A 141,371-nucleotide genomic window follows, 5' to 3' on the forward strand; every position below is an offset into this window, starting at 1 on the left:
TTTTTACTTGAGTTACTTTTTAAATTCAGATTATTAACACAAAATATATATCAACTAATAACTTATTATATATTATAGCTTAAGATAGTACCCAGCAGTATATTAAGCAATTAAAATGAGTTCCACTTTTAGAAGCTGAAAAGTGATAAAAATATTAACGCATCAATAATTATAATCCAATAAGATAATATATATTATTCTGAAAAGGACACTCAGAGAAAAAAAGTATTGAAATCGATACAGCAGAACCATCGATATCGTGTTTTTTATTCCACACGCTCTTCTTCCTTGTCAAAACCTGGCACCTACATTACCCACAATGCAACTCTACCACTGAAAGTTCCTTTAGAGATTTGGCTGTGTTAAGCTAGTAGCGGCTAATGTATCCTTGAGCTGCTAGCAGAGATCATGGAGCGTGCTACAAGGGTTTAGCTTGGAGGTTTCTAACTCCGCAGCCCCAGCTTGTTTTCGTTATCAAACTGCCCCAATTAACGCTGACTCAAATGGGGCAAATTATCATGGAGCCACAAAAGGCTTTACAATACTATGTTCACCTAATACCTAAGACTTCCAAAGCCAAAAACAGATTTTGAAGATTAAAATTGTTCCCCCTATAAACCGGCACGAGTGACTCATTAGTGTTAATTTGGTAGGGAGCAGATTAAATTTACATCTTTACACTCCAGTATATTGTTAAACTGCCTATCAGTCAAGTCTCATGTCAAGCTAATGATGAAAGGGTCCGCTGTAGCTAACACTTTCTAGGAGAGATTTCTTATAATCGTTATTACTCTCAGCAGGTATTTGAGATATGATATATATAATTTCATTACAAACTCATTTTAAACCTAAAAAGATGAAAGAGACGGTGCTACCAAAGTGCTCGCATGTCCTTTTGCAGCTATTATTAACACAAGAAAAATGAATATAGAACTTGAGATGAATAGGATTAGTGTCTTAACGCTGCTCTTTTCAAACATTAGCTAGATCAGACAGTCCCTGCCCTCTCCAGGTTATTAAATTGCCCATTGAGGGCATCAATCTCTTCTGATAATTACGAGCTGCCTGGAAAGATCTTTCTTTTATTCAACAAATGACATGTCACTGAGATAGTCTAAGTGCAAAGATATATTTTCTTCTGTCCAATGCCTGGTTCTATGTGGCCCAGATTTCTGCTGCCTGCTCCTTTCAGATCTAAAAAGCTCCAGCGACAGAAGGGGGGCTGTGAAGTCTATAAAGCAACTCTGAATCTCAAAATGTCTAAAGAAACAGGGAGCACCAAGAGGAAGAGTGAAAGGAAAAAAGGATAAAGCAAAGGAGGAGGCTACAAGAATAAAAGGATTGAGGGAGGAGTACAGAGATACAGAGATAGAGACACAAATACAAAGTGTGTCCATGAGAGATGGGGAGAGGGAGGGTTGGTCGTTCGACACAGTCGGAGCAGGGTGCAGTGACTGTGAAAGTGCTTAAATAAACACTGCAAGAGAGCAGGAGGGGTGCAGGGAGGGGGAGTAACTGAGCGATCGGGCCCCTCTGAGAGAGAAACAAAGCAAAAAATCGGAAGTGAAGAGAGTGGATGCAGGCTATTTTTTCTTAAAAGGTACAAGAAGAGAGGCATTAAGGTGATAGACAAAGGGGTAAAGAAAGTGAGGATGGTGTGTGTCACCAAAGATAGATAAAGAGCCAGATTACAAACCAGACCATAGAATTGGACTACGAGGTGGAGCGTTTTAGAAGATGGAGGCAACAAAGGTGAAATGCAGCTGGTATAAAAAGGGGGTAAAAAGGAGAGGGAAATAGTAAGCGGAGAGGAGAGGGAATCCATGGAAATAGAAATGATGACAGCCAGAGGGGGGAAAAAATGCCTCAGGGAGCGCTTCATCCTTAACTCACATAACGCTGCTGTGACAGGAAAACCTTTTACCTCCAATCCCGATAAATTCTATATTCACTTTAGCCTCAGTCTGCTACGTGAGGAGCCAGTGTCATGACCCTACAGGGATTATACAACCCATTAAAACCAATTGACATTTACAAAAACAAATGGTAGTTTAACTGAAATGACTGTACTTAAGATGTGAGCTTTTACATGCAGCAGTTCTTACACGCTGTTCTAATGTTGGGACTCCCATTATGCTATAGAGCTGTTACTCTAGGTAGTTCGCAGACTGAGAACCCACCTGTTTCGACAGCACCTTGGAAAATTAGCTTTGTCTATATGTAGCACGTAAATTGATTTCAGCTATTTGAAGCTAATGTACTTGCAAGATTCTTATTGTTGGGAGTTGTATCCTCATAATTGTTTGCACTTTGGAAAAAGGCGTCAGCTAAATGTAAGGTAAATATCAGAAACATAATATAGCATTTGTATGTCCTAAAATAAAGAACTTTGTTTCATACACAGCACATGGCTTATTCATTTATATTATACGCATTATACTGGTACAAATTGTTAATTCAGAACAGTAAGTCAACTTCTCTAGTTAATTTTAGAGGTTATAAAGTATTTGACCCGATCCCAAAGAGAAATTAGTGCAGGGTGACAACTTCCCATTATCTGTAGTACAGTTTTAACGTTGCTCATACTATTCATATAAAGAGATATTTTGTACCACATTTACTAGGTATGTACCACATACCATGTACCACGTTACAACGCACTATGATGTGCTTTAGATGCGCTGGTATGTGTATTTCTTAACTTTAGATTGCCAGGACAGGCCAGACATGAGAGGGGTATTCATATTCTCATGTATCCTAACTCTCTGCAAGAAAGCAAAGAAACATATTTCCCAAAATGTTGAAGTATTCGTTTTTGGTTCAATGATTGTATTGCTTCCACCACGAGAAGGAAAACAACAGCTTAGTTTCAAATATTATAATGAGAAAAAAGGCCATGTACGATGCATTAATTATACATGGGGGTTTTTTTTATTAACACATCATTTTGACAAAATATCAACTTTACTGCTCAGTAAATCTCATCAGATGAGAAAGTAATAAAAAAAGATAATAGTAGAACAACAATAGTAGAATAAATACCTAACACTGATTTGTGTTGTAACTTGACTTCTTCAGATGGATATTTTGTGCAGTACTTTATTATTATATTATATACTATATACTTTACATTATGATTTTTTCTCACATCCTTTAATGGACTCATTTTCTTTTCTTCTTTTCTGCACTGGGTTGAAACTCTGCACAAGCTCATATATTACAAAAGCATATGGTACTGCTTCATTGTAATTAAGGGTATGTAGACAATGCAACATCTGTGAGTGTGTGTGTTTCTGTGCTTGTGTTTCTGTATATACACGGAGTACCAATGTGTGCATGGGCGTTGCAGCTCTTGCTGCCGGTTCCTGTCTGTCGTCTCCGGGACCAAAGGTCAGAAGCTCAACTGTCACATTTAGTCTGTCACAGGATCTGCTCTGTCTTACAACAATGGTGTGCGGTTCAAGCTCCGCTGACGACACTCAACCCTACAGTGTGGGCGGGGAGGAGAGTGACAGGGCCGGGCTGAGAAATGGCAGCCGACACAGGGGTCACGGAGCCAAAGGGCCATGAAGAGAGTCGCAGGGATGGAGAAAACACAGGCAGGGTGATGGAGGATAACCAGAGGAGAGGACAACTTCTCAGGGTAGCATTTGTGTCTCTCTCATGCTCTCCTGCTCAGTCTTTCTCTCCTCACCTCCACACCTGGTTCTGTCTTTGTCCACGCCGACTGCCTTTGTTTTGCGTTTCTCACTTTCTCTCCTTCTCTTTCTCTCCGCTGCTCGCTCTACTGCTCTGTTGCTTCAGGCAACTCTGTCCGTTCCCCTCTCTCACTCTGTGATGGAGGGATGGCTTGTGGAGTGAAGGGGGCGATGAAGCGATGGGGGCCTTCAGCCCGGGAAACATATACTCTCTTCCCTTTATTACCATCTGTCTTGCCACAAAACATAATTTCCGATTAGTTGTTTATCGTCTGTTCAGGGTCAGTTCACCCAAATCAGTGGAAAACATATATCGTCGCTTACTTCTAGTGGTATCTAGATAGATAGTTTGGTTTTATGTTGTTTAGCAGGTTTTGCCTCTATGGAGAACAGCAGCAACGATTAGTCGACTAATCGATTTCCTGCTTTTCTCTGTTTATACATCATATTAAACTGAATATCTTTGGGTTTTGGACTGACAAAAAAAAAGACATTTAAGGACATCGCCTTGACTTTGAGAAACTTGGAAGTCAGTCCTTACAGTCCTACCATTAAGGCCAATGGTTAGTTATCATTAACCATTATCATAGGTTTAGCCTATCTCCTCAAACTACTACTACTACTTCATCCACTTACTACTACTACTACTACTACATCTACTTACTACTACTACTACTACATCTACTACATCTACTTACTACTACTACTACTACTACTACTACATCTACTACTACTACTACATCTACTTACTACTACTACTACTACATCTACTACTACTACATCTACTTACTACTACTACTACTACATCTACTTACTACTACTACTACTTCATCCACTTACTACTACTACTACTACTACATCTACTTACTACTACTACTACTACATCTACTACATCTACTTACTACTACTACTACTACTACTACATCTACTACTACTACTACATCTACTTACTACTACTACTACATCTACTACTACTACATCTACTTACTACTACTACTACTACTACATCTACTTACTACTACTACTACTACATCTACTACTACTACATCTACTTACTACTACTACTACTACTACATCTACTACTACTACTACATCTACTTACTACTACTACTACTACTACTACAGCTACTTACTACTACTACTACGACTACATCTACTACTACATCTACTACTACATCTACTTACTACTACTACTACGACTACATCTACTACTACTACATCTACTTACTACTACTACTACTACATCTACATCTACATCTACATCTACTACATCTACTACTACTACATCTACTACTACTACAGCTACTACTACTACATCTACTTACTACGACTACATCTACTACTACATCTACTTACTACTACTACTACTACTACATCTACTACTACATCTACTACATCTACTACTATCTACTACTACTACATCTACTTACTACTACATCTACTTACTACTACTACTACTACATCTACTACTACTACTACTACATCTACTTACTACTACTACTACTACATCTACTACTACTACTACTACATCTACTACTACTTACTACTACTACTACTAACTACTACTACATCTACTACTAACTACTATATCTACTACTAACTACTACATCTACTACTAACTACTACTACTACTACTACTACATCTACTACTACTTACTACTACATCTACTACTACTAACTACTACTACTACTAACTACTACTACATCTACTACTAACTACTATATCTACTACTAACTACTACATCTACTACTAACTACTACTACTACTACTACTACATCTACTACTAACTACTACTACATCTACTACTAACTACTACATCTACTACTAACTACTACATCTACTACTACTACTACTACTAACTACTACTACTACACACAGCAGATCAGGGAGGAAGGTGGATTGTGGGTGTGCAAAGCTCACTACAACTACGACTGGAGAGCAGGATTTGTATCCTGACTTTGGTGTGTGTTAAGGTTTAGACAACAAAAGCACTTTGATTAGGGTTGTACACATTGTGTCTTGTACCTCAAGTCACAAAGTTTAACCAAGACCGCAATCTTTCCTTTACCTTAAATCAAGTTTTAGAAATCCATGTGGAGGCAGAAACCTGTTGAGGCATATTCGTCTCCAAACCTGGGCAAATGTGGGTGAACTGACCCTTTTTACAAAGATCTCATTAATACATGCAGTGTCACACTGTAAATAATGATCTCAATTATCTGAAACCAGGTAGTGAAAGTGTGTGTGTGTTTACTCCACCTGTGATTTGCATGGTGTTTGCATGCGTGTTATTCACATATTGCTCCTCCAGTCTGTAGCAGGCTTCGTTATCTCCTAACTTAATGAGCCAGTTCTTCAGGATTGGACCAATTAGTCTCAGTAATCTGGTCAATTTAGCCATTCTGCTTTCTCCTCAGGGTTTTCAACTCCTGGAAACCTCGCAGACGCTCTTCCATTGGATGCCTCAGCATTGGATGGGGTGGAAATAGGAGGAGCAGGGGGGGGTTGTATGGGAGTTGGTAGGGGTGGTGGTAGGAGAAGGGGGGAGAGCTGTCGGCTGTTCAATATCATAATGGTTCATTACAGCTCCGAAAGCTCCCTATGTGCTGCGGCTAGCTACACTCGAGGTCAGAGAGAGTATCATTTAGCTTTGATAGAAACATCTGTGCCTTGAGCGGCGGGTCTCTCTCCCCGCTCTCTCGCCCATAGGCATTATCGTTTAATTGCAGGTGTAGCGGGTACACAGGGTTAAAGGGTTATCCGTAATGCGAGGCAGCGTGGTTATAACCATGTATCACCGTCACTCGTTTCTCAATTAGACCGAACCGAGCGTTGGTGTATCGATCTACAAGCCTCATTTACATCAAATAGGCTGCACAATTATCAGAGCTTTAGTGAAGATTTTAGATGTGGATCTGGTGTGACCTCGGCATCAAGATGTGTGGTCCATTTGCCTTGTGCACCTTCGTCGTGACCCTCCGCTCTGTCTCATTATATGGTGACATCGCTGCAGCAAGCATAACTTCAATCCAGCATAATTAGCTCCTACCTATAATTAAAGCACCTCTTGTGGCTCTTCACCATCTGATTGTTTTGCCGTAGTGTGCTGTGTTATTAACTCCCCAGCTCACATTCTATGCTGATTGTCTCTTCAGTACGGACGCTCACTTAAATGCTTCTGGTGTATATGTTTTGTAATTCTATATTATACCCGTTTCTGATGATTAACTTTTTTCCCCTGTGCATATGACAAGGAAAAACAAAGCGTTTAAAAGTGATAGCTTAATGTGCATTTTTCTTGTCTGAATAAAAGGTAAGGCAAAGATATACATAATTTAATGATGTTAACAATAATATACTACCAGCGATTGCTCCGACACATCATCTTTCACTTGGCTGATTTTTAGGTGTGCATAGATGACTCTTTTTATCAAAGTATACAGTGGCAAAATGAGCAGTTAATTGAGATACAGAGTGTTTGTCTTGGACTGAATACACTAACATTATAACGATCGCAAGGCCTTGTTTATGTCACATCTGACTGAGCATGATCAATTCTGACCTGGCACTTTGATTGATCACCAATATGCTGTCACAAGTATCGATTAGGGCTATGGTTAGAATAATGCCACTGTGTTAAATGGTGTGGATGAAGAAGAACGTGCATTACTGGTCTGATTTGTTTCTTGGACAGTTCCTTCTCCCACTAGAGTCTGTTTATTGTTTTCTTTCTGTCACAAACACTTCTTGAATCTCCTTATTTTTGCATCTCTCTGGGCGCATCTCTTCCTCTCTTCCACTCCAAATTCTCTTCAATAAACTTCCCTATTTTCTCTCCACATCTCCCTCTTGGCCTCGGCCTCTCCCTTTCGCACACAAACACACACTCCATCCTCTCTGTCTTTGCTCATTATCCCTCCTTCCCCAACTTCTTGACTTGTCATTTTCCAAAGCCTCTCCCAGATCTCCTCTCCTGTGCATCTGTGAATTGTCTCTCTCCGTAGCTTTGCCCCTGTACAGCCAGACTCTCCCCTTCATCCATCTCTGTCTCTCTGCTGCCTCACCCCACTCCCATCATCCATCTCTCCTACTCCCTTATTCATATCCTCTGAGCTTTCTCTCCTCTCCTCTTTGTTGTGTGTCATGGCAACCAAGTTTCTCCTTGACCCTGTGCAGCGACACACACACACACACACGTGCAGCGACACACACACACAAACACGTGCAGCGCCACACACACACACACACACACACACACACAGTATATCATATTTAATTATGTATTTTTATTTCTACATCTATTTATTTAGCTATGTATCTATCTATTTATATAATAGGACAAATGTATGTATGTATTTGTATGCATCTTTAACCGTGAATTCTTGATTGGTAAACACAACCAACTTCACTCTCTGGGTTCACATCAGATTCTTGCCAACTTTGCAACACGCTTTCTAGATTTAGCAACATTTCATACCCACTTGCATTTCTAAGCAACTAGCGACAAATTGAGCAACCTTTTCAGAACATTAGCTAAAATATATTATATTGTAATTCATATCCGATGCTGCTCGGGGTAATCTCAGTTTGTGGCACTTCTGCCAACAGCACGAGGTCTGTCCCTTGTGCCGTACGCAGTCAAACGGACACAACCACAAAGCTATAAGCAAATGAATACGAGATGACGAATTTGAGATCATCTTGCGTTTTTTTAGAGACTTTTGGACTGGTGCTAGCTACTTTCATTGGAAAAGGGTTACACAAGGGGACATGAATGAGCAAGGAAAAAGGTACGACATTTTTCAAGATTCGCTTATTGCCAAGAGTTAGATGAGAAGATCAATACCGCTCTCATGTTTGTATGGTCAATATGAAGCTACCGCCAGCAGCCGGTTAGCAGACTGTACTGTAGCTTAGCCTGAAGACTGAAAGTAGGGGGAAACAGCTAGCTTGGCTCTGTCAAAAAGGTAAACAAATCTGCCTTCCAGCATCTATAAAGCTCACTAATTATCTAATTTAGTTCTCGAAAGGTTACAGACCAGACTATTCCTTGGATTGTTTCAAGTCTTCATGCTAATATAAGCTAACCATCTCCTAGCTCCAGCTTCATATTTAATGGTTAGATATGAGAGTGATTTTTCTCATCTACTACATTACATACAGTAAATGTATTTCCAAAAAGGTCCAACTAAATAATGATTTAAATGTTATACATTAACAACAATAATAGTTACAGAGCTGTAATTGATTAAATAATACCTATTTAATATGAAACTGTGAACATATTCCAGCTAACATCAGATCATTTACAAGAGTATATCGTACTTAAGATGTAATGAGTGCAGTAACTTAGGTTTCATATCTTAATGGACATATACACAACAGCTTGCTAATATACATGTGCAGCCAAATTGAGAAAAGTCCAGTCATTCCTCCTCCTTTTCATCTCCTCCCTCTTGTGTCTGTCTCCTCTGTTTCTCCCCTCTACTCCCTCCTTTCCTCCATCTCCACAGAGCAGGGCCAATTAGAGAACATCCCATGTTCCTTCTTGGCTCAACCAAGACACTCTCCAGGGCCGTTAATTAAACGCAAACCTTCCCCTTTCTGTCTCTTTCTTCCTCTCTCTCCCTGCACTGTCACCTCTCTCCATCTGCCTCACATCCTCTTGCTCTCTCTCTCTCTCTCTCTCTCTCTCTCTCTCTCTCTCTCTCTCTCTCTCTCTCTCTCTCTCTCTCTCGCCCTCTCGCCCTCTCTTCCTCCCAGCAACCTCTTACAATTATTTCACTCCTTCTTTTCACAACCCTCGTCTGGCTCTTCATCCGTCGCCCTCTTTGCCCATTTGTCACAGTAGAAGTTTGATATTCACATTGGGACAGTCTTCAGAGTCAATCTGTACAAAGCACTGGACTTGTTATTCTCCTCTGCTAGTGTTAACCATGCGCCCTGTGACCTCAGCCATGTACACTTTAGGAGAATGTCCAGATCTGACAGCGCTGCTCCTTTTTTTTAACAACGTTCTTCCGCAACTACTGTTGCCCACTGTCCGCAGCTGAGCCCGCTGACACTGACAACCAGTCCCATTAATGGGCCAGTCATAGTTACCCGCTGTACTGCTTTCTCTCTTAGCCGCCCTTTTTCTTTTCTCCCCCATCACTTCCTGTCAGGGCACAGCAGGGAGAAAATATGCAGCTTCATGTAAACATTCACCTAACTTGGCAACATCTTAATCAGTTCTCACTACATCACTGTACATTACATTCTGTACATTTTGGCAAAGAATAGCAAAAGACATCTGTCATTTGTATATAAAAATGACAGATAATGCGTATAATGCGGTTCATCCAAGAAACTTGATTAGTCAAAGATGTGATCCAGCCACAGTGTTTATCCCCATCAAGAACGGCTATTTGTTCTTTTTATGGCTGCTATGCAATGTCTCTCTAACCAGGGAGCTAGTTAGCAATCTTTCGTGTCATCTAATTTTTTCCCATCTTATATCCATACAACTTTGAAGAAAACTTCAGACGCCACAAATGGGTTGTTATTGCATCATTTTCATACCCTCTATCACAGGAAAGAACACCCTGTTGAGCACTATTTCTGTGTTAAAGGCTCCCCCGATGGTCTCAATAAAAGGAAATAATATCTCCCAAGCAAATCTTTCATTTCCAAGGCAAAATAGGAGCAACAAGAGATTCCTGCCAACTGAAAAAGGAACAGCTGCAGATGCTCAAACTGATTCATGTGTGGCAAACTAGTTTCTTGTCTGGGCTGATGGGGGTAATTAGTCGTGATTTTTAGGGATGGACTACCTCCAGAAAACAAGAGGAATTTGAATCTGCTGATGAGGTGACGCGTTCCATCTTCTGGTCGTTCACACTGTTTACCCACTGTTTTACAAGCAGACACAACATTAATGTATACAGGCGGTGAAAACAACACATATCTGCTAAATGAAATGTGGTTATGTGTACAGAGTCTTCTCTTATCTTTGCTTTTATTCATGTGAAATACTGGACCGTTCTGCCATTTCACTTATTCAAAAATAACTTTGTTTTTACATTAATACTTACTTGAATTGTACCGCATTGAGTTTGTCACCATATACTATTTTTTTTATGCGTTATATATAAAGTTGCTTATAAGTTATTTTTGCATAATGTAAGTGTAGTCGGATTCTCTTAGCACCACGGTTGTCTTTTCCTAAGTCATAATGAATTCTCCTTCACATATTTCCTTGACCTCGTGACGTTTTGCAATGAGGTCAAGTGGTTGGATGTAATTTCTTTGACTAATCGACTGCACCCTAAGAGTCTACAGCCACAGGTCCTTCAACAAAATGCTAATGTCAGCGTGCTGCTAGCATTGCTAAACATGTTAGGTAATGTTGATGTATAGGACATATGACAATATATTATTTAAGAAAACAGTAAGTAGTATTTCTTTGAGACATGATGTCATGCTTTCTATCACTGCATCATTAGTTATAAAAGTGTGCTGCCAGTGACGTCCAGTAAATATACACATCCCAGAGGGCTGGGAGTGCAGGGTGAGAGGTAGAGAGAGAGAGAGATTGTTCTGGGGCTCACTTTGTCAACAATTGATTGATAAGCGGTTTTGTTTTCCTGACGCCACCCAGATCACCCAACTCCCTCTCCGTCATTCAATCCCCAGTCCCTGAAGCAAAACTAATCCTAACTAAACTCCCAGGATTCCTCCCATCTCCCATCCCACTCCCCGTTCTCTCACTCCCCCATGTTCTGTCATTCCTGAAGTGGCACTAATCCCCCCCCCCCACCCCTTCTCTCTTTTTCTTCTCCACTTTCCTCCCCTTCGTGTTTTTATGATCTGTCGTTACCAGAGCAAAACTAATCTTCCCCCCTCCTTCTCTTCCCGTGGTGTCTCCAGCCCTCCTTGCCCCCTCCTCTTTGCCTCTTATCCTCCCTCCTTACCGCTCTGGCTCCCACTTCTTCATCTGACACCCTCCTGTTATTCACCTCAGACCATAACTGTATTTACCTCTCTCCCCGCTCCCTCCCCACCACTGTACATCTCTCCTACTCTCTACGGGCAAAGTTATATTGACAGCAAAGCCTTTGGAAAAAAGGCTTCGGTGAAAGCCGCCGCCATGTATGTTCCTCACCAAAACAGCTTACACAAATATACTTCATCTGACACTTTGTATCCAAGAGCTGTACTAGAAGGAAGAAGATGTACCACGTAATAGTGTTCTTCTGCCTTTCAAATAGGAGACAGTGGCAGTGCGGTAGAATAAAAGCAGAGGTAAAGATTTTATACGTACTCTGACGTCTCATTCATATACTGAGATACAGTCATGAGTCCTGACAATACAGACACACACACAGAGACACACACGTATTGAAAGAGGCCCTGCAATTTTAGCTGCATCTCAAAGTCCATGGGGGGAGAGTGGACGCAGAGAGAGCATGAGGCTGTCAGCTCATTCTTCACAGCTCTTCCATAAATGCGTGTATCCGCTGTAGCTGCATAATTACAGAGTTATCAGAGCCTTTCTCAGGTCCTCAGCTACCGACAGCATATGAAAAGACCCAATTAAGCAATTATCTTTAAAGGTAGAGCCTAATTCAGTCATTTGAGTTCCAAAGAAGCATTGAGAAGGAGACCATGGTGGCTGACAGCTAATTCAGAAAGCGGGGCTAAAAGCATTAAGGCTTAGATAAAATTAAAATAAATGGAGAGGGCTTGTCATCATGTAACGCTCTGAAAAATTGCAATAGCAGCGCCGAAATCCCAGACCATTGTCATAAAAGATTAGTTTTATATGCATGCTGTGGACATTGATGCCACTTCATCATACATGTCCATTCTTCACTATGATTTTAATAACACTAAAGCTCTTAGTCGTGGAGTTCAATTCACTTTAATTTAGAGATATGCCTCTAATAGCACAACATTGAACAACGGAGGGACATGTTTTTTGTTCTCTAGTGGCTAACAACTCAATAAAGCACCCTTTCTGCAGCATGCCGCCTTTTAGTTCTACTGTTAAACAGTGGCTAAATGCTGCTGTCATTTTTACAATTAGTTTCTCACACTTTGTCTCTCTGTCTTTGACACTCACGCTGAAGTGAGAAGTCCTCCTCCGAAGCACTGTCCTCTCACTGTAATGATCCTCACAAATCACACAGCCGCTTAGACGATCATACGTTGTATGAATCAAAAGGAGAAATTGTTGAAAATTTGCACCTTTTTTTTTTTTTTAAAACACCCATCTGTGTTTAATGATCATCTTAATCATTTGCACCTCCAAATCAGCAATTCACTTTTTCAGCCTGCATATTCTGCTATTTCTTCTGCTTCTTGATCACTTGAGCCTGGTTGTCCAGAACGGTTGTGTGTGAGCTTTTCGTGAGGAGACAATGTTGATGCTGTGGTCTGCTTTGTGATGTCCGGAGCTTTCTGCCGTTGTATCAATCTCAATTGTCTGCGTTGTACTGTTTGTCAATGTGTCTACACGACTGGTGCAAAGTGACGTGATGAACGACTTGACTAGCTTCTCGCCTCTTGAACTTACAATATATGGAGAAGGAACTGACAATTGCAGTGCTTTTTATAACTTTCTGGAATTGTGCTGCAGTGTATTACAACTAATGTCAGAGAATAGAATGACAATGTATATATTGTTATAAATCATATAATATATATTTTGTCGGATGAAGAGCTAGAGCTGGGCTGAATGTCTTTTCATTTTGAAAACAGTGCTCTGGCTCGTTCTGACAATAATCAACACAATGATAGCCAGACATATTGTGATGCATTATTCATTTTTGTCTGTGTCTGATTACCCGCTACCATTTGACAACCATCACACTCAAATGTGTTTGGATTACAAGCAGTGAGGAGTGAAAAGGGGGAAATGGCTCATATATTGCCTATCTATCATGGAGAGAGGATGTGTTGCAGCAGAAAGGGAAGGAAAGTAAACATTCACTGACTCACTGGGAGTATAGTTCATAAACACAAAGCTCCAGTTTGACACTGTTTATCCTGAGGGAGGATAAGTAGCCTCACGAGTGGTCAATATGCCGGACAGTGCTGTGTAATCCACAAAGATAAATCCATGTTGCCCAGGCAATTCATAATGTGTGAGTTGTGTGGGGTCATTTAACCATTTCTATTGATTACTAGTCATTTTGGAAGTGTGTTGCCGTCAAGGGGCCTGAATGGAAAGGCTACTTAAGACTCGACATGCTGATCAATAGTGCAGTCTCCAGGTCCAGACGGCATCTCACACACCAAGGCCATGTGGAAGTCCTCCCCAGCTCTCGCATACGCACAATCACCCATACTCCATTTGCTCCAAACATCCCATCAACAGGTGACGTTTTAATATGCCTCATTTATATCGAGTCTGCGAATCAGCCCAGATTGAGTTGCCTTGTTCTACATAAAGAGAGCAGTCAGACGCTTCGACCGCCACTCGCCAGTGCAAGAAATATACTAATGTTTAAAAGACCCCTAAAGGATCTGCCAAGGTTGAAAATCAAGATAAAGCACTCAGTCGATCCTAAAATTGATTTATAACCTGCTTCTCACCAAGAGCTCTTGAAAATACATGAGCCGGTGGCCGTGTTTAAGGCTGATTTCATTTTGAGCTTTATTCCATTTAAATAGAGTTTCAGGATGTAATCCAAAACTATGGTTGGATAATATTTCTGTCAGCTGTAAAGCTACCTCCGGGGGAATGATGGAGAGGGATCTATGAGAACCTGAAATGCTGTGTTGTGTGTTTATGGTACAGCATAATACTGTACGGACAGGCAGCTTGACCCCTGCTGCTCATATCGACATACCTTACTGATTTTTCTGCTGTATGACTCAGTATGCCGCAAGCAATCCCAAGGCCAGCTCATGAAAGAACTCACTGCCAATCCCAATATCCTTTTCAATAGGACCGACACTTACACAAACAGGTAATGCAACACATAAAGTGCAATAAGCAGAATCTGCAAGGTTAGATCAATACAGCTAACCGGCAACATGCCCGGATCTTAAATCGGTATCACCAGAGGTGCCAGAGTCGCTCCTCAGACTAGATCAATGCCTGACCGGCTGACTCCATTAGAGGACCTTTTTATCAACAGGAGTGACTGGTGGAGGTGGAGGTGGAGGAGTTAGAGCTGGCGCAGACTTTAACCTCTTACAGTAGGTTCCAAATGCACTTAAGTGGATGAACTCATTTTGAGATCTTGGTGAATCTCCTGCTTGTTGACTGACTGAGCTTTGAACAGGACAAGGACAAGATGAGGAAACAGTAAGGATGCCGTGTAGTCAAAATGCTACATTAAGCCCACAGGCACTGTACGGATTAAGCCTGACTTTAACAACACATTTGGCGCCCCTCGACTAATTTCAGAATCCGGTTGTTGTTTGACGAGCAGTTTGATGGGGGGGGGGGGAGGGGGGGTCACATTGCCCGATTGATTGTCTGAACAATAAGCGATCTGAGGCTTTCAAAATGTTGGTTGGCTTGCAGTTTGAGCAGTTCCATGGTCTGATTCCCCGCATGGCTGCTGGGTTCATTGTTGCGATATAAAACTGAACTGGACCACATTGTTTGCATCTTCAGCCATCTGCTGCTACAAATTTCTCCTTACTTTCCGTTCACAATGACAAAAGTAATGCTGCCTCTCTCGGCTTTTGTCAACATTGTTGAGGATGCGATACTTAAGTTTAACTTTAGAAGATGTGTCGATACTTCAGGCTAACACTAGTATTTTGTCAGATTCAACAATCCCTGCATACATACATCTTGCTAAAAGTCAAATTCAGAGGTAACCCCACATCTTCAGCATGAAAATTAACATTTAAAAAACAGAAACTGTAGTGACAAATATTGGCCATAGGCAGGTTTGATGCAAAGACAGGGAGTCGTTCATAAACGATAGCCTTCATAAGTCATGTTTGCACTGTGTGATGCACTGTGTATTTTGCTGGTCACAGAGGAAATATTCTCCTCTACGCTGGAGATGGGGTTAGATAAAATCAGCCGTTTCAATAACTGTGAAATAGCGGGCTGTTAAAGTGGTAATGTTTGTTCCCGAAAACCTTGAAGTAAAAGCTGCCATAATACGAGCAGCTTCAGAGAAATGTGGAACAACTTGAGATTCCAGGAAAACCTTAGAATATGTTTGACTTTACAAAATACCATTAACTTTGCTCAAACGGCTCTGTTTTTGCTATGCTGTTATTACTTTGCCTCGTTTTTTTTTAACTATATTACCACGGTTCAACAACATTAATGCAGTGTTAAACACGGCTCCTTGGAAGTTTAATTTATGTCCTCATTTAGTCTTACAGCACTAATTCTCTGTAAAATTGGAACGGTTAGACTGAATTAATGATTACTTCTTTATCTTAAATGGCACTTTAGCTAAAGAGTAGGGTTGACATTTGGGCGTTACTTACTTGAATCCGGTTCTATAGATAATACAAGTACACTTATTATGTTCGATACAGTACTTTGCCATTAAAATTTATTGAAACTCATCTTATCCTAGCATTTAGACAGGGGTACGAGGACATAATGATATGTGTGTTCATTTTGAATATCCAAATACAACATTAGTGTAGCAAAATAAACAATATTTAATAAAAACATGCCATGGAAGAAGCTCACAGTGGGGTCTTTTCCTATAATGTATTAAGAAGAAAGAAGTTCTCATTTCTTTTTGTCTTCTATAATGTACTCAGCAGTGTGCCTTTGCCTCTGGACAGATCCCACCAGGAGCTTAAATTTAATATATGACACTCGTTTGCGCCAGAATTGCCCTTCTGGCTTCAAGGTCTCATGTCATGTGTTCTAGGCGGTGGGATCATTTCATATTTTCATTTTCCCTGACAGTACCAGTCTGAGGCAAATCGGTAAATTACATTAACTAAATTATACATTTTGTGAATGTATTATTCAAAGATTAATTTATCACAGACAGTTTGTTGTTTCACAGAATATTAACCTTAGAATGAATTTCCATTTTTTGTACACTTTGATAGATTAGTCTTATAAATTATTTCGTGCTGTTCTCAAATTCATTTTTAGAATATGACTCTCTGGACAGTCTAATGGAGCAATTTTGGGCTCTTTGTTCCATCAGCCGTCTTTCAAACAGTAGCTCTCTCTGCTCTCGCACCATATAAACTCGGCTTCCTTTTAGAAGGTGTCCCGCTGTGCCGACAACACCCAGACATAAATACCCCTTCTCGCCAGAGCACTTTCCATCTCCCTGTCTGACCTTCTTTCTCTCGTCTCTCTCCCCCCATCGTCCTCTCTCCGACTCTCCCTTTTTGTATTTCCTTTCTGTTCACATCTCTCTCCTATCTGCTCCTGTAAATCGTTACCTTTCGCCCTGTTCGTCTCTGTCTCCTTATGTCTCACCTCCTTTTCTCAGTGTAAAATTCCCCTGTCATTTTTCTCCTCTGGCTCTTAACTGAGCCCATCTTAACACCCCGTTATTCTCAATCACACTTTGCTCCCACTGCTTTTCATTTGACTTTAAATTATTCATGCACCTGACTAAACTTAATAACCCTTCAGAGCTCTTTTGGAAGTTTTCTTTATTGAATGGAGTTACAGTGTTAATTCTGCAATACTAAAATAGAGCAGTGATACAGAACCAAACCATGATGCTTTGTCATGCTGCATAAGTGTCCATAATGTAACTCCTGGGATCTGTGTCTGACACAAGAACTTACTATATTGTTAGTTTTTACGTCTCCCAGTCACCAAAATGTATCCGTGTAATATCTTTGAAGCTGTAGGGAAGGATTTACAAGACCACATCCACAACAAGATTAAACGATTGAAAATGTAAAAAGGGAATTTACTGTTTACTAGATCATTATTTCATCAGTGAAGAGTAAGTTCCACCTCTGACCACACATGGTTGGTCAGAAGTATGCTCGGTTGCCCCCCAACAATGATGTCAAAGATATACATCGCTGCAGCAGGGTGAGAAGTTAAACCACTTTACTCAAGTAAAAGTAAAAGTGCTAGAGTAATAATGTAATAAAATACAGTAAAAAGCAGGTCAGCTAAAATAAACTGCATTAAATGTCAACATATAGCCTACACTAGTGGAACAACACCAGGCCACAGAGCTCTTATGTCCAAACTAACAATAAATTAAATACCTTCTTCATCTAACTTCACTAGTATTAACCAGAAAAGAGCACAAAACTGAGACAATTATATGACAATTACTATGGACACCGTGGCGGGTGCAACAAGCATTAGGAAGCCACATAAATTAAATAGCGTGACACTTCTTACAGAATCAACAGCAGAATTGAGCATCACCAAGGCAGACCACACAGAGCTGTATAAACAATATCAACTCCACAAACACACATTTAAAGCAAAGGGAGCTGCACAGTTTCACACAATGTAGTACAACACACAATGCTATGTAGCTAGGCAATAAACGTTCCATAAGAACATGTGTTATTGTACCCACCTGTCTGAACCTCCTGTACACGCGAAGTCCTGCTCAACCGGCTGCAGCTTCAACTTCTCAGCTAGTCCATTCCCTGCAGAAGTTCTCTGACGACTCTGCTATTGTCGGCCTCATCTCTGATGGGGATGACAAGGAGTACAGAGAGCCGACACAGGACTTTGCCCTCTGGTGCCAGAGGAACCACCTCCAGCTCAACGCAGGAAAGACCAGGGAGCTGGTGGTGGACTTCAGGAGGCGCCATCATTCTCCCCCAACACCAGTGAACGTCCTGGGAACGGACATTGAGATTGTAAAATCTTACAAGTACCTGGGTGTTCACCTGAAGAACAAACTGGGCTGGACAGATATCTCTGCTGCTCTGTTTAAGAAGGGACAGAGCAGCTTTATCTTCTGAGGAGACTGGGGTCTTTTGGAGTGCAGGGAGCACTCCTTAAGACATTATTTGACTCTGTGGTGGCATCAGCCATTTTTTATGGACAGGAAGAGACTGAACAGACTGGTTAAGAATGCCAGCTCTGTCCTGGGGAGCCCTCTGGACACTGTGGCGGTGGTGGGAGACAGGAGAATGACGGCCAAGCTGTCCTCTCTATTGGACAACATGTCCCACCCCCTCCAGGACACTTTGTCCGCACTGTGCAGCTCCTTCAGCGACCGGCTGCTTCACCCGCGGTGTCTCACAGAGATACCGTAGGTGCTTTCTCCCTGCAGCGGTCAGACTGTACAATCACCACGGCCCCTGGTAGACCACCACACCAACAACACACTATTCCACCACTGTGTGCAATTATCACTGCCATGTGCAATATTCACTTTTACAAGTTTTTATCAACGAACCTGTTCTTCACTTTACTTTCTTGTTCTTTTGCTGTAAATTTCCCCGTTGTGGGACTAATAAAGGATTTCTGATTCTGATTCTGAAAGTATAACCAGTGCACTCAGCCTCTCTGTCCCAGTATAACCAGTGCACTCAGCCTCTCTGTCCCAGTATAACCAGTGCACTCAGTCTCTCATGTCCACAAAACGTCCGAATAGGCCTGGCACACTTCACTCAAGGTAAATATTTCTATACCAATACATAAGTCACGCCGGAGGATCCATCATTAGCATGCTGGCGCTCAGCATTATGTTAGCCAGACCCAGCGTGCACCTGTTGTGACGCAACATCGTAGGTGTGTTTGATTTGGGTACCATAGCGTGCTGGCCGGGTGGTGCATTAAATCAGTGATTAGGCTTTATTGAATTAATTTAGGTAATTAATGTTGATACAACCTTTTTTTCTGTGCAGAGGTACAATATGCAACCATAACCCATGAAGTCAACCTTAATGTAATTGAATTGTTGTGCTTTTTCTTTTCTTTTTTTACTACCTGCTAGCCCTGGAACAGGTGCGACCTCAATGAATCTGATTCATTAGCAATAATCAGTGTTCCGACGCTGCAAGGCGTTCACGATTCAAGCTATTTATTCAGAGAGCAAAACAACATGTAAATATCATCACCGACACATTTTTGACAGGGAAGAAAAATAAGACTTAATTTAGCAAACATGTGATTAAAAATCCACCAGAGCACGATATTCCTGTGTCTTGTGTAAATCTTTAAGCAATATTTACGTTGCATTTTTCACTTGCACAACAGGACCTGATTAAAACAATTATAATTAAAATCAAATGTTTTATGATCAGGCTTTTTACATTTTGAAATTAAGCAATGGCTGTTTTGAACACATTTTGTCAGAGAGCTTAAACAAAGACTTGAAATGAGGATTCTCTCCCCTCAGATTGTTTAATTCAATTATGTTTATTCATTTAAGTCAGTATTCAAGCAAATCCATTAGTCCTTTCTCAGAGGCAATATTTGCTGTTTTTCTTTTTCTGATTTGAATTGACAAAACACAACAAGATTGTAAATGGTCTATAAAATGTCAGAAAATAGTGTAAATGCCAAACAATTCATTATTTCAGAGAGTAATCTGAGGCTTAATCGATAATGGAAACAATAGTTAGTTGCAGCCCTTAAGTCAACCACTCAGTGTTTCTCCCCTGGCTTTTATTCAGGGTGAAATATAATATTATAAGTGAATAATGTTGACTGATAGATGTTCAATAAAAGGTCACCAGCCTGATAAACTGGTTCATTATTTCGCTGCACATAGCTATTGTGTAAAATGTTATATATGTAGGTTACCATTTACCTTAAGATTCCAACAGGAACTCATTTTCAGCAAGATTCATCTGGCAGTTGCTCAAGTTTTATTTCCACCTTAAGGCATCAAACATCTTATTCTGTCCACCACTCATCTCTATCTCTCAGCAGGAGGCTCAGATTGCGGACCATCACAGCCCAGTGACTACCTTGGCAACATTTTTCCAGAAATTGTCAGAAATCTGTGCTTCACAAAACATTTTCTTTCCTCCATTACCCCTGACTTCCAAAGTTGTGTAGTTACTACCCACGGTGTCTGATTTTCGCCATGAGCAGTTTGCACTCCCTGTTGTTGCTTGTGTTGGATCAGAGAAACGTCACATTATAGAAATGGTTTTACTAATGCGATGTAGACAAGCAGAAAGTCTGAGTGCAACCCTGAATCACAAACATGTTGTGTTCCATGCAGCATGTATGCAAAAAGCCAATTGAATTAATGTAGATTGGCTCCTCCTTTTTCAGAGTTGTGTTGTACTGCCCTCCACTGTCCAAAGTGTGAAACTTGAGAAGTGGTATGTCATAGCAGAAGCATTTTCATGTGCTCTGTTTTTAAATGGGAAATTTCATTTTTTGCTTTGCACATATTATATTTTGTTTCACTTTGATTATTAGTCTCTTGGATATTTCAACCGGAGGAAACTGGACATGCTGGCAAACAGGAAGGTTTCTTTGATTTACATAATCTTTGACCACAAAAAGCAGAACATTTTCAAAGACAAATGACTGGATAAGACATTAACCCTTTAGCAATGTATGTAATGTAATGTAAAAGGGTAACATGGTCAAACTACACAGTGCTATATGGAAACACTGCTGGATAACCCTTTAGGAGACACCAGTTTACTCCATGGGTGCTGCTGGGAATTCAGAGCCCCATGACAAACTGTGACACTGGGATCCCCCACCCAGATGAAATGAACAGACTAGTGTCACCTCTCCTCTCTTAACAGGACCAAATCCATGTTTAATCTAAGGAGGTAATTCTGCTGAAAACACCTTGAGAACTTAACATTAATTTCTTTAATATAAACTAAATGCCAAAATTGTAAACAATAATTACACCGGAAAAGCATAAGTTGATTAATTGATTGTTGGTTTCTAATTTTCTGTCAATAATAAAAATACAAAAATTGAAAGCAATTCACTGGTTCCAGCTTCTAAAATGTGAATATTTGCTAGTAAACTGAAATGTTTTTGGGTTTTTCTCAGCTGGTCAAGACATTTAAATGTTAACTTGGGTAATATTTATAGACCAATTGATTCATCAGTAATATTACGACCAAAATTCTTGATTAAGTAAAATGTATAACTTTATCCCTGATGTCATGTTTATGTCGGTGTAATGTGATACACTGTTTGCTAATGTTGCAGCTAAAGTTAGTTCATAGATGACTTGCAGTGTTAACTTAAGGAAATGACAACTTTATATCATACATCTGAGAGAACAAAATTAAATTTAGAACGAGCTGAATTCTGTTTAAAATCGACAGCCTCACTGCGTTTGTGTTATTGCCTGTTCATTAAAACCTCTGTGTAGACTGTAGAGCAATAAACCACCAGTCGTTTACACCAAGTGTAACTTTTAAATGTGGCAGATGCGGCGCCTGCCTCTCTCTTTATACACGAACGCCATTATAACGACTTGCTCATTCAGTAAAACATTTTGTCCATTAAGCTCTCAGAGACATTTACCGGTAGATGAGACCCATATTAAACATGAAATGGGAGACGCTGGAATTGTTAGATTGGCAATATTATGGGCAACTAACAAGACAAACACGAGTCCAGCTCCAGTGCCTGCCAGACAACAGATGCAGGATCACTGTGCCACTGGATGAACACCAACTGTGTACTATAACATTACACATTCATGAAGTGCGCTGTCTGGCAACTATCCCTGCATATTATCAGATCACAGCTTTATCCCAGCAGGGCTCATTACATTACTCCACAGTAGGTAAGGTGATGAGCCCCAACACCTGATTATAGTACACATGACAATTTTACAGCAGTTTGGGCTCAGATTCACTCCAGTAACACACATGTCGAGTTGTAATAAAGCCGTGAATTAATTGCTAGTCCTGTCAGGTATCTTTCAGGACAGTAGGTCAGTGTCAAAAAAATTAAAAAGCTGTATGAACGCCAATATTTTGTGTTGTAAAGATAGACACATACAGAATCAGCAAGTACTGGAGGTTACACATAGCACTCTATTTGAAAAGCAAAGTGCTCTATAGTTAGTACAAAGCGATGTTGCAAAAGCATTTTAAGGAATTGGATAAATTGCCCGATTGAGTTTTCTGTGCCCATGTGAGCGAGACTCCTTCAGATCATTAATATATCATATATACATTTGCAGTGAATAAATAATGATAAACACATCAGCTGGCATGTGATGTTAGTGTGATCAGTTTGCTTTAGGAAACAGGCTGTGAGGAAGGACAGGACCGTAAGGGGTGATTCCAACATGCAAGTCACATTTCCTACTTGCAATTTTTTGTGTCATTTTACTTTTATTTTACAGTTGACAGAAATAGGAAACATATGAGGAGCAAAGGTGTATTTAAGAACGTCATGCTGCTGTCTGGTGAATTTGTGTTTGCACCAACACTACATGATGAAAAACTTGTTTTTGTTAATGTGACAAACGTGAATATAGAGTGAAAATTGTCAAACAGTTATGTGAATATTCCCATTCTGATGCAGCCACATGATGTTTGCATAATTGGGTTTTATCATTTCAGTCTTCGATCTATAGTAATCCAATACTGTAGTGTTATGTTCAAGATTACCAAACAAGCATACAGAGATGTCATCCAACACAGATTTCATATTAGTTGTTTCATCAAAGACTAAATGCATCAACTTCATTTGATTGCATTCTTTTAATAATTCTGAAGGGTAGAATAGCTCTTTACCTACACATGTAATTATAAAAACTAATTCTGTCAAAAAGAACTGAACAAAAGCAAACCTTACAAAAAGGCACATGTTCAAAGAACAATTGTTTAAGGCAAAGTCTTAGCCTCGGTGACAGCTAAGCGGCTCCGTATGTGGTAGTAAAAAGGGGATAGAAGGTAAATACAAACATGGCAGAGTGGGTGCAAGTATTCAGAACGAGTATGACGGTGAAAACAAGTGCCATATGCATTAGAGGTCAATACCACAATTCAAAATAAATGCAATTGGTTTTCCAACATTTCATTCAATGATCCGGATGTATTCTATAAGAGCATTTTAAGGGTAGTGTCTGCCAACAGCCACTATTTGTTTTCTTCTCCTCTCACATCCATTGTCATGTATTAAGTGGCTCTGTGTAATCGTACAGTAGTTGTAAACCCTAAATGCTGCCAAAGCCCACACTAAGATTTAAAAGTTTATTTATTTCAGAAAGCGCAACACTCAAATACTGAGCAGCTCACTGGTACAAGCAGAGCCATCAAAGATGTTTTATAAAAGTAGGCCAAAACTAATATAATATGCTCTTATGGAAAAAAGGGATCAAAACTAGTTTCTAAGTGACTCTTATAGATGCGGCTGTTCATGCACATGACATAAAGTGTTAAATGCCAATTTACAGTGTCATTTAAACCAAGCAGCAACATGTCATATAAAACCACACTTGGATGTTTTCAGAGTCAAACTTCATTTAGGGTCAAACTATTCTGTCTGGCTTGTGTTCTGACCCGAGCTTGACCCAGAATACACTCTGTAAGAATCACTCAAATGTTTGAACCGGTTTCACTTCCCACATTTTATGACAATTCATGTTCTAAAAGGCTGGAATATCCAAGCAGGCTCAGCAAGTTGGACAGATAGGTTAAGTCAAAAAGACTGTAAGCTGAGTTGAAGGTTTTCTGGCAGACGGCGTGTCGCTGTTAACACATGAAGTCTTTTCCCCAAGAGGAGGGTGGTGATTTATTTTTTCCTTCAACGCATACTCCATTCCACAACCACTGTTCATAAATGTGATAGTCCTTCTCCAGGTCCAACATGATCAGCCCAAATCACCTACCACACAAGAGCTTGGTAATCTTGACAGCATGATCCCTATTTTGATAAGTCGATCTGTGGCAAGTAGGACTGATTTTCCAAGGACCCAGAGATTCTGTCCCTTATGACTTTTGGCTGGGCAGAGGGCGCCGGAACAGCAAGATGTGTGGCTCTATAGGAGGAAAGAATGGAGGTACACAATATATAAGCATTGATCATGATACTTATTGTGGTGCTTTGATTCCTTTTAGTGAAACTTGACTCTTGTGACTTGTATTTCATTATTTTTGAATGAAGGGTGTGGCTGGGTTTTTACACTCGCCGTCCATATGCTTATGGCCACCAAATCTATTGAAACGTTTGCCACTAATCTGGACCACCTCTTCAAAAAAGGTCAACTTTAACATCAAACCCCCACTTCAGACTTTGCATCCGTCATCTACTGCCTGACAGACATCAAGGCGATGTGGTCCCCTTATTGACATATTTACTAGCTAAAGCAAAGAGGGGCTACAAAATACAAGAAAAAAGGGGGCTTCAAATTCCAATCAACTAAACTCAACTACAGTGGACCAGTTTAGTTAAATGCAAATTAGCAACATATCAGTCATCAATGTTGTGTCATGTGCCTGGTCAGTTTCAGCTTGGGGGGGGGGGACACATTTGTGTAAATACAGACGTAGCACATGACAACCACAAAATAGAGCCGTTGTTTATAAAGTTAGTGTACCCTGCAGTCAAATATTGTCTGGCACAGAAGCTGTTAAAAAAAAGGGCACTGTACTTGTTAAAGATATTTGAAAGTCTACAGCTACAGCTTTCAGTTTATTTTACATCCAGTGGGCCAATCTGGTTTATCTTGTCAGTTATTGACATGATAATAGATTAGGACCAAGAAAACAATATTCAACAGAATGCGATATTTATGGCTGCTTTGGTTACTGCGGGTATATTTTTAGATCAGTTAACAATGAATAATCCCTAGACACAAAATAAAATATACCTGGCTGATGGATCATGTAATGCACCCATCCTTGGCTCTGCTGGACCCCCAGGTTCCTCCACTCGGTCTCCGACATCAAATGGGTCTTGGGTACACGCTTTGCAATGTCTTTGGGTAGCATTACATGCCTTTAGAAAACGAGGAAGGATATTAACAGAAAATTAATGCTGCAGATAAAAATGATTATGACGTAACTTGTAACATAACTGACGATTGCTTCTGTGCAATGCCACCTTGCTAAAATGATTATAGAATAACGTTGACACGCTGACAAAGTTATATTGAATGTTGGATAAACATGAGCCATGCCCACCTGTACTCGTATTTTTCATCGTCATATTTATCAGAGTAGTAGATCTGTTTGTGAGACATGACGGGGACCTGGAGGAGAGATTTTCAAGATTGGTCAACACTCAAAATCAGAAATAAGGCAAATGACACATATTTGAGTGAATAACGTGACAGCATGTTCGCATCGCTAAGCTAACAGAGTGGGGCTAACAATTAAGCTAACCTCGCTGAAGTTAGCCAAGTAAAAACATCTTTGACAACTTCTACAAACTAGATGTTTCTGCTATTGTGTCTACGCAATCAATGTGGCTTCAAAGTTACCTTATATGATTGCCAAAGTATCCTGACCCGAAAAAAAGTAAATTATTCCAGTTTTTCGCTTCCAACAGTAGTAAGACGTTCACCCCTCTTTGTTTCCCTCTCGAATGTTTGCTAGCCCGCTTTTCACCGTTCAAATACACCTCGTCTCATGCCATTGGTCAATCCAGCCGCATAGCTCTCTGGCCATTGGTCTGTTCTGTCTGTCGCAGGAAATTATCGTAGGCGCTACAGGGTCTCCTAATTGGACAGCAGAGTAGAAACAAAAATAGTACACATCACTTTCAGAAACAATTCAAACATGACACACTTTAATATATGCAAGCTATTTATAAATTCATGTCAGACATTTGGCTCATCCCACATGTCTTCCGGTCCAATGTAATGTAATATAATGTATGTATGTACTGTATTATGTAGTACTGTAGTGCTTGCTGAATCATTGTATTGATAACATTAGGCCACTCATTTGTAAATAACCTGCGCAAGGACTACATATTAAAATGAGCTCATTAGCTAACTCTGGCACATCAACATTGAGGTGGAAACTGAAATGTGATCTGTCCTGGGCAAAAAAACAAAGAAACAAACAATTCAGAGCAGCTACAGTTAGACTTCCTGATGAATGACCACTGTGAATTTAATTTCAAAGTCACCCTCAAAATGTTGGTAAACTGTTCCTCAGGATAGCAACATAAAAAGGCTAATTATGAATACATTACCTTTTAACGTACCTTACAGGTTCGGCATAGAAAGCAGATTCCAAATACTTCTGCATGTGTTGAAATAGAAGTGTATGGCCTTTTTGCATTCATGCATTTTGTCCTTTACAAATATGAGATTTATTATTTATATATTTATATGTATTTATTACGAGCTATCTAAATGCATTTTTCATAACTCAAATTAAAATGTTAATTTATGTTGACAGAGTCTGTGACTAATGACATCACAAAGGGAAGGAATACAAATTAAATTTAATGTTTACACGTGTTACTGATGATCTATGGCTAACTATGGCCTAACAATGGTGGAAAGTATGTTTACTCAACTTAGGTACTGAATACACTTCGACTTGTTTTTTATGGTACTTTATACTTGTACTTCACTACATTTCACAAGGAAATATTTTACTTTTTATTCAACTACATTTGTTTGACAGTTACTAGTTAATTTGCAGATTCTCTACGGATGTCAAATACAACATATGACCACCTTCTACTTAAAATGCCTTAGTAATAATACACAATAGAGGCCATATTTTTATTTTTTATTTTACTGTGGTATTATTACCATTCTTTTTCTTAAGTAAATTATCTGTGTCTTTCTTTCACCACTGCAAATATTGTACTTTTTAAACCACTCGTTTGATATATTAAATTACGATTTAGTTTGCAAATTAAGGTTATTATTAAAAAATATATAAAACAACTAATACATTATGATTTATTATTATTATAGGTTAAGTTACCTAGTAGTAAATAAAGACATTGAAACATTAAAGTGATGGATGCGTTAATGCATCCCTAATTATAGTCAAATGGCATTACACATATTATTCTGAAATGGGCCATTCTGCATAATGAGTACTTTTACTTCTTGTACTTCAGGTTTTGGTACTAATACTTTATTACTTTTACTTAAGTACACTTTTGAATGCAAGACTTTTACTTGTCAATTGAGTATTTCCACAATGTAGCCTAGTATTGCTACTAAAATATCGGAATATACTTCTTACTCCAGTGTAGACAAAACAGTTTACAGACTCTATTTTTATAGAAAAATAAGACAGATGATGAAATATATGTCCACACTGGAGCAACCGGAGTAAAGAGGTTGTCCACTCTGGTAAGTCCCGCAGTTCAAATATAGCTCTGCAGACGTGTCAGTGTGCGGCTGGTCCTGCGAGCCTCCCCCTTCTGTATATATAGGCTATATATATATGTGTACACGCATGCATCATGAGGGTTAGGTTCACACATGAAGTTGTATTATTAAAAAGGATCAGCGTCTATCACCTGCCACTTTCACCTGCGAGCGTCAATCACGTTGGTCTGTGTGTCGTTTTCCTGACACGACACTTCTATCTGATTGGTCCAGCCTTGGTTCAGGGGCGGGAGCTTTTCAGCCTCTGCTGAAATCCTATTGGACGAAAGGCGTCTTGGCCGACGTGACGCAGTTTGGAATTCCCAAAGTTCCCAAGTTCACGTGAAGAGAGGAGCGTTGTTCATACTAAAAAACAAAACGTTTTGAAGGGAAAAACAGCGAGCGACTGAGGTGTAATCAAATTGGGTAAATAAAATGTCTTCTTTGTGTTTAATTTGATAGAGTCGAGCAGGTGTTTGAAGCGCTTGCGAATAGCGGGGCCTGACTGAGTGAGAACCAACGCGGAAGAGTGGGAGTGGGAATATTCAACCTACCATCCTTTGTTTACCATTATGAGTGAATCCTGAATTTGGTTGCAACAACACCCACATGCCCTTAATGTTGTTTCTTATATGTGCTTAACAGAAGCTTAAGCGCACATAGTGTTGTCGGCACGTGAGTATTAACCGTTGTTTGCTTGTGTCTGGATCCATGAACTGCTCGTGTCTTGGGTTTGACCATTTTTGGTTATTTAACTGCCACACAGATTGACCGGATGGATGGATCTGAATGAATGGTTAGCTGGAAATAGCAGCGGTGATGAAAACAATCACGAGATTCCTTTTTCTTCTGACTAAACCCCTGTTTTTTAAACTGCGCAGCATTATATTATGGATGCCAACACATCATTACATAACTTGTATCAACGACAATCTGGTCTTCATCCCGTGTGTGCGGTGAATTAGGTCCCAAACTGTAACGTAATTGCACAAGTGTGTCCTCTTAGCCTACTATTTACATTATCACCATTAAAATATTGCAGAACATGAGACAAAGTTTGTCATTTTATGTGTATTTCTGTGCATACCTATACTGTGGACTATTATCGTACCTTTATCAATACTAATAGACATGATACAGTCAGATTATTACATGTAGTGTACGCATCAGGCATGTTAAACAAGACACGTTGTTTCTGTCGTCGTCTGCAGAAAATCATAAAGCTGAGTCTGCACCGTGCTGTGCCACATTGAGCCTGAAGAGGGCGATGTCTGACAACAGCAACAGCAACAGCACAGGCAGCAGTAGCTCCTCGACCAACAGCTGGACCCTCCTCTCCCCCGAGGTATGACAGAGAACCAGCTCAGGAAACTGCATTTTGAAGCTGTGGGCCTGGATATAATTTGGAGGATAGTTATTTTCCTTGCTCATGAATACAAGTTAATTTAAAATATGGCATGTCTGTACTTGCACCCCTAGGCTTCCCATGATGATACACTTGTGGCAAATGTGTTTTAACTCTATGTGCATGTAGTTGTGCATGGCAGTTATCACTATACTGTATAAACAATTGCAAGTTTGTTAGGTACAGGCAACTAAAAAACGAATCTAATACAACAACCCTGCAATAAATCATATCTTTATGAAGGTTATAGCCTACAGCCTGCAGTATGTGGTGCTGTTGCATTTTATTTAGGTCATATTTTGTGCAATACATTTATATCAATGAGAGTAGACTAAATATGGCAGCTGATTATATTTCACAATATATGTTTAGCCCTTTCATGCATGAATTATGACCCCCTCAGTCAGGATTTTTTTTAATTGCTCTTTAGGCATAAAAAGCAAGATTTGAATTTTAGTTTTTTTTTTTATCCAGTTTTTTCAAAGAGATTACCACTCAGGTGGACAGCATGCATTTATGTGTTCAACTGAAGAAATATGTATTTAATAAACAAATTAATAAAATGATATATATTGATGTGAAAACTATAAAATTATATATGTATATATATATATATATGAAGAAAATGTCCATACATATCCAAAACACCATTTAGGAATACTCTCTAGTTCACTCTCCTGTATAGAGCACATGGAAAGAGCAGCCTACACACACACACCACTGGCCTAAAGTTAGACTGTCCATTAGAGTCTCTGTTAAAGTAACTGTTCTTAGACTGACCAAAAATATAAATGCAACACTTTTGTTTGCATTGGAGTATCTGCACATGTTAGAATGGCCTTTTATTGTGACCAGTCTAAGACACACCTGCGCAATAATCATGCTGTCTAATCAGCATCTTGATATGCCACACCTGTGAGGTGGATGGGTTATATCAGCAAAGGAGAAGTGCTCACTAACACAGATTATAAAATATTATTATTATAAACAATATTTGAGAAAAAGTCTTAGATCTTTGGTATCAGCTCTGTTGCGTTTATATTTTTGCTCAGTGTATATTGAACTCTTAAGAACTGAGGGGAGTAGGACACTAATACAAAGATACTCACAGTGAACTCTTAAGAACTGAGGGGAGTGTGACACTAATAACAAGATCCTTCATTAGAGAAGAATATCTTCTATGATAATTGCAAAGCACGCAGGGCACAAAGCCACACACTGCATGCAATATAGAAAGAAATGCAAAAACTTCAAATTGCATTCTAATAACATAAATAAATGGAATTACTGCCAAAACAGTTCCTGCAGATGAAGTTTTTTCAAGAACAACAATAGCAGTATTGTAGTTTGAAATATAGCCAGTGATGCATGACATCCAATTTAGTGGACAGATGAATAATTGTAATTTCCTCCCAAATATAAAATCAATACTTTGACAATTTATGAATTCTATGATTCCTTAGTTGTTACTTGATGTCACCAATTTTTTTATAACTACAAGGGTCACTTTCCATAGAGGGATTGGCAAGATCTTGATGAGTGACTGCACGTTTTTGGCTGTCTGTCTGCCATCTTGGTTTTGAGAAATTGATCTTGCACTTACAACAGCTTGCCACTGAGTAGCAGTGTATGGGATGATACAATAGCCTTCACTTTAGTGGCTGATGTGCAACTATACCATCAAAACCCATGCATATACAAGAAAACAGCTTTTGAATAGCTGTCCACTGTAGTGACCTGTATGCATGAAAGGGTTAGAAGTGTTTATAACAATCCCGTTTGAGGATAATGGATGTAAAATGTAAGTCTAACTGTAATTTGTAGCTGCTGTTTACAAGTATTTCAGAAATCATTAACGGAGAGATCCATTTCAGCATCTACTTTATTGTTGCAAGTTTAAAAAATCCCACGGTTCAATAACAATGGCAGGTTAAAGACAAGAAATATCGATATGTTTCCCAGCCCAAGCTTGTATACATGTGCATACATGCCTGTATAGGGTGTGATATAAATGTCGAGGGCAGTGTTACCAAGGAGAGTATTATAGGGGAGAAACTATGGAGGAAGCTTGATCTCCCTGGATCTTCTGACTCCACAGGAAGCTGCTGTTGAGAATGTCGGGCCAGTAGATGACGGCACTGAGAGCCTGGGTGACGTCCCGAGTCTCTCTGAGGACTTGACAGGTATTGACAAGTCAAAATATATAGCTATGGGCTTGGGTTGTGACAACAACTGTCCTGAAAAGGTTTGTACAGGGGTATTAGGTGTGAGAACAACATTGTTTAATACCTCTGTTAAAATAATTCCATTTGTTCTGCATTTTTAACATTTCATATATTTATTTTGACATTGTGTGAATGTTGTTTCAGGAGCTGCTTTAAGTGACATTCCAGTAGAAACTGTGCTGTCTGAAGAAGGCCATCAGGTTGGTACACAATAAACTGCAAAAATCTGATCATAAGTCATTAATTAAACAATTAAGCAACGTCAAAATCCTCCTACAGCATATTTACACTGTTATAACCAGCTATTGGTATTATATTATTGTGTCTAATTTCTAAATTGAGTTCTTACTGTGTTACTGTCTTACTGAGTTAATACTTATAGTACCTGAATATCCATGTACTTACTTATGGCCCACACATAGACAATGTGACGATATTAATTTCAAGCATAGGTGCAGTAGAATTTGACAGAATACTTTTCAGATCTATAACATCAACTTTATCCTTTCTTGCCAGTACCTCAGATACAAGCAGCTCTTTCTACAATTAGTATTTTGCACCATGTTTAAGAAACGCATGAGGTGAAATGTGTATGATGCTTTTAGTCACATCAGATGTTGTGTTTTCAGTAAGATGACTGGAAAAGTGCCTCAGTCTTACTATGCTGATGCCTACGCCCAATACAATTTAAGAAGTTGACCCCTGTTCTCTTAAAAATGTCACTCTGGATAGCATAGGAAGTCATTAAATGAAAGAGAAGTGCTTTTAACAATACAGACTGAGGGGGAAATGAATGCGCTGAAAAACTAAATTGTCGCACGTCAGCTCAAAATAACTCCTTGATTGCAATGAAGGTCAATTCAGATGTTTTCCCTGCGGCCCTTTATTTCTAGGTGTGTCAAGAGACCTCTCCAGACCCCAGCGAAAGTCCCATCCCATCTAGTCCAACCCGGATGAGTCCTCTCCCACCCAACCTTCTTGATCCTCCAGACCTCGACCTGGAGAGCCAGCCTCCGGTCATCCATGACATTGTAACCAGCTCCCCCAGTGACAACGAGCACCTAGGAGCCACACCCTTTGTCACCAACATTGATCTGAGGGCTCCACTCGATATTCCTGCTGCTGAACTCCTGACAGCTGAGCCTGACGATTTCTGTGCCGCTGCCCCCCTGACTGAGATCACTTCCTCTACAGAAGAAGTGCCTGACTCGCCTGCTGATATCAGGCTGATTCCTGCCAGGGAGAGTCCTGTCTTCACTGCTGAACCTGAGGTCAGCATCCCCACAGAGACCCTTACAGCCACTGATCCTCCATCTCCTGTTGAAGATGACATCAGCCTCGTTCCAGAGAGCACAGAGCCGCCAAGCCAAGTCCCAGTCCCAGAGAGACTGGTGACAGAAAGCCCCATCAATGATAGTCCTGCACCAGAGACTGTTGGTTCAGTAGAGTGGGAGGAGGAGGTGGAGGAGGAAGAGGCGGCAGCTGTGGAGTTTGATCCATCTGAGACCCAGTATGAGAGAGAAGAGGAAGTAGAAGAAGAAGGTATGGGATAGATCAGGAATAGTTATAGTGATGCATGCATGATAAAACAGAGAGAAGTTAGAGGTAGTCCTTCAGTATCACCTAATAAAGTGAGGATTACATTTAAAAAATAAATAATTAAATATCATTTAATTATTGTTTTTTTCTTTTGAAGAATTGTAATACATTCAACTCTTCAGGCCTTCAGCCATGTTCCTTATACTGTACTGTACGGTTTGGCCCGGTGCTGTTGAGATATATTCTTCTGCATCAAAGTGTGGCCAAGCCGACATCACCACATCTTCACACTTTGCTACTAGCTGGACAAAAGCCAAATGCAATAGAACAGAAGAAGTGCAACAAATATTCATTTCACATGTCAGATCACACCTCATCAACTCTTCTCAATCTGTGTCCGTTGTGTAGTTGTTCTTTGGATTTCTTGGAATATGACACGGCCTCAGATATGCTGTGTGGTAATATCAAAATGTCATCCATTTCCACGAGCAGCATTTTTTCACACACTGTTGTGTTTTACACACTGTTGTGTTTTACACACTGTTGTGTTTTACACTCCGTGTATACGCTTACATTTTGGTATTTTGTGTGAGGCAGTCTGCCAGTAGATAATTAGGATTTTGGTTCTGACACTTTTGTAGCCACAGATGTCGAGATGATTTGTTGGACTCTGGGTCCATATTTAAAAACATGTGGTTCAACTTTAGTCATGTTGTCATCATCTTGCTCAAGAATATATTATAAAATGTGTTTTATGTGAATGTCTTCTTTTTCCCTCTTGTTATCGTAGAACCATCCAGCAGCTTTGATGACGGATTGAGGAGGAGGAATGTTCCCTCCTTCGAGGCGCTAAGACCAAGAACATCAGATGAGGATGATGAGGAAGAGGAAGTGGAGTTCAAGCTGGCTAAGAAGAAGGAGGAAAAGCCATTGTTATCCTTGAACAAATGCATTGTGGGTTCTCTGATCCTGCTCTTCTTAGGTTCCCTCTTCCTCTCAGGTGAGTTCCTCCAACATATAACAACGCCTGCTAGCTTGCTTCTGCTTTTCATATTCTGATACAGTTAGAGGTACTACTTTTGCTCACAGTTACTATCATTAACAGTAAGACGGAAATCATGTTTATAATCGTTATTACATAAAAATGTTGCTTATATCTAAAATGTGCAACTGTTACATCAGAGGTTTGCAAGTTGTATGATTTATTGTCAATATTGTCAAAAACTATTACACTATTTGCTTATTTGACAATGCCAGTATTTACTAATAATAATAATAATAATAATAATAATAATAATAAGCACCTTTATTATCAGCAGTCTGTTTTTATATCTTGTACTATTATGTTATATTATTTGAACAGGTTTCCTCTCTGACCTGAATCATGGTATGTCCAGTACTAAAGATAAGACAGCAGTGTAAGCTTCTGTGCTAGCTGGCTAACGCTCAATAGCTTGTCCAAGCACTTATCTGGTCTGACACTTCATGCAGTCGCAGCAGAAAATGGCAAATAACATGCATTCTGAGTTGTACAATAACACCCTTCATCACTGTTTGGAAGGACTCACTGGATGTTTATGTTGCTTAACTTGAGGGGAAATTTAACTATTGATGGCATTTTGCTTGAGTAGGCAAAAAAGATATCATACTTTCTTTCATTTCTATATTAGTTTTTGTTATATTCACAACTCACTTTTCACATTGAACAGGTGCTCTTTTATTAAAGAAACTAAACGCTTATGTTATTTATCTAATTTATGTACACATTTCAGTGTGTACTGTCTACATTGCGCATTAACATCCTCCCCCAAAGCAGTAAACCTAGTAACTGACAAGTGTTGTCTGAGCTCATAGAATGCACTTCACAACAAAAGTATTTTATGAGGCTGTAAGACAGCTTTGCAGCTGTGTGTCAATAAAAGTGTCTGTCTGTGTCTGTGACTTTTGTAAACAATGTTTTGTTTTCGTACCTGACAGGTGACTTTGACGCCTCTGAACTGAGTGATGTAGAACAAATCCAGGTGTGTTTCTAACGCCTCTCACGTCACTTACTCAATCTCAGTGTTATATGTTGTCCAGTATGTGTCTATACTATAGTATTTAAAGAGAACTTGAGTCTTAAAACTTAAAAGACACATGCTAAAGATAGGATTATTTAAAAATATGTGTTTTGTTCTTTTGCCAATGATTTTCACTCCAGGACTGGCTTAGCAATGATCCACAGGATATGAAAGAGCTATTGGATAAACTGACTCAGGAAAACCAGCAAATTTCTCAGCTAGAGGCTCAACTACAGGTCAGAATACAGCTTATATTAATGCTAATGATGTTGTTTTAATGCAATATATAGACTGCATATTTTTCAATAAATATGTTTGTGATTATTGTCGAAGTTGTGCAGAACCTGGCTTTGACTACGTCGCTATATTTCTTTATTTCTTAGTCTCAGAAAGAAGAACTCGACTCAGCACTGAAGGCCGTAGCAGCAAGCGGTGATGAAAAGGGTGAAGCAGATCTGGAAAAAGAAAACATAAAGCTGAAGGAGGACCTGTCATCTCTGCCTGAGCTGAAGAAAGAGCTGGAGAGTCTGAGGTCCAGGGTGACCGAACTGAGCCAGCTCACAGGTATGATGTGGCAAACATAAAGTGAATCAGATCAGATGATATTGAATCAAATCTGATCTATTTTGATATAAATCTACTATGATATACGAATGGATTCCTCAGAGGGCTAATCATTTGACCTTTCTGATATAATTAACTATCAAACCCATTATAACTTTCATATCCTCAATCGTTCACAGCTGATCAGGAAAGGCCCCCCACTACCTCAAGCTCAGCCCCTCAGCCTCGTGACAAAGATGATCAGAGTAGCCACAAAGCAGCTGGACCTGAGATGAAGAAGGACACAAATGAGGGAGGAAGGCTGAAGGAAGAACTCCAGAGGCAGAAAGTTCTTCTAGAGGAGAGCAAGAAGAGACTGCAAGGGATGAAGAAAAATGGAGGCGACAGAAAACGAGTGAGGGATAGTTTGGAGGAGATCCAGAAGAGGCTTTCTGAACAAGTTGAGAGGTGGGGTAAGAAGAAGCCACAGGAGTCCAAATGGAAAGGGAACAAGGGCAAAAACAACGAGCGAGACAGCTGGAAGAAAGACGAAAAGAAAGAGTGGAAGCATAGCAAAGAGGGAGGCTGGAGAGACAAAGACGAGAAGAAGGACAAGGAGTGGAAGTCTCAGAAGCAAAACTCTCACAAAGAGGCGTGGAGGAAACACCAGGACGAGTGGGAGGGGAAGAAGGACGAGCGCAGGATGGACAGAGAGGATAGGAGGAAGGAGAAACCGTGGCACGGCGGGCCAGGTAAGAACTCCCACAACCATCATCAGCACCAGCATCAGCACCACCAGCCCCGTCAGCCTCATCAGTACAAGCACAGCGACTTCTGGAGAGACCAGGAGCAGAAGCTCAGACGCAACGTCCGCCCCCAGCTGGGCTGCAGCTCTGTGGAGGACTGCGCCAGCAAGCAAGGGCTCTACCCAGTGGAGCTGCCCGAGTTTGAGGAGCTACTGGAGGGATACCTGAGCAAGCTCGAAGGATCCTCACCTGAGAGCAAAGACAAGATCAGGAAGCTGACCGCAGAGTTCTTTGAGGACGGCGGGTTTATCCACGACAGGGTTCTCTTCAGTGACTTTGCTGAGGACGTGGCAGACATTCTGGAGGACATGGTGGACGTTTTGGAGGGCGGTGGGCAGAAGAACGACGACTCCCTGGAGGAGGAGATGGAGGAGTTCGAACGAGAAGCCCTGTGGAAGTTTGCCGCCACAGCTTAAATAGACAAAGAGGGGGAAAAGGAGTGAAATACAACGCTAAGATACAGCACAAGTGGATGGTTTTATAGGACATTTCTTGCCTACATTCTCCTCTTCAGAGCTGTAATTGTAGTAGCTTCTGGTACAGAGTGGTCGTGCCTCTCATAAATGTGTCCCTCTGAGTCTTTAATTATAAGCTAGACTTGTTGTCATTTTGGACTTAGTTGTTGTTACCTACCTCTGTCAGGTCATGCCTCCTAATGCAAAGTCCTTCAGTAATGTGTTGTGTGGATTTTCCTCTGCTGTATAGTGTTTTCTCAATACGTAGTGCATGTCGCAGTTCATCATGTAAATTCAAACGGATTATATTCAGATCACACAAAAAAAACTGGGCTTTAATGAGATGGTATTTGCAACAAAAAAAAAACAATTCTGTTGAGCACCATTGCAATGGTTAAAGATACTCTTACAATTCATATAGTGTTGTATAAGTCTGTCAGTTACAGAAAGACGTGTTGAATACTTCTCTGTCATTGGACTGGGCGAAAACAACCCGCCACTTCTCCGAGCAGGTTTAAACAAATGCTGAGAATTCTTTGCAGATAGTATTTGCCTCAAATCAGGTGTAGCTGTCCAATCCCAGAGGATGAGATCCCGGTTCTTTCAGTGATAAGAATCAGATCAGGTCAGACCAGTTTTGTGTCAGCAGCTCTTAAGTAAATAAGAGCAAACAGAGTGCAGTTTGAGAGCCCTGAGCGTTTCTTTTCTGCTTTTGACTTTTCATCCTGCAACTCCCAACTGTCAGTTGACAGCAGATGTGCTGAACAACCAGGAACCGGTTTGTGAGCTGCTTAAAAAAACAAAAAGCAATATGACAAAGTGATAGCCGTAGCTAAATTTATGACTGCTAAACCACTTTAGCACTTTTAAAAAACATTCACATTTACAGCAAAGTCTATTTTCTCTATTGTGTTTTTTTTTTTAGACCATTAGTGCTCTTTAGTAGTTCTTGTAATGTAGCCATGGGGACCTCCAACACATGATCGACATATACTGGATATCCCAGAGCTTTCAGAGTCAAAAGTTAGTTCGAGTTATTGTGCCGTAAATGAGATTGGCAACCATCCCGTATATATTTTTCATTGTCCTCTTATTTTGTTAGCAGGTTTATGTTAACTGACATGCACACAAGTGATACAGTAACATTTCAAGATAATGGCAAAATGAGGAAGCTGCTGCATTTAGTTTTTCAATTTTAAGTTGAACGAGCCAGGCATAAGACACAAAGCAAACTCCGTCAAGTATTGCAGAAACTGCTTTCCAGTGTTTGAGAAAGAATAATGATTGGTGTTTTTTTGGTTTCAGTGTTTGATTCTAGTCACATTTGATCATGACGTTTTCCCTCTAGGTAGATGTGAAGTTAAAAGTCGACAGATTGTGATTGTTGGTTCTCATTTTTCAGTCATTTAAAGAAGCTTTGGAGTGTTTCGTGTTTATTTATTCTGTCAGTACACTGCAGCTCTTTTCCTTCTTTTTAACGAGACTTTGTCCGAGGCCATACACGTTGAATGTCGAATTTGTGACGATTTCAGTTACTTTGGTTTTCAGAGATTTAGTTTGCCAGCTACTGCTTACGTGCCTTTAATATTATGAATATCTTAGATTGGACAAGAGGTCTTGGATTTAATTTGCTTCTGCAAGATTAAGAAGAAAAGTTTACACTGCTTGCAGTCTGACGGCTGTTTATACGGCAGAGAATGAATGTCAAAGGGTTTACACATGAAGTGTTGAATGAATTTGTGTTAAACGTTCTCTGCTGTTTGCACAGAGGAGCTTTTTATTTTTTAAAGTTTTTAGACCAAAGGGATTGGAAGAAAGCTTAATTTCAACAGTTGAATCCTTTAATGAAACACATTTATGAACGTTTAATCAATATTTGAGAAGTGTTTTCTGTGTTTGTGGGACAACAGTAGGGCTATGTGCTTAGTGCTAATGTAGGAACTGGCTCAGATGTGCATGTAATTGATCCCTGGACAAATGTATTGAAAAATTTGGATCCTTTTTAATTTCATTCGTCATCTGTTATGTCCTCTTTTAGGAAGTCGGTGTTAAGTTCAATAAAGTTTTCACCAGTAAATATGTAAAGTGTGTGTGTGTGTGTAAAAATGCTTCCGTTTATTCATTTATTATATAGAGTATTTTATTTATTCATTTAAAAATCACAGAATATATCCCCTGCTTCATAAGGGTTATATTAATGTAACTCATTTAGTTACTGAAAAATGCACAATGATACCCAGCCCATGTGAGACTCTGACAGGAAGTGGAAGTGTTGACATGACAGGCATCTATTGTCACAGCTATAATACAAAACTAAAATATTTACATTAGATGAAATACTTGTAGTGGGACGTTTCACATTCACAGGCACAAACTCTCTTTCAGCCTGATTGAGAATAATCATGAAACTGACGAGAGAGCGCATCAAACAAGTCACCATGCAAGCATTTCTGCTTGCTTTTCAGTGTGTGTGTGTGTGTGTGTGTGTGTGTGTGTGTGTGTGTGTGTGTGTTGTCCTGAATGCCATATTATTTGAGTCATGTTTTGTATAAACTGATTACTGCTTAGACATGCATGATTCAGTCGCTTGATTAGAACGGCCTGACAGAGATCCTTGCTCTGCAAACAGGCTGGAAATGGGTTTTGTGCTTTCATCAGTACAAATTTGCCCTTTGTAGGACAGAGTGGCAGTTTTTCTGTTGTGTGTGTGTGTGTGTGCAGTTTTTAGTAGAAATCAGGCCGAGATAAGGTCATCCTGCTGGATGGGGGAGAAGAGGGCAGGTTAAGTGTTTTCCGCTGATGTGTGCAGAGATGAAGCGTATATATACAGAGAGGTGATGGTCAGAGTGTAGTGACAAGGCTCTTGATCACAGCTGGAACATACCACACAGGATCTCAAACACAAAAGGTGAGAACACAGCCATTGTTTTTCAGGGATCTGACTCATATCTTGTGTGAAAGATGTTTGTTGTGCCATTCATTTCTCTATTTACTATCCAGGTCTCAGCACAAGCCATCATGGAAGCTGCCATCTGTACCTTTGTCACCCAGTTCAAGACGTACGCTGGGAAAGACGGAGCCTCCAGCACTCTGAGCAAAGATGAATTCCACAACCTGGTGACCTCTCAGCTGCCCAACTATGTCAAGGTAAATCTCAGAAGTTGTTCTAAGCCACTTTGCCAGCTGATTTCTATCTGACTGCAGATAAATATCATAGAAACTGTAGTTTAGGACTCGACATGTCTGCAGCCTCTGGAGAAGTCACTTGTATTGTTATTTAGACATATTACAGTGGGTATATTGCTTACTTATAACTCCTCTGTTATCCTCATCCTTAGTTTTACAGATTACTTTCTTTAAGTGGAGCACAAAGACTCTTTACCATATTGTGAAATGTATCATTTATTCACTCCGTATATGTATTTCATACATCATTTTGATTGTATACGTTTTATATTTCGTTTATTGACACGTTTTGTTATGCGGTGTGTCGGCGTATGACATGTTATTATGAAGTCTCATGCTACAACAAACAAAACAATATAATAGGGCTGCAGCTGAAGCTGATTTTCTTTGTAACTCTACCAGCTATCTTTTCCCATTATTCGATTAATGTATATTAATGTGTATGAAACGTTTAAAAAGGACAAATAAAACACCAATTACTCACCTTAACATAGCATTGTATAATGTCCAGCAAAGTCTGAATAGCTAAATGTGAACCTATAAAATTAAGGAAGGCAAGTAAACATTTGTTGAGCTATAACAACCAAATGTTTAATTGTTTTACTTAACAAATCAGTTTAATGTTCAACCAATTGTCAAATGTGTTCATTCATAATGTGCAAATGTAATGTTGAATCTTTGAAAGTGGATTGGACTGTTTTATAATGGCCATTGTAAGTGATGGGGTTGGAGTTACATTCCCCACTGTTGTATGACACATAATCAAACTGATTTCTTCATCAGGAAACTTTGTGTAGCCGTAAATTAATTAGTACTTCAGTTATATTTATTAACCATTAGGTGGCAGGACAGTCTTTCAGAGTGGTTGATGTTGCAGCTCATGGTGATCTTGCATTGATCTCCTCTCTGTGATCGCCAACAGAACGCCAGCGATCCCGGGGCCATCGATCAGCTCATGGGCTCGCTGGATGAAAACAACGACGGGGAGCTGACTTTCCTCGAGTTCTGGCAGCTGATTGGAACATTGGCCAGCAAACAGGGAGGCTTCACTAAGTAGAGCTTGCCGTCTTCTGTGAAGAAGCAGATTGTGCAACACCAATCATCCCAATTGAGGCTGTCCAGCTGTAAACTCAAAGGCATTTGAATTCTTGTATCGCTCCACCAGTGCCACATGTGTAACTCTTTGGTTAACCATTTGTTGAATGCAGGGAACTTTGAATTAAAGGCTTCATTGTCTTGAGCCCTCAGCCACTAACACTCACTCTCCTGTCATTCATTCACCACATTATATGATGTCCATGCACCCACATTTTAGCAGGAGTATATGACAGCCTTGCTTTAGGGGCCTGTAATCCTATATGCATTACTGCTGCCAGAAATAAACCATTCAACCCATATCTTGTTCCATAGAGCTTCATAATGCTTGTACAAAGCTGACTGTCCAAGCGTTAAGCGTAAAACATAGGCTGGTCTTCACTGTCCAGCAATGAGGCCTCAGTGGACTGTGTAATTGGGATATGTGGACCACATACATCCCATTATGTTTGGGACATTTGGAGCTTTGTAGCTTAATTGTATTGTACTTGTTAAGCTTTAATTATCTGTGTTCTACGGTCACTTTGTGCTTATTCTCATGTCTAGACAGAGTTATGTGTGCTGGCTTGCTCCCCAGCTGTTTTATAGCTTAAACGCCTGTTTTAATTCTGTAAAAGAGAAAAGGTGCTGCTGCCACCTGATGTTAAAAAACACCAGATCGAAACCGATAAGAAAATGTGACCTTTGTATCCAAATGACACATGTGCCAGTGTGGGAGAGGTGAAGGCGGGCAACTGAGTCAACAGCATTGACAAAGAAAACAGGGGCACTACATGTGTAGGCTGTTTGTGTACATCGTCTGTATGGAGAAGTCTCCTTAGCGGGAAGTCTGGAGCTTTTTCCCCAGAAAACCTGAGTGTGGAGGCTTGTATCTCACTTATCCACAGAAATAATCACCAGTGGGATTTAATCTGTGGAGGGATTTTTTTTTTTTAATACTTGAAAGCCCTTCTAAGAATCTGGCGAGACTGCTTTACCTCTTGCAACACTTTGGCCACCCACACTGACTTTAGTATTTTCTGTGAAAACTCCTTTAAACTCAAATTTCCAAAGTGTCCGCTGGGGAAAGCTTGACCACACAAGTTTTATCTGTATTTTGTAGTTGAAAACTATGATTTTGTTCATGTGTGTTACTTTTGTTAGTGCAAAACATAACATCTATGAGACATACAGATGTGTAAAAAGAAAAGAAAAGAAGACGCATCCTCCCTAGAAAGGATTGTAAGATTATGGATGATAGCTTTTTTTTCTTTTCTATGTCTACATTTAATAATTAAAATTCTTTCGAAAGCGGCCCAGCCTTGTGCAGATGAAGTAATCCCACCCGCCCTGTCTCCTCGTCCCTGCAGATGCAGCCGCTCCAAGGCACAAGCCTGGCTAGTTGGCGTGAAACTCTGCAAATCACTCATGACGTGAAACAGCTGGCCCATGAACCAAAGATAAATCCAATAAAAACACAAGTATAAGTGTGTTGATACACTTTCACACCCTTTTCCTGAGAGTTGTAGCGGCGATCTTCCACATTCCCACTTCTCCCTCTCACTCTTCCAGGTACACGCCCTTTGACTTGTCAGGGGGAAAAGTTTGAAGGAAAGAAAAAAAAACCTAAATCACGGAAGAGATTCTGCTGTCCTACTGGTTTGGCAAGTTCCCTGGGCTCAAAGCAGCGTAGAAAGGCGGAGAAGAGGGCAGAAACTCACATTTGCGCACATTTATACACTTCACTTGTCCCGCAGACGTTATACGGTGAGTTGAATGCGTCCTATTGGAATCTTTTTACGTTTCTCCTGCGTAAAAGTATTGTATTTGTTCATCGTTTTTGCCACGTTTCGATAGACTCTTGCAACAGCCATCCCATGAAACTTATGCGCGTTCTGACTGCAGGACGGTTTCAATGAGTCCAGTCCTCATAAATCTTTAGGCTCACGTTGCACTTTTATAAAAGAGTAAATGATAATAGTTGGTGGTTATTCTGCTTTTATTGACGTTTACTTTTTTGGGATATATTGACGGTGTTTGATTGCCATATGCTCTCGCTCTCTCTCTCTTTCTTTCTCTCTCTGTCTGTCGGTCTCTCTCTCTCTCTCCTTCTCTCGGAAAGATATTTTATATTTTGATGTAGATCAGTTGCCAAGTTGCCGATCAAACATCCTATAAAATGAAGTGACTTAAGGTGACATAATATATGAGTATTGAGTAGGTAGGCCTATAATATATCCAGTGGGCATCCGGGTCGCGCGTAAAAGCGCAATTTTGCACAATATGCTTCTTGTAAAGAGGCCTACGAGAGTGACGGCTTGGCATGCTGGGTGGATTATTGTGGAGCTGTGTAGTTTATGACTTCTCTCAACACTGTTATTCAACATTTAAAACGACTTATGGCGTTAAGGATGGTGAATCTTGGCAGTGTTGCGCAATGTTCCGCCTTCAATTGTCGATAGTTTCAAACCTAACTGAACTATGGATGAAAGACAGCCGCTGTACGTCTACTCATCGCAATTTACAGCCACAACCTAACTTGTTCCTCTGTTAATATTTTATGCCACACGAGCGGTAGTATTGTCATTACGCTGCGCACATACCGTCTCACGTTCGCCCATTTGGAAACACAACACTCAATCTACTTTGGGCTATGGAGTGAAACGGGAAACCCTATGGTTGTAGGCCTGTATATTTAATTATTTGCGTGGTTGCTGTTTTGGCCTTTTAGGACAAATACCAGGGATTAGTTTGTCTCTGGAGTGGGACAAGATCAAGCTCGATGTGGGACCAGTGATGCAATTCATTTGTCAGAATTAGGGCATGTGTTGGGACTCTGTCCAAGCGGGCAATACCACCTCGTGAAGGGTCACTATAGGTAAATAATGAATGTGATAGTGGACAGAAATGTCAATCCTGTAATACAAGAAATGTCTTTGCTGGGTTTTTGTCGACCGGACGCACTGAGAGCCGTTAAGGCCCTTGTGTGCTCAGGCTGCTGAGGGTGTGTCACCAGTGCAGGAAGAAGTCCCCTAAAGTTCCTACAAAACACGGACTGTCACAAAAACTGACTAAAGAAAGTTTTTTTTAAAGATGTGGCAAATAAACTTTGAATTCATGCTATTGTCACTATTCTTCAATGAGAGCTTTATTGACAATCAGGTAATATATGCTTACTCTGCTACATGCAAACTTGTGGTTGCATTGTGCTCACTTGGTGGCAGAATGGGTCATTGCAAAATCATGCATCATTAGGTCAATGCTTCAAATTTGAAAGGGGGAAATCTTAGCTTTTAATGGCCCTATGCCACAATGTCAGTGCTCTTGGCCTCTAAGGGTATAATGAGACTAACAGGCACATGCCACAATTGGCCAGGTATGCTTGTAGTGAATACTGTGGAGAAAATGCTTGGCTGGAGGGTGTTTGAGTGTGACATGCACTTCAGTAATTAAAACATATTTATGTGTCATCTACAAACGACCTCTCAGCTGATGTAAGCAAGGCGGCATCCTGTGGAGACAAAGGTGTTTTCTCAGCGGCATAAACTGTTGTTTGCTCTGCAGCATTTGAAGCTGACAAACAAGTATGTTCGTCTTGAACATACCCCTCTACTGCTTTGGGGCAAACTAGCTCGGAGTTGGCCTGTAAATTCCTGTCTAAGTGATCTCCACAGACGGCAATGAATGGAATTCCTGCAAAGCTATGCCACCTATTGGCATGTTTTACATTTTGAGCAATGTCTATAGATTATACATCTGGTGACATCTAAATTTATGATTGCGTCTCTATCTAAGTCATGTAACATCTAGGAGGACTTATAAATATGTCCTGCTGTTAAAATCTTTATCAAGCCTCATTGTCAAATATGTTAACATGTGTTTGTGTACACTAGTGTAAAGGTTTGACAAGAAGAAAGGGCAGCAAAGTGAAAACAAGGATACGGAAGTGACAGGCAAAGGAAGAGAGAGGCAGATACAGCTGGTGAGAGAGAAAGAAAGACAGAGAGAAAGAGAGAGAGAGCGTAGCAGCCTTGGACTAAGTAATCCCTTAGGTAATTGGAAGCCCAGTCCCCTCGGTAGTTTCAGTAGATCAGGTGACCTATCAAAGATCAGAACTTCCATTGTGCGTCACAGCTTGTCCCTCAATCAGACTCCTTCTCACCCTCTCCACTTATCTTACGTCACCGTCCCTCCCTTATTGTGGGTCCAGATCCAACACCTGAAACGAAAGGTCTCGTAGGGATCCAAAAAGATTCTCTGTTTCATTTACCACTGGTTGTGCCTATCACTTGAATGTGTTTTGAATCAGACCATCCTGGAACAACACCCTTGACACTGCACGCTACAAGTTTAATCCCTTCTGCAATGGTCTGCTGTTTCTGACTCTATCTATCAGGGCTGTCCTCGAATAAAGAAATTCTTTGATTTTGTTGACTAATCGATAAGTTTATGTGACAGATCTGTGGAAACTAAAGAATTATACAAAAGCACCACTTTACATTTTGTGATTACCAGAGATTTGCTCATAAGTTTCTTGGAAATAAGTCATTCAGCATGAAAAAAACATTAAAAACTACTCGACTAAAGAAATCCTAAACAATTAGGACCACAATGACCAATTAGTTGACTAATGGACTAACACCACTGTCTTAACTTCTTCCTTTTCCACAGAGAGGAGTCATGGAGTCTGCTGTTCAGACCCTGGTGAAGGTCTTCCTGAAGTCGAGCAAGGGAAAAGAGAGTCTGGGAAAAAATCAGTTCCAGGGCCTTGTCAAGAGCCAGCTTTCCAACATCCTTTCGGTTAGAGAATCTTTATTGAACCTCTCTGAAATATTACTGACATTTGCATTATGTAACCTCCTCACAGAAAAGCACTTAGTAGTCTTGCATAATCACTGGCTAGATTTAACCTGTTCAGATTTATTACATGAGCATTGTGACAAATGGTGGTGTAATATGGGTGAATGGGGAAAAGTGATCCGGTATGATAGAATGACATTCATTAGCATTATAATGTAGTTATAGCCACTGATAGGCCATTTACTTATGGTGTATGGTGATTTCACCAGTTGGAGTCCAGGTAGAGTTACTAATTATCATGCTTGATTGTCTCATGGTTATGTGTACCTACTATCCAGGACACAGAAAGCAAGGAGGCGGTCAACAACATGGGCCAGGGATTGGATGCCGACCACGACGGTAAGGTTGGTTTTGAGGAGTACTTGAAGCTGGTCGGCTACCTGGCGGTCTCGCTCAGTGAGCAGCGCAACGTCGCAAAAGAGGAGCCTGCACAAAATTCTGCATCCGTAGTGGCACAAAGCGCCCCCGACAAAGAGGAGGAGAAGCCAGAGGCAAAAGCAGAGGCAAAGGAGGAAGCAAAGCCAGAAGTGAAGGAAGAGGCAAAGGTAGAAGCAGTTGCTGAAGTACAGGTAGAAGAAAATGCAGATGGTAATGTAGAAGCAAAGGCAGAAATAAAGTCCGAAGAGGAGACGCAGCCTGAGGCAGCGAAGGAGAAGGAGAAGCCAGCCGCAGCAGTGGTGGCGGCAGCATTAGAGGAGGCAACAGTGGAAGTGGTCGTGAAAGAAGAGGAGGTGAAGGTGGAAACAGAAAAGGTGGAGGAAGCTGTAGAGAAGGTGGCTGCAGCTGTGGAGGAAGAAGTGGAGAAGAAGATAGATGAGGCGACCTCATAGGGGACAATCCATTCCTTCACAAAAACATCACACTACACGCTTAAAATCAACACTACACATAACACAGCATTAATGCCAAAATAAGCCACTAAAGATTTTTTCAAATAGACAAAACTTTGAAATAAAAAAATATCGCTAAAAGTTCAAACATTACAAACCCATCTGAAAAACCCCATTCCTCGTATATGATAAATATGTAGGCTACATGACATTGCTTTGTACTACTAGTTACCACTATGTTCATATGTACAGCATGTGCATCCCACTATATAGCACATTTACCTCATTATGATAATATACTATGATAGCATGCAGAAGTACACTACCATATGCATGCCTTATCCCTGTGAAAAGTTTACTGGAAATGATGACTTACCCACAGCAGCACACTGACACACGTGACCAAATTCATTTTAAATACCATCCTCTCCCCACTTTTATCTTTATCTGGGCTTTTTTCAACTCCTCTACACTACTTAGCCTACTATACGTTGGTCCTTAGTAAAACATTAGAAGTATATATATGAGAGTAAAGATATATCTTGCTAAGCACGATGGGGTGTGGATTTTGTTACATTCGAGCTGAGCCAAGCTAGCTGTAGCTTCATATTTATCATACAGATCATTAGAGACTGGTATCAATCTTCTCAGATGACGCTCAGCAAGAATGCTAATAATTTCCCACAACGTCAAACTTCTGATAATGGTTGCATAAAAATCTGTCAATAACACTATATACATTTTTTTACATTCTCATCGTCTCACTCACAATGCTATGTAGTTAATTTGGCATGACAATAACACATTGTTTTGCTGAAGATTTGCATTCCTTCAACCCATTTTAATTGTGTACTCAATGCCCCATCACACCCTTATCTCTCTCTGTTTTTTACTTTATCGGCTCTTTCTTTTAATTTCTGTCCCAGTAAGGTTCACTCCATGTGGATCCTACAGTATATTCTCTTAACTCATAGTTAGACACGGACTAGGAACTGGAAGATCAAGTGTGGCCCTTGGCTAAATAATTAAGGTTCAAGAATGAAATCCACACCAAAGGACCTTTACGGTCAAAAGGGAGCCCAAAATAGTCCCATGGGAGTGGGCTGTTGACTAGAGGAGTTGGCCAGAGAACATGTTCATGCAACCTAATCCCCCTGGATTACAACTGGTAGAGAAGAACAACATAACAAACACCAAGAAGTAAAGAAACCCATAACAGGTGTCATTTGGTGGCAGTTTTTATCTGAATTACTTAACAATGCAATTAGTGCATTTTTATTTGTTATGTGTATTGCATTTCAATGGTTATTGATCTATAAATGTGCTGCACGGTCCATTATCTGGAGGGACCCTGGTAGAACTGGAGTGAAGTGATAGGAACTTGGCTCTCTTTAAAGTTGCTAATTGTTACTTGTTGTTTTCTGCTGGTTTTAGCACCAGTTGTTCAGGCAACTGAACGTGTTTGTTTGTCGGTCACCCCATCATACAGATTACAGACTCTGTTTGACCTGCAACTGGATGCTTGAGTCACAGACATTGGGAAACCACTGGATTAGGCATTTGAAGGGTAACACACCCTGGGACACAAACAATTACATGAAAGTAATCCCGGGCTTCAGTGATCCTGCCCATCAGACAAGGTAGTAGTGTCAGAGATATCGTTGTCGGAGGTGCATTTTTTAAAAAGCAAAATAAGAATACTGAGCCATCAATATGAATCTATGTGGTGTCTTCTTTTACAACAGGTTAATACATAAGATGTTGCATGCTATCCGAAATGTATGTTATAGTATTTACATTGTATTGCAATTCTTGTGGCCAAATATTTAAGTTTGACATGGTCTCTTTATATTTAACTTTTTAACCTAACTCTTTCATTGTTTGGACCACTATGGAGAGAGACTTGAAACATACTTCTTTGTCACCTTATATGCAATTTGTTAATTACAATTTAATGATTTGTAAATTGTCTCATCATCAATAATGCACCCATGAGAAAAAGGCTCGTGTTGCAGGCCCACTATGTTATATGTCTACCTGGCCAGCTGCGTAGAGTTTAAGGCACACACATTTTGGGCAAACTACCAAATGTGCACCTTTTGCACTGTAACTGCACCTGGCACTTCAAACTGCTCAGCAGCAAAATGGGCAATGCAAATAAACCTGAGTCATGTGGTCACCCTGCCTCACTGTGACACTCCCATTGTAAATACTCTCTCTTGTACACTCTGCTCAGCCTTTATGCTTGTAGCTCTGTGTTCCCTGCATGCTCTTTTATTAACAACCTTATTAGACATTTGGGGCTATTTAGGCTATATTATTCATTCTTTTATTACAACCTATATTCTTTTTTTGTATCAAAACCTTTTCTAATCATGGTACTTCCTGTGAATAATGGAAACATATCACTCTCTTGCACCATCTACAGCCAGCTTTCTATTCAACGTGCGTGTGTATGTATGTATGTATATATATATATATATATATATATATATATATATATATACACACACACACTCACTCACATCTTTGTGTTCTTTCTTTGTTCTCAACCAATCATAAGTGAAATGTATGCAACAGATTACTGGATTTAGCGTGATTTTGGACTGAATGAAACATCATCTGGAAATGATTTTATCACAGCTAATGCTTTCATTCAACCTATTTGTCACAGCAGATGAACAAAGACTGAAAAGGGGTGGGACTGTCTGCACTGGCAGTGTTACTGTCCCATAGTGTGAACCTTGCCCAACCTTAACTCCATGTAGATTTAAAACATGCTGGAACGAAACACAGCAGATTTGCAGCAGGGAGTGTTTGCAGACAGATCATTCATTGACACACAATAAGTCTCATTCATTCTGTAACACAGTAGATGAAGATTAAAGCCTGTGTTAAGAATCCTCCAAGCAGATATAATAAATGTACATACAAGTATATGGATGTGCTTTGGGTCTAAAATGAATGTGATTATAGGACCATTCCCAGGATGTTATGCATGCTTTCATCATTGTGCGTTGATGTACTCTGTTTAAGTACTAGAGGGTGTTTGTGTTTAGCAGTTGGACTCATTTCAGTCCACTGACATGTCCAGTAAACTCCACTATGCTAGCATTTCAACTTCATATGTAATGCTGTATCATTTTTGATAATTCTATGTAAAATGTTTAATGGCTAATATTGAATAAAACTGTGACGATACCATTAACTTATTTGTGTGGCCTTGGTTACTTGAAAGAATCCAGTTATCGTGTGTGTGTGTGTGTGTGTGTGTGTGTGTGTGTGTGTGTGTGTGAGAGAGTGTGAGAGAGAGAGAGAGAGAGAGAGAGAGAGAGAGAGAGAGAGAGAGAGGATGGAGAAACAGAAGTAGAGAGTATGTAAGAGGGTAAAGGAGTTTGGGGGGGTGAGGGGGAGTAGGGGGAGGAGGGAGAGGGGCAGGTGATATTTAAGCCACTGGCAAACTCTCTCCCCATCCATCTCTGCCTTGGCTCAGTCCCCTGCAACCTCTTCAAAGACAAAGGAGGCCCTCCATCAGCACTCAGGTAAGACAGACAGCTTGAATGGGTTTCTTCATCGTACTTTCTCCTCTGTATCTAATGAAGGTTTACTTGTAAAGTATATTAAAAACATCTTATCTGCTTTGCAACTGCAGTAAATAGCTGTAGAGTAAAAGACATTCAGAGCAGGATGACACTGGGTGCTCAGCGGGCGATTGTGGGAGTCATTTGAACTTGTTTTTATCTTGTAAAGTTACTGATCGCTTTCTTTTGATGATGTGCAAGCTTTGAGAAGAGCATGCCGGGGAATTTATACATTAAACAAGTGAAGCCACAAGAGAGTTGTGGAAAAGAAATGACAATATACTGGCATTGATGGAAACTAAAGTATTTAAAATGTATGAATAACAACTATAAGCATGGCACGGATGTACCAAACCTCTAGTACATCAATATTTCCTGCCTTTTAAAAAAAACAAGCAACATATTTTTTAAGCTTCATGCGTCACTCAACGGGGATATTGCTCCACCATTAAGTTAACATAGTGCATATTCATTATTACCATGCTCAATATTGCGTTACTGATAGCATTTTGGTCTCCATGGTTTCCTTTTGTATTGTGTCAGTCTGTAAAACAGATGACCCCTATAGATTTTCCAGTTAGTCAGCTTTGGTGTCCACTCACCTCCTCTTTTGTCTGCGCTGCCTACAACTCTGATCTCTCAGGCACAATGCTGTAGCATGATGAGAGGCAATAACCGCTGACATTAGCATCCTTGTCTCCTTTTGTAATAGCTGATAGTTAATAAATCATGCTCAGGGATTGATTGACTTATTGATTCTGTCCCTCAGTATTCTGCAAATTTTATTTTTACATATCTAGATCCCTAAACTGTAGACTTGAGCGTGAAAGTTAAATGTGATCGAGCAAGTGTGAAAGTAAATGAGGACCCTTACCTGTACGCACAAGTTAGAGCACAGGCTGGCACCTCAGGGTACTCGATTTCTGAATGTGAGTACCGGACAAGTTTTGAGTTTCTCTCCTGGTTTCCATCTTGAATGATGAGGCAGTTACACGATCAACAGACAGAGAACACTGAAACCACTTTTCACCGATGGCAGTGTTAATTGTTACATGCATTACCCATTCAGTTTATAGCGATAACCCAAGAAGTGGATTTTCAAAACAGCTCAAATGTTCTTAAAACTATCTTTGAGGTGATATAAAGCATGTTTTAAAAAATATATGACACATGAAAGTCTTCACCCTCTAACTCTGCATCATTGACAGTGACTTATCTGTGTCTGTCTGTGCAGTCTCTCCACAAGTCCAGCACAAGAAGCTTCAAGATGCCGGACACAATGTGTGTAAGATTGTTTCGAAAAGCTTTTCCAAAGCTATCCTCCATCTTTCCATCCAAACCTCTGACATGTAAAACGCAGTAAGGTCACGCAAACACAGTAACCACACTACTTAAACTAGGGTGAGTAATAGCCTCTGCATTACACGCAGAGCGTTATTCGACCCGTTGTGTAGAAATGGGAAAACCTTCCTTCCATCCATCCTGTCAAACTATTACTTTGACTCAGAGGTGGCTTCACCCTTGACTGCCATGTGACCGCACATGCAGCTGGGGCTGGAGCGGGCATTTTGTAGCAGATTCTGACCTTTTTGACCTGATACCTTTACAGCATGTCCAAGGAGCCAAGTTCCAACCTGGAGAGCGCCATGCAGATGCTCATAAAGACCTTCCACAAGTACTCTGGGAAGGAGGGCGACAAGTACACGCTGAGCAGGGGTGAACTGAAGGAGCTGCTACTAGAGGAGCTGGGGACTTACTTAGGGGTAAGAGAAGCAGTGTGTGAAGAGGCAAATGTGTGCTTGTACACTAACACATGAATGCAGTTTGCAAATATCCAATACACAAGTGGAGGTATGCGCTTACATACTAAGTCACGCAAGTTCAGACAAGCTTGCGCAGTGATGTGTGCCGCCACACATACATAACAGAGGACACATTCTTAACTCTCTCTGTTTCCCCCCACTGACAGGGGTCCAAAGATAATGAAGCGGTTGAGAAGGTGATGAACGACTTGGACGCCAACAACGACGGGGAGGTGGACTTCACCGAGTTCATCATCCTGATGGGCGCCCTCACTGTCGCCTGCAACGACTTCTTCCTGGATTGCAAAACAGATGAGAAACCGAAAGAAGGCGAGTCGGCGGAGAAGTAAAATTGAATCAGTGCAAGACAAGGAGAGGGGGAGTGGGAGGGAGAGGTGGGAGAGGTGGGAAGTAGAAAGGGGGGGGGGGGGGGAGAGAGGAAATAACTGTAAGAAAAAGAGTTGCAATGGATTTTTGTCTTATGCAATTTGTAAACACTACAACTACACATGGGGGGAGCGGTGCAGCAGATAGTTTGAAGGGTTCACAGTACACAGGGCATTCAGTAGGCGTAGTGTTTTATCACATGTTTCATACTACAACATATCCGGAGCTACATGCACTCAAAGCAGTGAGTGACTTTACATACAGAACAGGGTATATTTCAACGTCTTTCAACTCAAATAAAGCAGTTTTGAAAGTTTCATGTATGTTCTGAATAAGGCACTGGAAAGAAAGGAAGTTTTGCTGAGAGCACACCAAGATGTTTGAGCACTTCTTGCACATGAATAGTTTGTGAACATATATAAAGTTACAGATTATCATATTATTGTATGTACTCCGCGTTGAACAATGGAATATGATTTATCCCATTTCTTGTGCATATTTTGTAATCCTTTTTGGTAATAACCAATGCAATCCTTAAAAATATTAAACATGGCATTTAACCAACTATTAACTGTGGTCTGTTCGTTCTTTTACATACTTCCCTAATTCTCTCATGCTGCAAGTATTCATTGACATGTAGGGCATGAATCACTGCACCTGGAAATCTAGTTGAATGGCGCAGAGAGAAACAATGCCAGAAAAGTGTGTGAGCGTCCATGTCTTCGTGTGTGTGAGAGTGTGTATGTGTGTGTATTGGGGATTCCCACAGAGTAAACTGCTCCAGCTCACACATCCTGCCAACAATATCCTGCAAGTCTTGTTCCACTAGATATAAGCTGACCCAGATGTTTGACTTGGATCTGCATGGAAAACTTCTTCAAAAGAGGGAAAGAGACAGAGGAAGGAGAAGAAAAGAGTGAGGGAGAGAAAAAGAACGAGAGAGGGTGTGAGGGAAGATAAAGAGTGTTTGTGTGCATGTGTGTGTATGCGTGTGTTTGTAAATGAAGGAAGGTCTGCATAGGCGGGGAGTGAATCCAATTTATGGAGTACATTAGTCAAGTATGTAACTTGGAAAGCAGTGGTATAATCACAGAGGAATGTTCAAGTTGCTGTGACTGTTAGCACACTTACTGTCCCTCAGTGTCTAACACTTAAATCAACACGTCCTCTTCTACCTCATTGGCTTTTACAGCTGCTCGTCCGTTTTAAAGAAGAAACGTTGAGCCGCTGAATCACTGATCCGCTCCTTTCAACCGGAGGGATTTATTCACTTCTGGGTTTAATTGTGCTTGAACACTGATAATCCTCCTATTCTTACCTTTAGAAATATTAAAAAACTGATTCCAGGTCAGCCAGCGTCTATGGGCGTGTTTCTCCCTATCTGCTTTCATTCCTTGGCCCGCTGTGTTCTCTAAAGCCATCCTCTGATTGGATGGTTTGAATATTTGAGCTTGAGGTGCTTGGCAGATAGGTAAACATTCTCTTTTTTTTAAACAGCGTCCATGACTGGTGACATTGTTCTAGGCTGAAGGGAAACAAACAACCTGTTACGACTGTTAACAGCCTCAGTTACCTGTTTGCTCATTCCAAGGGAGCAATACAACTGCTGTTTGCACGTAGGACAAAAGAGGGGTAGACAAAATAATACAAACACTCCGTAGAAAAGGAGAGAGAAGATTAAACGCCAGTTAGCAATATTTGCTACTTATAAATGTGAGTTTGTGAGTTTTTAGGGAAACTGAAGGTGCATTAAAAAAAAGGGAAATGATTTAATATTTCAAGAGGAAGAGTTTCAAAAGTCACCATATGTCAAATACAAACTGCTGTTACATACAGTATACATACAGTATACATATAGAAGACATACAGTATACATATAGAAGACATACAGTATACATACAGTATACATACAGTATACATATAGAAGACATACAGTATACATACAGTATACATACAGTATACATATAGAAGACATACAGTATACATACAGTATAATACAGTATACATATAGAATACATACAATATACATACAGTATACATACAGTATAAATATAGAAGACATACAGTATACATACAGTATAATACAGTATACATATAGAATACATACAATATACATACAGTATACATACAGTATACATATAGAAGACATACAGTATACATACAGTATACATACAGTATACATATAGAAGACATACAGTATACATACAGTATAATACAGTATACATATAGAAGACATACAGTATAAATACAGTATACATACAGTATACATATAGAAGACATACAGTATACATACAGTTTACATACAGTATAAATATAGAAGACATACAGTATACATATAGTATACATATAGAAGACATACAGTATACATATAGTATACATACAGTATACATACAGTTTACATACAGTATACATATAGAAGACATACAGTATACATACAGTATAATACAGTATACATATAGAAGACATACAGTATACATACAGTATACATACAGTATAATACAGTATACATATAGAATACATACAATATACATACAGTATACATACAGTATACATATAGAATACATACAGTATAATACAGTATACATATAGGAGACATACAATATACATACAGTATACATACAGTATACATACAGTATACATACAGTATAATACAGTATACATATAGGAGACATACAGTATACATACAGTATAATACAGTATACATATAGAATACATACAGTATACATACAGTATACATATAGAAGACATACAGTATACATACAGTATACATACAGTATACATACAGTATACATATAGAAGACATACAGTATACATACAGTATACATACAGTATAATACAGTATAATACAGTATACATACAGTATACATACAGTATACATACAGTACACATACAGTGGTGGAAGGTATTCAGACCCTTTACTTAAGTTAATACATTGTTAAAAAAAAAAAGTCCTGCATTCAAAAAGAAGAATTGCAGCACGTACTGAAAGTATAAAAAGTATTCATATTTAATTATAAATTATAAAGTGGTGATATTTATTTATCACCACTGAGTTCTATAATATTATCAGATGTTCAATTCTGATGTATCAATGCATACGTTGCATTTTGATTTTGTAGCTGGTCGGTCGCTCTTCATGGTCATGAAATGATTAATGGGATGGGAAAGAAGAAAAAGATTTAAACTTACATTTACATTTACACTTACACACAAATCTTAATGTTTTTATTTGATTAAAAACCATCTGAGAAGTTTAAAGAGGAAATCTCTTTGTGGTGAAACTGCAAACAACTAATAGACATCTGAAATGTGACAAGGGGCCCAAAAGCTCAAAGCCAACAAGGGAACCACTGGTTTAGTCTTTAACAATGGATTGTGTTTTAAAGGCTCATAATATTTTTTATGCTAAATATTAATTACCAGTAACTACACGTAGTATAAGTATAAAGTGGTATCAAATGGAAATACTCAGGTAAAGAACAACTACAGAAGTATTGTACTTACAGTGCCCTCCAGAATTATTGGCACCCCTTTAGTAAAAATAAGCAAAACAGGCTGTAAAATGTATTGTATTGTTTATTGTCTTGGCCTTTCATTCAAAATATTCACAACAATCTGACCTCACTGAAGTAAAATTATTGAAAGAAAAAATCAATTTTAATAAATATTTTTCTCCAAAACATCTGTGCCACACTTATTGCCACCCCTAGAAAATCCTATGATAAATTGATTAGGAACTTTTAAGTAGGTCAACCATGACTTTGTGTTTCACTGGGGTATTAATATGACGTGACACAGGCCAAAATTCTCTTTGTCATTCTTCACTATGGGAAAGACCCGAGAACACAGTGATGATCTGCGACGAAAAGTTGTTGAGCTGCACAAATTAGGAAATGGATATAAGAAAATCTTGAAACAGTTGAACATGCCCATTTCCACTACAGGGTAATAATTAAGAAGTTTAAAGCAACAGGAGATGTTAAGAATCAGCCTGGAAGAGGACGTGTGTGTACATTGACGCCACACACCGTGAGGAAGATGGTTCGACTGGCAAAAGAATCTCCAATCATCACAGCTGGAGAATTGCAGAGGTCAGTTGAGTCTTGGGGTCAGAAAGTCTCAAACGACCATCAGACGCCGCCGACATCACCACAAGTTGTTTGGGGCAGGGTTATAAGGTCAGATGAGACCAAAATAGAGCTTTTTGTCAACAAAAGTCAAAGGTGGGTTTGGCGTAGACAGAAAGATAGCCTTACAGAAAAGCTCCTCATACCCACTGTGAAGTATGGTGGTTGATCTTTGATGTTGTGGGGCTGTTTTTCTTGCAAAGGCCCTGGACATCTTGTTAGGATACATGGTATCATGGACTCTATCAAATACCAGCAGATATTAAATGAAAACCTAACAGCCTCTGCCCGGAAGCTTAAAATGGGCCGTGGTTGGACCTTCCAGCAGGACAATGATCCAAAGCACACCTCAAAATCTACACAACAATGGTTGACTGACCACAGCATAAAGGTTTTGCCACGGCCATCTAACTCCTATAGAACATTTGTGGGATGAGCTGAAGAGGAGAGTCCACAAGCGTCAACCTCTGAATCTGAAGGATCTGGAGAGATTCTGTGGAAGAATGGTCTTAGATCCCGTGCCATGTGTTCACCAACCTCATCAGGCATCACAGGAGAAGACTCAGAGCTGTAATCCTGGCAAAATATTAAATGAAGGGGTGCCAATAATTGTGGCACATGTTTTGGAGAAAAATATTTATTTAAAGTCAACATTTATTTTTTCTTTCAATAATTTTACTTCAGTGAAAAGGTCAGATTTGTGTGAATATTTTGAATGAAAGGCCAAGACGATAAACAATAAAAGACATTTGACAGCCTGTTTTGCTTATTTTTACTAAAGAGGTGTCAATAATTCTGGAGGGCACTGTAGGTTCAGAACTAGAGAAAGTTTCACTGCAGCATGCCTGAAATGTAAGTGTTAGTTTAAATTTTATATTTATTTTGTTATTCAAATGTAGTGCTTATTAAATGCAATACAATTCCAATGGGATTCTGTATGTAGTAAAAGAGAGGAGGCTGATGTTTGTTCATTCATTTTGGGTGTGTAACTGAGGTGTATCAGTTGTGGAAGGGCATGCACTAGGACTCATGCTCTGCGGCAGTTACATAATTCACACATGGCCTATTCAACCACACTTGGACAAACAATGGCTCGAGGACATCCTGCAAACAGTATCTAAAAACACGCCTGACCTTACAAGGTGAGCCGGTTAAATCTAAAAGGCAAGTCTCTGCTGATAGATCACTCATGGCAGTTTCTGCCTGTGTGAGGAAAGGAGATGAGCAACACAAAGCCAGGCCATGTCACTGGCACCGAGCCTGAAGCATCTGATAAGGAAGGCAGGGACACTTCGGTTACAAACAAAGCAGGTCAAGCGACACCCAGATGTCAAGACACCACGTCCATCAGGCAGAGGCAGGCAGCGATCACATCAAGCTGTCATGAAAGCCTGAGAGTGGGCAGCGATTGCATGAGAGAGTAGGGTGGCATGCATGTGAGAACAAAATGAAATTATTAATTCAAGTATACAATAGCAAAGATGGCTTCAGGTCTATATCATGTGATGATTAATTCCTTTCCAGGTGTAGCTCGTGCTCTCTTGGGTAGAATTTGAGAAGGCCTGCTTTCCTCAGGTTCATGAAATCCATCTTGATAGAAGACCTCAGGGAGACCTTATGGCTGCAGCACACTGCCAGAGAGTAGTCAGGAGACATATGAATTACAGGGACCTGGCACTCCTGATTCATAAAGAGCATGCTTTGATATAACAGGCAGTGGTGGAAAGTAACTTATCACTTTTACCCAAGTACTGTACTTAATTTGACTCGTACTTCACTTGAGTATGTTACTTCATACTTCTACTCTGCTACATTCCAGAGGGGAATATTGTTCTTTCCCCTCCTCTACAGTTATCTGAAAGCCGGCGTTGCTTTTTAGATTAAGATTTTAAATGTTCACATACTTTCACATTTTACAATCTTATAGAATGCACCACATTGTTAAAGAATAAACATGGTTCATTGTCTTTTTTGTTTGCCTGTGTGTGTATTCGGGGCCCTTTATCACATTTCCCTTTTAAACTTCTCAAAGGGTTTCCATTTTTTTAAACTGCTCATGTGATCCAATCTTTACCAAAAAAAGAGCAAAGATTTGAGGCAAGCAAAACTAATTTGTGTAGCACAACTTTGTGCTTTTCTTCTTTTCACCCTATTTATGATCTGACGGCTCCTCCGATTTATCTCAGGACCCCGGGTTGGGAGCCACTAAACTTGATGCATCAGTGCTAACATTCTAATATTGTCATATAATAATGCATCAGTCACAGAAACCATTTGTATGCAGAACGATACACATATGTTTTGCTGAAACATTTACTTTGTTGTATTAGCACTTTTGTTTAAGTGAATGATCTTAATTGTCCTATTTATTCCACCATTAACAACAGATAAAAGTGTCTCTGTCAGCTGAAAAGTAACCTCTAGTTTTAAAGTAACATCTAACCTGTCACTTTTTGACTGTGAGTCAAATGGAAGCAAACAGTGATGTGTCCTCCCCGAGAGTCAAGGTGACAGACAGATATCAGCCTCGGATAACACTGACACAGTGAGATAAAGGACAGGGGCGAACGATACGTAAGAAAAGGAGGTAAGGGCAGAGGTTGGTGTCAATTGCTCTTTTTTTCCTTCACATTAGGTGTCCTTGACACATGTGAAATGATACTACTCTTACTCTTTGTCTGTTTTTAGTGTTGCATTTACCTCAGATCTCCACACGGCACAGTGCTTGATGCTCCTTGAAGGTACATAAGATGTTTGTCCTCAACATGATCCTTAGCTAAACCTAATCTCTCCATTAGACCTTTCCTTCTAACCTTTTCACTCTAATCTGGCATAATAATCTATCCCCTTTTAGTTAAATGGGGCACTAAACTTCCAGACAAATTACCAAACCACTGAAACCACAATCAAGATCTTGCAGTTCAAAGATTCATTATGCTCACAAGTGTCCTCATTCAGTCATTCCAGCGTCTGTGAAGAGGCTGGTTCTTCTGGGACGATGAGGCAGTTTGATGCTTTGATCACTCCCTTTCAGAGCACACATCACTGACACAAACACCCTCACATTTTGTTGCTCGTGTTGTTGATTTATTAGGATCAGAGAGAGGCTCACAAGGGATCTCCAGCATCTAGAATGAGGACATTTTATTCTAATGTGTTTTACAATGTTTGAACATCAGCTCTCTACTTATCTAAAGTCAAGAACGATAAAAAATGTAAAGCAGGTGTGTCTCCTCGTACAACTTCTACTTTGGTGTTAAGCCAAAAAACTACAAACAGACCTCGCTTATATCTTTGAAGAGATATAAACATGGTCGACCTCCAGAAAATACAACATAAGACCAAACTGAACCTTGGTTATACCGTATTTTATTGTCATCCTTGCAGGTCCAAGTTGTCCAAATGATTTCCAACATATCTCTAAATTAAAAGTACACACACCAAGTCAAATGTTTGAGTTACATTTAGAATACACAGAGCAAAAATAATGCTTGAATATAATATAACATTTCATTGGTTTACTGCCTCGTAGCACCAGGGGAGCATTAGACTCGAGGGAGAACAGCATTACTTTTTAGCAACAGAGGTCTCAATGAACCATATTAAATAGAGATAATTGCAGTTTTTTCTTGTTAACTTTATTGCAACATGTGTAATTTCTTGCACTTGTATCTATAACTGATCCTCATTTGTAGACCTAAATAAGTCTGACAAAAGAGATTGATGTTTTCTTACCATAAATCACAATAACCTGCAGGTTTATTTTACAGATATTCCCCAGAATGAACAGGCTTCTTTCGCTGAAAATTAAGCATGAAATGTAGTCTCAGTTCTCGCCATGAAAATCACTAACTATTGTAAAGCCAAGCACATTGCATCAGGGTGAATCACTCACTCTTCACAGTGCAGATAATACAGTGGAAACAACTCCGTCATTCACAGTAAAACGGAGGAAGGGGCAGTGGTTACAGACAACTAACAAGTATACGAGCATAAATTAGAAATATGCTGCGAGCACAAATAATAAAACAGCTGGTCTTTGTGCATATCTTAAGTGTTATGATACGCTCTGTGTTTGGATTTTACCAAATATCAATTTTAAGGAATGAAGAGAATTCTTTGTGTTGGCATGTTGGTGCAGTGTACCAGCACATCCACCAGAGGGGGCAAGAGAGCCACACACTAATAAGTTTCACTCCTCGTCAAAAGTCCTTTCTGCTACATCGTAATTCCACTTAAAAACAATTACAAATAAATGTCACATGTGGCTTCTAATAGAGACACACTGGATAAATAAAACATCACATCTGTGTATGAGTCTTGTTCCCAATCTAACTCCAAGTCACATTTCATCATTAAAAGTGCCTCGTGGTCCCTTGTTCACATGCAAAACAGCAGCCTAGAAGTTTTGCATCAGCTGCACATCAAAGTAAAATAAAGACAGAAAAAGTCCCCCAGAGAGAGCTGCAAATGTTTTCTGATCATCAAATAAAAAATAAAATGACACAAAGTAAAAAGGTCATACAGTTATAAAGTGAGACTTATGTGGAAGTACACATTGATCAGAGGGGTGAGGTCTTGACTTACTTTTTGGAAACATTTTTTATCCAAGCAGGCCCAGAGGTGGGTTTGTTTTGTATACCTAAGCAGGGTGGTGTCAGGGGATGCGAGGCACAGGGTGCAGCAGTGTCATGTGCTCGGCGCCGTTGAAAGGCAGACGCTGAGTGCAGTAGTGGTGCACCACCTCTGGGATGCTGGGGAACACGCAGCTGCTCTGGTCCAGGGTGTAGCCGTTCTCTTTGGTCTGAGCAACAATGATATGAACGCAGCCTTGGCTCGTCCTGAGTCACACACACAAGAGGAAAGGAGAGGAAATAATTACCAATTTTACACACAATCCAAAGCTGATACATCAGCCTGAGAGGTTATGAAAACAGAATTCATTTGTGAAAAAAAAAACATGAATACTGTTGTGATCTTATAATACTGATTTCACTTACTGGTGCACTTTATATATTTTTTAAGTTCAAAGATAAAGCTAGACTTGTTCTATATTTGTCTTATATCATGAAAAGACCTAAATGAACAATGTATTCTGTCTGTCGTTCCCAATAAAATCGGTAAATATATTCATACATTTTTATAAAAGGCTAAATAATTCCCCAAAATAGCTTGATTTGATACACATTTGTGACATTTGATGGTGTGTGTGTGGGGTTTACCTGAATTAAACTACATATTTATTGTAATGAAAGAACATGTTAGCCGGTGCAACAGTGTGGCTTACGGATGTGTGAAATGTAGTGTTGGTTAAAGGCATTTGTTGACAATAAGAAGAATATTGAAAATGACCAGCCTTATCCTTTAAAGAGTTATGGTAAAAAAGTAAATTATGATACAAACCAATGTCCACTGCTGAGTATACAACTGGACCAAATACAGTTTAATCCTCTCATCCTACACAGGATGTGCTCAATATGTAATAGTTCAGCTCTTGAGATGCACTTTCAGGCTGCACTCACTTGAGGGCGATGGAGTACTTGCTGTTGTCCGATTCACTGTTCCTGACCAGGAAACTGGCCTCTTTGCAGGACTGCAGCTGAAACTCCGCCTCCTGACGAGTCACACAGCCATGGTACCAGCTGAGACAGAAGGTGGGGGGGGTTACTTTTCATCTGCAAGTGATGAGTCTATAACCTCATTTCAAACAAGCCCCTTGGAAATGAGCGAGACTCTTACGTAAGTAATACGGAAATCTATTTAAAAATTGAGTTTATTGCAAGAATAAGAAACATGTGCAGACAAATTCTGACATACATAACATTTAAATTTCTTTTTAAATACTTTTACAGTATTAAATATGTACATTTAATGTGTGAAATCCCAACATTGAGGTTTTCTCACCTCTGTTTCTCAAGGGGCAGGGAGGGGTCAACACAGCAGGCCTCAGTTTCAGCGTTGCTGCTGAGGTTGGAGGGGGGCGACAGGGTCGGAGGAGAGGATCGCAGGATCTTCTGGGTCCAGCTTTTCTGCCTCAGATGCTGATGCTGCTGCTGATGCTGCTGCTGCTGCTGCAGCGGAGGCTGGGCCGGTGGATGCTGCGGCTGCCTGGTGAGCGTGGGGTGAGGAGTCTCATCTTTGGTTTGGCGTTCAGAGCTGTCGAACTGTGCTGGGGGGAAAAGAGACGAGAGAAGATATGAATTCATGTAAAGAAACAACTGAGTTTGAACTGGGTGCTGAAGCCTCAAGTAAATATAGAATAAGAAGATAGTTTGATGATTCATGCAGGATGTTACTCAGTATGCTGTTGGTCTATGCGCCATATAAAATATAAATGTGAGCGCAGGCATGAGTTGATCTTTTTTGAACAAATATGCTTCATAGTGATCCAAGGCAGAGAAGAGGGAGGGTTGGAGATGTATTATATAAATGCTACTGATTACGAGTTCAGCAAAACTGTAACCATATAACAATCTAACAGGATAACCTTAAGTGAGTGATGTATTTATTTGAGTTACTTTTAGAAGCGTTGCTATTTGAGGTTTCAGGAACAATTTTAAAGCGCAGGGAATTCAGTTCAGATGTGCAAACATTTCCTCTGTTTCACTATAGAAGTATTCCCACAATTGTAGCTAAGCGTGTTCTCAGACATCATTTTGTCTGCTGTCAACTTGGGTGTGGTGTATCAAACGTCTGACAGTACCTGACAGAGTTTTCACGATATGCTCCTTCTTCCACTCCCAGGGCAGCTCGTACTCAGTGGAGGGTCGTGGATCCAGCTCGGGCCGTGTGACCGCCGTCTTATCCCCGTCACCGTTTCCCTCGTAGGGGACGTCATATATCTGTAAAGGCACAGGCTGACCCTCCTCCACCATTCCCTCGCTCGCCTCCATCAGCACACACACCTTCAGCAGGTCCTTGGACCCCCGGCGTCTGATCTCTGGCAGGTAGAAAACAAGGGATTAAAGATTAAAATCTCTTCTGAGAGATCAGTACAGAACCACCATCTGGAGAGGAAGACTCGAGTGGTGAGACTTTAAAACACTGGAAGCTGTCAACATCAAGTCTGTGAACACCAGACGAAACCTGCCACAGCATGGACTGGGAGGGTGTCCAAATCAAGATTATTGACAGGCTTCAATAACCAGAACAGAAAGAATGGTTAGGATACCAGGTTCTGACAAAACCATTTGCTTGTGTTTATCCTTTTCATTTGGCAATAATGCTGTTATCTTTGTTGGTAATCTGTTAATAAATGCTTAATAAACTGTAAATTAATACATTGTGTTCCAGAAGATAAGGAGTTATAGCACTCAAAGGGATTTTACACAAAGTGGCTGCCCAGAAGTTCTTCTTATTAATGGCTTATAACTCATCACATCACAGGTACAAGTGGCCGAAATGGGTTTTCTCAGACGGGTGGCTGGCGTCTCCCTTAGAGATAGGGTGAGAAGCTCAGCCATCCGTGAGAGACTCGGAGTAGAGCCGCTGCTCCTTTGCGTTGGAAGGAGACAGTTGAGGTGATTCGGGCATCTAGTAAGGATGCCACCTGGGCGCCTCCCTAGGGAGGTGTTCCAGGCACGTCCAGCTGGGAGGAGACCCCGGGGAAGACCCAGGACTCGGTGGAGAGATTATATCTCCTCGCTGGCCTGGGAACGCCTCAGGATCCCCCAGTTGGAGCTGGAGGATGTGGGCCGGAGAAGGGAAGTTTGGGGTTCCTTACTGGAGCTGCTGCCCCCGCGACCCGACCCCGGATAAGCGGTAGATGATGGATGGATGGAACTCATCACTAACTAGAGCTGCAACGATCAACAAAAGATAATCGGCAGCTATTGGGATAATTGATTAATCGTTTTCAGCCCCTAAATTACAGAGCTCTGTTTTATATGATATTAAAGTGAATATCTTCGGGTTCTGGACTGACAAGACATTTAACGACATCACCTTGAACTTTGAGAAACTGGAATGAAATATTTTATGACATTTTATAGACCAAATGATTATTGGATTAATCTACAAAAAAAATAGTTTGTTGCGGCCATATCAATAAAACATAGTAAATTATATATGAACTATTATTAAAGAAATAATTAAAGCTAACTGATATCAGCTGCTACATGATGTTGTTGACAACAATGCTGCCCTACTCTTGTTGCTTATTGACTCACAGTGACATCAGACTCTTGCTCACTTCCTCGGTATGATTTAAGCCTCATAAATTGACTGAGTCACATCATCACATCCTCTGTAGACTTCTCTAAAGGAGGCCTGGAAGTAGCACAGGCACTGATTGAAGTCAAATCTACTGCAATAAAACATGTTCACGTTCACAGCAGGCTATTGTGTAACCCTTTTAGTTAAAACAATGAAGTGATGGAAGGAAAGGTCAGGAGAGCATGTGATTGGACGACGGACCATCAGTCTTCCTAGATGCTGGGAAGTTTTAATAAATGGTCAGACAGGTCCATATAGGGGGTTACACGGAGAGGAGGCGGGGGGCAAAGAGGGCCAACTTCCTTTTTAGAGAATAGTACCAGGAAACAGAGACAGGAAAGAGGAAGCAGGAAACTGCACCCATTGTGCGAACGCAGCGCAGTTGCCATGGCGACCCCATGGGGTGCAGAGAGCACTGAGGGAGCGAGTTCATGTTCTCGCTGCTCGGCCTGCAGAGACTGAAAATGTGATTTATTCACACAGGAGCTAACACAGCTGTACAGAGAGTCAGGGACTGAAATATCACAGCTCTCCCCGTGACGGTTTACAGCTACAACAGAGCATATTGATGAAAGTCTTACCTGTAATCATCTGCTGGGCATCGTAAGGCTCCATGTAACCATCGTTCTCCCCGACTCTCTCTGGTTCCCTTGTCTCTCTGGTCTTCTGAGCATCAAAGGGATCTGCGTAATCCTCAAGGATGATCACCTGGATTAGAAAACATAGGAAATCACTTATTTTTCATACATAATGCATAAATAAGAAAACAAGGTCCCAGGAGATGAAAGCTTGTGTTACCAGCTACAACAAGCTGGCATAGATAGCTAAAAGTAATAGTTGAATGTTATATCTTCTGCCACTCCAAGTGGTAGTAGTACGAATATCCAACCAACCTACTGACAAAAAGAAAGAAAAAGAGACAGTGGACAGTCTGAGGATCACCGTCTGGTGTGAAAGAAATTGTAACTATTATCAATTTTTATATAATTAATAGGGTTAGCTATCATTTGAAGCAATTCATCTTCATCTGTTGACTATGTCCTTGATTAATCAATTAGTCTCTAAAATGTAAGAAAATAGTGAAGAATACCAATTATGTTTTGTCAAATGTCAAATGAATAACAGTTTACTATCATATATGGCAAAGAAAAAAGAAAAAGAAAAAGTTCCCATTCATTTTTGATCGACTAATAGATTCATTTCAGCTCTATTAGTTCACATTTTAATTTAATTTAATTTAATTAACACGTTTGGAACATGACGGGTGGTGTCCACTACAAGACTTCATCTACTACCTGACACCTCATCTTGTCTAAAGTAAAGAGGCGTAAACTCTCTTCACATTCATATCCCTCTATTCTGCTACACCCGTCCTGCCTGACTGTCTTGTCATCTTATCAGTGCCATATCAGTTTTTGTTTGTTTTACAAGCCAAGAGACAATGGCGCACCGTAAAATAAAGTTGTCTCTGTAATCGCTTCCAGTTGCGCTCCCTTGACAAAGAATTGTTGGCATTAGTTTGTGTTTCAATAAAGTAGCAGATGCTTGACAGGTGAGACGCAGACGACAACACAGAGACACATTTTCTTTGGACGAGCCTGAAAGTTACATCTTCACCCTCCTGTGGAAATAACTTTATATTCTTCATTGACAGGTAAACTAAGAACACACAGTTAATCCCCTAATCAAACCGAGTAGCTGCGGAAGATTTGAGTTCAAGAACAGGGATTTATTCCCTTTCTGAAATATAAAACTCCCATTTTATTCTTCTTCTCTTTCATGTGTCTGTTTTATCTCTCCATTATCACTCTCCCTGACTTCACTATCTTTCTCCCTTTTTTTTCAAAGCCAAGCTTGAGGGGTCTTTGGTTAGCGCCTAAGTGTCAAATAACAAGAAGCTTTTTACAACATGATAGCCTTCTTCACCAAGGGGCCTGAATGTAGTGAAAGAGAGGGATGAGGCGGAGGAAGGGGAATACTGAGCCAGATTACATACAGGAGAGGAAGGTGAAGCCTCGTGTCTGACCGCTGCTTTGTATTCAAGGCGAGGGGCGGACAGGAAGGGAAAAAGAGATAGAAAGACACACTGGGACGAGAGGACACAATGGGTATAGCGGAGGCAAAGGGGGGGGGGGGGGGAGAAACTGAAACAATAATATCAATTTTCAGAGCTAGACTGGATCCTTGCTACTTCATTGTCAACAGTATTGATGACACCACATGGTATTTTTGTTGCACTGCTGCTAGAGTAAGAGAACACTGCCATAGATGAAAAATAAATATAGTTTAAATTCACATTTTAACACCAAAGATCTATCAGCAGTAAGTAAAGGTAGCAATAACACACTGTAGAAATACTCAGTTAAAAGTAAAGTTTATTCAGAGTTTCACTTAAGTTAAATTTGAATGTCATAGCAACTAAATATAGGCTACTTTAGGTATCAAACTCATTGTTATGTTAAAGTATCATTACATTATATCATGAGATAATGATTACCAATGGTGCGAAGAGGATTCAGATATTTTACTTAAGTATAATTAGCAATACCAAAATGTACAAGTAAAAAGTCCTTCAATCAAAAGTCTTATCATCAAAATGACTTATTACTTATTATACAGAACGGTCCATTATACATTAATAATCCTAATCTGTAAAGTATTTTTTAACTTCAACTCTCACATAAAGTAAAGTGAAGTGGCCTACAAAGTACAACAGGTCCCTTTCAATCTGAATTGTGGTAGAGTAGAAGTCAGAATATGGATATAGCCTAGGAAAGTAAAAAACTATTGTACTTAAATTGGGTAAAAGTACTTACTTACATTTACCACTGATGTTAATTTATGTGTTCTTGTGTAGGAGGTAAAGCTCACTGCTTTATATACTGTTTGGTAGAGTAATCTTTGTATCATTTAAACTAATCATAGGTTTGCTATGTAACATCTTACTAAGTAAAGTAGCATACTAGAGTAAAAAGTGCAATATTTCCTTCTAAAATGTTATTAAATATAAAGTAGCATAAACTGGAAGTACTCAAAATTGTGCTCAAGTTCAGTACTTGAGAAAATGTACTTAGTTACTTTGTATTGAAACACATCGACCTAAATCAGCCAACAGCTGTTAGTTATCCCAACTTTCTTTAGAACAACATGATGGTCCCTTGTTATAATAGTAATAAAACCATATCAAGTCTCTAAAACATATACAACATCAGAATGCTATAAGTTAAATCGATCTTCTCCGTCTGAGACAGTATTGGCTACTCACTGGTTCTGTCTTGCACTGAACTGGTTTCTCTGCTTCAGGTGCCGCTTGATTGGTGATGGTGCCGTTGTTGAAGTTGGGGCTTTTGTCCTGTTTGTCCACTCTGATCAGCCTGTTGATGTAAGAGTTGGCAGATGGAGAGCTTTTCAGCGGTCTGTGCTGCTCCTCGAACACAGGCTCCACTTTGGAGTTTTTGCGACTTTTCCCAGACAGGAGGTTGTCCCAAACGTTTCCATCTTTTGCGGTGCTTGCAGCGTTTTTACTCAACTCTATGGCTGAGTTTTTTCTGTTTCTACCGGACAACAGAGACCCAACTCCTCCACCTCCTCCGCCAGTGCTGTCACCGGAGGAGTTTTTGCGAATGCTCGTTTTGGAGCCTGCTGTTTTGGTACCAATGCTGGCCATCAGCCCGGCTCTATTGGCTCTTGGTTGTGAGCCTGATTCGGAGGCTGAGCGGATCCTGTCAGTACCATTCTTCAGATTGATGGGGAACTCCTTAAACCACTTTGCCATTGTAACTCAGATGGAAACCAGTAAACTTCTCTGCCTGCTCCGACACCTTTTAGCGCCATACACCACGGGGCCCCAGAGACGCACCTTTAGAAATCACAGCCTTTCTAACAAAAGACTTCCGCTGCTTTATTCTAGGATAGAGCATGTGTAGACTACAGAATCTCCACACCTCAGTGTCATAAATGTTTCTAAAAGTCAATGGCTCTATTTTTAAACCTCCAACTTAAAAAACTAAAAAAAGTTTTAATTAAGTAATAACCTACAGACTACGTGCCTATTTTGGAAAAAGAAAAAAAGACACAATTCACTACTTTATCCCATTTGTGATTTTCTTACACCTGTTCCTTCTTCTGCTCAGAGAAAATATTTATTCCCTTTTGATAAAAAGATGTCTTCGGAGTGGGAAGACCCGAAAGAAGGCAAAGTTCTTCTTGCTTCCGATTTGTGATCCCATTCCCAGAGTGCAGTTTATCTGGTCTTTCACAACCTTCCACTGTTGCAATGAGGCTCCTGACTGCGCCTGGAGTATAGAGGGGAGGGGGTGTCTGAAGTTAAGAGGGGGAGGCATGACCGGGTGGGCGGTGATAATTAATTGTACAGACCATTGTAGAATAACAATTTGGGAAGTTTTGTATTCTACTTTAGATTGACATATAGGTAATCTAACAATTTATTGACGCCTTTGTTATTCTTTAGCTATATAATTAATGTAGCGTCTGTTTAACTAATATACAATATAATATCTATATACGAAACAAATGGCTATTGAGAAAAAAGTAATATATATACCTTCTAAAATTCTGGCATTTCAATACATTTTAATTATGCTCTTGAATAATAAAACATCAGTACATAGGGTCTAAACTCTATTCATACAAACGTTATTTCAGATAATGACTTAAATTGAAGTTGACAGTTGTGTTAAAATGTTGATGTTGGGTGTTAATACAAGATTAATCATAATGTCACTTAATAATATGCATTTGGCAGTCTAATTAATGTCCACTCCTTTTTTAATTGTACGGGGTATCGTTGGGAAATGGTCTGTTCTGAGCTGCTCCAAATATACCAATGAAAGGTATGACACTCATTCTACAAAATGAAAAAAATACTGTGGACGGCTGTGATGTGGATATTTTTTATTAAATAAATAGAATTATAATGTAATACTTTGTAGAATATAACCTGTGTTTCAATCAATATATTTGAAAATGCTTTTTATATTCATGAAGTATACTTGTCGACACCCCCATGTTTGCGATTAGATGCAACCTTCCATGGTGCGCGATACTCCTGCTTGTCCCTCTTTGTCCGGTGGCGATAGAAGGCCATGATAATTATGGCAAAATTTGCGTTTTTGAATGAATTATAGTTGAATGGTGGATCAACAAGCATACACCGTGTGAGGACTGGTTTGCTGGCAATGACACACCAGAGAGTTTCAATTTAAAGGACAGCAGAGCAAGCAACGGAGAAAGGGTACAGTTTGCTTCCAAGACAGTCTGCAAGATGGCTAGCTATCTTCAGTGGCATGCTAACGTTAGCTAGCAAGCTAATGTTAGCATAGTAAACAACAGTTTTCAAAACATGATCGATTGCTTTATCTTATAAATGCTGTGATACGTGGAATTGAGTGCACATTTTTACAAATGATTGTAGAAAGTGAAATCACAGTTTCCGATTAATGTTCCAGTGTTGCCGCTACTGGGTGAAATCTCAACGCTGCTAGCTAGCCACATTGAGTAACGTGGCTAGCTGGTTAGCCAAGGTAGTAACTAGCTTGCGTTAGCTAGCTGGTCGACTTCTTTGCTACACATCTGTAAGTGATCATTTAGAGAGGGAGGGGGTGCTCTGCAACTTGCTTGTACTGGCAGTCAAGCCAGGTAACAAGTAACCAGTTTCACTCAGCCAGTAGGAACTGGCTTGCAATGAGACGAACTTGTGCTCAATAACGTGAACTAGCTCAGTTTTTACCTGACGTTTATTTGGTGACCAAATCCCGGCGTGACAGACACCGTGGCGAAATATTTGCAGCTGTAAAGGAGTTTGCGGACCTGGGCCGGCGTTATAATATAATATCCGTGTTAGTTACTGTTGTGATGATACGCATTTTAACGTTATTGACATGACCTGAAGGCAGAATCCACCTACTCGGCTCATAGCCTTCAAGACGTCGTCCTTTTTAACTTTTTTTTTCTTGCATATGAACGGTGATATGCCACTTCACCGACAGTCATATTAGCTAATGGCTGCCGAATCGGGGAGACTACAGGCGGGACAAGGAAAACGAAGCAAAGGTAGGAATTAATTTCACCCATCTCCCAATCAGATCGGAATCATCCATTACTGCGCTGCAATGGGCTGCACTGGTGCTGTTACCAAATCCCTTCTCGCCTCCCCCATATGTAAACTTCACGACTGTCTCCGGTGGTGGCTGTTTCTCACAGAGTGGACCTGTGAACGGGGTTCATGTCTATCTTGCTATAAATGTACCTTCAACTCCGTTTCCTCGTTCTCATGTATTCGTCTTTTCCTGTCTTCCTCATTGACCTTACCTCTTCTGCCTCTGTTTGCGGCCTCTCTCCCTCTCGCCTGGGTCATTTGGTCTGCCTGGGTCATTTGCGATTCAAGGCTTCATAACCTTGGTGATGATAGCGCCTGGATTTTCAGCATCTTGTCCTCATGCCAGTCTATGTCCCATCATTGACTCCATCTCAACTGTTGGACTTGAAAAAGAGGCCCTGGGTCTAAAGCTGCTCCACTCTGTCACTAAGGGGTATTGGCCAATCCAAATGTGATGGTGCGCTTGATTTGTGGTGGACCAATAACATGAGACTTAAAGGCCTATTTTTGTTGTTGCTAATACTATATTTTCCCCTTTCCACCCCTTCCCTCCATATTTCACTATTTCAGCTTCACAGATGAAGAGCCCGGAGAAGAAGAAGGCGAGGAAATCCACCAACCAGGTAATAGTTATTTTTGGAAATGTGATTACTTTGTTAATAAGGGTGTCTATATCTGTGATATTTGGGAGAATATTTTTAATATATGATAATTAATAATACACATATGATGATATTGTGTAAATAATCCAGCGCATCTGAAATAATTTCCATTCAGTTCTCCCTCCCCCACGCCCCACACACAAATAATTAATTTACCAAAAAAAAAAGAAGAATTTGACTGATTGTATAGTTGTGGCAATAATATTGTTATTGTGAATAACATGATAATAACGTAGTACAAACCTGATATTGTGACAGACCTATTTGCTTCATAAAAGAAACATTCCCTCAGTAAGTGAACATCTGGTCTAATAAAAGCAATAAAAAAACATTTATTCAGTTTTTTTTATTTCCTTCTGTTTTAGGCGGCAGGGTTCTCCCACCTTACTGAGTTTGCACCCCCTCCTACGCCCATGGTGGACCACCTGGTCGCCTCCAACCCCTTCGACGATGACTTCGGGCCCCCATCCCGACCTACTGGGACAGGTGGACCAGCTACGGCTCCATTTATTCCCAGCCCAGGTGCAGGCGGAGGAGGTGGATATGGCGGTGGAGGCAGGATGGGCGTAGGCATGGGCTTCATGGGGGGTCCAGGAGGACCAGGCGGTGGCCAACCTGGACGGAGGCCACCGTTCGGACCTCCATCCAACGCTGGACCTCACCACCAGCTAGGCTTTGGAGGAATGCCTGGCTTTGGAGGGGGTGGTGGCGGTGGGGGAGGAGGAGGAGGTGGTGGATTCCCCCCTGGTGGCCCTTCTCAGTTCAATATGCCACCAAACTTCAGTCCCCCCATGCACCCTGGGCCAGGATTCAATCCTATGTTGTCTCCAGGGGCTATGGGAGGTCCAGGGGGAGGGGGGCCACCCCACCCTCGGTTTGGCATGCCTCCACAGCAGCAGCAGCACGGACAGGGTGGACACCCATTCAACAGCCCACCGTTACCTGGTGGTGGAGGCCCCAGAGGGCCCCCACATGGCCCCCTGCCTCCCATGGGAGGAGGCATGGGTCCTGGGATGAACATGATGGGTGGCATGGGTGGTGGCCCTGGAGGCAACATGGTGGGAGGGTTACCAGGTATGCCCCCACAAGGACAGTTCCCTCCCTCACAGGATGGCCCATACCCGGGCCCCAGTCCGCCAGGGCCAGGCAACGAGGATGGAAAGAACTTTGGTGGAGGAGGGGCACCACCTGGGCCTCAACAGCAGCAGCAGCAGCAGCAACAAGCAGCAGCAGCAGCAGCAGCAACAACAACAACAACAACAACAACAACAGCAGCAGCAGCAACAACAGCAACAACAACAACAACAGCAGCAGCAACAACAACAGCAGCAGCAGCAGCAACAACAACAACAGCAGCAGCAGCAGCATAACCTAAATCCTAATGGCCCCCCTCCTAATAATACCACTCCTGGCCCTCCTCCTAACTCTGGCCCGCCACAGCCAGGGGGAGGCTTCTCTGGCCACCCTGACGTCCAGCAGCCCAACGCCAATACACCTGGTCAGCCTTCCTCCGCGCCGCCACAGCCTAACCCCAACTCTTCTCCTACTGGTCCTCTAAATGGATCAGGCCAGCCCCAGCATCCACCACCCAGTCAGCTACAACCTCCCAGCAATACAAACACCCCCAACTCTAACAACTCTTCCCAACAGCAGCAGCAGCAACAATCCACCCCACCTAACTCTGCCCCTGGCTCCACCCCGTACAACCAGCAGAACAACACTCCCGGTGCTGGTGGTCCCATGCCAAATGCGGCCTCTAATTCGGGTCAGAACAGCATGACTAACAACAATGGAGGCAACACTCCAGGCAGCAACCCCAATCCCCCGTCTAACTCCACCTCAACCCCAAACACCCAGTCTCCCCTGCCGTCTGGCCCTGCGGCCCCCTCGACTGGGCCTGGCTCCGGCCCTGGAAAACTTGGTGGCCCCGGGATGGTCTTCCCTTGTGGTCTCTGTATGGCAGAGGTGCATGACGATCAGGACGCCATCCTCTGTGAGGCGTCGTGCCAGCGCTGGTTCCACCGTGACTGCACAGGCCTGACAGAGCCAGCGTACGGGCTGCTGACTCGAGAGAGCGCTGCTGTTTGGGCCTGTGACTTCTGCATCAAGACCAAGGACATCCAGGCTGTGTTTGTGCGGCAGGGATTAGGCCAGCTGGTGGCAGCTAATGAGAGTTGAGGAGTGGATGACAAAGTAGCAGCGTGGAGGTGCATCACATAAGGACAAATGGAGACATTCTTTGCTTTGATCTAACTGAATGACCTGTGTCATGTCAGCTACATGCCCAACTTTCTCTCGACTAGCCCTTTACTTGTTCACTACACAGAGAAACACCCTCATTGACATTCATGCTTATGTATATCACTTTGAGTGACTCTTGGTAAATGAATTTTCCCCCCTGCCCTAAGGAGTCAAACCATGTTGAATGTTAAACTACACAGTCCTTCAGACATCTAGCCTGCCAACCAGCAAAGCACTGACACCAACACACTACCTCACACACTTTGTGACTGACTGGCACGGACGCTCCCGCTCTGACTGACTGTGATTGACTCGCCACACTTGTGCACCACATGAGTATGATGCTATTTCAAACACACAAATCCATGTTAGGCGGAGGAAGTAATGTTGAAATATTCCCCTACTGTGTATTGACACAATGACTCAAAGCATCAGCAGCTTTTAAATTAAAACAGACATGATGTATCAAATCTTTAAAATTGAGAAGAAATAATGAAAGCATGCCTGAAAATCTAAAAGGGATTTTGGTTTCATTCATGAATTGATTCTTAGCTTTATTTGCCATTAAAATGCTTCATTCTAGCACTGCCGTATCACATTGTTAGCCTTTTTACTGCAAGCAAGTGAAAGAAAATGGAAAATGACATTGGTCTATTGCGGCGTAAAATCTCAAGTGTGTATTATTAGGGAAATGTTTCAGTTTTTGTCAGTTCCTGCACACATGCTTACATACACAGACTTCTTGTATCTGTCCTTTTGTACTCCGTGCTGATTAATCCAAAGGAGACCCCGGCTGAGATTTCATTCACACCTCAGAGAGGATTTAACCGCCGAAATAGTTGTAAATATTGAGATAAAACATTTGTCTGGAACTCAACCCATCAGTTGTGAACATGCCACAGAGTTGACCAATGAACAAAATTATAAGTTACTTATGTGTCTTGGTTGTATACAGTATGACGCTTTGGTTTTTATACAGTACATTTGAGTCAAGCATTTCTTTGTATCTGCAGTACACATGAATTGTGAAATCAGTGCTTTTTGGATGGTGTTGGCATAGCAAGTAGTGACATCATGTCATATCAGATGTGCATAGTCCTTTTGGAAAAAGAAAAAAAGAGTGGGGGGGTGCATGTGAACCAATGCAGTAACTGTCTGATCTGTTTATGTTTATATTCTGGCCTCTGCGCTGCAAGAGGCCTTGAAGTAGACCAAATAACTTAAGAGCGAACAATACCCATTTTTCACATTTCTGTCACGGTATAAGGTGTTTATAACTATTCTTCCTTCTCTCTGTCCTTTTTTTTCTTTATTCAATGTCCGAGTTGCCTTTCTTTTTCTTGCTCTCTCAGCTGTTCCGTTTTACTTTGTACTGGTATTTGTGCTGTGCTCTTGCTCTGCTCTGGCGCCTCCTGGTGGAACCTGGAGGAACCAGTGAGTCCTGCACCGGGTGGGAAAGGGAAAGGTACTGAACTCTGAAGTAAAGACAGATTTCTTTTTGTACTTGTCCATGTCTGTTTTTATTTACATTTTTTTTTGTTTGCTAATTGTTGTATTAAAATTAGGGTTGGACAACCCAATGAAACATAACAATGTAATTTATTTGTCATAATACTCAGAGTTACAGCTACAGCACCTTATTATTAACTGTATTTACGGTTGAATTTTTCCCAGTTCATCAGTGATTTGTTTAAGGTTTTCTTCTCAGTTTATTGTCAAATTAATTTGAAAAAACGAAGACATTTTGTAACAGTTATTTTGTTAAGCTTTGGTATAATAATGGGCTCGATAGTGACTCTTGATACTATTTTTTACTTGTGGTCCCCCCCCCCCCCCCTCTGAAAAAAGGTAAAATTACATTTTATGGAACTGTAAATTCTTGATTTCCTGGGGGGGGGGGGGAGTAATTTGGCAATTATTATAGATCAAATAAAGACAGTGTCCATTTGGTACACTTCACATTCATTCCAATGAACTGCTAAAATAGCATAACCAAAATAATTTTATTCAGGGACTAATGGCTCAACTGAACATGCACAAATAGACAATTTGTCTAAAGGCAATCAACAATTCAAGTTTTCATAGAGATTATAAGTAATTGTTTATTTGGGTTTATATTGAGCTGGGGTTTTTTTGTTTTTTTATCACTATGTCCTCCATTGTGTCTCTCTTTTGCCTGTTATTGGTACCAAATAACATAGTTCTTTCCAGAAGTCAATACATTATTTAGAGATTATTTGAATAATAACTATAATTGTGTGAGGGTCTTTTGTTCTTAACAAGGAGTTTGAGTTCACATGGTGATGTGAAAGATACCCTTAACATTGAAATTATACAGAATGAGTAGCCTTTTGATATATAGAGATGAGGTACGATGACTTATCATAGGTCACTTCATATAAAGTAAAACATTTCCTGTTCATTAGTTTTCTCTCAGCAGTGATCAGTGTTTCTCCTGATCAGCATTGGTATTGAATACAATTATAACCCAATACTGTTAACATTTGTAGTTGATTGAGAAATTACTGTAACACTTCTGTAGAAATGGGTCACACACACTATTTATTTCATTAACCTGTGTGTGCAGAGATGAAATTTAGCCCGCAGCAGGCCCCGCCTCTTCAGGGAGCCGCCCACCAATGAAGTCGGTCCTGAGGCGGGACGATGACTATCCGATGTGCTGGCAACAGGTTGCACTGGTAGCTGGGGTGGGGGGGAGATACATTTCCCGATGTCCTCAGTTCATTGAGTAACATATTCTCATCCCACCAAACACTACTGAGCTGCTGCTGAGAAGACTGATACAGGAGGGAGGAACATTTCGCAATTTGGTTCATCTTTACAGGTGCAGTAGAATAAGTGTGTACACAGCTGCTGCTTATTTACTGTACATTTACTTTTGTGGGATCAGGTGGGGAACGTGCAATACTCTAAGCTCCGCTTTGCTGAGCGGGCATTTAATAACGTTTGGCTAGGCAGAGATGGACACCTGTGGCTTTGTGATTTAATTTGGCAGCCGTTTTACCTGCTCACGATAATGACCGAGCGAAAAGCCTTTTGTTGTTCGCTTTCAGGCGTGTTGTTAGAGGTTGTGTGTGTACTCCGCTGCTGTCTATAATTGGATCTGACTGCGCGGCGTAAAAGAGGATATGAGAGGTTATTATCGCAGGTAAAAGGCTTGAAATAGGATGAGAGGCAGGTTTTACGGTTGTTTATCTTGTTGCTCTGCTCGTGTTCCCACTGGCGAGAGTAAACAACCCCGTGGTTTCGACGCGCACCGATACTGACTGACCCGAGAGTTGGGTGTGACGCAATTAACCCAGGAGCAGGCAGGTGCTCGGGTCTGCTCTCATGGTTTCTCCTGAATAAAACACTTTTATTTCACATGTTGATATGAATTTGAAAGTGATATTATTTCAAATATCAGTCCAGCTGTGTGTATAATATCAAGCCTGCCAATGAAATACAGTGCAGGCTTTGTATTGGTTAGATGTATGGCTAACTCCAGGAAAAAAGTAAGATAAGCCTCATGCTAATCATTCCTATCCTTGCCATTATTATAGTTTACAACTCCCCAGCAGTTGGAAGAGAGTTAATCATTGTCAGTTACATTTCAAATAAATTGATCCTTAAAAAGACCTGACCTAAAAGGTGTGCTTGTATTTCCTTGTTGTTCCCAACACATCCCACTGATAACTAGAACAGTTTGCATATTCTGGCTTTTCTGTTTTTACTGCACTCTCCCAACAGCAAATGCTATAGGGTTAGAAAATACATGTTTTTGGCATCAAATATAATGATCGCTCAGAATGATCATTTATTGACTTTTATTGGAATAGTATGGGGATATGTTCATATAGTGTATTTGTTTTACAAAATTCTGATTTCCGAATTATTTATTCCAAAATAATTTTACTTAAAAACTGACAAATGTTTAAATTAAGTTTTGAATGTTACATCTGATGTAATGCATCATAGTCAAACATTGAACATCAATTTGATTATATTTTATTAGTGTGCATATTTTTTATTTGACATATTCTGATATAAAATTGATTTCTGAAACATTCAGTTGCAACTAATGATTATTTTCATTATGGATTATCAATATCTATCAAAAGGCTGTAAAATGTCACAAAATAGTGACAAACATTATCATTTCCCAGAGGTCAAGTTGATGTCTCCTAATTGTTTGTTTTGTCCAGTCAAATCCTAAAGACATTCAATTGACATGGATATAAAACGGAGACAAGCAGGAAATCTTAATTTTTAGAGGCTGTGACCAGCAAAAAAAATATCTGAATTGTTTCCAATTACTCTATTTATTGATTAATTAACTAATCTTAAAATATAAGCCTACTGACATTGATTTCAACCAAATCACCCTGGCTTAGTATCAAAGTAGCTCGCCTTCTTGTTCAGATACCCAAGGGCAAGAGACAGTGTGGTAGAAAGTTGAGGATCAGATGTGTGGCATGAGGCAGAGGAGGGTGCCGGAACAGGGCCAGAGGAATATGAGCTGGGTGAGGAGAAAGGGACGAGTGATGGCAGACAGGCCTGTTTGGTGACATTCCTGTCTCTGTTGACACAGCCATTTCTTGTGACAAGAAAGAGCACCAGAGGAGGTGAACCAGTTGTCACCAAAAAAAGAAACTAAGCCTGGAAATCTGTATTTACCCAAGTAACATATTTACACCTGGGAGCTTTCTGAGTGACCAGTGATCGGCAGCTTTGGGCTGAGCACCTTGACAACACACAATAACACAATCCTTTTTTTTAATATTTTCCAACATTGTTGAGGAGTAGTTTTTTTTAACCTGTGCAACACGGTCTGTAAACCTGGTTGCTTGTTTTGGTTGAGTCTGGGAATTAATTTGTTTTGCGTTGTATTTTTAGTCTCAAGTTTGTCGTCTTTTAATGAGTCTCTTCACTTGTGTATTTATTGCCTATGTGGACAGTTTTCCGCCTGTATAGGCTTTACAGTTAGTGCTGCCCTAGTTCTCAGTTTCCTCTTAATCTGTCCTTATTAATACAAATGCAAACCACGCGCAATGCAAAGTAAAGGGAACGTCTGGAATCCTAAGAATGTTTTTAGGAAAGACAAAGGCTGACTTTCATTCACCAATCTAACCTCAATGCCGGTGGAGTTGCTTTGTGTTACACTATAACCAGCCGGCAGTTAGAGTCGGTTAAATCTTAATTCCTGTGAGAGTCACCTCTGCAGGTATGGACAATGGAACCATACTGGGGTTGAAGTACGATGGTGAGCTCTGTTAAGCGAAAATCAGCTTTAGCAGCGCTTAAATACAAAGATGAATGTGTTCAATAGAAACAACACTTTCACGTGATCATGTGACAGCAAAAAAACATGATTCCACATTTACTTTCTTGCAGCTGAAAAGCAGCGATGCTAATTAGATGAACTACCTGCTCCCGGGGGGTGCATATGTCTGTGCACAACCTTTCAGATGTGTGGAGGCGCACACACCATAGCCGGCGTGTGCGCCTCCACAGCTTAAAGTAAACAGTGTACGCCTGAGTGAGTCTACTCTGAAGTCTGGTGACTGTGGAGACTTTGGCAAAGACAGAGAAAGAGAGAGGGGAGGCCCATTCCTGACATAGCCCCCAGTGTTTAATGCTCCACAGAGTCGGGACAATAGGAGGAGTATTCACCTTCTCATAGTGTTCATCACCAAGCTCATTTTCAGAGCATATAAGGTGAACATGCTTAGGGTATACTGCTAACTTGTGTAGCTGAGTGAGTTGTTTAAATTAAACTTGTAAAAAGAAAATTAATCTGCAAATATTTTTGATGAATTGTTTCAGTGTTTTTTCAAGCAGAAATGCTAAACATACAGTGGATCCAGCTCCACAAATGTGAGGATTAGACAGCTTTCTTTGTCATGTATAATACAACGGAATATATTTTTGGTTAGATAATGTTCAGATAGTGATGCACTTCCATATAGTTGTAGAACTCACAATCAGTTGTCGGTAATAACGTGTTACATTTACAGGTACTTGGGTAATAAAATAAAAAAATAGTTTTCCCTGCCTTCCAATCACACCCTTTAGAAAAAGTAGGTGTCGTCCTGTACAAAGAGGTTCTTAGTCCCCGGGTGGCATATTTGTCATGTCAAAAGGAGTGGCACATGCAGGATTAAGGGAGGCATCTGTGTTACGGAGTAAATACTTTTTGTAAAATTAAAACGGACTATCTTAACAGTGCAACAGCTGAAACAAAGGGTCTAAGAATTTAAATAATCTGCAGGTCTGTGTTGTTGAATAGAGAAAAAAGGGGGGTGGTCTCAGCACAGAAACCTTCATGTTGAGTGTTGTCTTTGTAACTTGTTCCACTTATTCACCTGATTTGCATTTCTGATGTTTTCCACTCCCTGTATGCCCAGGCTGCTTACACAGAAACCAGGAAGTCAGCATGAGCACTCTGTCCACTGACCGGAAGCCTCTTGTGGATTACGGCGTTCAGATCCGCTTCATCAAGGACCTCGATGACACAGGTGGAGGTTATTCTGATAAATCCAGAGGAAACAGCAGTGCAACCCCTCCTTCCAGTAAGTACGGGGTGGCAGTGCACGTTCAGGGAATCTCCGGACAGCCTTACGTGGTCCTGAAAGATGGCGAGAAAGGTGATTCTTACGGAGTTCAGCTGAACACGCCCACCACCAGCTCAGGGCCGCCTTCACCGTGCAACAGCCTCCATAAAACGAATAAAGAACCAGCAGAATTAACAAACCCCTATAGTCCTGCTGTAAATACAGCACGCTCCCCTGTTGTTTCTCCAGCAGGGGATGAGGTTGGGGAGATTTTTGGGAGCCCTCATAAAAGACCTCCAGGAGATGGTCAAGCAGGGACACAAGGGGAGGAGGAGGGTGGAGCCAGCAGACAGGGAGAGAGGCCAAAAGTAGAACCCCGACTCAAAGCAACAGCCAGTGAAGCAAAAGAGAAAAACAGAGATATGACGGGTAATGAGGAGTATAACGAAGCAGGGCTAAAACCTGTCAAATCAATCGGCGTGGGACCCAGAAGGGTCAAGCAAGCTGGCTCTGGTTACACTGGGTCTTTGGGGAGATACAGTGGGAAAAAATTGAGCAAAGAGACATTCCCTGAACCTCCAGCATCAACTAATGAGGAGCCCATCCCAGCGATCGACACCAACTCCCTTGCTCCCATCAACAAGCTCATCAATAAGTTCAACAGTGGGACGCCGGGCAGCGCCCCACAGACGAGAGGGCGCTCTGGAGGAAGGCAGCGGCTCAGGTTTGATGAGCGCAGGCGGTCAAGAAGTCTTGATGCTAGAAAAGATGTCCAGTCTGAGGTTCCTTCTTCTAGCTCCCCGACTCTGAATCCCTACGCTATTCCATTGTCTACCTCCTCCAATTTCTTGGCGTCATCTGCCCCAGCGAGGAGTAGCCTGAGAAACAGCCCTGCACCTGTTTCCAAAGTGACTGCGCTCGAGTCCCCCAAGCCGAGCTTTAAGTCACCAGGGAAGTTTGTTGCCAAGAGCCCCCATCCAGCTCTAGCTAAAAAGCCTGTAAGTACAGCAGATTGTGAGGTATTAAATGGTCTTTTTGTTTTGTTTTCTAACACTGGTAACTCTATTTAAAGGAGATAACTCCGAGGAGTCATATCAAAGAGGTCATCAATGGGGAGGAAGCTCAAGTGAAGCAAGCTATTAACAACATCCGTAAAGATGGGTAAATACACTACAAGCATGAAATACTGAATGTCTGGAATCATTGTTACCGTCTATAAATACATGGATTTCTTTCAATCTAATCGTCTTTCCGCTGTTTCCTGATCAGCACCAGTGAGAGTGAGGGATCCCTGAAAAGAAAAGTCAACCTCGTCTATGACACAACTGGCCGTTTTAAGGTACGACAAAACATTAATTTCTAACCACATACAGTAAATGTGAGGTATTGTTACATGCATATACACATACTGACTTTTACTAGAAAATATAACATTAGCAGAAATGTGTTATTAGTGTGTTAAGCATGGAAGTTCATTCTTAAATTGGAACAGTGTGTGACAAATAATGCCAACTCAAAGGTCCACTTACTTGCCTTTTGGTAGCTTTAGCACTAGCTCCTGCTTAATTACATGATTGCATCTGAGCCAGTTCCATCCACTGGTGAAGACCATGAGATGTAAAAAAGGTTTTTGGGAAATACACTTTTCTGTTTTCTTGTAGAGTTAGATATTGATGTCTCTCATGTCTGTAAGGTAAATATTTAGCTAAAACCAGCAACCTGGTATATCAGTTTAGCATAAATATCTGTCCAAAGGTTGCTAAATCTGCCCAAGAAGCTAAGCTGGTAATTATCTTAAACTGCTACTAGCAGTCGTTAGTCGTAGCTTTAAAACTACTTGTAACATAATTAATTACATTTAGTTTTTCAGCCATCTAAGCCAAAAGCTTCCCTCTAAACAAAAAGCATGGCAAAACGATTGTGTGTGTATATATGTGTGTATATATATATATATATATATATATATATATATATATATATATATATATATATATATATATATATATATATATATATATATATATATATATATATATATATATATACTGTGTATGAAAGAAAAAAAGACATTGCACACATTTATAAAAGCACATAATCCAATTAGCTTTTATGGTGTGTAGGTTTAGCATGGTGTTGTCTGAGGGGCGTGTTCTTATCAACAGAGCAGCTCTTGTTATGAAGCTAACAGATGGTTGGCAGCTTGTCCTCTTTACTAAGGATATGAAGTTTCTATTTCATTCACTTTGTCTCCAAGGATTTTTGGCAGGCCAAAAAATGCAAAATTAAAGAGCATGCTGAGTATTCCTCTGTCAATTTTTGGTGCCATGTCTTTGCTCCTTTGTGCTCCTGTGACACCTTATTAAATAGATTGTACCACGGTTTTTATGAGCTCGAGCACACCACTTGCTTTAAATTTGCATCATTTTGCATAAATCTACATACAAAAGTTATTCATTTGTGTCCTTAGCTTCTTATATTACATGCACTTGATTATGTATGACCCCTTGTTATGTACTTCCATGGTCACTGTTCGTGGCTGCCTCTGAATTGTTTGCCACGTCTTGTCTCTTGGCAACCATGCACCTGCAGAGGAAAGCTGCTGAGGGCTCAGTGTGTGTCGAGCATGCAGTCATTGAGAGCCATCAATAATTGAGTTGGACTGGAACCCCGCACCAGCTGGGGGTTGGCTTGTTGGATGGGACAGATCCTTCTCGGAGGGGTCTTGTTGTACAAAACCTCTGTGTTTTTCATGACTGTCCACTTTAATAGATTTAGCGGCTGATTTCTCTTCAGCAGTCATCTCACGCTCTTTAGAAGCGACAACAGCTACTCAAACATCCACAGCCAGCATCAAGCTGCAGGGTGAAGGCGTTTACGCTGTTTTGTTTTTAGCCTGAGGCAATTGTTTTCTACAGCTCTGCCTCTAAACCTAAGCATTGCTTTTGTCTGTATGAAGACAAAACATAAGATCAGAGTAGTGTGTGTTTATAAAAAGATCGTCCAAAGACTGTTTTGGAGCATTGGTGATACAACCAGTTGCAGATAACTCTCTGAAATGTCAGATTTCAAGGAGTCATCTTCATTTTGGAGGTTTTCACATTCCCTATGTACCGCTAATGGCTCTAGCTCTTTCAAAGTGCTTGTGGTGTGTTTTCACTGGTCTAATCCAGTGTTGCCAGTTAATGTGTATTAGTGGGAGAGTGATGGAGTTAATGCACTGACACCCTGTTTGTTCCCTGGTTGATTTAGGATCGGAGAATGGTGTGTTAGGTCACCTTAGTCCAAGATAGTGATGCATGTGTGTTTGTGTAGAGAGTGAACACTGATCGCTGTTATAATATCTGGTTCTGTGATAAAAGTACAAGTCTGTGTACATTAAAATATGGGAAAGGGGAATAAGTTAACTACGAATCCCATTGTCCATTTTGGCAATCAAATCAAATCAAATCATTAAGCTTAACATCATGTTATATGTGCCGCTAACGGTAAGTGCAAGCTAACAATTACGAGAAACTAATTTTACAAACTGCAGCTTAAATTAATTTTTCTTTTGGATCAATGTTGAGCTATTTCTCCCGTGTTGTTATTACAAATTCAACAAAGAAGCGTTGAATCTGCTACAGCTCTTACTTCCTTCTTCTCCATAGCAATGGTGCCTGAGGCTTATGGGTATTGTAGTATTTAGACTATTGCCAAACTTCTGGACAAAACAGGAATTCTCAGAAACAAAGTTGAGTTCAAAGTGAGATATTGGGTTACAATGAGAATATTAAAAGAATAAAAACATGAAATGAAATAAAGAATACCGAAAAACACCTCCAGAACCAGCAACTCTAGACCTGAAGTGGGAAGAAGCAGAATCAAGACCAAATCATTGTTTATTTTAGATCCGACTATAAATTGAATCTTCTTTGTAATCACATCAAACATTTCTGCTAAGACTGCAGGGCAGGAGAGACGATTAATACACATAAGGATACAGCTGATGCAAAGAGCTCAAAAGAACTTAAACACATTCCCAATGATGTTATCTTCTGTTAATTATCTCTTTGTTAGGACAGAGAGAGACTGAAATGTCCCAGAACGGGATTATCTACAAACTATCCTGCAGGGAAAGAGAGGAAAATGAAACAAATCTGTACAAAATTCATCTTTATAATCCATCACGATAAGTAAGGAATGTTGAGTCCATGATCCTCGCTTTGTATCTCTGTGTGCGTCCCTCTAATGAGTGTGTAGGAGGATAAGAGACGTTTCATGGGCAGGCTGCGCTTACACGTCCTTTTCAGCGAGAGGGTGCATTGACGAAAGGCGGAGAGGTGTGGGCGCCGCCGCTCCGGCTCTGCTCCCCTGAAGCCTGTCAGAAAGAGTTGTTAATGTGAGGAGACGATGTCTGAGCACACTGCCAGGCCTCTTCTGCTAAAGATTTTTTGACTGTCAGAAACTAGGGCAAGGAAGGCAAGGCAGGGTTTCTTCTTTCAAAGTTTCAGATACTACAGAGCGCATAATGTATTTGCAAGGTCGACATTGACACTCAGTTGCAATGTTTTCAGGCCTCCTCTCTCTGTATTTGTGTTCTCTCTTTGTCCTCTTTCTCTCTGTCTCACCCTCAGTGTGTGTGTGTGTGTGTTTGTGTTTGTGTACAGAAGGATGGATATGACGGGGGCTTCAAAGTGGGGAGCCTTGAGGAGCTTCAGGAGCAACTCATTCGCTGCAAGACAGAACTCCAGCAAGTCCATGATGAGTAAGAGAGAGAGAGAGAAAAATAAATAAGCTTCTAGTTATTGCTCCTATGGCGTCTTTGTCAAAGGATCATTTCACTATTTCCTGATTGATGTGTGCGTGTGCGTGTGCAGACTGGCCGAGGAGCGTATGGCCAGAGAGAAGGCGGAGTCTCGTCTACGTCTACAGGAAGATCAGCTGGCTGAGCTTCAGGAGGAGCTGAGGAGGGTTTCAGAAAACTCCCCTCACTCAGACTCACTGCAGATGGTACTTACAATCACACGGGACACGCATAATAAACCATGACTGTACTTCTAGTTGTCCGTCTGACTGTCTCAGTCTTTCTTTCTGCAGGATGTGATGACTCTGCAGGCCGACCTGGCTGAGGCTGCCATGTTACGTCGGCGTCACGAGGAGATTCTACACCAGCGGGAGCGGGAGCTGACGGCCCTGAAAGGAGCGCTAAAGGAGGAGGTGGAGTGCCATGATAGAGAGATGGAGGCTCTGAGGGAGCAGTACAGCCAGGACATGGATAACCTGAGGACAACAATGGAGCAGGTCACACAGGTGGATGGCACTAACCTTTGCATGTTGTGCATCAAGTCACGCAAAACTTAACTGTGTTGTGGCCCAGTCTGATCTAATGGTGTTTGACTTATGAACAGGTGGAAAAAAAGTTTTTTGCCAGGATAATGTTTCTAAGATCCTATTAACGAAGCTTCACCTGTGAAACAGGTGGAAAAAAGTTTTGGCAAAACAGATAAATCTGTTTCAAAAATCCTATTTTTTATTATATGAAGCACTGCTGAACGGAAGCCCTGAGAGGCAAGCGAGAGAAGAAAAAGATTTATTTTACAGAACTTAGAAAAATTATCCTGGCAAAACCTTTTTTTTCACCTGTTCTTAAGTCATAAACACAGGAGAGGAAACTATTTAGATCAGAAAATGGATCCACAGAATTTTTTTTATTCAGTTTCCTCTCAGGGCTTCTGTACAGCAGTGCTTCATATACAAAAGAAAAGAAATGGATTCATCTGTAGTTGTCAGTATTTGAGAGTTCAGGCAAAAAAGTGCTGAAGACCGATAAAAGGAATAAAAACTGTGCAAAGACCCAAGAGACTCTTCCAGTATCGGACTAATGGTACACAACAAGTCATTAATAATTCAAAGTAAAAGAAATTCTGTCACTTAAACTCTGCGTGATTATCAGCAGCCTTGTAAATGCTTCTGAGTTGTGACGTTTCTCTCAAGTACTACATGTGCAGTTATTTTGATGCAGGATGAGTGTGTGTTTCTTACCAGATGAGCCATGAAGTGTTGGTTTAGTAACTCTGATGTCACTGAACCAACACGAGTGGTTCAATACAGTAAACAAAGAACAAGCAAGACACTAATAAATACCTCTTTAAAAGAACGGGTCAGCTGCAGCTCCATTTTATGGGTGTTTAAGTCCATTTCAGCAACTTTATTGCACTACAGAAAGTCTTAAAGACACTGACTGTGAAAGAACAGTAGATTCTGCACGCTGTCGACTACTTAGTGAGCACAATTTAGTTTCTTTTTCAGCATTTATTCTTTACAATTTTGGTTTGCGATAAGAGTTGTCAGTTTTATTTTGAGCTTTATATATGTGTGTCAGAATTCAACAGTAACTTGACACTCTGTCACATATTTTCACTTCCACTCGTGTTTATCCTCATAATATTGTTTCATTGTCAAAGTAAGAGTCTGCAGATAACCGAGCAATTAACCAGGGAGAATTCTAACCCTTTTGACGGATACAGAAAAACCTTCAATGCAGCAATCACAATGAATATATCTTCCTTTCTGATCTATGTAATTATTTATTGTTTGTTACACATCGTCTGCTAATAGATAGAAACATGCAGAACATTTTTTCAGAGGATCTCTTTGTACAGATGTAGTGGGAGAACAGTCAATTTACTCCTGTCAGGAAGGTTTGTGCCTCCTGCATCCTTTATTAAGGCGATATTAAATTGGGCTTTGATGTTGCATCCTTCCTATTATACACCCAGGCTTTGCCTTGTCATTCTGTTTCATGTGTCAGTTTGCTGTCAATGTTCAAACACTGAGTCAGGGTATCATGAGGTCAGGCTAGGCCCAGTGTGCAGAGTTAGAAAAGAGAATTTTGCTACTTGTGATTGCAATGTAAAACTTTTCCAGTTGAATATCTATTGTAGAGTTTCTCTTTCTGCCAGTTAACTATTTTTAGAGCGCTGTACTGTGGGATGTGGTGTACAGGAAATTTGAAGCATATGTATATACAGGAATAGATCATTAGGCAGATTTCTGGAAACTGTAACGGCAGTGCCAGGAAAAAAAGTATCATGCCGCTCGAGAGCAGGAAGTAAGCAGACCGATTGGAAGCTGCTATTGAAGTGCCGATTTTATTCGGCGAGAGCAGCATTAAAGTAGTTGGATCGCTGTTTGTGACGGATGCTCCATTTTATCTGATATTTGATGGTGTTATATCTTATGTAGAAGTATTTTTTAAAGGTTGAAGACATGCTGATGAAGCCCAAAGATTTCTGTTCCCTTGAGGAATAAACTACCATGACTCCCATTACTTGTATTCTAATTCTTTGTGTTTTTCTGTGCGGCCATGTTTCAGACCCAGGAGCAGATAGAAGAGGAGAGGAAGAGGGTGAACGCATCTATGTTGACGCTGGAGGAAGAACTGGAGAGCTGCAGAGATCAAGAAGAGCAGTGGAAGACACAGCTGGATGCCAGCGTGCAGGAGCTGCACAACACCAGAGAGGAGTTAGTGTTAAAAGCATTTCTAAATTGCATTAATCCATTATGAGCTTGTTATACACATACTTTATCTTTATAAGTATCTAACTTCAAAGGATTAAAAGAAGAAAAAAAAACAATGCGGAAGCATGGAGTAACATTCAGAACCCATGAGATGTTTGGATAAATCAATGTTCATTTTAAAGGCCGCCGATAGAAACTTAAATTTCTCAGATCTCATGCTGAACGAAACTGATTATGGAGCCATAACATTGCTTTGGATCCATAAAAAGACAAAAGCACATTGCTGCAGCAGCAAGGCTTATTTTCCCAGCTACTCTTTAGTCAAGTATCAAACGCACTCTGGCAAATGTTATACTTTTACAACCAGTTCAAATGATTTAAAGTGCTCACTGAAAACCTCTGTATAAATGTATGTGGACATACTAAAGATACTGTTTTTTTTGGTTCAGTCTTCTCTTGAGTTATTTTTTAAAGCATGCATCTTTCACTTGACTTTTCATTTGGCAGGAGCGGGACGCACGTCAGCAGTCGAATGTGAGAGAGAAAATCAATCTCACTGTGTTTGGTTTGAGTAGCTTTAGCCTAGTTTTAATTAAGCAAGTCTGAACCTGACATATAATCCCTGAAATTCACTTGAAAAGCTCATACATTAGTGGATTTTGTATCTGATGATTTTGATCATTAGATCAGTTAACCTTTTACTAACAATAATCCAGTCATAATAAACCCAATCAACTCAATCAATAATTCAAAAGAATCAACATTCAGACATCTACTTAATTGATTTTGTATAATCTATTGATCAATCATTGTTTTGTTTTTTCCAATCTTAACAACCCAATTTCTGATTTAATTGCTAATAAACACAATTGATTTTGAATATATACAAAGTGATGCATCTAAATTTAAGTTACAATCCTACAATAAAAGTCAAACAAAAGAAAGATTGTCAATGTGGTGATGTTTTTATAGTGTGGTGTTTTACCCCCTTGTGCTTTGTTTGTCATTAGTCACTGCTATCTTGTGTGTGTGTGTGTGTGTGTGTGTGTGTGTGTGTGTGTGTGTGCTAGTTATATCATTGTGTGTTCTTCAACAACTGCTTTCTTTCCGCAGGCTGCTGAAATCCCGTTTGGAGAAGGATGAATTTGAGGGCGAGCTGAAAGGTCTTCAGGACTCATTGCACGCCGCAAAGAAACAAATGCCTGCATCTGACGATACCCATTCTTTAGCAGAGGTAATTCACACACAGTCACAAGGCAGATTATGCTCGTTGTGTGGGTGAAACACCGGGGCTCATGTCCTCTGTTTTACAGCATGATTAGTGTTTTTTTGAACAGGGTTTCCTGTGGCAGAAGCTTCAATCATTTCATTCAGTTTTCCTGCACACACAAAAGCACACTTGCATGCCCCATACTCATATGAACGCATTGTTATGCACCCTGGCACACACACACACACACACACACACACACACACACACACACACACACACACACACACACACACACACACACACACACACACCACACACACACACACACACACACACACAATTCATCTCTGATTGCTTATCCCAAGGAGCTTCGGCGTTGCCATGATGATCTGAAGCGGGCTCGCACCGATCTGGACAAGCAAAAGGGCAAGTCAGACGAGAATAGAGAGGCACTTCAAGCCCTGAAGAAAGCGAGTCGAGAGAAAGAGGCTGAGCTTCTGTCTGAGCTCAGCCGGTTGAAGGAGCAGTCGCAGAAAGACAAGGCCGAGCTGGAGAAAGCAAAGGAGGTGAAGCCTCATTTTCAGTCTGTAGAAAATAAGCGACTTTGATGATTAAAAAGGAAATGTGTAATAAGGATTTAATGTGTAAAACAAACAAAGGACGAATGTCATTATTTTAAAGGAAAGTTGGGGTCTTGCACATTGTGTAAATTCTGCATGTTTCTCTCTTGATTCCGCTCCTCTCTGCAGTCGTCTGTTGGGTCTTCAGGAAAGACTGTAGTGGACCACAGCACCAACCTGGAGCTCCAGGAAACAAACACTCGCCTCAGAGAGAGGCTGGCCCGAATGGTACTGCAACAAAAAAAGGAAAAAAAAGACACAGCTACACACACACATGCATGCATGCAAAATTATGTAAACCGACATACTGTACATAAACAAAAAAACGGCCGCCCACACAGACTCTATTTTCAACCGAGGGATGTGAAGTAAATTCAATCAAAGAAAAACTCTAAAACATGTAAGCCCTGAAAATAATCCCTCCAAGATAAATTTGCATAAGATGCGCTTTGTGCTCCATGTGTGTTGGAACAGCAACGTATTATAGCTGCTTTAAGCGCTATAATCTTGTTTCCTTAGATGTGAAATGATCATGTGACGAGCATAGTCATACTCTTATCCGTGTCGGAGCAAAGCCAATAGAAATCCACATGTTATGGATAGAGAGTAAGTTTTGAGTTTGTATGCAGTGATCAGAACAATGAAATACACACAGCTATACTTTGAATATGAAAAGACATAATTAGTTGTTATATGGTATAAACATGTATAACAATCCAGAGTGCATAGGCAAATTATGAAATACTGGAAAAGTACAGATGGTGTGTGACCTAATATAATTAAAGACCCATAAATACCCACGTTAAATGCCTTTTACCTACAGCATGATGGTGCTAAATAGTATTAGTCCACATGCTACAGCTCCATGTTCATCTTTGGATATTTTCTCATTCTCCAGACGAGGCTTCACTCCAGCACGACCCGTAGCCCAGAGACGGAGGAGGCGGTGGAAGATCTGGAGGATGAGAACCGCTCCCTGAAGACTCAGCTGGATGAGGCCAAGAGAGGAGTCACTCGCCTGAACAAGGAGAGGGACGAGATGACCCGGCGGCTGGAGGAGAGAGACCTGGAGAGGGAGGCGCTGAGAAGGGGCAAGAGTGACCTGGAGGAGCAGAAGAGGCTGCTGGACCGCGCCCTGGAGAAAATTAGCAAAGAGGTGTTTATTAGGGTTAGAATTATGTCTTGTCTTTGTTGATGTATAGAGATATTGTCTTTCATCGTTGTTTCTTTTTCTGCCTCCTCCGTTGTCAGATGGAGATGATGATGGGAGATTCCCGTCAGTCGGTGGCAGCCCTGCAAACACAACTTGAAGACTACAGGGAGCGCTCGAGGAAGGATCTGCTGGAAGCCCAGCGCAACAGCAAGGAGAGGCTGGCTGAGCTGCAGAGGGCTCAGAGCAACCTCAAGGCCCAGCAGGAAGAGGTGAGGACAAATGGGTTGAAAGATAGAAAGGATAAAACCCAGAACCTATGAGAGAGAGAGAGAGAGAGAGAGAGAGAGAGAGAGAGAGAGAGAGAGAGAGAGAGAGAGAGAGAGAGAGAGAGAGAGAGAGAGAGAGAGAGAGAGAGAGAGAGAGAGAGAGAGAGAGAGAGAGAGAGAGAGAGAGAGAGAGAGATAAACCAGCAAACTATACGTTAAGGTTTGCAGATTTTAAAGACAGAAACTGCATGAAAATGAGTTGAGTTAGAGGTAAATCCATGCATTATTGTCCCCTCCATGTTGTTTCCAGGTTTCACGTCTGAAGAAGGATCTGCTGGTGTGCAGCGAGGAGAGAGACAGCGCCCAGTTAGAGAGAGACCTGCTCAACAACCGTCTCAAACACTTGGACAGTGAAAGAGAATCAGAGAAGAGCAGCCACACTGACCGCACCAGGGAGATCAGGGGCCTGGAGGTGAGGATCGGGGTCAAAGGTCATGAACTGGGCAATCTAAAATTGGATGGGAGTAAATTAGGGATACGGTAATGTGTCAACAAATGGAGTAAAAAGGTTGAGCTTTAAGTGCAGGCAGATTAAGATGTATTAATCTGTTTATCTGTGCATGTGTCTACAGGATAAAATCAGGACAATGGAGATCGAGCTGGATGAGGAGAAGACTAGCGCGGAGCTTCTGAACGACCGCATCACACGCAGCAGAGATCAGGTGCCACATAGAAATATTTGAATACACATGCAAATAAGCAGGAGGCATTTCTGTGTAATCATATAACAGATTAACTTACACTGCCTCTTCCTTCTCTTCTCCCATCTCACTTTCTCCTCTCAGGTGGACCAGCTCCGCTCAGAGCTGATGCAGGAGCGTTCGGCGAGACACGACCTGGAAATGGACAAGAGCGCACTTGACAGACAGGTACTGTTCATTTATTCAGTGCCTGCACATGCACAGAAATTCACACTGTACACACAGTTGGAACAACTTCTTGCAAAATGAGTAGCTTATTCACATAACTGTCCCACTCCCCTCCCAGATGAAGGAGTTGAAGTCCCGCATTGCGGACATGGAGGGACAGACTCGGCCCTCACCTGGACTCAGCCTGCTGGAAAACAAAATTCAAGAGTTGGAGGAGAGACTACACAGTGAAGAAAGGTAGGACTGAACACACATGACGGGTCAAAAAAGAAACTTGTGTTTTATTGAGACAAAGAACCAAAAGTCAGCTCCGGCACACTGTCCATACTTGTGGTGAGTTTACTGAAAGGTACTTTTCGGCAACTGCAAATGTAAGATATTGTGTCATAGTATTGCAGTGTTGTTATATTGTGTGAATTCTGAATGTCTCCACACAGAGAGAAGGCCAGCATCCAGGCCGCTCAGAGACGAATGGAGAGGAAACTGAAAGAGCTAAACGCCACGTTAGACCAGGAGAGAATCCAGCATGTTGAGCAGAGAGATCAGGTAAACATCAATATTTACCTGCAAATTCTCTTTAGTGTTTGTTCTTAAACACTAACGCTGACGCTCAAACCGGATCTAACGGATTTAAGGTATAATTTGACGCTTAGTCGCTTTCTTGCAAAAGAATAGATGAGAAGTTTTCAAGTTCTAGAGTAGTTTATTTATAAAGCACATTTAAAAACGACAGAAGTTGACTTAAATGTTGTACAGTGGTAACAGAACAATAGCATATATATAAGAAATAAGAAACAATAAAAACTGTCAAGTGGGAAACACATAGATGCATCCAGAAGAATAACAGTAAATTAAATAAAACAAACTGGAGGGCAACATTCAGGTGGACACAAATGCTAAAGAATAAAGGTAGGTTTTGAGTTGAGTTTTAAATGAGCTTATTGAAGGAGCTGATCTAAGGAGGAGTGAGAAATTATTTGAAAGTATTCGGGCTGTGACCGCTCCTAAAGAAGAGAAGATTAATACACTTAATCTTCTCCTCTAACTCTGGGCAACAAGGCAAATAAGTGTATTTTCCAAAATATTATTTGAATGTCAGACAGGAATTTACAGTCTGGACTATCAAATACTTTCCTGTTTCCAGACTCTGTGTTTGTACTTTACCTTCTCAATACAGTTCTAATTATGTAGTAAGGATTATTACTGCAGTTCAAACGGGGCTTCATTATTTATTTATTTAGACTAATCTCATCTGTGTTCCTCCTCCTGACCCACACCCAACCTCACGTTACCAGGATGCTCCTTGACCTCCCTTCCGCTATCATCTTTCTGCTGCTTCAGCCTTTTGTATGAAGCTGCAGCTGCTCCCCTTCGAACTCCCACACCTGTTAAACCCCATGCCTTTAACCCCTGCCTGTCTCTCTTCTTCCCCTCGGCTCCCTCGCGGCCCACGTCTCCACCTGTGACCTCCTCTGTTCCCCTCTAACCTCCTTGCCTTTCCCTCTCCGTCCCCAGCTGACTCTGCGTGTGAAGGCCTTGAAGCGACAGGTGGACGAGAGCGAGGGAGAGGTGGAGCGCTTGGAGGGAGTTCGCCGGAAGGTTCTCCGGGACTTGGAGGAGCAACAGGAGCTCCAGGAAGCACTGCATGCCAAAGTCACAGCCTTGGAGACTGAACTAAAGTAGGACTTCAGATATTGTCCCATGAAATAATATTGATTTGCATACAATGTACAAGGACTTCCTTAACTGTCGACATTTGACGAGTAACCATTTCAATAGCATGCGTCCTCTTTACACTAGGTGGCACTCTATAGTAACTAGCTGCACACACGTTCACAGAGCTCAAGTGTATGAAAGTAGAAGATATGAGTCAATGATTCTGTTGTTTGCTTTATCTCAGGCGGAAGTCACAGCACACGCATCGCGCAGCTCTGGGCTCCTCCACTTTAAGCTCCGAGGATGAGGACGGTTTCTATGACACCAACATCACCTCCATTCTGAACGAGCGCCACCTACAGACCAGCAACTGCTAGAAGAAGATGAATAAATAGACCTATAAAAAAAAAAGTGCAAACACTTTCATCAGAGAGAGGAACTCAGGGCATCACGGAATGTGAAGAACTCGGTTGCCTTGCACTTCAAACTTGCAGTTGTTCTTCGGCTGTCGGGATAATTAGATTGCATTTTTAGAGCCTTCAGCTGTGATTGCTTCACTGCTGTCATGTTTTATCTGTCTTGCAATCTTCTGTTTCTCTGTTTTGTTGAGAAGGAGGAGTACAGTTACACTTAGAAAGACAAGGTTTTATTTCGTGTACTTCAACTTGAATCTTTTCAAAAAGGCTCTTTGCTGTGTGTTCTTTGTATTTACTGTACACTACTGTGGTAGCGCATTACTGTGGCATGGGTTATGTTCAGGAGTCTTACAGTAGACTTGCAAATTCAAACTACTTTTAAACCAAAAAAAACTTTATAAGACTAATTATTATTGTTCCAGTCTTATATCTGTGTTTGCTTGCGCATGATAAGTTACATCTGTCAGTGTTTCTTTGCGTATTGAAAGTGATATTAAGTGTAGTTTTTTTTACCTTTGAATGTGACAATGACGGGCCACTTAAACTGAGCCAAAACATTTTTACACTGTATTAGCTGTGCATACTCAAGACAATCAAATATACGTACAGTAGCACTATGTATCCTCAGAGATGAATCCTCTCTCTTTTTCTACTTTAACAATCATATTTCTGATGTGGTTTAATATATTGTTAAGCTTGATTCACATGCATGTTTTCACTCGAATGCCTTAAAAAAAAGTAGCTTAATATCTTTATTTTCTTCACGTTGTCGCCGCATGTGTTCTGTTTATATGCTGCTGCTGTAATGGTTTAAATAGTATTTCATATACTTGCCTCTGCTTGCGTCTCCTGTACATTCCTGTTGAAAGAATCATGAACTTACATTTGGAAGTGTTTCACGTTTCTCTTTGTGGCACCTGGCTGTTATGAATGTTGATTGTAATCTCCAAATTCCAAATTACATGTCACTTTTAAAATTTGTATTGGGACAATTACAGGCAAGGATGATATTAAATGTAGAATATGTTTATTAAGCTGCTGGTAACATTTTTGACAGATATTTTAAGTAAATTTTCGATCGTGTACATTAAAAAAGAGGTATATTGTATTTGTTCCTCTTTCTTGATCTCTGATCTCATAATATTAATACTACTGTATGCAGCACACTTATCTTTTTAAGTAGATCCCCCTTCTAGGTTTTTCTAAAACTTAGGGTTCAGCAGACTTGAGTTAGACAAATTAAGTTGATACAGTATCTCCCAAAGTTAATTTCTTTTTAGTACAAACTCTCCTCTTTTTATTACCATCATTTCACTGCAGCTCAACAGTGCAGCAACTTAAAAAAAAGTCACTTTACTTAACTGATGAATAGGATTACTTTTATTAGAAACAAATGTTCATGTAAGCGCCTGATTTTGCTTTAATACAGACTTGAAAAATGGTGACCTTATTCTTTGACCCTTACGCCATGGGGGGGGCCCCATTATGTACATTTCTAAACTAGTTTATATACCACAGTCATATTACTTTAACATTGTGTGATTTCTGCTATGATATGTGAGCCTTAATGGAGAAGTGTAAATCTCAAAGGTGGCTACTTTTATTTCACACACTTTGCTAAAAAGAGACATTATCTTTTTATATGCTCCTGTAAAAGGAGGTCAGACGATAAGGTCACCTACAGCGCTGCACACCAGATGGGATGATTTGGTTGAAACTTTAGGCTAGCCTTCCTCCTTCAGACACATGTGTCACGTAACATTTATTAAAGTGTTCTAAATTCTCACATCCCATGGGTGCGGCTATTGCATTATTTATCCCCGCCTGCTTTGTGTGGGTGTCTCCGATGGAGGTGTGCCAGGTAGCGACAGGCCTGAACCCAGTACCAATTAAATTACCTCTCATCCCTCTCTTTTAACCCTGTACTGCACCACTTACACCTACTATTTGTGTCCAAACGATCAACCAGACTGAAGACTTTACACTTTAAAAGCAACAAAATTAGAGTTTTCTTCATAACATCACGAAAGTTACAAAATAAAACACTAAATACATTTACGACTTTAAGACTGCAACATGTTCCACAGTTAGCCCCAGTTAGAAAGTTTATAAGCAAATTGATATGAAGTGCTAATCCAGGATTACATCCTTCAATAAAAGTGTTACGGAAACAAGGTTTTGGCTCATAAACTGGGACTTTGTATTTACAAGAGAAACCAGTTTAAAATATCAATAAACCAGAGGCAACTTCACACGATACAGGGATAGAGAGAAAACAGAGAATACAAGATCAAGGCCTGCTTCTGTCCTGCTGTTCTGCAGGTTTCTTAACACTGCTGACAATTCAGCCGGCCTGATGGTTTACTGTCAAAGGGAATGGATACAGTACATACATACATACATAGATTGTCAGGTGACGTGGTGTTCTGGGTCACTTACTGTACCATCTGGAGAGGCAACAAATAGAACTTTGCCAAATTTGAACAGGATAAGTAAAACTGACATTCATACAGTATTTTACCTGTATTTACTGTATCTTTCGCACTACTGTTCATGACAGTATAACCCTCATAGACCTTTTGGTGGCTCATTATAGTCAGTTGTTAGTATACGGAGCATTAAACTATCCAAATTACTGCAGGCTCAGCCTCAATTAGTCCTTAAAAAGCCGCAAACGGACAAAGAGAACAACAGATCAGATGGTATTATCTATCCAAGATTGGGATGAGTAATTAGTAGTAGTCTGCCTGAATATTCTTAGCAACTTGTCTCAGTAACAACTCAGCTGCATGTTATTTTAGCTCTGGCTGACTTCCCCTCCTGAGAGACATAAAGTCTGTAATCCTTATTTGTTTTACTGTAATTACTGAAGACATCAAGCTGTAATCATGACTTCACCTCTTTCTCCTGAGCTAACCTTCCCTTCTGTCTTCTGTCTCCCAGGGTTGGGACTATCCTTTGCTTAAAGGTTTTGTTCTCTACAATATTCAATGACACAACCAGGAATATGTTTTCAATGTGATATCCAAACATCAGGGACACCAAGTGTCTAATTAAATCCACATTTGTATTCTAGTGCAGGCAATCAAAGATGGAGCTTTTCTGTAGCACATCATATAATTAGCTGCACTATTAGTGGTGTGGAAACACATTCATGGTGCATGAGAAAGTGAGCTTTCACAGCTTGGCTGATCAGCATTGTTCATGCTACTCTACACCAGCGCTATATTAACATGCATGTTAGCTCTATACTGAGCATACAGAATACATCAGAAGCACCACTGTCCACTGTCAACAATGTTAAATGGAGAGATTGTGCATGATTTACTACAACTTCATGACATTCAACCCTTTTTAATGTAAAAATTAAAGTTTAAAATAACATGCACCCTTTATTGTACAGTATACAATAGGTGGCTACTGATCTAACAAAGGCCGAACCATTACCCTCTAAAAACCTGTGCATGTTTACTTTGGGCTGGACTTTACAAAGTGAGCTGCCTTTTGAGTTTGTGTCATTCTTACCAGTAGTCTATTTAGGCCAATAGGTGCCTCCCACAAAGCAGAAGTGTTAAAGTTACTGCAGGTGATTGTATTTCAGTGATGTATACAGAGTGAATACTTTTGATTGGGTGTCACGGAACAAACAGCTCTTAAAATAGTGGAAGTTACATCTGAAACCAAGATATAAAACATGTCAAACAGCGGAAGAACGCTGTAGTACAGTAGGCTTATACTGCATGGTTTGAATTGATTTGGGGATTAGATTCTGGTCTTTCATTTCAGCCACACCTGCCTTAAACTATAAAGCAAGTAACAACAGGAAACTGCATTCTGTCATCATTTCTGTGAAGTAAAACCAACATGTTAGGACACTTCTTTTACAGCTTTTCATATGAATCTACACTGATAACATATTGATGATTACTGTTGATCTCATAAATAAAACCATTTAAGTATTTAGACAGTTTTAAATATTTCCTTTGCCAAATCTCTGTTTAGTGCAGCACTTTGTCTTACTGTTCTTAATGTTCTCAGACTGTCAACATTGTCAAAGGTTTTCTCTGATGTGTCAGACTTCACACCACAAAAGCCATATGTGGCCAAAGGTAAATGAGTTCAGCCATAGGTCTTACAGTAAGAAGTGTAAGTGGCAACAGAGCCACCTGACATGTGACTGGACTGTCAAACAGGACTACATCCTATTTGCAGGTCTGACACAGAATTAGCTGCAGTGCATGGGGAGCAGATCACAGCTAGTGTAGGTGCTTCATTGTCACAGATATTTCTGAAATATTGGGAAGACGTTGAACAAATATTCGTTGAAACAAGACAGATGAAGAGAGGCAGCATATGGGATCCATCTGGAAGAAGATCAGGCAGGCAACTGAGGACAAAATGTTGTTTTTCAGCAGCACTTACACCAAATGTCTGCCAGATGGAGGCGTCATCAACTTCTCTGAGGTCAGTTTATTTCTCGAGTAAGTCAGTCATTATCCTCCCTATAGATCCCCATCATAAATATGATTTCTTGATTTGGATTTATTCATCTTACTCTCTGCCTTTAATGTACAGTATATATGACTGCCACTTGGTATGTAAACATTTTATGTTTCATATCATCAACATCGTTAATATGAATTAAGTGCGTGTCAAATGAAGTAACACAACAACAGCATAAATCTGTAAGATCAGATGAGATGATTTAAAATTACATTTATTTTATCCCCAGCAATGAAATTTATAATTTAAGCAACCATAGAACAAAATGTCATAGATGTGGATAGTAACTGCATACAGATACAGTAGAAGAAGAAGAAGAAGAAGAAGAAGAAGAAGAAGAAGAAGAAGAAGAAGAAGAAAATATGTGCTAAAAAGCATAAATCATCGTAAATTGTAAATTACAGCCATACAGTATATTAACCTAGACCGGTGTGCATAAATGTTTTGTATAGGCTACAAAGAGAACAGGTATAAGGTAAGTAAAGTAAAAATATAAAACATTAGGCTGCAAAACGTGCACAACGACTTCTGCTTCCTACATCCTGATTTATGATTCAATACATTCCTGTTAAATGAAGTGCAGGCATGTTGAAGACCTGCAGGGTTCAGATTTACTACCTGGACAGACAGTGAATGCAGCGGCACAGTCTCTTCACTCTTTGTTGGAGTATCTAACAGTTGTGTGCGAGGACGACGAAGTGTAAAGTTTTAAACACTGAAAAAAAAAAAGAATATTTCGACTGCTATAATTTGTTTTTCATTGTTATGTGCTGTCTTTACTCTCCACTGAGAAGATGAGCGGCGGTGTGAAGCGGATTGAGGAACATGGAGATGAGGAAAACAAAGCTAACGTGAGTAAAAAATAAAATGTAACTTGCTTAAATGTTTAATTAAAGAGACAGAGTTGAATCTTTTATCAGTCAGCTTTAACTTAATTTAAATGTGTCTATGGTACTCGATAATACGTTTATAGACTAGTGACTTAATCCCACTTTATATTTCCTGTGGTACCACTGGACTAACATAGTTAATTTAATTACAAACAGCTGTGATAGATGATGTTAGCTAACGTTAAGTGTTTTAGCGAGTAGGTATTTGGACTGTTCTATTTTACAGCACATTTGAGGATATTAACTTTATTTTACCTGTAAAAGAAATCAGTCTCTTTGTGTAACATTCGCCTACATGAGACATATAAAATGAGATTATGTGACATGAAAAGCGTAAATTCACTTTACACCAAACACATTGAATACATTGAGGGAGGAAGAAAAGGTTGTTTTTGTTCACATATTAAAGCAAAATGTACATTTTTATTAGAGTTTGAGTTGCCATATTCAACACATCTGTCTTTCTTCTTTGTCCTTACAAACTTTAGTGTTAGCTTACATTTCAACATCATTATGTGAGTGCAGATACAGCACACTGTGTCATGTGACATACTTTGTGTGATTTCAGCATAAATTCAAAGGTGTGTTCCCACAATATATATTTTACTGATATAGATGGATAGGACACCTAGAGCTGGAGCATGTCACTCTGATGGTATTATTTGTACACTGTGACGTCATTTGATCTAATAATGTCTGAGTGTGACTGAATTTAAATCAAATGACTGTAATCTAGAAGGCACATGAATTACTTGATATACCATGTCCTCTGTAAGAGATCAAAGTAATACCAAATGGTTGCTGAACTCAATAGCTTTTAATTGTATGTACAAAAACAAATGCCTCTTGCATATCATTACATATAATAAAATACTCATGCAGGTCAAATAGCAGGTTGTACTGCTGGAGTACACTGCTACTTGTTGCATTAGTTAAACGTCACTTATCATTAACTTTCCCCACAGAGTGACTGTATGTGTCACTGTGTACATGGTACTTTCACTGGAACTTTAACCTGCTTCTTGCTTTAAAGAGTTCGTGTGGATCCTGTATTTTGATGTGTACACACAGAAAAGAAAAGGCAGTATAACGGCGTAGTGCTTGCTCTTTCACAGCATAGCCTACTGTCATTACATATAATGAATTGATATGTCTAAACAAGTGTGAATGCCCTACCTAATTAAATTGTCATACCCTCCAGCAATGTTTTTATACTTTAAATAATTGTAACACATTAAGTTAATCCTTTTGTTATGCACTGGCAGAAAACATTGACCTGATGTTCCGGAATATAGAATTTACAGAGGACTCCATGTCAGAAGTTCCAAAGACCATTAAGAAAGTGCCGAGACTTGTTGGTTGGGAAGCTTGACAGAAATATCCTCTTTTCTTTGGTCATCAATGTTTTTTTGTGTGTGACCGATCTTATTTCAGTAGCATACCTAACTCTGTGATCCAGTATGTACAAAACTGGCTTTTTCACATTTTGTTGCACATTGTTATCATCACACACTTCCTTGTAGTATAAACGATATTTAACAAAGTGACATGAATAATCATTACATTACTTTTTTTTTATCACGGTTTAAGTTATTCATAGGCCTAAACCATTGAGTTGATAAGTGTTATGTCCCGTCGTACTGGTTATTGGCAGCTTCAGCTTTGATGGGATCCAACTGTGATGAAGTTAAAAAAATAATAAATGATTAGAGGATGGTTTACAGTTTGGAGAGGATAATATTTAATCTATCATTGACTGTAACAGTGATTAAGGGCTTTATACTACTTCTACTACTACTACTACTACTACTACTACTACTACTACTACTACTACTACTACTACTACTACTGTCGATACTATGAATTCACTGGTTCTTCTACACACCAAAGACACTCTCTTGGAGATAGCTCTTTTTTATGTGTTGTGATCTTACTGTAAACATGAGCATTGCATCCAGTTCTGGAAACCACTATTTCCACTGGGAAACCTTTTTCATCCCACTTAATAACATTTAAGAGTATGATCATTTGTTTTGTTTTATCTTTCAAATGTTTTAATTGAAGTTAATGTATGTTCTGTCATGGCGTGAGAACATGCTGGGAAGAGCAAGAATGGTCTGGCTAGCATATTATTAAAATAGTTTAGCAGGATTGTTGTGGGTTTTGGTCTGCCAGCTTATGCTTACGTAGCTACATAAGAGAGATTCCTTCACTCACAGCCTTTTGTGTGTGATACCGACATTGTTAAATGGCATGTTTCCCCTACTCGCATATCAACAAAAGGATAAGCCACTATAAATAAATACAAATAGCGTGATAAGTAACAAGGTGTTTAGTACACACAAGCACTGAGTGGAAGTCTGTTCTTTGTGTAAAGAAACATACAAAACACAGAAATGTAAGGTACATTGTATATTGAGACATAATGTCATACATTTAGAATATAACACACTACTGATGAAACTATAAGTCCATTGACAGAACTTAATCAACAACAATTTTGTTAATTGTAAAGTTGTTTTTTTAGTACTGTCAAACATTCAATAGTTACAACCTTTTTAAATGTGACTTTTTTTAGCTTTAATATAATTGTAAATTAAATATATTTGGGTTTGTCTGACAAAACAAGCAATTTGAAGGCACTCCCTTGAGCTCTGTGAAATAATGATATTCTGATGACATTTTCCTTTATTAACCATCAATAACTTATTTGGTTTTAAATGTCAGAAAATTGTGAAAAATTCCCATCACAATTTACTAAAGTGACGTCTTGTTTTGTCAAACCAACAGTTCAAAACACAAAGATATTCACATTTAGAAAGCTGGAACCAGAGAGTGTGGGTATTAAAAAATAAGAAGAAAAAATAAGACTCAAATAAATGATTATCAAACATTTGTTAAATTATTTTCTGTCGATCGACTAATAGATTAGTTGACTAATTGTTGTAATTCAAAACAATGAATTATCAAAGGAAAAAACATAACTTGATAATGAAGTTATTTTTAGTTGCAGAAATGGTGTTAAAAACATAAAGGCCTGTCACACATGTCCGTATGACAGAAACGTATGCCGGCGCATACGAAGATTTGTCAGAGTCCAAATACATCCAACTTTTCATCGGATCGTAAAAGTGAACGTATACAGATACACATGTCTAACCTATTGATATCGCATCACTTACTCATACAAAATGTATCAGACGAATACTCAACAAATGCATAACGTACACAAAATATCGGCAACACGCTGGTGTACGTAGATATAAGGTAAGGTATAAGTAGTATTCGTTAAGAGCTCACTGTGTTACGCTGGGGTGCATTGTTGAACGCTGATGTTTTGAGCATGTTCAATATTACCGGACGTACCCGACGTGTGCTTCATAAGATATGCAGACGTTACGTCACGTTAGACATACGTGAATACGGAATACGTACGTGAATACTTACCTACGTGAATACCTACGTGAATACGTTAGAGGTACGTTAGATAAAGGCTACGTCGGCTGACGGTGAATCCTACAGCCAATGTATTGATAACGAGTGGATACCCTATTCCTACCCTATGTTAAGATGATGCCTGACGACGGAGTAACTTATTAAACGTGTTTCTACAGTACAGCTAGCGTTCAGCATTTTAGCCGTTCTCCAGCATCAGCATGACGTGAACCAGATGGCACTTTTCCAGCTCCGTTGGCAAGACGCTCTGATACGTTTTGTATAAGTAAGTGATATGCTATAAATGTTTGACATACGTATAATAATTTGTTATGTATTTGTTATGTATAAGTCAGCTACAACACCGCTGTGGAAAAGTTGGACGTATTTGGACTCTGACACATTTTTAGTTACTTTTCATATACGCCGGCATGTTTCTGCCATACGGAGCTGTGTGACAGGGCCGTGTGTTTGGCGTGTTCAGCGTATCGTCTGCTCCTTCAAACGATCACAACTTACCCTTAATTTATATCAACCTATTGCCGATATTTCGGATGCACCGGCATACGTTTCTGTCATACGGATATGTGTGACAGGGCCTTTAGATTTAAGATTTTTCCGTGATGGAAGTTTAACGAATAGAGTTTCAGCTAGTTAGAGACACATGAACACATACAAGCATGAACATATTTGGACTGTGGCATTTGACTTTTTGTTTGCACAGTTTTGTTTACACTGCACACACTCACCCCGGCAGTGACTGTTTATATAAAGACGCTTCATTAATCTCTCCTTATGTAACGCGCACTAACATTCCTCAAGGTGCTGCTACCTATCACTGTCACCATGTGGCAGATAAATGAAGCCTTCTTCATCCCACAGTTTATCTACTCACCATCCGGGGTATCATCCCCGGAGTGTCTGTCTCTCATGTGGCAGGTTGCCACTGATAAAGTTTACGTCAGGATCATGAATCGTGACAGCGCCTGCTGACCTGGTCCTGCTGGACACCAGGAAGCCTTATTGACATTTTCCTGGATTCATCCATACTTTCTATTTCTTTTTTTTCCAACACAACATAATTTCTGTCAAATGTTGTATTTGTACTATGTTGTTTATCCTGTACACACGACATCTATTGCACGTCTGTCCGTCCTGGGAGAGGGATCCCTCCTCAGTTGCTCTCCCTGAGGTTTCTTCCATTTTTTCCCCTTTAATTTTGGGGTTTCTTTTAGGGAGTTTTTCCTTGTGCGATGCGAGGGTCTAAGGACAGAGGGTGTCGTATCCTGTACAGTCTGTAAAGCACACTGAGACAAATGTATAATTTGTGATATTGGGCTATACAAATAAATTTGATTTGAATTTGATGATCTATTGGTCACAAATGATCCAAGTAAGTTATATATTAGTGTATATTTGCAGGCTTAGGCTACACCGAAGTAAGGTTTAACCTAGTCACTCATTTACTCGAAATGATTGAGACTGTTTGATGAAGCCTGGTCAATTTATTAAGCAATTCCAATAAAATGTGAAATGTGTCTACAGATGGCTTTCAAACTGTTATGCAGTTTAGATTCCCCATCAACAAACGTCTTTGTTTATAATCCAATCAAATAAATGTTCCCTGCAGTTCTTTCCATTGTATATCTGGCAATGCAGTCCTGCAGGGGAGGCTAACAACCATGTGCCTCCTCAGACTGGCACTTTAGCTCTCTGACTGGAGAAAGGAAAGGGTTGGGCAGCTGGTGGAGCCTCACCCAGCCATGTAAGGCAAGACAGTCGAGGCTTCCTGCGCACTTAGTCACAAAGAAACAGACTGGCTGGATCACAGCTGCCTGAACATCAGCGGGAAGAGTCCCCGACAGCTTCGTCTGCCCAGGTAGATATCAGAGGATCCTATGTGAGATAAAGTTAAGGGTTTGCCTTTGGGTTCGTACAGCGTGAAGTGTATGATGGCACTTGCGGTTGTCGATTTGTTTGCTTTATGAATTACAGTGTTTGCTTATATGATTCATTTGGGTTCATCTTCATTGTTAACTTGTCATATTTAAATTAAAGGGCCAGTTTCCCACACACTGACCAAACCAATCCAAAAATACATAAAAAATATTATATACAAAAAGAGACCTTTTATTTGGTATTTTTGTCAATCTGAATTTATTCTTTGGAAAAGTGACTTGGTTTTTGTTGTGTTGGTGACACATACTGTTAGTATTAATCAGAAGGGAAGAGTTTATAATTAACGTGTGGCGTGTGATGGTTTGGAGCAGGGTTTATAAGCTACTGTGTTTTAAGTGCTTTATGGCTTTTCTTATCATTCCTAGTATGTGTTGCTTGGTAATACGTTGTTTTGACTGCACGCTGAGATGGATGGATTTCACACGGTGCTGTAATCTCTGTTGGCACTTGGAATAGGAATGTAGAGACTGGTGTTGGTGCAAACAATGAACCACTATTCTACTTTCTCAGCTTGTTCGAATGATTTAGTTCACAGGCTTATAGCTATGTCTAGTAGATACTTTATTCATTGTTGTTCTTCGGTATCAGTCCGGTGAGTACAGCAGTGATATCATCTCCAAATCAGTAAACAACAGTCATGGAGGAGTTTGTAGCCTGATAACTGGGTTTGGATGCTTTGTATTGATTGTGGGAGGTCACTGACGGTATGAGGATGCTCTTGTAGTCCGGACACTGAGATATCTAATGCAGTATAAATGATCTAATCTGCAGTGTTGATTCCCCCCCTGAATACCTGAAATGATCTTCAGTACTGTACGTCACTCAGCTCTACTCTGTTACACTCTTTAAGTCTTTTCTGCTTTACTCTGCTTTAAAACATTATTCTTGTTTGCTATTATGGCATTTTATAGATGAAACCATTAATCAGTTGGACAAGAAAACAATCAGCTAATGAATTGGCAATGAAAATAACAGTTACTTGCAGCCTTATTGTACTTAACTCTGTACATTATTTTGTTTTTGTTATGTATTGCACTTTACTATGAATTCCTTAGTGGCACTCGCACCTCAGAACTACTAAAGATGTGTAAAGAAGCTGTAAAGAAGCTATAGCGCTGCTCTGTCCTCCTGCTTCGATATCTCCTATTACAAACACGAGACAGAAAACATCAAAGCTGTTTTGACCACCATACCTACTGTTTATGAGAAACATTGATCATGGTGGGTACTGGCAGCGCAGCACATTAATGTTAAGATACTACTGACCCATCAAAATGGGTCAAATGCAGGTTTCTTCCAAAAATCATTGATTACAGAAACTATGGATTATTTGCAGTGCCCATGTGTACACAAATACTAGTTGTACTTTTTATATGACTGAACTAAATAGCAGTGCAAGAGGTTTCTTTGTAGTGAATTAAATTGATGATTCATGGTTTTCCCCAGTTCAAAGTTTTTTGCACAGTGTTGTGCAAGACAAGTTGAGTATTTGTTTGCCTTCTGATCTTCTCAAACTAATGGAATCTGATAAAGGAAGATTTATACTTCGCAGAGAGAATCAATCCACTGTAATAGAACAGCTGATCATCTCAATTACTGGTAGTGATGTAATCTCTAAAGCGATTTTCATTAAATCCATTTAGAGTCTAAATATATTATGAAATGAGTTATCAGTATATGTTAACATGACACTTGTGTCATAAAAGTGTATGGAAAGCCCAGGGATACAACTTAACCTTGCTGCATGTTTTTATTATTAAGTACATTTGGAGGTTATTCCTCCTAGAAATGCCATAAAAATGGAAATGAAGCGTTCCCTGAGCTTCCTGGATAAGCCTAGTGGAGCAGCACTCATCAATGGAGGCAGATATGTATTGCTCTGTAACTGCATGGAGCAGATGAAATCGCTGATGACATTATGTACAGTAATGAGTGAGGTTGCACGTGTCTCTGCAGCAGATATGCAAATATGTATTAGAACAAAGCGGAAGAATTCTTAACTTGAGGTTATGGCAGTATAACCTGTTTACTTAAACACCCACATATTTCTGATTGAATTAACAGTTAACAGTTGGTCGTATGTTAGTTAGACAGGCCAGCGCCGCAAAAGTATGCAACAATTACATGTCTATTCATCTTGGAACATGATCACGTATACAGGCCATTTGTCCTTTAATGACACCTAATAAGCACCTTCTTGTAGGAGTGGTCCCCAATCAACCTCTCTTTCATCCATGAACCCACTGTTGGCATGGCGCTGTTGGCTGCAACATGAACAATCAAGGATTTTAAGGTCATATAATGCGTAAGCCCGTTTTTCTCAAATTTGGTGGTACGTTTTCATAGTTAGAAGAGATTGCTTTGACGTTCAGCACTGCTCCACAACAATATGATCTTATAAGGTAGTTTCCCATATTCCTTTTGTTTGTCTCAGACACACTGCTGTTGCTGTTTTTACTCAGGATCTTTCCCAGGGAAAGATGAAACTCCTCAGGCATTTAGTACAGCATGTGAAAATGCTTAAACGTGGCATAAGATTTGGCACCGTTAAAGATTAATTTCCATACCGAGTACCAAAACCTACCTATAATTTACTTTTATGAAAAAGCAGATTATTATCTGTAACCTATTCTTCAGGAGTGCTTATTTTGAAGCTCTGTTGATGAGTTTCAGCCACATGCCTGAAATGTAAACATGTCTTTGGGACGAGTTCTAAAGAAATACAGAAGAATAGCGTGTGGTGAGCTGCAGAGCATTATGTTTCTGTGTACAGTAAGCACCTCCCAGGGTGTGTCTGTGTGAAGCCCTCAAGCTCTGGCTTCCTCAGATCACAGAATTAACTGTTGGCTGGCCTGTCACTGCCTCTGATAGTTTTTTAGATGTCGCAATTAGACACAAAAACATGCCATTCAAACTAAACCATGTAGCCTGTGTTTAACTTGCAAAGCAGAGAACTCCTTACGTAAGTAACCAAATGTTTTAGCCACATGTGACGTACTGGGTCGTCATTCTTTTTTCTCAAGCCATTTGTTTTGAAATGACTTGGTAGGCATGTTCATACATGGTCTAAAACCATAAACTGTTTCCACTCATTTACACGCAGGTTTGTTTTTTGTGTCACAGTGGCTCACAAAGGAACAAAACAATTAAAAGCATATCTTCTGTCATCTTCAGCATGTATGTATTTTAGTTAGACATTTGACAGGAATCCTACACACGACAATGCTCTGTTGGAGGAGATATCTTGCATACACACACACACACACACACACACACACACACACACACACACACACATACACACACACACACACATTAAAGCTCTATTTGATTACTTTTTATCATCATTTTGTCTGATATCACCAGAAGCTCAACAGACTGCAGTTATAAATGCTTGGCCTCAGTGCAGGGTGTTGCTTTTGTGGCAAGTTGTCACACACAGCTGTAACATTCAGCCACTGACAGGCACTTAATGTGTGTGACTGCACTGCCATGCTGTTACTTGGAAGCCAGATTCACTTGAGGGCTTTACCCAGGAGAGAAGGAAGGATTGAGTAAATTAAGTTTGTTGTCTGGTGGTCCTAGTTCTCAAGAGTGAAACTATATATATATATATATATATATATATTTATATTTATATTTATATATATATTTATATATATTTATATTCTTTGTTCATTCTTGTAGTCAGGTTCACATGTGGTGCCACTAAATCATTTGAATACTTTACTGAAGTTATTATTACAGCATTGATCGTCACTTAAAGCTGACAACTGACTGCAGAGAACATGTCAGTGTCCTCTTTATCATTCCTTCGTTGTAACCACAGCTGTCATTCTCACGGGGAGCAATTAAAGGAGTGTGACGTGGCTTTATTAAGTGTACAGCTGGTAAACTGTGTTGTGTATCATGTTTCTGCAGCCAACTACATGACATTGACTGCACAACACAAGATGTTAAAGAGCAAGCAATTCAACTTTACATTACATTACAGTTCATTTAGCTGACGCTTTTGTCCAAAGCGACGTACAAAAAGTGCAAACAATCATGGAGATACAACTCCGAACAGCAAGAATCTTGTAAGTACAATAGCTTCAAATAGGTACAATCGTGAAGTGAACACTGTCTTCAAATAAGCCAAATAAGTGCAACATACAGAAACAATAGAATACAAATTCAACTATTAGCTATAAATAAGCCAAACCAATATAAGTACAACATACAAGGGTGTGAATGCAAAATATTACGCGGGTGAAATTAATAAGACAATGGAGATTCCTGACTTCTCATAGTGTGATTTAAGACAGGGGAGCTTCTCTTGCATGGCATGTACCTTGCAAGAGTATCACTTGAGTGTGAAACTTGTAAAAATACCTCTCTGACAGAAGATAAAAAGCTAGTCTTGAAAAACACATGTTTATGAGCAAAGTTTCAGCTTTCACCAGTGTGACACTAGTGAGCAATAGCTTTTTAAACCTTACTGCACCACAGCTGCAACCTATATAAGAAAAACAACCTCCAAACAAACTTAGCTTTTTTAATAAGTTAGCATAATAATAGTTTGGGTGTTTCTCTGAGGTCTTAAGACTAAGACTGAAATCAACATTAAATACAAACATCTACAGGACATTTTGTTTGTGTTTGTGTTTTTTCTTTTGGCTATTAAATGATGTGTCATTTGCGCAGCTTGGCTTTTGTTCTGATCGCTATCTAGTTTAGTCTTTAGCTGACACGCAACGTTTAATTGAAGCCACTGATGATAACAACTCCGTCAGCACGACAAAGTAAAAATACCTTTTTGACATCTGGCTTGAGTAATGACTGATAATAACAATTCAGTCTTTACCTGACTCTACTGTAGAGTGGAGGCACACTGCATAACATATGCAGTATGTTCCATATATGCTACACAGACACATATTTATAAGCATGTACACACGCATGCTTACATACCAACACATAACACCAGCTAGAGGCTGGGATTGAGCATAATTTAGGTTGCCGATAAATTGACAATCAACTGTGTTACATAACTCACCTGTACCTGGACTTTTATCCTCTACCTAAATTAGTTTGTCAAAGGGCCATATGGTTTGTTTTCTTATCACATTCAGAGAAAAAGCAACAGAATTTGTGTGGAGCCATACTTCCACCTACTTAAATGGGTGTTGCCAAGGAGGATTATGTATAGTCAAAGCAAGTATTTGCTTCAGGGAAAGGTTGTACTTTGTTATTTAAAAAATATCTGGTACAAAAAAGGCCAGCTGAGACTAAGGGATTTCATTTGACTTTCAACTGATGTCAACTATTTATATGTGTATATATATATATGATCAAGTCAGACCATCAGTTTTCTCCAGAATTGTCAGTGTGTTGTTGCACAAACTATTTTCTAATAATACTCTGTTTTAAAGGGAAGTTTGAACTGTTTTTATTTCCAACACATTTGAATTGAGAGTGACTCAGAAGTCACGGTTGTTTTGAGTGTTGTTTTCCCGGACTTGACTGGTTTCATGTTCATGTAGGAGAGTAGAGTGGCGTGTTTGGTCCTAACCCCCAGACTTTGCCTCGAGGATGCAATGGAAATGTCTCGTCTGTGTCGGTTGCTAGGCTTTGTAGTCTACCAGTGTGGCATCCACAGAGGAACTTCAGTATGAGGAAGTTTTATTAAAAAGTGTGCCTTTCTGTCTCTGCTCCACCCTCTGTTTCACTGGTGACTTTCATTTCTCTCCATTGGTTGTTTTTCTCATACTCCCCACAGCTCCATTTATTTCCTCGTATGCCCTTATCTTTCATTTCAGGTCCGATGCAGGCGGCTTAGACTCACTCTACAAGATCAGGATCAGTCAGGCTGCATCTCGGAACAACACAGCAACAAGGTACAAAAACAAAGAGGAAAACAGTGTTCTTGTTGTTTGTTGAGTGAAAGAAGCAAACAAGTATAGAATGGGACAACTTTTCTTTTTCACTGAATATAGAACGGCATAGCATTAGTGGTACCACAGAAACCAGAGGAGCAGGAAGAAACACTCATCACTCCCACAGAAGAAAAGGTTGAAGTCATTAAGGTATGTGAGCTTGTTTTGGTTTTAGTTGTATTGTATCCACTTTTTCATGCTTATCTGAAGTATTTGTGCGCTCATCTGTATTATCTAACACTCCTGTCATTGTGGTATCCAGGTTTACCTCGAAGCCCGTCGAGAGACAGCGCAGAGTGTCAGGATGTTGACGGACGAAGTGTCGCAGATTCAGGAGGTCAGTGTGCGACAGACAGAGCAACACTTCATTGAACCGCATTTAGACAATGAGTCAACGCTCAACCGCTAGTGGAGAACATTAGACCATGTGTGTTGAATAAGGGGAAGGGCATGGTAATATTTTCTACATAAGTCACATTTGTAATTTGTTTTTGTTTCTAGGTGAGGTACTGTCTGAAGACTCTGAGAGAGCAGATGGCAGCCAGACAGAACACGAACAACAACAAGGTATGCACCGTCTGCGTCAGACATAAAGATGTTTTTCTGAGTGTAGTAATTAGAACAAATTATTGTTTGGTCAACAAACAGAAAATTAATTGACAGCAATTATGATACTGGATGTATCTTTTGTTTAGCAAAATTGGCGTTTATGTCTAGTCAAAGTGGTTGAGCTATTTTATTTTGTTTGTATTTTGTGTTTATTTTGCATCACAAAATATTTTTGGGAGTGAACTGCCCTTTTAGGTTGAAGTGCAGTGATCTCGCTGGACCCTCTAATATTTATTCATTAGTAAAAGGAGAAATAAAGCACTAACTCCACTAAACAACCGCTGCTCTCCTCTTCAGTATCCAGTCAATGGCTTCAGAGTCCACATGCCCAGCAGCCAACCAGCCAATGGCAACACTGTTCTCCCCAAGTCAGACGCTCAGGTGAGCTAATCACAATTCAGCCTTCTCTAACACATGTTTGCTGTGGTTTTTATAATCTGATAATTCATCCGTTTAATGTGAATGAACCATGGTGATTGGCGGAAACCAATTTCAGCTGAATGCATTCAAATGTCTATTTAAATAACAGGCACAGCGTTCATAATGGGAAAATGTCTGGCCCTCCAGCAGTTTTGCACTCAGTCTAACTGCCTGCTGCTCCAAAGAAAATGGTGCCAGACTCTGAATCTGATAACAAAGCTTACCACACACAGCGAAGGGCTCACTTACATTCTGACTAAAAGCGCACACACAAACACAATATTGTATTTCCCATGCATTATTCCAGACTCGGCACATCATAACGTCTCCTGTAACACAACACCATTATCTATAAGGGCAGTAGAGTCGGAGCAGGGAGCTATTGTGGCTGTCCATACCGAGTGACCTGTATGTGTGGTATGTAGGTAACCAAGGATCAATTCACACTGCTCTCCATTCTAAGTGGTGTCTGATTATACAGCAATGCAAAGTGCTTTTTTTGTCTGGGAAAAGTGTTTTAGCCACCTCAAGGACAGCCCCGAGATAAAAGGTTATCTGCACAATTTAACAGACGTCCAGCTTCTTATCTAAATGTGTTTATTACCTCAGGCTCGGCCAACCTAACACGTAGCAAATGTCCTATCAGCCACCACTCTTATCTGTTTGTTAGCTGCAGCCTTGCCCTCAGGTTCAAGTAGTCTGCCACATTAAGCCTAATTGAGCGTGTCACTTTCTGTCTGTCTGTGCTCTCAGGTCGGGGATAATCAGGAGGACAGTGTGAGCCTCAGAGAGGCGACCGGGCGTCTCTATGCGCAGCTGAAGGAGATGGAGAAGAGGCATCAGGAGGAGAGGGAGAGACTGCAGGTCTGTCTCACGAGATCAGTAACATGACACGATTTCCTGTCTGTAGCTATGACTCACTCCTCTGCTGCTGTCCTGTTCCTTTAATTATCCTCATTATCTGCCAGTCTTATCTCTAGTTTTCATCCCTCATCCCTGATCCCCCACTGTTTGGGTCTTTATTCTACAGCACATTCATCTGTCAGGTCGTGTAGGGACACGCTGCCCACAGACTTACCGTATGCTGATCTGTCAAGTACTGTCCTTTTTGTATAGTTAGTGGAACCAACACAATTATATTTACACAACAGGCAAACACCATTTACATAGTTTGAGCTCTTAACTTGTCTTCAGTCATTTCATTCATCTTAATTGCAAGTCATCAGAAAATAGATTTAGGTTTTGATTTAGACAAGTCATTTGGGCAACATAAAAAAGCAAATGTTACGACACTTTAGAATATCACTGCCAATTACATAAAAAAAAAAAATGTTTCTACTAAATTAAATAGTTGTTATGAGGTGTCCCTTAGCAGTTTCCCCAGCATCCACAATTAGTTTAAATGTTTTCCAGCTATGAGCTATAACCTCCTTTTCCTTTTCCTTTTTGCATTGCATTGTGGGAGTATATATTAACAGCAAACTCAAAAATCAAAGGTTTTAGTAAGCATACGGACTGTTACGATTATACTTTATTTTGTCACTTTTCCCATTTGAACACACTACATAATTAAATCTGCATAGAAATACTATCTAGTAAGAATTCCGGACACATCTCATGTACTAATAAGAAAGTTAAATGTGTAAATTGTCCCTAACTAATGAGTAAGTAAACTTTATTACTGTATTTACTGTAGTGCAAATAGGGATTATGCATTTATATACATTTCAGGAGCACTTTTTTGGTTTTACCTCCAAATAAGGTGGTGTGGGTAATCTGGTTTAATTGTTAATTGCTAGCCCCTAACAACTCTAATCTGATCAGCCAGAGTAATTGAAAACAGTTTATATGTGCAGAGCCTTTAAGAGGGTATCCATCACTACTTAATCACAGGAAACCCCAAGCCATTTCTTACTCTGTGGCTCCCCTCACAGGCCGAGTCACATGAGTATGGCGTTCGTATGGCTGATCAGTCTGAGCGGCTGCAGAAGGCGGAGGAGCAGTCGGAGAAGAGGGATCAGCAGGTGGATGAGCTGCAGAGGCTTCTGGGAAGCATGGAGGTCGAGAGTGGTATCCTCAAAGACAAGATGGCGGCAGGGGAGGCAGAGCTGCTGCAGCTCAAAGCAGACAGGGAGGAAAAGGAGGAGAATCAGCAGAGGTGAGATGAGAAACAATGTGACGAGCCAAAGTTCAAACATTGGTCCAAATAAGAAGTAGAAGTTGTTTTTAACAAGCCAAGTCATGAGGAAAAACATACTGTACCCAAAATGTTATTTGTTACACTTCTAGATGGTCTATATAGGTAAATTCATCCCCTTTATATCCTGTAACATGAGAGAATATATCCCTAAATATGAATCTATTAACAACTTGTTCCCAGGGTGAAAATACAAATAATACAAATAACATGACCTCCAATAGTCATGATTACAAAATAACTTCTTTAGTTTGACATAACTTTCTCATATATTTGTGTGTTTGCAGGCGGGAAACGCTGGAGAAGGAGGTGGCCATCCTGAAGGAAAAGATTCATCACCTTGACGACATGTTGAAGAGTCAGCAGAGGAAAGTCCGCCACATGATCGAACAGGTATTTATGGCACACAAGCAGGTTGACTAGCAGTGCAAGGTGCACACAGACACACACACACAATGCAAATGAGCCCTCCGGTGCACAGGAAGCCATTAACGGGGAAATTAGATTTTTGAGGAGGCGGACACATGAAGTGTAATTGATTTGCCGGAGTGGAGCCAAGAGGAAACGTGTGGTGAAACAAAACTGGCTGTCATGAATAAGTGATGCTGCATCTGCTCTTGTTGGAGAAGTGCGCTGTGTTGCTCCTGAGCATCTCATATTGTTTGTTTGTGTTTGTTTGTTGTGTCTATGATACAGCTGCAGAACTCCCGGACAGTCATCCAAGAGAGAGATCGGTTCATCAATGATCTGGAAGAGAAGGTCGCTTTCCTGGAAGCTGAGGTCAGGAGCCTCGTATAACTGCAGTTAGAATCTGAATCAATCAATCAAGTAAAAGCTAGCAAGTTGTCTGGCATGTAAAACGTTCATACTACTGCTCTGTATTTGCACCTGTGCTTCTGTGTACACAATGTAATCTCTTTTAACCCCTTTCTGTCTGCAGAACAGAGAAATGCATGACCACATGGAGTACTTCCTGACAGACCAGGACCCTCTGCCCCTGACGTCCACTGAGAACAAGCCAGAGATTGTTTACAGGTGAGCTGCTCATTTTCTTATTCGCAATAAGATGTTCATCTCACCCTGAGAGTGTCCCCTGTATACCAGTCATGCTATAGTCAAATGTCCATGTAAACCTCATAACATTCATTTCCCCCCTCTGTGCAGTAAAACACTGACACCGACGACACAGACCAACAAGGCCCTCCCGTTCATCAAAGTCATCGAGATCAAGTCCTGAATGGAGTGACCAGAAGTAAAATACAGAGTAAATATATATTTAACCACCCACCAATCTAAATCGTAGATCTGCAGTTTGAAAAAAGGCTGGCTTAACCGACCTCATGGTGACGAAGCACATTGTTCTTAAATTAGTACCTCAGTTACTTTTGAGGCTGTTCTGCGTACCTTCACTGACTCTGTGTCAAACAGAATCTAAAAAGGTAAAGTAAAGGGGAACTCAATCTAAGGTCCAATGGGAGGAGGATCCTAAATGTAAAAAAAGGAATCTTACTGAACTTCTCACTTGATCTACAAAGACACAAATCTGTGAAGTACAGAGTCAATCCGCAAGTCTTTACCACAGTGGCAGTAGCAAGAGTTCAGTAAAGTTAGTTTTTCCCACCTCCACTTCTCTCCCATGCAGAAATGAACATGTTTGAACAAGTCAATGTAAAAGGTGGGTCGAGATTTAAAACTGCCATTATTATTTGTAAATGTCTTTGTTACAATATACAAATAATCGTATTGGAATTTCAGCACTTCTTCATCAGACAGCCTATTGACCACAATCCTCAGCTGCAGGGTTCAGGGTCAGATTCCTCAGTGCTTTGCACCACATTGTCAATGGCAGGCATGTAGTTGGCAATGTCAATGTTGAAATATGATTTTATGTTTAACTTAAATATATTTCTCTGACATTAGAGTGGGTCGAATGTAATAAGTGATACTATTTTATATTAGAATTTCGACCTTTATTTTAGTAATGTTGAAAAATACTTATTAGAGGCTAATTGTTGAGATGAGAGGCTAGTTTTTCATTCTTCTCTATGTTGCCAAGTGCTGCCTCAACACCTTTTATTACAAACCTGATTTGTGCTATAAGGTTGCATATTTAACAGCAACTCTTAACCGATAAACTTACTTACATAAGTATGCATTGTTTGTATGGTATCACTGTTTGTCTGTATAATTCTTTACCCATTTACTGTGAACACTGAACATTGAAGTTGTCTGTTTTTTTGTTGTTGACTGTCACATTTTGTTTCTATATAATGAAATACCTGGTCTCTCACATTAATTTGTTGTACTTTTTTAAGTTTTTCAAACTTTTATTGTCTCTGTTGTCTTTACTCTGTAAACCTTGTACTGCCATCTAGTGGATTTATTAAAGACACTGAAAATTAAGAAGTGGGTCGTAAAGCTTTTATCTCAAACTACAAGTGTACAACCTCATATAAATACAAATCACACTATTAATTAAATAAGATAGTGTCAGTATACATATCTTACATCTGTACAACTACAGTAAATCAAAATGTACACTTGGACTTTTGAGAAAAAGAAAAATGAATCCAGGTGACGGCCATTCATTTGGCTGTTTTTACAAAAATGACAAGGTTGCCAGGTTGGCTACAATCTTGTTTGTCCTCTCAACTCACTCATTAGGTCCAAAATACAAAAAAAGGCCTTTGGTGTAACGTGCACGTAAGGGCTTCACCATCATGAGAGCAAAAACCTTGAATGCAAGATTTCAACAATTGTTAGAAAATGAGACATTTCTTTTTCTAAGTAAGTCTTAAAAATTACCCTAAAACATATTGTGGATCTTACAGTTGATCGTGTAACCGTTGTGCACACATGCTCACACACCAGACAAACATTTTGTGACCCCCTCACAGGGTGCTCTCCAATGTGTTGTAGTTGTCTTTGAAACTTTTGAGCTCCAGAAAGTGTTTGGGCCTCTTGCTGCGCTGGCCAGTGGAGGGCAGGTATGTGACCTGGATGGTGGAGGGAGTGCTCCGGACAGGAGAGCCTGTCAGGTCTTTGGCTGCGGACTGGTGATGCTGGTCCAGGCTGGTAGTGCTGGAATAGGCTTTCACCCTAAAGGAGGCAGAGAAAAGGGGGTTTACTATGCAAAATGTTAACTGTAAGATGAATGGCATTGCGAATATATTAATAATACTAGTACACGTAGAAATATTCATGGATTTAAGTGATGAAATAGCAGAAACTATCGTAGTAAATTGATCTAAATCTAGACAGTTTTTCAACTACTTGATTTTTAGTCTTTAAAATGGGGGAAACAATTACATGTGAAAGCATGCACTACACCTTTCCCCGTCAGTGTGAACAATGCAGACTGAAAAACTTGCTCCAACAATGTTACAAGACTAATCATTTCCAGTCTGGACCAGTACAGCAGCACTTACACATCAGCCAGTTCGTTGAGAGCTTGCTGGTATTCAAAAAACTCAGCTTCCCCAAACGCCTGAAACAAATAGTTTAAGTCAAATCAGTAACATAACTCTTAAACCCATCACATTCACATTTTCTTTTCATCACCCATCAGTCACATACAAAAACACTTGTACACACCCCAGTCCCATGGCGAGCGCTGTCATAGCCTTCAAGTAAACGATCAATCAGCGCACTGCGGCTGCTCTTTATCAGAGAGTGGGAGTTGCTCAACTCGAGCAGCCAGTTCCTGAAGTTGCGTCCAGTAAACGCACTGGGACAGCGGCTTATCTCCTGGAGAGGAATTTCTAAATTCAAAAGAAGTAGGAACAAAAAGTGAAGGTTAGAAAAGATTACATTTCAATGGAAACTTTTGGGAAATTTGGTCACAACAAAAAAACAGGATTTGTCATAAAGCATAATTACAAAAACAAATACATTTAAACAAAAAAAACATTTTAACGGATGAAAAGATATTTGAACTGCTGCTCCGCCACAAGAGGTAAGATTTAAAGTGAATTTGAGAAAGTATGGCAGTAATGAGTGTGAGAATAATGTATTATGTGATGATATGAGAGGAAAAATACATGCACCTGCAAAATTTAATTAAGTCTAATCATCACATTTTCTCTCTCACCTGAGTCTCTGATGGCATCCAGAGCTTTCATTCTGTACAGGTAGTTGTAACAACCTGGGAATAACAAACAGGTTTTTGTTACATTGCGAAATAAATGACAATCACACTAAAAAGAGATTCAGGTGGAAACAAGATGAGCTGAAAAAGTGACTGACTGATCTGTGGTCCTTGCTTCAGCCTATCGTCTTCTTCTGATAGGAGACGAGGTTCAAAGCGGATCTCCTGGACCTTGGACAGCCTGGAGTCAATCTCCTCCCTCAAACCCTGTGAATCAATTCATGAAGAAAATAACAAATAATAAATTAACTTTTGCACCAACAGCAGATGGTGCATATTCAGCTATTCTTTGGCAGAGGTTATCCCTATGTTCACAGAGTCCTTATTGTAAGTGATTGGTGGGGGCTATCTTTGTGGTTCAAATTGCAAAAGGATGAATGGAGCTTGAATGGTAAAAATCCATTCTGCCACTGTGGATTTTAAATCAAGAAAAATGAGTGTCCACAAATCTGAGGGCGTAGGTTTTAAGGAGTATAACATCAATAGGCTATAAACTGTAGATGGATATTTAACCCGGGGGAAAAAACATAGCTGAGAACATAAAACCATTTAAAATGTCTCCTTAATGTGTGTCATATGAAGAGGATATTGAGCTGGGGAACATTAGACCCTGGGAACATGGATACACTCCTCTTCGGCAAGACAAGAGGTAAACAGACTTCTAAAAGAGGTGATCAACTTTACCTTAGGTGCATTATGGCCAATAGGTGCATGGGGTCCTCGGCGGGATCTCATTGCGAAACGCATGATTTGCCTTTTGACGAAGATGAACAGCAGCACAAACACCTGCAAACCGTGACAGGACAGGTTTTTAACGTCAGTATCATCACATGAGCGGCTATCAACAAGCAACCAAAACTGAAACTTACTTACCAAGCTTCCATAGGCCATAACCAGAACAACATTAACCCCTGATAACGACTCTGCCATGTTATCTGTCAGTGTGCACAGTTTATCCACAGGTCGATTAGCTAACTCAGCTAACAATGAATCTAAACGTTATGTTGCTACATTAGCTTGGTAGCTAAAAGTCGGCTGTCCATTTTGAAAATAATGGGCAGTGCTGCTAAGACGAGAAAGTGTTTAACAGCTTTCAAATAATGTTTCTAGAAAAAATATTCAGTGACCGCACTGATACTCCTCTTCATGTTTAGCGACATCATGGATGAAGTACGCAGTTTAGCTTGCGCTAGCTAAAAGCGTCGAGTGCGACAGAAACAACTGATTTGCGACACTCCAGATTACCGTAATAACTGAGTAAGGACCAGTCAGGTCAAACTAGAGGACGGAAGATAAATCAGAAATACATATGTTTAAATAACAATCAACATATCAACAAAGGTGAAATGATACTTAGATAAATACATTTAAAAATGTATACAGACATTTAAAAAAAAAAATATATATAGGCTATATATATATATAATATGAATGCAAATAAATAAATAATTTAAAGGGAATATGAAATAGGGAAGTAGATAAATACGGAAATAATACAAAGGTAAACAAATAAAGGAGCAAATTAACAAAAATATCAATGTATGTAACATTTTTATCAATTAATAGTAACATTTTATTTTCGGTACATTTAATGGCATATTTATTAACTTATCAGGCCATTTATTTTACATCTTCTGTCCTCCTTATGAAACAACCTACCTGCATACCTTACCTTTCATTCACTTTTTGTCCAATATAAAAATGTATTCCTTTGTACATAAACATATTTCATATTGTTTTTCCATTATAGTATAGTGAGTGTATATAAATAACATATTGCATATACTAAACACCACTATATAATTTAATATACATGTGTATTGTATTTATTATTCATGCTTGTAGGCCTACCTATACTCTTTGCACATAAAACATCACTAGCTGTTTCTACACCAGCAGGACACTTAACAAGGGTCTACCTCAATAAGGATTTCAGAGTCTGAGACATTTTCACAATTCATTAATAAAGTCTTGTGTTAATAATGTCTCGTTATGAACTGTGAGTATAGGCTACAACTTTTGATTGTAATTTCTGTGCTTTCTTTCATGTCTTTTATTTTACTATTACATTAAATATTTAAAATTATTTATTATTTCATATTTATTAATTAATTTAATATATAAATATTAATTAATTATTATTTATTTCGTGTGGTCTGTAACCTGTGAGACTTTCTGAATATTTTCAATGAGTGCTTACTGTCAAATTCACTGAAATGTTGTGCATATAATTCGTATTAGATCAATCCAATCCCTCAGATGCCTCATCCTTCAATTTGCTAAAGTTTATTATCTGTGTCGTGCATCCTCACCACTGACATGTCATAACCCCGCTGATAATATTAAACTATTTTAGCGATCTGATCACATGTCGTGGGTCCAGTTTCCTCGAAGCGCCATGTAAACCACGTGACGCAGCTCTCCGTGGTGTCAGAGTGGAAAAGAAACAGGTAAATTCAGTCTCTCGCTTATTGTGATGAGTAGTCGGTTCGCTATATTTTCTCAACTTAGTTGTATCAACTTGGGGTTCAGGTATTATATCCTGCCCTAAATCCGACTAGAAGGTCGACAACGAGACCACTTGTCGGTCGGTTGTGTAGCAGTGTCTAATATTGAGCCGGGTTTCTGGTCAGTATCGCCTGTTATTTATTTTCATTTTAGGGGCCTGCAGGCCTACCTTTTAGCCTCTGTGATTTCTATGTCGAGAGCCCGGCCATCAGAATATATTTTGGGCTGAATGTTGTAGAGTGGTGGTGCAGTTTATTAAGCTTTGCTAACCTAGCTAACTGGCTAGCGTTGCCTAGCTGAGCCAAACGACGTTAGTTAATTAACTTTAGCATGGCTAACATTCGTTAGCAGACAACTAGTGGCAACGAGGTGGCATGGGCGTTTTTGGTTTGGTTGAACATGAAGCCTCACTGCTCGCTAGTAACGTTAGCTGATAAGCTAATTAACTTGTTGGCTATCAAGCTAAGTCAGCTAACGCTGACAACGCAGCATTCCTTAACCAGTTGTAATATCGGCACTCAGTTAGCTGGTTAGCCAACTGCCGTTACAGTTAGCCTCGTTGTCGCCATGAGGTGAAGCCGTGAGAAGCGGAAGCCCACCAGGACTTCATAGCTGGATGCTTTTCCCTCAAGTATTAACGTTAGCTAGTTGGCTAGCATTTTGGCCATGTGGCTGGCTAGTGGAATTGGATATGTTCGACAGGCCCTGGCTTTAGGCTTGTTTTGTGGGATAGTCCAAACAGGGTTTTACGTAACGTGTGCAAGATTAAGCAGCCGCTGTCGTTAGCAAGGTTAATCGAGCAGAGATGTAGTCGGATGTGTTAACTAATGTTATGTGTTTAGTATCCTTGCGCTCTCATTTTATCTTCAAAACAGTGTGATCTATTTATCATGGGGTGCAATATTGTATTGTTGTTTCACAATATAGGTTTGTAAAACCCCACCAAGGCTATTTTTAAAGGGTTGCATAATGCTCCGAAGTAAATACATTGGCTAACATTATGCCTTGAGCGTAGTAGTGTACCATGTCACTCTTGCTTCCCTGGTCAAATCCGCGGCTAGCTTTGGTTTTACACATTGACTTATCTAGAGACTGAAAAACACCCTTTGTAAACGTTCTCCAGGCGTCTCTGGGAACAAAGCTGATGCTGTCTTCTTGATACTGCTACACGCTTGCCACCCCTAGGCAATAAGCCACCAGGCAGTTTGAAGAAGTAGTATTCAAGTGTAGCAGACATGTACATGATGGCATAAATAGGTCATCGTCACAGGTCTGTAATACCGCTCTCATTCTCTTCTCCTCAGGTGTTATTCCTTTGTAAATACTGTTATTTGTATATACTGTAAATGATGACGTCCATGGGCGGGAACCGAGCCCGTGGCAGCTGGGATCAGACGCAGGGCCAGACACAGAGTCAGACACAGCACAAGCAGAGGCCTCAGGTAACCCCACCATTACCACCTGTCACATTTTTACTGGATGCACAGTGATTTGCACCATGGTTGAATGTAGGCAAATCATTTTATTACCAAATGTCACTTGTTTTGTTACACACACAGTTTCTACAAAGCTACATAATACACACATCAACAGTAGGATCAGTATTTAATATAACCTCAAATATCATAGCACTACATAAGAGGCTCTGTAAGAGGTTGTGACAAATGATGCCTTTTACAGGGAGGGGGGTCGCCTGGGTAAAGCGCGCAAGAGTCGCAACATGATGGGGATTACACCTTGCGTTGTAGGTTTGTAATTTGGTCATAAAAAATCAAGTCGGAATCAGAAATCCTTTATTAGTCCCACAATGGGGAAATTTACCTAGTTACAGCAAAAGAACAAGAAGTGGCGAGTACACAATAATTAAATATAATATAATGGAGTAACAGTAGTATAAGTACAAAGTCGCCATTCATGAATTTGATTTCACCAGTGCGATTTCAGCACTGGCCCTTACAGAGAGAAGTTCCCAATTCTCGTCGTCTCTCTACTTAGACTTCTTCGTTGGCGTCTTCATGTAAATGCCCTAATTTTTCAGCCTCTGATGTTTGGTTTCTTCCGCTTTCACCCGAGCCATGATGGAAACGTCATCAATACACCCGCTCGCTCACCGTGACAATGAGCTCTATTCACACAAAGGCTCATTTGGATCTTACACAGACTTAGTATTAGGGAGCTGGCAGGGTAAATTCTGTTTGATGTCCGGTCCGAATAATTCTGACATTTGCATTCTCGCATAAAGCTCCTCTGGGTAATGTCTAGATGATGTTAGGGTTACAGTGGATGAGTGAAAGGGGCTCAGGGTAATCAGGACTGTTGACACCGTATTTTCACAATCGGGAGGGGAATCTCTGATTTTAGACTTTAGGGATCACAGCATGGGTCTGAACTACACTGATTGACTAACATCACACACGTTTGATAATAACGATGTAGTGTTTGGACAGATCTTTGATTTATGGATTTTAGACTCTAACGAGACCTCTAGTCGCCAGTGACAGTGGTGCTTAATGTTGGGTGAGGCATAATATGTGCATGGAAAAGTTGTTAAATATTTAATAAATTGCTTAATATAATTTTGTCCTTTTCTGCTTTTTAAAAGAATGTAAATCTCGTGCTTGTGTTTGTTGCAAATATTGGATGTTTCACTTCTCTTGGAACAGGCTACTGCAGAGCAGATCCGGCTCGCACAGATGATTTCAGACCACAATGATGCAGACTTTGAAGAGAAGGTCAAACAGGTGAGCAGATGCACATCCTTTGTCCTTCTTAGGCTGTCTGTTATGTGTAGCTCCTTTTGAAAAAGATTACGTAGCACTATTTTGTGTTTAACTCTGGTACATATATTATTACGTCTATTGTGTCTTGCATTGGTTGTGTATGTATGTCTCTTTTATTATGCATATTGCATGTATAAAATTATTTGGTTTCCCAGATATCGTCAAACACATTTTCCTTAAAAAAACAATTTACTCGTACATAAATAGTCTCTCTCAATCATTTATGACCCTCTAGAAATGTCTGTTTCTTTTCAGTGTCGTTATACAGAATTTGGCAATAAATCATATGTGATTAATTCAAAGTCGAAGTTAAAAAAGACCCTAAAATGGCATCTAAGGTCAGAAAGTCCTGTAATCGGGTCATCAGGACCTTTTGATAAGAGGTTGTTGTCGTGTACATACTCTATTTTAAAGTGTGTAGTAATTTTAAAGGCATTGAAAGAGCGTATGGAGTCCCAGTCATTATGGAAAATGAACCTGAAGTGACCAAGTTGCTGAATCCCTGCTGGTAGCAGGCTTGCTGTTCTTTAGCTAACCCTGTATTCTGATGTATGTTTTAATTTTTTTAATAACATTTTGCTTAAGTCTACATAAGAGCCTTTTTTATTAATGAGATGTCAGGCGTGTCAGCCAGGGTCACCTCTGTGTCTCATCATGCTACTCATTCTTTTGCAGCTTATTGACATCACAGGCAAGGACCAGGATGAGTCTATGATCGCACTGCACGATTGCAACGGGGATGTCAACAGAGCCATTAACGTGTTGCTGGAGGGTAGCCCAGACACTGTGAGTATTGGCTTTGTGTGAGGGCTTAATGTTGTGAGGGCCATATTCTGGAGAAATCAGTGCTACTCCGGGCTAGATGGCTATGATAGAGGACTAACTATTTACACTGTAAGAGTACGGATCCGGTGGCTGTATCTCATGGTATGAGCGTGGACTTGCTTCAGGCAATATTTTATGTAACGTAAGGCTGCACGATCTGAGAAAAATGTGATAACGTTGTTGTATATCGCGACAACAATATTACTTGCGATAAACGGATGTTTAAGTGTAATCAATTTGGCCTTTTTGCTGCTTTCAGTATACTGCTAAAATACAAAGCATTGCTTGTTGAATAAAGAAAAATGAGAGACAATTATTCCCGACAGTCTTTTATTGAACTGAACACAAAAGGCAACAATAAATAATTGTTTCGAGTTAATTGAATGACTGCACGTGCACTTTGAAAAAATAACTGAGTTCATTGTGATGATGATAAAAAAAATACCCGATATATTGTGCAGCCTTAATGTAAAGGTAAAAAGGTGCAAAAAGAAGTTAACTGTAAACACATTTTCTGTACTTCCTTGGTGGTCAGTATGTCACTTCTGCTTGCCCCTGGTATATTTTCACTGACTCATTAAGAAAAATTAAACCTTCCACTAATTTATAACTCACCTTTTGTCTTTATTACATTATCAAACAAGAGGTAAATGCAGCAATCGATTGAAACTTTCATGTATGAATTGGCCATGCAACACAAGTGCAGCAAGGACAAACTCAATAAGCCCCTGTAGTTGTATACAAGCTTTGATAAAAATGTAACTAGTAGAACATAAGGGGGAATGGAAACCAGAGAGTGGAAATGTGTCTTGCCAGTGCATTAATCAGACCTGATAAGGGTTGTCAGGTACCTGGATTGTTAATATAATGGCTCAGTAGAGAGACTTTAAAATTAACTACTTCAATATTGCTTACTGGAGAATTACCGACAAGAGGAACAGAGTTTGTTTTTGTTTTCACTTTCCCAAACAACCTTAATGTTCTGCATCTGTGACAAGCTGAGAAGTAAAATCCAACTCGGAAATTGTCAGATGTAGACTTATGGTGAGAAACTACCAGGAACATATTTTATAACCAGTTGGCGTGCTGACCCTTCAATTGTCTCAAGTCGATGTCATACTAACCACCAAGCAACACTCAACATCCAACTTGTTTGTTTCTGTTTACATTTCTTCTAGTTCTGATCATATTTTGGTTGGGTACATTGTCATGTTGTTATGGCAGCGGTCCTAAAATACACCTAAATGAACCTTCATTTGTCTTTAGTGGTGGTTTTTGTCTTGATGACTCGGTACAATGTCAATGAGTCCATCAGCTTATTGCTGTCTTTATTTCTTCCCAAGGACTCTTGGGAAATGGTGGGGAAGAAGAAAGGGGTGTCAGGCCAGAAGGAGACTAGCCAGGCAGAGACCGGAGACGAAGGGAAAGAGAACAGGGAGAAGGGAGGAGAGAAGGATGTGGCACGTCGTCGAGGTGGAGCTCCACGCAAAGGCCGTGGAGCCAGCAGGGGACGAGAGTGTAAGTGTTTACTGTCACCTTTTTGCTGTTTTTTATTTTTTAGGTATCTTTTGTAAAATATGAATATTTGTTTCGCCAAACAAAGCACCTAAAATTGCGACATGAGATAATTTCCTCTCCTGTCAATATTATCATCTTTCACTATCAAAACAAACGCTATGCTTGTGACCCATGAGCACACAAGAGCCCCACAGGACTCCCACATTTATCTGAAATTTGGGAATCCTACTAATCCTAATCCTTGTCAAATGGGGTTGTAGTTCAAAATAAAAAAGCAGTAGAAAGTCTTTGTTTGCATCAACAGTGGCCTGTAAATGTATGGGAACATTGTGTTCCATCTGTTCAATGAAGTTAAGAATGGAAATGTTGCAACGCTGCGACAAAATTACTGAAAGAAGAAAATGGGGAGCGTTTAAAAAAAAAAAAAAAATGGCAGTTTCTGACATCACCTGCATGAAAGTATGTGAAACGAATCAGAGTATCATGACAACACATCTTGGTTTGAAGGTGGAGATCAATGAGTCATTGGTCAGCTCTCGTGTGTGTCATTTTGAATGAAGGGCTACCCTGCTCTGGTGCAGCTGCACAGCTTTTGATTCAGTTTGTCTCTAAGCTATAACACAGTTTAGTTGAAATGATTATTGTGACATCTGTGTAGTGTCAAAATATGATGTCTTTTTCTCTTAACTCAAAGTTCGTGGTCAGGAGAATGGCTTGGATGCAGGCAAGGCTGGAGTAGTGGGAAGAGGTGCTGAGCGAGGCCGAAGGGGAAGAGGCAGAGGAAGAGGCACTGTCGGTAAGTGGTTGTAATCCTCCTTGGACAATCTCGTTTGGGAAGGAAATGTATCTAATGAAAACGAGGCGGTATCAAGGGTGGGTTTTTATTTAACTGCTGCCATTCTTTCTTGTGACAACAGTTGTTAAGCTAAGAAACTGAAGTAAGCTCTTGTTGTCTCCCCAGGAGTAGCTGGTCGGCGAGGAGGCAGATTTTCAGCGCAGGGCATGGGGTAAGGGAACACCTGCGTTGCCTTAAACCAGAGGGCCTTTTGTTACACGTTTACCTGTTGCCATGGTCACCAGAGAGCAGGACCCCAGCCTATTGTTTATCCCTAATCCAAAGCAGGGAGACTGTGCATCAGCCAGTGGGAAAGAAAAGCATTGGCAGAAAAACTCTCTTCAGAGTTCACAATGTCTAAACATTTTATTTAGAGTGAAATTTTGATGGATCCACTCAGAAGGGTGTCTCTGCTCTCTGGCCCGAGGCTGCAGCATAATCCATATGTATTTTGCTTGTTCGATGTATTGTGTGTATTGGGTGTGCGTGTATGCAGTTGATGAATTGGCATTTTATACTGACAGCTTTACTAGTAGGTGTCATAACAGCAGAAGTACTTCTCTCAACTGTGATGACATTCTTGGCACATTTCGTTATTTCATAGGTGATGTAGTTGTCGCAACAAATTTCTTGCTTTTTTGATTATAAGAAGTTAGGTGGGATGTTACTCTGCAGTTATAGATCTTTAAGTCTTCTTGGTCTGCTGAAGTAGTGCATGTGGCTCTCAAGTGAGGTCAGCGGCTGAGTGGCTTCCTCCCAAGAGAAGCCTGACTAATTTTCACCCTTGCTAGTACAAGGTATTGGATTTGTGCTTCAAAGCTACTGTTATCGTGCCATACTTATATATTTGAACTCAGGCTCAGAACGTAGAGGCATGAATTGAATGAAACTAAAACATTTTTGTTGTAATTCACAGATTTTTGCTCAAGTGGTGGTGCAATAACTAACAAAACGTCTTAAAGGTTTTATCTGTATGCTCTGTGTTTCCATGATGCTGTGAAAATGTGCTACAATTTTAAGTATTTGTGGAGTGTGGACCCAGATATTGACTGTCTACAAACTAAGCTTGCTTTTGGTGAGCTGAGTACTGGGGCTTCCCACCTGCAATCGCATGCAGTGCTAGCTGAGGTGTTTTTATGTTACCTAACCCCCCCCACCTCACACCACACAACAGTATTGTGATTGCGTTTGCTTCTTGCTGCTAGCGGACACAGTTAACCAGCTTGGCTTCAGTGTCAGGAGGACTTAAATAAAACGTGGCTTTAAAGGAAGCTGTCTGGAAGCAGATGTCTTTGATCAGTTTGTTAGAGTGTGATTGGCAGGTTTGCATCTGTCTATTGCTGGTACATTGTGCTAGTACATTTAATATGATGCTATAGCACCATGTACCATTCACCTCACACATATACGCTTAAAAAATGTAGCATGCACTAAATCAAACTAAATGAATACTGTGAGCTCACAAGAGAAACGACTACCGCACTTCATCATTGCTAATAAATAAGCTGATCAAAGAGATTTGTTCTAAAGTTGGTGTAAAACTTAAATGACGAGAATGATGCGGCTGGAATTGATAAATTGATTCAATAGTATCCCCAAATGTAGATGCACCTCTCCGTGCCAAGAATGTCAGACACAAATTCACTCACTTAGGAGGAATGAGGAATTATTACGACTTCCCTAATAAAGGCAACATTGGCACCGTCAAGCCCAAATCAGGTTTTTGGTATATTCAGAATGGATTTACATGGTTAAAGATGTGGAAACTATCACGATTCAAGAATCTCAGACACATTCTTTTTAGTTCTTATTTAATGCAATATAGAAGATATATCTTTTTAAAGCTGCCCCAGTTTGACAACACTGTTTGAGTCTTCAGTGTTTGGTATTACGTAACGGAAACCTCTTATTTTAGAATTTCAAGCTTTGTAGGAAAATAGGGATAGTTTTGTTTGTATTTAATAAATATAAGGTATTGGCTCGTTGTTGAATCGAATCATGGTTTTAAAAACTGAATTGAATCACTGCCCTTCAGATTGTAATGTTGCATCCAGGGTGGTGTTGGCCTTAAATGCAACACGGCTGCATAATAACCTCTATCGCTGATGTTGCCTGGTGTAGAGGAGATGCATTCATTATGTAGCCAGTTGTATTACTTGTACCACAGCATTGGTTGGCACATATACACGCTGCCTCTTTGGGATGTTAGCTGCCTTTGTATTTGAATTCTCTAGTTTGCAGCAAAGACATAGAAGAGAGAGAGATAAGAGTCCCAGTTTGTTGTATCCATAGATGCCTCTCCAAGTTAGCATGTATACAAATCCCCTGATAATGGTTGATATTGTAGGAAACTGCTACAAAAACTAAAGTAAAGTGTGGTTTTGCTCTGGTGGAGGCTGAGCTGTTTATATGAATTGAAGCTGGTCAAGGTTTTAGGGCTGCATGATATTGGAAATAATTGGCATTCCAATATTTTTTTCATGAGATATATGAGCAATATATATTGCTATATGAAAAAATACAAGAATTCTTACCAGATAATGACAAGGTACCCGTTTTGGTCAACATCATCCTTTCCACACAACTGACCTTGCGTTTCTTTTTGCAACCAAATCTTTGTTTTCGGTGCTTTTCTCCTGTTCCTCGTCCATTTTCAAGGGCTAGCGGGGACTGCTTTGGTTGTTTGATGACTTGAGAAGTGATTGGTGGTTCACTGTGCATGCTGAGCCTGCATGTCACTCACTAGCAACAAACTGTGTATCCAAGAACCCTTAACCTCTTACCGTGTGGATGGCCCGCCCGCGGGGCACAGCAGGAGTTTTATTTTGCCGTGTGTTGTGTACAGTCCACCATGCTGGATGTGGTGCCCATGCCATACCTCATTAGAAAGCTTAGAATCTCGTCTATTTAGATTTTGAGATCACAATCACAACAGCAGGTACAATCGGCTCCTCAAACTAGCAAGCAAAATCAATATCAAAATCATAACTTTGAGCCAACTCGCCTATGAAGCCTCATAATAATCCTGTAATAATAAAAGAAAACAGTCCTGTCATTGCCAAAGGTCCAATACATCGACTCCAGTAAAATAGTGATCTTCACATTGATAAAAGCCCATAACCAGCTGTTGCAATCTTTGAAATCAGCTGATCTGTGTGTGTGAATCTCTGTTTATACTCGGTAAAAAAGTTATTCCAGCGCATGCAGAGATGTGCGTCATGATTCCAAAATGGAGACCGGCCTCTTAGCGTTCGATTGACACCTCATTTGAGCCAATCGGAGCTTCCATGCTTTACAAATGTTATTTATTTTTCTAAATTGTATTTATTATATTCAAGTTCAGAAGAAAATACAAAAAAAACACATGTGTTTATACTTCACTTAGACTGTCATTACTACTAACAGGGAATATGGGTATATAATGGTTATTTATGAGCAATACAAATAATATTTTATTAATAAATATATCTCCAAATTGCACAGCTTGTGAACGCCTGGTGTTACTCTTAAGAAGAACTTGTCTAATATGTTGTGTTTTTGTGTTTTTGTTCTGAAATTTTAACCTGAACTTGGTAATACTTGATTCTATGTTCCTATTGTGTTTTCCAGCTCATACCTACCAGCTATACCCATCTTCAGGCATCTTTTTCAACAAAGAAATTCAGATAGTTTATTTTATTCAAATTCAGTATATTCAGACCACTATTACTCAGTGCCAGAAGCACTTGGAGTAATTCTGAGCTATAAGTTGTATAAGTTATACAATAATTATCTTTTGAATGGGACCAAAACCATGCATATGGTGCAAATGGTTGAAGAGCAGCTTTTAATTTGTCGTTTTGCAGGTATTTTCGGGTAAATTCCCCCACACTGTAAGAGGTTAAGTCAGAGTAAGTTATGTGCTATCAGACGGCCTTCTCCTCTGTATATAAGTTGTGGAAAATGATACTCTTGTGCAGCAAAACAGTGGTAGCATGACGTTTTTGAGTCAATTTGCCATACTTCACAGCGCACGTCCTACGACATGACTATTGCGCATGCGCACATCACAATGACAATGCTGAAACAATATATCATGCAGCCCTAATATTTCTTATTTTCTTAAAAAGTGGATAATAACAGTGAGATCAAATAAGACCAGTTGACTTGAGGTGGAAAACCTTTTCAATGGAGGAGATATTGAATGCCTACTGATGCATTCACAACAGCATCCTGTATGGCTGTTTAATAATAGCTTTGAGATGATGCATCTGTGTGATAGAAGGTACCATTGAAATTCCTGAGATTGTTTAGGCATTAACTGCATCAATGGAAAGATTACTGCATTTACTCTTGCATAACTGCTCTCATCTAGCAAGGGTTTTTGTGTTTGTGGCTGAGTTGGGTTTCTTGGACTGTATTTATCCACCATGACTAAAAGCATTGCCTTGCATTAGAGAGTGACTGACAGGTGTAGACAGCAGATCGAAGGCATTTTGCTTACGCTGCTGCTCGGGATTGTGGTCTGAAAAAACAAAAGCTTTATCTTCTACTTTTACTTTGTTGTGCTTCTTGTAATTGTTGCCATTATTTTTCCTCTAAAGCCAGATTGATAAGGGGCCCAGATATGATATTGCAGGAGGTGAGAGGTGAGTGCATCGCCTCTGGTGTGTCTGTTATTCTTGTTTTCTGTAGGGAGACTTTTGAGTGCCATAAAATAGGATGTCGTAATATAAGGGATTAACTAAACAGAAAGTATTACTCCTCATTCTATTAATAGGATATGGAAAAAGATACAACCTTCCTGAAATTAGATGTTAAATCCGTTCACGCAAGCCATAAATGCCCTCAGATTTGTACAGGAAGGATATTAGACAAATAATGAAAGCGGATTGGCTTGGCTTGACTCAAAAGAAAAGCCCTGTACTTCTTCATGTTGCTAGGTTGCACCAGCTGTAATTTTCTCAGCATACACGGATGTGTCAGATTAATGAAAGACATGCAATAGCAGGAAAGAGTTGAGGAGCAACAAAAACAGTATTTAAATGCTCACATATCCTTATTTACATGTCTTAACTTTACAAACTCAGTAATGGTTTCACTTCAGTCTCTTATCCTTTCCTCTTCCTGCTACAACCCCAGTCACTCCTTTTCTGAAGTGTTTCTATTAGCTAAAAGCCTAATGACGATAAGAGCAGAGCAGGGGATTTATTCAAACAGTTCTATATGCAGGCACAAAAAAAAAAACAAGCTCACTAGTGGTTAAAAGCTCTTAAGAATTGAAATGGGGTCTGCCTCTGCTTAACATTTTCAAAACTTTGACCTGTAGAAGGTAAGTTAAAAAAAGAAAAGTACCCCTGACTATTATGTGGGCACCCAGTTATGGCTGAAATTTATTTTGTAGTGCTGACAAACCTTCAGCTGTTGGTCAGTACATACACTTGATTCTCAATTCAACCCACTTATCGCTCTCCTCCCCAGAACATTCAACCCTGCTGACTATACCGAGCCAGCGCAGACAGAAGAAAACTATGGAGGGGGCAGCACCTGGAACAACACGGGAAGTGCGGAGCTTGAGGAGGGAGCTAGTAAGTAATTTATTAAGAAAGGTTGCCCACCAATAAGATATGTTACCCTTCTCAATGAAGCATCTGTTTACCATCCAAACAGTTCTAAAAAAAAATATATATATATTATTTATTTATTTATTTATTTATTTTAATTTTATTATTATATTAAAAAAAAAAAAAAAAATCAATCAGCATCCCAAAGAAGCTCCTGCGGTGAAGATGAAAGGAAGGTTCACTTTTGTTCAAAGTAGCTTTTTGATTCTGGGCGAGAAGTTTCATCATCCATGCACACTGTTTACTTAAAACACAAATCCCAGGCACATTGTATTCTTCTTAGATCTTTACATCCATATCATGCGTGTCCAGTTGAATAAAGTGTAATCATCTCTTCATTACATTGAACTTTGATCTCGTCTCCTCTGTCTTTGTCTCTAGGGCTGGAATACGCTGCAGGAGAGGGAACAAATTACCCGCCCAAGTTTGACTCTGCTCCTGGTAAACCCGTCTTCACTTCTCTGTTGTTTCTATGCATCCCTCATTCTGTTTGAATCTCTTTGCCTATCTCGATAGTATTGAACTGTTTCTCTTTGACTCACAGGCGCCTGGAGGACTGCCACTGAGGAGTGGGGCACTGAGGACTGGAATGAGGATGTGAGTGTTCCTGGGCTTAACCTCATACAACCGCTGTAGCTCTAGATGTATTAAATGAAAACCTCTTCAGCTAAATGAGAAGTTTATAACAGATTTTAGCGTAGTTTCACTGTTTTTGTTTTGTCCAACTATAACGTCTTCCATCTTCTACTTTATCTTCCTCTGCAGCTTTCAGAGACAAAGATATTCACCGCTTCCAGTGTGGCGTCCGTGCCTGTGCCTCAAGAGAATGTAACCATCACCAAAGGACAGAGGTGGGTCCCTTTTGCACTTTCATTTGCCCGACTTGTGATTTCCAGGAATTGGTTGAGAGAATAATTTTAAATGTTGCTTGGTTTCACTGTTTACTTGTTCAATGTCAAATATCACAAAAAGATATTTCATGACTGAAGCTTCTCTATTATGAAGTTTTGTCTGCGTGTCCTTGTTTTGCACTATACTAAACTGAATGTGTCTTTTGGACTGAAAACATGAAATCATCTTGAATTATCATGAGACTTCTTTTATTTTTTGATGTTTTTATACACCAAACTATTAATTTAGAAAGTATTCTGCTGATTAATTGATTGTTAAAATGATAGGAAGTTGCAGCCCTAAAAGTTGTAGCTGTAGTGAAAATAATGGTTGTTGATACAGATCATGTTTTAATTGGAGATGATCCGATACTCGGTATTGTTCTGATACTGGCCAAATCATTGGCTCGGATATCAGAGGGAAAGACGATTATAATCTAATACGATCTATAAGATTTAACTGTCACGTAAATGCTAAACTAAACTTTGAGAGAGATGTGTCACAAGTAACACAGATGAGCAGCTTGTGTCACACGAAAATTGTGACTGTTGAATGGTGATGACCAATGAAAAATGCTGCTAACATTTCTTTGTGTAAAAAGAAAATGTTGCATAACTGAGTCGGGTTGTCGGCTATGTATTGCTACCTTTTTAGGGGAGTCGCATATTTGTCTCAGTTTGAGCCTGATGTTTTATTAATGCCTAGGCTAAACAAAGTTCATTGATACAAATGTAATAACAGCTTAGTTGTTTGAGAGGGGAGAAGACTGTATCCGATTGCTAGCCGCTGATCCTCGAGGTATTGGACAAGAGAAAGTGTTATCGAGCCATCCCTCATTTTAAATGTCCTCCTGTTATAATGAATATTTCCACCTTGCTAGGATTGACCTTGCGGTGCTCCTGGGGAAGACTCCCCCATCCTCCTCCTCAGAGACAGAAAACCCCCCCATGGAGGCCACCCAGCCCTCCTCCTTGTCCCAGTCACTGGTTTTCAGCAACTCCAAGCAAGGGGTGCCGCTCTCCCAAACATCCACCAGCACCCCTTACACCCAGCACAGCATGGTGAGACTTACCAAAAAAACGACTAAAACATTTTTAAATGATGTGCTTGTATCCATCGTGGCTCGTTGTTTTTACTTACTGATGAAAATAATCTTTGATAATGAGTTTTATATCTCAACCACTTCCTAGACTAACTGGGAAAGGATGGGGCTATTGACACCCTGTCCTAACTACGCCCATGTGGCACCAATATATTTTATTATTGTGATAACCGAGTGTCATAATCTGCTCACATTGCAGGTCAGCATGCTGAGCAAGGGTTTTGGAGATGTGGGGGACCCTAAAGGAGCCAGCACAGGGACAACTGGCTCTCAGTTCCTGGAGCAATATAAAACGGCCCAAGCACTGGCCCAGCTGGCAGCCCAGCATTCCCAATCTGGACCCCCCAATACAACCCCTTCATCCTGGGACACCAGTGCCACCTCACTGGGACAATATGGTGAGATGACATCCTTCTGTAATAACTCCAATCTTTCTTCAATCCCCTTGTTAAGGATAATGACATAGATATTTAATTATTTCAATGTAGAACAATCTGAACTGCTGTCAGGGTTTCTTTACTAACTTAACTTTTTTATTCTCTCCTCTCCATTATCCAGATATGAAGTCTGAGTCTGCGGTCCATACACCCTTTACAAAGCGGCAGCCCTACCAGGCCGCCACCTCAACCTCGTCCATGTTGGATGTTTTCCTGCAGGACAAAGGCCTGCCTCCTTCGTCTTCTTCCTCGTCCCATGTGGTGCCTCCGCCTGCTTCCTCCCTTCCCAAAATGTCAGCAGTTCCTTCTCTAGGTCAGCAAGTTTCCCCAAGTTCCTCAGATGCCCAGGGTTCCAGTCCTCTGCCTTTGCAGCAACATAAACTCAAACAGCAGAAGAAGAGGACTTCCATCACAACAAAGGTAACAATTGCATTCAAATTACAACATACTAAAGGTTCTACATATGGCATTCAAAACATTAATATAGCAGTAAATGACTAAATATTGCAAAAATAACAACTGAAATAATGCTGTACCTGGCTAAAAGTGTAAATGCTAATTAATGAATTAAACTACGTCACTATCCATGGACAGCAACTAACTGTTACAACCTAATACCATATAACAATTTGCATGTGAGCATAAGTTATATGTAATAGGCTATGTGAATTAATAAAAAGTTTCTTCTTACATCAACTCTCAACTGTTTACTGAAATTGTTGCAGACTTCCTAATTTGTTGTTCCAACTTGAATTTTTATGTGTAAAAACAAACTCCTGAGATGGTAGAAACCATCCTTCATTATTTTTCACTAATCTTAAAATGCCCCTTATTTTAAGATTCCTGCAATGGCGGTTGAGATGCCTGGCTCAACAGACATGTTGGGCCTCAATCTTCAGTTTGGAGCACTGCAGTTTGGGTCAGAACCAGTTCTACCAGAGTACGAGTCGAACCCCGCTACCACAACACAAGCCAACCAGGTCCAGAACAGTCTGTACACTAGCCCCAGCAGGTTGGTACATCCACAAATGCAACTTAATAACACTTTGAAGATGAAGTTCATATTTACACCCTTTTGTAGGTTCTTTTAGAGATGTCTGACAGTAAAATATTTTATTCTACCATTTTATACTATTTTTAGGACTGTACCAAATAGTTTTAAGCTTTTTTCATAATGTTAACATTCAAAATGCTGCGCAGCTTCTTTTTATTTTTTAACCCCGGTATTTCTGCACAGTTGCAGATAAAGATTAGGCTGCACTGATATTATAGGTATTCTACTATTTGTACAAATAGATTCCAGTGGTGGCACCATCGCTGCATCCTGTGCTTAGTGCCGTCCAAGACTATTGTGATTTGGTTTAAAGAAATACAAACAAGAAGGGGTGTTTTCCCCCTATACCAGAATATAACAATGTGGAGTCAGACCTTTCTCCCGAGCTGACGGCACTGTGGAGGTAAATCTGGCTGTGTGAGACTAAATTCATTAAAGAAAGTCTTCTTTCAAAAATCTCAATAGAAGCTTTCTAATGTAACTAAAACTATTCTGTACAGCCCTACTGTATTTTATTATTGCTGGACATTAAGAAAGTTTTTCTTATGAAGCATTATTGGAAGTACTGGGTTGTAATGATGAATGAAAGTGCATGTTTTAAATGTGCTTTAAAACATAAGTAGTAATTATCATATTTTCAAGTCAGAACAACTTATTGTTCCCTAAGAACAAAATCTTGTCAATACCATTAAAATCTGCAGTGAATCAACTCCAGCTCTCTCCAACTCCAGTCAGATGGACATGTACGAGAGAGCGTCTCAGACACGACGCTACCCTTCCTCAGTCGCCTCCTCCCCTCAGAAGGATATGCAGCCCAAGGTAAGGCCACAGCTTCCCTCTTTTTCACTTAAACTTGGTGAACCTTCTAATAAATTTGGTGTTATGTTAGTATAGTGCTTAGATTAGTGGCTAGAGTTAGAGCTCAGTAGTAGAGATAAAAGGCTTTGATTTAAGGCGTTGTTTAATCTGCGGCAACCACTAAAACGCTAAAATCATTTGGAGATCATTTACCTGAACTCAAATGGCGACAACAATTGATGAAATTAGTCCAGTGTTGAATGAGAATGCTGCAGCCGCCAACCACTAAGTGGGCTGCAATGTAACCGCTCAGGGCAATTCAGCACAGTCAGTGTGCGTCCACTACTACACTGACGGCATCAGATTGTTATTGTAGGTGTCTGACAAGATTATGGCGAGGACCCTACAGAAGAAAATAAATACGGTGTTGTGTGACTTTGTTGTGTGGAAGTACAGTAAGCATAGTTTAGTGTCATCTAAAGTATATTCAATGTTATGGCTGAATATTTGGCTGATTTCAACAATGTGGACAAAATGTGAGTTTTCAGAACTAGATGATTTTGAGTAAGACTTGGTTAGACGCAATAAACAATAACAAACAGACCGGATAAAGCGATAGGTAAAGTTTATTTTCTGTAGGGTCCTTCTCATGACACAAACAATCTGAGCCGGTCTGTGGCAAAAACGAGCACTTTTAGTGGACGTACATTGATGGTGCAGATTTCCCCAACATTTTCATCTTATGAGAATGGCCTGTTTCCATAGAAACCTGTGAACTCACCTACATTGTTGGTTTTACAGAATGGCTTCGGTTCAATACAAGCAACACATTCTGGGGAGGGTAAGTTACTATATACAAGGTTTTTTTTTTCTTTCTCAAAAGCATTTTTGAAAGTTTTCCTCCACATGGAATGGAAGCTTTTTTTCTTTATTCCAGTAATGTTTCTCTCTCTCTCTTTCTCTCTTTCTCGCTCTCCCTCCCCAGCTGCAGCAGGCTCTGCAGTATCAGTTAAGTCTGTCTCTGATTTAGTCACGCCTGTCTCCAGCATGGGCAATTTGACTGACAGCGGCACGGGCCCTGCCTCCTTGTTGACTACATCCAATCAGACGTCCCACAGCGGTCTGGGCCACGGGGAAGACCTGCCTCCAAGCAGCATCCCCCCTCAGCACAACAAGTGAGATGCTGCTAAATTAACACGCATGATAATGTAGGAAATTAACAAGTATCTTGGGTTCACCCAGAGGTCATAACTTGAGTATCGGTAAATGTGATTTGGAGATAGTTGAGTGGTGCTCTGAACCTTCCTGTCATTCTTTACAGCTCTCACCCATCACAACAGAACAGCCTTGCTCCATCTTTAGTCCGGACATCCAACTCAAGCTTAATGGTGAGCTTGTTGTGTTTATTTCTGTATTTATAACGAACCAGGGCTTAAAATACTTTTTGTTTCTTTGTACATAGACTGATGCACACAAGTTTTGAATTAATTTTTTACCTACACCAAAAAAATGTTTATGAACCATTTGGTGTATTTGTCCATCTTTCTCGCCTCTTTAATTTTATTTGACAGTCAAATATGATGAAATAGTCAGTGATGTAATGTCATTATAGCTGAATTTCTCGCTTTCTTTCTTTTTCTCAAACTGTACAGTACAATGTCTTCAAATTAAAGGTGCTACATAGATAAAGTTCATTAATTAATTAATTCAAGTTTCACATGGTCATACTCAGGGTCATCCTGAACAGGATTACTTTGCAAATTTCAGCAAACCTCAAAAGTAAACTTATCCATTTAATTTACGTAAGACATTTTCAATTTGTTGTATCATTTGAGATGACCGTCCCTGTACAGTGTAACTACTTCAAATTGTATATAGTCATAATGAGGACCATTTTAAACAGAAATCCATTGCGCTTCTAAGCAAACCTATTATGGAAACTGTTTACATCTTATTTAATATATGATATTTAATAAATTATTGGTGTAATGTGAGTCTTTCTTCATCTTTTTATGTATGAATAGATTCGCTTCAAAATCCAAGCAGCAGCTGGCTTGACCAGGTTTTTTTACAGTGTTGCATTGTGCTGCTCTGTATCTGTCCGTTTACTGTCAATGTCCTCTTTTGGCACCGTGACGCTATGAAAATGTACGTGTGCAAAGTGTTAGTTGTGTGAGCTCAATGTGAGTTAGCATCCCTGCATAATCAAATTTTCTGAACCAAGTTATTTGCACCGGTGCATACAGAGCTGACAATTTGGCGCACAGCTTACATTTTTACATGCACTACTGTGCATATGCACGTGGTATTTTGAGATCATGTGGACCGAGCTTTGAAAGAGTAAAAGGTTGTTTTTTACCAGACAGAAACCATGAGTTGCGTGTACATGCTTATACTGGACAGTGTATCTCCCGCCATCTCTGAGCATTTTCAAAGCTGCATTTCCTGTGATGGCAGATGGACACATTAGATGTCCATTCACTCTAATGGAAATGTAATCTCATCAATCCTAACCACATCTTTTTATCTTCTTCCTTCCGTCTCTACAGCATCCAACTGTAGACGGTGACTCAAGCCTGCACTGCTCCTCTTTTCCTTCCTCCGTACCGTCATCAGTCCCCTCCTCTTCCACTGTGGCTTGTGCGCAGGTGTCCCTAGGGGCCCCTCAGGGCTCCACTATGGGCTCTGCAACAGTTTTGGCTGCCGCCGGCCTCGGCCCCGTCAGCAGTCTGGCCATGGGCCTCAACCCTGCCTCCATGGGTGTCCAAGCTGCAGCAATTGCCGCTTCAATCTCCTCAGCCATTCCTTCTTCAGCTACTTCCTCACGCGGCTCTGCAGCATCCTCAGGTTAGACATAAACACGAGCACAAACATGAAAAATACGCTTCGATAGCCATTCCTCTTTTCAACAGTTTTACATCTAAATCTTGTACTGAAATTGTGCAACAAAATGTTTCATATTTTAGCTTTTCTTTTCATTGGCTGTCTTATTTACTTGTCAATCTACAGGTAGCATTACCTGTGAGTTAATTGTAGCCTCAGTAATTTAGGGTCAGGGCTTCACACTGCCAGGATTATGTACCCATTTTTATCATACATTTCTAATTGTTACATTTCTGCCTCAGCTGTGGTTTGCCACTGAGTGTATTCAGTACTAGACATTAAGTAGAGCTTTTTTGGTGTTGGCTGTTCTTTAATTCCTTATTTTTTCACTGTTATGATCAAAGCTATATAGTTGACCAGGTGATGAATACCTCTAATCTCTGTGTGCCAATGAGAGCTTGTTGGTTATGCTGATGTGTAACCAATATGGTTGTTTGGTGGCAAGGAGTTTCTTATTTTCATCATGTTTTCAGGTGGTTGTATGCATTACCATGCAACTATGGCAATAGATTTATTGGGAAGTAAGTTATTTTTAATTCAAAAGCCGATAACAGAATGTGACCCTTTATTTAATACAAGCGCAATGCTTTTGTCAGAATTTGGGTTGGACAAATTAGTTTCCATTTTCCTGAGTCTTACACTGTTTGGTTGCTCCTGAGGCTTTTTTCTGTCTCTCTCTCACACAAACGCATTTGATTTGTTTTCGTTTCTGTTCCCTATGCCAGTGCATAGTTTATCACATGGTGTATTGTGGTCTTGTCATTTACTGATGCAGCTTAGGGAGAAATTAATAGCACTTGGTTTGATAAAACAGATTGAAATCTAGTAGTAGTTTATGTGGTGATTTCATTGTACATGCATATCTTTATTTGCCAGGGTGCATAGCAAAGCAATGGGTAAATTATTTTTAGTATTGGCTTGTTGAGTAATAAATGCATTTTTTGTGGTTTATATAACTTTGTGCATGCAGGGAAAGCTCCTCCAAACCTGCCACCTGGAGTGCCCCCTCTACTGCCCAACCCATACATCATGGCCCCTGGACTACTGCACGCCTACCCTGTAAGTTCCTGCCAGTCTTTGTAAAATCTGAGCTTTACCAGTGTGTATGTTGTATTATTGATATAGTAATATTTAACGCATGTCTTGCTTCGTCTCAGCCACAGGTGTACGGCTATGATGACCTACAGATGCTACAGACAAGAATACCGCTGGTGAGTCTTCAACTCCTGCAATAAAAACATTATGCACAAGTCATACTTGCCTACTTCATGTCAAGTATTTTTATAAAAATAACATTTACTAACATTTATCTCTCTACAGGATTATTACAGCATCCCCTTTGCAACTCCCACAACAGCATTGACTGGCAGAGACGGCAGCCTGACGAACAACCCTTACTCTGGTGAGCCTTCTAACAATTGTGTCTTTTAAAAGAGCTTACTATGTCTGTTCAGCAGTTTGCTACATTATTGATAAGCTTCATGTGCTTAGCTGATAAAGGAATAGTTGAAATTGTATGATTATCCTTGCACTAAATATAGAGCACCTTTTCTGCTTGTTGATAGAAACTGAGCCTGACTGGGTGAAAGAGAAATATTGGGCAGATGCCTTTTTTTTATTTTTTATAATTAGATTTAACGATACAATACCAATGAACAATCTAACATTTAGAAATGGTGTATTGAGTGCGGGCCCTGGCCAATAATGTCATTATTTAAGGAATCTATGAAACTATGAATGCATGCCCTATAAGAACAGCGGTGGATAA

At 40.1% G+C, this 141,371-nt stretch overlaps 11 protein-coding genes across 29 annotated transcripts in view; 8 read left to right on the plus strand and 3 right to left on the minus strand.

The window, feature by feature from the left end:
• Nucleotides 1-22,761: 22,761 nt before the first annotated feature.
• cks1b (CDC28 protein kinase regulatory subunit 1B) lies at nucleotides 22,762-26,163 on the minus strand. The gene is made up of 4 exons (XM_029443855.1): nucleotides 26,007-26,163; nucleotides 25,708-25,775; nucleotides 25,395-25,522; nucleotides 22,762-24,563 (listed from the first exon to the last, which is right to left on the minus strand). The coding sequence occupies exons 2-4, from the start codon at nucleotides 25,764-25,766 to the stop codon at nucleotides 24,514-24,516; spliced, it is 237 nt and encodes a 78-aa protein (XP_029299715.1). The 5' UTR covers nucleotides 25,767-25,775; nucleotides 26,007-26,163; the 3' UTR covers nucleotides 22,762-24,513.
• Nucleotides 26,164-28,175: 2,012 nt separating this feature from the next.
• Nucleotides 28,176-38,987, plus strand: pbxip1a (pre-B-cell leukemia homeobox interacting protein 1a). 3 transcript variants are annotated; one of them, XM_029443297.1, is made up of 11 exons: nucleotides 28,176-28,295; nucleotides 29,081-29,214; nucleotides 31,373-31,457; nucleotides 31,644-31,699; nucleotides 32,393-33,041; nucleotides 33,829-34,038; nucleotides 34,402-34,425; nucleotides 35,016-35,059; nucleotides 35,239-35,334; nucleotides 35,482-35,662; nucleotides 35,842-38,987. In XM_029443297.1, exons 2-11 carry the CDS (start codon nucleotides 29,137-29,139, stop codon nucleotides 36,861-36,863), a joined length of 2,445 nt encoding a protein of 814 aa, XP_029299157.1. In that variant the 5' UTR covers nucleotides 28,176-28,295; nucleotides 29,081-29,136; the 3' UTR covers nucleotides 36,864-38,987. The 3 variants fall into 3 exon arrangements, with proteins under 3 accessions (XP_029299157.1, XP_029299159.1, XP_029299158.1); XM_029443298.1 differs by lacking the exon at nucleotides 28,176-28,295 and adding an exon at nucleotides 28,343-28,544; XM_029443299.1 differs by lacking the exon at nucleotides 34,402-34,425.
• Nucleotides 38,988-39,765: 778 nt separating this feature from the next.
• Nucleotides 39,766-41,332, plus strand: s100a11 (S100 calcium binding protein A11). Its single transcript, XM_029443513.1, has 3 exons — nucleotides 39,766-39,810; nucleotides 39,903-40,049; nucleotides 41,011-41,332. Exons 2-3 carry the CDS (start codon nucleotides 39,921-39,923, stop codon nucleotides 41,143-41,145), a joined length of 264 nt encoding a protein of 87 aa, XP_029299373.1. The 5' UTR covers nucleotides 39,766-39,810; nucleotides 39,903-39,920; the 3' UTR covers nucleotides 41,146-41,332.
• A 1,471-nt stretch (nucleotides 41,333-42,803) lies between these two features.
• On the plus strand, nucleotides 42,804-50,060 carry s100u (S100 calcium binding protein U). Its single transcript, XM_029443831.1, has 3 exons — nucleotides 42,804-42,929; nucleotides 45,834-45,962; nucleotides 46,301-50,060. Exons 2-3 carry the CDS (start codon nucleotides 45,843-45,845, stop codon nucleotides 46,850-46,852), a joined length of 672 nt encoding a protein of 223 aa, XP_029299691.1. The 5' UTR covers nucleotides 42,804-42,929; nucleotides 45,834-45,842; the 3' UTR covers nucleotides 46,853-50,060.
• Nucleotides 50,061-50,355: 295 nt separating this feature from the next.
• On the plus strand, nucleotides 50,356-52,592 carry s100s (S100 calcium binding protein S). 2 transcript variants are annotated; one of them, XM_029443266.1, is made up of 4 exons: nucleotides 50,366-50,394; nucleotides 51,668-51,714; nucleotides 52,043-52,196; nucleotides 52,403-52,592. In XM_029443266.1, the coding sequence occupies exons 2-4, from the start codon at nucleotides 51,701-51,703 to the stop codon at nucleotides 52,583-52,585; spliced, it is 351 nt and encodes a 116-aa protein (XP_029299126.1). In that variant the 5' UTR covers nucleotides 50,366-50,394; nucleotides 51,668-51,700; the 3' UTR covers nucleotides 52,586-52,592. The 2 variants fall into 2 exon arrangements, with proteins under 2 accessions (XP_029299127.1, XP_029299126.1); XM_029443267.1 differs by lacking the exon at nucleotides 51,668-51,714 and having other exon boundaries at nucleotides 50,356-50,394.
• A 7,509-nt stretch (nucleotides 52,593-60,101) lies between these two features.
• Nucleotides 60,102-69,243, minus strand: LOC115016185 (SH2 domain-containing adapter protein E-like). Of its 2 annotated transcripts, XR_003833086.1 has the most exons (7): nucleotides 68,229-69,243; nucleotides 65,545-65,671; nucleotides 63,453-63,689; nucleotides 62,654-62,918; nucleotides 62,272-62,391; nucleotides 61,337-61,590; nucleotides 60,102-61,226 (listed from the first exon to the last, which is right to left on the minus strand). XR_003833086.1 is itself a non-coding variant. In XM_029443867.1 (6 exons), exons 1-6 carry the CDS (start codon nucleotides 68,736-68,738, stop codon nucleotides 61,407-61,409), a joined length of 1,443 nt encoding a protein of 480 aa, XP_029299727.1. In that variant the 5' UTR covers nucleotides 68,739-69,243; the 3' UTR covers nucleotides 60,102-61,406. The 2 variants fall into 2 exon arrangements, 1 of the variants encoding a protein (XP_029299727.1); XM_029443867.1 differs by having other exon boundaries at nucleotides 60,102-61,590.
• Nucleotides 69,244-69,999: 756 nt separating this feature from the next.
• Nucleotides 70,000-75,574, plus strand: pygo2 (pygopus homolog 2 (Drosophila)). The gene is made up of 4 exons (XM_029443329.1): nucleotides 70,000-71,035; nucleotides 71,652-71,704; nucleotides 72,109-72,966; nucleotides 73,103-75,574. The coding sequence occupies exons 1-4, from the start codon at nucleotides 70,984-70,986 to the stop codon at nucleotides 73,919-73,921; spliced, it is 1,782 nt and encodes a 593-aa protein (XP_029299189.1). The 5' UTR covers nucleotides 70,000-70,983; the 3' UTR covers nucleotides 73,922-75,574.
• A 1,010-nt stretch (nucleotides 75,575-76,584) lies between these two features.
• cgnb (cingulin b) lies at nucleotides 76,585-95,424 on the plus strand. 2 transcript variants are annotated; one of them, XM_029443778.1, is made up of 21 exons: nucleotides 76,585-76,829; nucleotides 80,392-81,536; nucleotides 81,611-81,699; nucleotides 81,808-81,877; nucleotides 85,185-85,282; nucleotides 85,395-85,527; nucleotides 85,615-85,827; nucleotides 87,893-88,041; nucleotides 88,546-88,572; nucleotides 89,152-89,272; nucleotides 89,617-89,817; nucleotides 90,001-90,099; nucleotides 90,770-91,027; nucleotides 91,123-91,293; nucleotides 91,601-91,762; nucleotides 91,923-92,012; nucleotides 92,136-92,219; nucleotides 92,338-92,456; nucleotides 92,657-92,765; nucleotides 93,735-93,898; nucleotides 94,120-95,424. In XM_029443778.1, the coding sequence occupies exons 2-21, from the start codon at nucleotides 80,421-80,423 to the stop codon at nucleotides 94,250-94,252; spliced, it is 3,606 nt and encodes a 1,201-aa protein (XP_029299638.1). In that variant the 5' UTR covers nucleotides 76,585-76,829; nucleotides 80,392-80,420; the 3' UTR covers nucleotides 94,253-95,424. The 2 variants fall into 2 exon arrangements, with proteins under 2 accessions (XP_029299638.1, XP_029299639.1); XM_029443779.1 differs by lacking the exon at nucleotides 88,546-88,572 and having other exon boundaries at nucleotides 76,587-76,829.
• A 3,992-nt stretch (nucleotides 95,425-99,416) lies between these two features.
• On the plus strand, nucleotides 99,417-116,625 carry tuft1b (tuftelin 1b). The gene is made up of 12 exons (XM_029443509.1): nucleotides 99,417-99,645; nucleotides 110,880-110,957; nucleotides 111,057-111,146; nucleotides 111,259-111,333; nucleotides 111,498-111,563; nucleotides 111,903-111,986; nucleotides 112,779-112,889; nucleotides 113,960-114,183; nucleotides 114,510-114,615; nucleotides 114,919-115,002; nucleotides 115,163-115,257; nucleotides 115,387-116,625. The coding sequence occupies exons 1-12, from the start codon at nucleotides 99,589-99,591 to the stop codon at nucleotides 115,457-115,459; spliced, it is 1,143 nt and encodes a 380-aa protein (XP_029299369.1). The 5' UTR covers nucleotides 99,417-99,588; the 3' UTR covers nucleotides 115,460-116,625.
• Nucleotides 116,626-116,629: 4 nt separating this feature from the next.
• LOC115015895 (uncharacterized protein C1orf43 homolog) lies at nucleotides 116,630-119,570 on the minus strand. 2 transcript variants are annotated; one of them, XM_029443510.1, is made up of 7 exons: nucleotides 119,243-119,570; nucleotides 119,054-119,155; nucleotides 118,468-118,576; nucleotides 118,313-118,366; nucleotides 117,817-117,983; nucleotides 117,651-117,709; nucleotides 116,630-117,321 (listed from the first exon to the last, which is right to left on the minus strand). In XM_029443510.1, exons 1-7 carry the CDS (start codon nucleotides 119,297-119,299, stop codon nucleotides 117,114-117,116), a joined length of 756 nt encoding a protein of 251 aa, XP_029299370.1. In that variant the 5' UTR covers nucleotides 119,300-119,570; the 3' UTR covers nucleotides 116,630-117,113. The 2 variants fall into 2 exon arrangements, with proteins under 2 accessions (XP_029299370.1, XP_029299371.1); XM_029443511.1 differs by having other exon boundaries at nucleotides 119,239-119,570.
• A 1,156-nt stretch (nucleotides 119,571-120,726) lies between these two features.
• Nucleotides 120,727-141,371, plus strand: part of ubap2l (ubiquitin associated protein 2-like) — a 31,005-nt gene continuing 10,360 nt past the window's right edge. For 6 of the 13 annotated variants that reach the window (XM_029442608.1, XM_029442610.1, XM_029442615.1 and 3 more), the window contains exons 1-24: nucleotides 120,843-120,997; nucleotides 122,182-122,319; nucleotides 123,541-123,618; nucleotides 124,333-124,443; nucleotides 125,826-126,000; nucleotides 126,695-126,796; nucleotides 126,962-127,007; nucleotides 131,419-131,463; nucleotides 132,296-132,402; nucleotides 132,820-132,879; nucleotides 132,983-133,035; nucleotides 133,204-133,289; nucleotides 134,210-134,390; nucleotides 134,631-134,829; nucleotides 134,990-135,288; nucleotides 135,708-135,880; nucleotides 136,624-136,741; nucleotides 137,522-137,561; nucleotides 137,706-137,895; nucleotides 138,042-138,108; nucleotides 139,270-139,567; nucleotides 140,574-140,662; nucleotides 140,761-140,814; nucleotides 140,924-141,005. In XM_029442608.1, coding sequence (XP_029298468.1) covers nucleotides 122,224-122,319; nucleotides 123,541-123,618; nucleotides 124,333-124,443; nucleotides 125,826-126,000; nucleotides 126,695-126,796; nucleotides 126,962-127,007; nucleotides 131,419-131,463; nucleotides 132,296-132,402; nucleotides 132,820-132,879; nucleotides 132,983-133,035; nucleotides 133,204-133,289; nucleotides 134,210-134,390; nucleotides 134,631-134,829; nucleotides 134,990-135,288; nucleotides 135,708-135,880; nucleotides 136,624-136,741; nucleotides 137,522-137,561; nucleotides 137,706-137,895; nucleotides 138,042-138,108; nucleotides 139,270-139,567; nucleotides 140,574-140,662; nucleotides 140,761-140,814; nucleotides 140,924-141,005 — 2,749 coding nt within the window. In that variant the 5' untranslated portion in view covers nucleotides 120,843-120,997; nucleotides 122,182-122,223. Of the gene's footprint in view, nucleotides 120,820-120,841; nucleotides 120,998-122,181; nucleotides 122,320-123,540; nucleotides 123,619-124,332; nucleotides 124,444-125,825; nucleotides 126,001-126,694; nucleotides 126,797-126,961; nucleotides 127,008-131,418; nucleotides 131,464-132,295; nucleotides 132,403-132,819; nucleotides 132,880-132,982; nucleotides 133,036-133,203; nucleotides 133,290-134,209; nucleotides 134,391-134,630; nucleotides 134,830-134,989; nucleotides 135,289-135,707; nucleotides 135,881-136,623; nucleotides 136,742-137,521; nucleotides 137,562-137,705; nucleotides 137,896-138,041; nucleotides 138,109-139,269; nucleotides 139,568-140,573; nucleotides 140,663-140,760; nucleotides 140,815-140,923; nucleotides 141,006-141,371 lie in introns of those variants that run through there. The other 7 variants (XM_029442614.1, XM_029442621.1, XM_029442620.1 and 4 more) reach the window with 4 other exon arrangements.

Source organism: Cottoperca gobio, chromosome 11 (assembly GCF_900634415.1).
Source record: "Cottoperca gobio chromosome 11, fCotGob3.1, whole genome shotgun sequence".
NCBI classification, from domain to species: domain Eukaryota; kingdom Metazoa; phylum Chordata; class Actinopteri; order Perciformes; family Bovichtidae; genus Cottoperca; species Cottoperca gobio.

Coding starts and splice junctions, on each gene's coding strand:
- s100a11 (XM_029443513.1), top strand. CDS start 39,921: ATGGAAGCTGCCATCTGTACCTTTGTCACCCAGTTCAAGACGTACGCT. Junction 40,050..41,010: donor AGCTGCCCAACTATGTCAAG/GTAAATCTCAGA, acceptor GATCGCCAACAG/AACGCCAGCGATCCCGGGGC.
- cgnb (XM_029443778.1), top strand. CDS start 80,421: ATGAGCACTCTGTCCACTGACCGGAAGCCTCTTGTGGATTACGGCGTT. Junction 85,283..85,394: donor CTCCAGCAAGTCCATGATGA/GTAAGAGAGAGA, acceptor GTGCGTGTGCAG/ACTGGCCGAGGAGCGTATGG. Junction 89,818..90,000: donor AGCTGGAGAAAGCAAAGGAG/GTGAAGCCTCAT, acceptor TCCTCTCTGCAG/TCGTCTGTTGGGTCTTCAGG.
- s100s (XM_029443266.1), top strand. Junction 52,197..52,402: donor AGCTGGGGACTTACTTAGGG/GTAAGAGAAGCA, acceptor CCCCACTGACAG/GGGTCCAAAGATAATGAAGC.
- LOC115016185 (XM_029443867.1), bottom strand. CDS start 68,738: ATGGCAAAGTGGTTTAAGGAGTTCCCCATCAATCTGAAGAATGGTACT. Junction 65,672..68,228: donor TTCAGTGCAAGACAGAACCA/GTGAGTAGCCAA, acceptor TTTCTAATCCAG/GTGATCATCCTTGAGGATTA. Junction 62,919..63,452: donor TATCGTGAAAACTCTGTCAG/GTACTGTCAGAC, acceptor TTTTCCCCCCAG/CACAGTTCGACAGCTCTGAA.
- s100u (XM_029443831.1), top strand. CDS start 45,843: ATGGAGTCTGCTGTTCAGACCCTGGTGAAGGTCTTCCTGAAGTCGAGC. Junction 45,963..46,300: donor AGCTTTCCAACATCCTTTCG/GTTAGAGAATCT, acceptor CCTACTATCCAG/GACACAGAAAGCAAGGAGGC.
- pygo2 (XM_029443329.1), top strand. CDS start 70,984: ATGGCTGCCGAATCGGGGAGACTACAGGCGGGACAAGGAAAACGAAGC. Junction 71,036..71,651: donor ACAAGGAAAACGAAGCAAAG/GTAGGAATTAAT, acceptor TCACTATTTCAG/CTTCACAGATGAAGAGCCCG. Junction 72,967..73,102: donor AGCAGCAGCAGCAGCAACAA/GCAGCAGCAGCA, acceptor CAACAGCAGCAG/CAGCAGCATAACCTAAATCC.
- pbxip1a (XM_029443297.1), top strand. CDS start 29,137: ATGTCTGACAACAGCAACAGCAACAGCACAGGCAGCAGTAGCTCCTCG. Junction 31,458..31,643: donor TCTCTCTGAGGACTTGACAG/GTATTGACAAGT, acceptor ATGTTGTTTCAG/GAGCTGCTTTAAGTGACATT. Junction 35,335..35,481: donor AGCTAGAGGCTCAACTACAG/GTCAGAATACAG, acceptor TTTATTTCTTAG/TCTCAGAAAGAAGAACTCGA.
- tuft1b (XM_029443509.1), top strand. CDS start 99,589: ATGAGCGGCGGTGTGAAGCGGATTGAGGAACATGGAGATGAGGAAAAC. Junction 111,147..111,258: donor AAAAGGTTGAAGTCATTAAG/GTATGTGAGCTT, acceptor TGTGGTATCCAG/GTTTACCTCGAAGCCCGTCG. Junction 115,258..115,386: donor AAGCCAGAGATTGTTTACAG/GTGAGCTGCTCA, acceptor CCCTCTGTGCAG/TAAAACACTGACACCGACGA.
- cks1b (XM_029443855.1), bottom strand. CDS start 25,766: ATGTCTCACAAACAGATCTACTACTCTGATAAATATGACGATGAAAAA. Junction 25,523..25,707: donor GATGAAAAATACGAGTACAG/GTGGGCATGGCT, acceptor CGTTTTCTAAAG/GCATGTAATGCTACCCAAAG. Junction 24,564..25,394: donor TTACATGATCCATCAGCCAG/GTATATTTTATT, acceptor TTCCTCCTATAG/AGCCACACATCTTGCTGTTC.
- LOC115015895 (XM_029443510.1), bottom strand. CDS start 119,299: ATGGCAGAGTCGTTATCAGGGGTTAATGTTGTTCTGGTTATGGCCTAT. Junction 118,367..118,467: donor GAAGCAAGGACCACAGATCA/GTCAGTCACTTT, acceptor TGTTATTCCCAG/GTTGTTACAACTACCTGTAC. Junction 117,322..117,650: donor CTCAACGAACTGGCTGATGT/GTAAGTGCTGCT, acceptor TGCCTCCTTTAG/GGTGAAAGCCTATTCCAGCA.